The sequence below is a fragment of the Aethalodelphis obliquidens genome, unplaced genomic scaffold (genome assembly GCF_003676395.1).
Source record: "Aethalodelphis obliquidens isolate GAN/ISIS:26980383/991018 unplaced genomic scaffold, ASM367639v1 scaffold57, whole genome shotgun sequence".
NCBI classification, from domain to species: domain Eukaryota; kingdom Metazoa; phylum Chordata; class Mammalia; order Artiodactyla; family Delphinidae; genus Aethalodelphis; species Aethalodelphis obliquidens.
The window spans coordinates 11,432,018-11,557,970 of record NW_020838001.1 but is presented as its reverse complement, the minus strand read 5'-3'; the positions used below and the strand labels follow the sequence as shown (position 1 = coordinate 11,557,970).

At 44.7% G+C, this 125,953-nt stretch overlaps 1 protein-coding gene and 1 long non-coding RNA gene across 8 annotated transcripts; one reads left to right on the top strand and one right to left on the bottom strand.

Moving 5' to 3' along the window:
* Nucleotides 1-31,657: 31,657 nt before the first annotated feature.
* LOC113609614 (uncharacterized) lies at nucleotides 31,658-43,238 on the bottom strand. The gene is made up of 3 exons (XR_003428721.1): nucleotides 43,144-43,238; nucleotides 40,089-40,182; nucleotides 31,658-34,110 (listed from the first exon to the last, which is right to left on the bottom strand). It is a non-coding gene; the product is annotated as an uncharacterized LOC113609614 (long non-coding RNA).
* A 60-nt stretch (nucleotides 43,239-43,298) lies between these two features.
* Nucleotides 43,299-111,219, top strand: SLC9A8 (solute carrier family 9 member A8). Of its 7 annotated transcripts, XM_027087039.1 has the most exons (16): nucleotides 43,299-43,407; nucleotides 45,301-45,479; nucleotides 51,674-51,754; nucleotides 66,794-66,852; nucleotides 72,410-72,493; nucleotides 77,194-77,295; nucleotides 78,410-78,444; nucleotides 84,058-84,201; nucleotides 89,506-89,644; nucleotides 91,158-91,263; nucleotides 98,023-98,139; nucleotides 100,381-100,463; nucleotides 103,259-103,370; nucleotides 106,409-106,629; nucleotides 108,708-108,854; nucleotides 110,179-111,219. In XM_027087039.1, exons 1-16 carry the CDS (start codon nucleotides 43,394-43,396, stop codon nucleotides 110,284-110,286), a joined length of 1,731 nt encoding a protein of 576 aa, XP_026942840.1. In that variant the 5' UTR covers nucleotides 43,299-43,393; the 3' UTR covers nucleotides 110,287-111,219. The 7 variants fall into 7 exon arrangements, with proteins under 7 accessions (XP_026942840.1, XP_026942834.1, XP_026942835.1 ...); XM_027087033.1 differs by lacking the exon at nucleotides 72,410-72,493 and having other exon boundaries at nucleotides 43,320-43,407; XM_027087034.1 differs by lacking the exon at nucleotides 108,708-108,854 and having other exon boundaries at nucleotides 43,320-43,407.
* Nucleotides 111,220-125,953: the final 14,734 nt, after the last annotated feature.

The following is a 125,953-nucleotide window of genomic DNA, read 5'->3' as shown; positions in this document are numbered from 1 at the left end:
CCCAAAAAATAAATAAATAAAAATAAAATAAAATAAAACAAGGATATTACTAGTACCCACCTCACAGAGTTGTCACGAGGATTGAAAGCACAAGTCTACAATCCATTATCAGAAATCAGTGTTTCAAAATTTAGAAATTTTTACATTTCAGAAAAGTAATCAAACTCATTGATATGAAACACATGAAAACTCACACTAAGTGGGTTCAACAAGCCTACACATAACCTCAGATCATCAGGGTTTGTTCCCAGATGAGCTTTGGCACCAGACTTTTGGGAAACTGTTGGTTTTCATAACTTAAAAAAATTCAGAATTGTGGATAAAAGAATGAGGATTTGTAATGAAAATAACAGCTAATATTTATTGAGCATTTTTTGAGCCAGGTCATGTTCCAAGCACTTCACATGGATTAACTTCGTTGAATCCACAGAACAACCCCATGTGGTTGATATTATCATATATCCCCATTAGGCAGATGAGCACACTGAGGCACAGAGTGGCTAAGCAACTCACTCAAGCAGCAGAGTTGGGATTAAATGAAGTGATGAATATGAATTGTTTATCACGGGGCCTGGCACATAATCCTTACTCCATAAATGTTAGCTGTTACTATCTTGTTAATATCATCCTCATCAATGGTGCAAGAATTACAACTGACTTTTGTCTTCTTTGTGCATATGTGCAATTTCTAATTTTACTATAATGAAAATAGCCTATGTGTGGGAAAAAATGTTTGTCTGAAAATGAAACTCAATTTCTGAATTGAGCCTAATCTCTCAATTGTTCTCACTTCTTCTGTAAAGGCTGACGCTGATCTGGGCAGAAATAGATTTGTCACCTCAAAGTTGACTTCCTTGGACACAGCCAGGCCAGATGCTGGGCGCCCTACAACAGTCCTGGAGGGGCACCGCTTCAAGAAAGAACTTGCTATTCTCCTGTGAAGAGTGCAGTTAGCTGACAGCCTCCAGCTGCAGCATCTTTGGGATCTGTCTAAACTTCAAGCCAAGGCCAGCCTCTTCCTGAGTAGCCCCCAGGCAATGACTGAGTATAGTGGGGAACTTGGGCCAGCCATTTCCGCCCAACATGGGGCTCCTCTAACCAATGGCCTTTGCTCTGGAGCTCCCCACATTGTTGATGAAGACTTTGTCAGATCTGTATTGAAGTCTGAAGCTCCCTTGATCAATTCTGCTTTCTCCCATGTTTTATCTTTCATAAGTATAACACTCCTCCCACCCACTATAAACCTCTTGCATTCCTAACTCCACTTTAGCATCTGCTTCACAGAGCACCCGAACGGACACACCACGCTTTGCTACCCCACAGGCATTCCCATTCCACTTCTACATCTTCCCTCACCAAAGAACCTTGATTTGGGGCTCAGCTAAGAGGCAGAAATCCCTTGATCTCTGAAAGATAGGTTGTTCTCCAACCCCAGCTGATAAATCATGATTCATCTTAAGTAAGAGCAGTAATCCTATTCCCCTTCAGCAATAATTGGTCCAGGATGGGCACATGATCCAGCTCTTCACCCCAATGGAAGGTCAGGGGAAATCTGGGGATTAACTTCATTAATAACATAGAACTTCAGGAGGTGAGAGCCTTTTGCCCCTGCCCCTTCCTTCCTGCTTTGATCAGTGTCTTGTGATCACATGATGTGGGGCACTGGAAGCAGCTGTCATGGGTGATGTGTCTGAGAACTAAAGCCAACTGCTGGAGATGACAGAGAAGAAAGATGAGAAGAGCCTGGGTCCCTGAGAACACCATCAAGCCACTGCAACATCTTTGGAGCTGCCAACCTCCAGACATTTTGTTATAAAAGGTAACAACATTTTTTCTTTGCTTAAGCCACTATGAGTCAGGCATGCTGTCACTTACAGTTGAAAATATCATAACCAATGCAGTCACCTTCCCAATGCCCTATTGCAGCGGTCCTCAACATTTCTGGTGTCAGGGACCGGTTTGGTGGAAGACAATTGTTCCACGGACCAGGGAGGGGCGGGGTGGGGAGATGGTTTCGGGATGATTCAAGCTCATTACATTTAATGTGCACTTACATTTAAATGCACATCACATTTATTGTGCATTTCTATTATTATTACATTGTAATATACAGTAAATAATTATACAACTCACCATTATGCAGAATCAGTGGGAGCCCTGAGCTTGTTTTCCTTGCCACTCACTGACAGGTTTTTTTTTTTTTTTTTTAATTTTATTTATTTACTTTTGGCTGTGTTGGGTTTTTGTTGCTGCGCGCGGGCTTTCTCTAGTTGTGGCGAGCAGGGGCTACTGTTTGTTGCGGTGCGCGAGCTTCTCATTGCGGTGGCTTCTCTTGTTGTGGAGCACGGGCTCTAGGCCCGTGGGCTTCAGTAGTTGTGGCACGTGGGCTCAGTAGTTGTGGCTCACAGGCTGTAGAGCGCAGGCTCAGTAGTTGTGGCACGTGGGCTTTGTTGCTCTGCAGCATGTGGGATCTTCCTGGACCAGGGCTTTAACCCGTGTCCCCTGCATTGGCAGGCAGATTCTTAACCACTGAGCCACGAGGGAAGCCTGAATTATTAATGTTTATCACGTGCAAGAGCTTCATAATAGAACATTCAGAGAGCAAAGTAGGAGAGGCCTGACCAGCTTTAGAACCAAATAGTCTCTGAGGAGTGGCCACCTCCTTGCCTTAAAATTTATAGGCTGAAGGTAGATCCATTGGGGTGCTTTGGGCTGAAGATAACTGTATACTCAGTTAAGAGGGCCTTAAATGATGAGGACATTTTTAATCTCAGGTAACAATAAACCAGCAGGTGGAATGTTTCAGGGTTGGATAGTTCAGCATCTCAGTATTAGAGCAGTGAGTCAGCTTCTGGAGGATTCCCTTGGTCTTTCTCTCATGGTCTCAGAATGACTGCTACAGCTCCAAATGTCACAACAACACCCAAAGGCTATAACAAGACACCTGTGAAAGAAAAGGGGTTGGGGGACAAAACTTCTCTTTCTTTTAACAAGAAGGAAAATCCTTCCCAGAAGCCCTCAGCAGACTTTCCCTGCTGCCTCATTGGCCAGGACTGGGTCCCAAGCTTACCCCGGGACTAAGACAAAGGGAGACAGGATTGCTATGGCTGGCTTAGACCAATCAGAATTCATTCTCTGGACCTGGCATGTTGCTCTTCAACAACAAAATTAGGTTCTGTTGGCAAGGAAGAAGGGGAATAAAGCAATCCACAAAGTCTGCTTCGTGGTTTTGATGGTCTCCTAAGTCAGTGCCTTAGTTCTCCTTTCGTGATCTGGACAAAAGGGCAGCTTGGACACAAGAGTGCCAAGAAGTCCAGAGCCCCTGAGCACATAGGGGAGATGTACGGCCTAGAACAGGAATTCTACACAGAAAACAATTCCCCTCGCCTGTCCAGCATTCATCCCCCTATCGTTTGCTCACAGCACCCAGTATTTCTTTGGGGATCTTCCCCTCCCCCATGTCTAGTCCCTGAGGTTCAGGTGAGACTGTCCCTACCCCAAGAGACAAGTGACCAGACCTGGACAATCAAAGCATTGCCTCCCTTGAGTGACAGTGATTGGTTCTGAGATAGGCCATGACCTAAATTAGTCCAATCAGAGTGAATGTTGGAACTTCAGCAGAGTTTGTGCATGTCACTTTTGTTCACATCCCATTGGCCAGGACATAGTCACACAGACATTCCTATCTGCAAGGGGTTCTGGGAAATGCAGTCTTTGGCCACCCAGCTAAAATTCAGGGATTTTGCTACTAAAAGAAAGAGAAAGTCCAAACGTCCTGTCCTGGCAAGGCTTTGTCTTTGTTTTCCGGAAGGAAAGCCTTCCCAGTGGACTTCAGCTTACTTCTGGTTGGCCTGAACTGTGTCTCATGGTCTCCACTGGCCAGAAGGTGGCTAGGAAAATGAAATATTTAGCTTCCTGGCTTCTCTAGTAGAGGAAGGCAAGAGGGAGGAGGACTGGGAATGGGCAGCTTGAGCAGGGTGCCCAACTGTCCCAGTTTGCCTAGGACTGAGGGGGTTCTGGGGACACAGTGTTAAAACCCACTTCGGGAACTGCAGCCACCCCTATGTGACTTGAGACCTTAACCCAGTTCGAGAGGTGTATCCTCTGCACCGCCTCCTCCCCCTGACAACCTTCTCTTTCCCTTCATTGCTTCCTCTCTGGCTAAAAGGTGGCTAGGCCTCTGCCCTGCCCTGCATCTGCTTACACTAAGTCCTAACTATTGGACCTCCTTGGTCCTCAACTGTGTCCTGTGTCCTGGGAACCCCAGTGGTGCCCATCCTCCTCCCAAGTTCCCCGTGTCCCCGCCATCTTGTTTCCCTATCATCTCAGCCCCTGAGAGTCCAGGGCTTGCAGAGCTCGAAAGGAGAGACGCTCTTGCTGGTCTCACTGAAACAAAGTCAGGACTTGAACTCCCAGGCCAGGGCTCTTCCTTCTGTACCCTCAAAATCCTTAGTGCCTGTCATTCAACTGACCAGACATTTCTCCAGAGCTGAGATGAACTCTCTCTAAGATGTCCTTGTGGTCAGCAGAGGGCAGAGGACATGGCATGAAAAAGAAACACTCAAGAAGCACTCTGTGAAATACCCCCTAGGGTCCCCCTCTGGCTCCCACATGATCTCAGGAACTACCTGACCTGTCCAAACAGAATTTATCATTTCCACTCCATCACACCTGCCCTCCCCCATCCTCTGACAGCTGGGGTGGCTTTTAGACCCAAATACACAATACCAACAACATCCTGATATAACCCAGGGTTTCTCAATATCCACACTATTGACATTTGGGGCCAAATAATTCTTTGCAGGGAGGAAGGGACTGTCCTCTGTGCTGCAGGACGTTTAGCAGCATCCCTGGCTTCCACCCACTACACGCCAGCAGCCTCCTCCACTGTTGTGACAATCAGAATTGTCTCCAGACATTGCCAAAGGCCTCCAGGAGACAAAAATCACTCCTGGTTGAGAACCACTGATATGGACCATTGATATTTTCTTAATATTATATAAAATGTAACAACAAGCAACTTCAGAAAACAGAGTCACTTTCATTGAGCTGTAGATACCATCTATGTAAAAACCTCAAACTCGCCACACAATGCAGCTTGGAGTAAAGGCCCTGGCAACCCCTGGCAGCCAGTTGGCTTCTCCCAGTGGGTCACACACAGAGATTCTGGCACCGCTGCCACTCTCCCCACCACAGCTCACACAGAACAATGGAGCTCTCTCTGGCTCTCCAACCTTATCTACACCCTGTACTTAACTCTGCTTTACTGGGCAGCTTTGTTTGTTCTAAGGCAATTAAAAAAGTCTTCTTGGCCTACACCCTCTGTAGGCCCATTAACAGACTTAACCTGGAGCTTCTCAGCCTCAGCACTGTTGACATTCGGGACCAGATAATTATCTGTAGTGGATGCTATATTGTGCACGGTAGGACGTTTAGCAGCATCCTTGGCCTCTACTCAACTAGATGCCGGTGGCACCCTCCTTTCACCAATCCAGTTATGACAACCAAAAATGTCTCTAAACAGCCACATGTCCTCTGGGGGACAAAATCACCCCCAGCTGGGAACCACTGTTAACTCTTACTACAAACCACTGAGGTTGGTTATATCATTACCATTTTACAGATGAGGAATCCAGGGCTTATGGAAATAGGATGACTTGCCCAGATGGTAAAGGGTAAAATCAGGGATTAGAATGAATCTCTAAAACCACAGTTTCCCAAATTCTTCAACTGATAAAATTCTTGTTAACAGAGGCCCCGCTGCATCTGGACCTGTAGAGAAGGGGCCAGCATTCCATATTTCCCACAGGATGGCTTTCCAGACATCAGCAATTTCCAGACACAAGTAAATCTCCATATTTCACCGCCTACATCCTCTGTCCTTAGAGATTTCTCCTCATTCACACCCCCAATGTTATGAGATCACCTTGCTCATTGAACAAAATGCGCCTTTAACATAATAATTCATACATATTCCAAGTAGGACTAGCAAATGGAGTTAATAAAGTCATCATCACTAGCTGTCACCTACGAAAAGAACAAAAAGTCCTCAAACGGGGAATTAAGCCAACAGTGTTTGTCTAAGAACTGTTAACTCTAACTCCTGCTGGACGTTGGGCCCTTTAGCTGGCTTGTTTTTAAGGCCCACAACAAACATCGGAAAGTAAGAACTCTTCCCATTTTAAAGAAGAAACTGAGGCACAAAGAGAATAAGTGACTTGTCCAAAGCCACACCGAAGGTGTTATGACATGCTAAACCCATTACTAGCAAGTGGATGTTACGGCCTTAAAATGATTCACTTGGACTATTTAAGATTCATGTGTGTGCGTGTGTGTGTGTGCGTGTGTGTGTGTGTGTGTGTACACGAAGATAAATGTGTGTGTGCACACTCACTTGGACACAGAAACATTGGGGATTGGGGACGAGGAGAGGCCCAACCTTCCCCTTAAACACATGGCAATCCAGTCCCTTCCCCCACCGCCCGCACTGAGGGTCTGTGAGCAGGAAAGAAGGCGCAGGTCTGTTACTAGCTAGGCAACCACCAGTGTCCACCGCATACCTCCCTCACTTCATGGACGGGAAAGGTCCCACCACAAGTCAACTGGCAGGACTGGACCTCGGGCCCACTGTCTGGGCCGTCAGTCTCTCCACACAGCCTGTTACAACAGGGGATTGTCTACTGGGGGCTGTTTCCTAGGGAACATCACTCAGCCACTGGTCACACAGTTACTCAGGAACCCCCTGTCCTTCACCAACCCAGCCCTTGGGAAGTCTACTCAGAGCTCACCTGCTTGAAGAATAGGAGGTGACCCTCTGGTCACTAGGGGATTCTGTCCACAAAAAACCCTGTGAGTCATTCTACAAGGCTCCAGGGAAAAAGGACTCCCAGACGGGGGCCCAGTCCAGAAAGAATTAAAACCTTGGCCCAAGGCCCAGACTTTCAGGGAAACCAGCTGGCCTCTTAGGGGCTGGGCGGGGGGCGGCGACAGGGAGGTCACCTTGAATTGAGGTCTCTCTGGACGGAACTGTTTTCTTATTTAATCATTCATTCATCAACTATTTATAGTTGTGACATTTATTCCTGAATTCAACAGATATTAATTGGGACAGGCTAGGTAACTCTCACTTTTAACTATACACTTTTTTTTTTTAACTATACATTTTTGAATTGATTGCATTCGTTATTACAAAGAGCCTGTGCCGCTTTTGTTTGTTAAGCTCCATCTTTAGTTAATTTTTAATAATGAGTGATACATAAGCACATTCGCCCTGTGACCACCGTGATGCGAGGTAACTTACACCATGATGCATGGGTGGTAGCTTTCCAAACTTTTTTTGTGCATTTCCATACAGACCCATAGAAAATTATAGAATCATTTTGTGTGTGTGTATATATGCTACTATGAATTAGTCTGTAATTTTTTTAAAAAGGAATGAAAATTGAATCTATTGAGGTGCTATCATGTGCTGGGTGTGGCTAGGTCCTAGAGATACCGCAGTAAACAAGGCACAACTGCTCCTTGAGTCTCGTGGGGGATACAACCGAACAAAGAGATCATTATACTACAATCTATCAAATGCAATGAAAATGGAGGAAACGGAGCTGTGGGAGAGCCCAGAAAGGGTATCCATCCCAGCTCAAGGGTGTGTATGGAATCAGGGAGTATTAGGTGTATTTATGTTGCAAGTGAGAGAATACCCACCAAACTAGTGAAATAAAAGTGGGAGAGGATGACTTACTGAGTTATAAGAAATCAAGATGTAAAACTGCCTTGAGGCATGACTCCAGGGACTGGAACAATATCAAAAAATACATGTCTCTGTCTCTCCTTTCATCTCTCTCTCCACCTTTCAGCTCTGCTTTCCTCTGTTTTGGATTTGCTTTCAGACAGGCTTTCTGCACCTGGTGCCAAAGATGGCCACAAGCAACTCCAAGCTTGCTTAATTCTTGTAACTGGCAACCCCACTGGGAAGGGAGATCCTCTCCCAAAAATTCCAACAAAACTCCAGTGAGTCTCATTGGCCTCCCTGGAATGACGTGCCCATCGAGGAGCCAATCACTGTGGCCAGGGGAATGGGATATGCTCATTGGCCAGGCTCACCCGTGGAGCCAGGGGCCCATATCTGAACCCCATGGATAAAAGATGGGGAGGCAGTGGCTCCCCAAAGGAAAATTGAGATGCTGTTTTCTGATCCAGAGGAAACAAACGTTGCATAGGCAAGATAAAAGATCCCCACTGCAGAAAGCTTCCTGGAGAAGTTGACCTCCAATCTAAAACTCAAGGATGAACTGGACTATGATAGGTGACAGGGAGGTAAGGAGCAGAAAGGGTGCTCCTGGCAGAGGGAACAGCATGTACGAAGGTCTGGAGAGCACTGCTTGTTCCAGAAAATGTGAGGGGTTTACTCTGACTGATGGGTACTGTAGGAGGAGGGAGAGGAAGAGATGAGATCAGAGAGAAAGACCGGATGCCTTTAGGGAACAGCGATTTTATCCGGCCCCCTCCCACTCCTTCCCCCGCCTCCCCACCCCCATCCCACTCCAGGGATCATGACTCAGTAAAGGGGTTTTCACACTTTCCTGCTTCAAGCTTGGCAGTTTCTATATCTAAGGGGATGTGTCATTCATCAGCAGATCATGTCACCCCACTGAAACACTCTGTGGGTTCCTGAATGTCAGCCAATTATCAATGATTAGCCCACAAATCTTCCAGGGTTGCACAAAACAAAGGAATTCCAACTTGAAAATCAAGGGAGGGGCTTCCCTGGTGGCTCAGTGGTTAAGAATCCGCCTGCCAGTGCAGGGGACACGGGTTCGAGCCCTGGCCCAGGAAGATCCCACATGCTGCGGAGCAACTAAGCCCATGCACCACAACTACTGAGCCTGGGCGCCACAACTACTGAAGCCCGCGTGCCTAGAGCCCGTGCTCCTCAACAAGAGAAGCCACCGCAATGAGAAGCCCGCGCACCGCAACGAAGAGTAGCCCCTGCTCACTGCAACTAGAGCAAGCCCACGCACAGCAACGAAGACCCAACGCAGCCAAAAATAAAAACAAACAAACAAATTAATTAATTAATTTTTTTAAAAAGAAAGAAAATCAAGGGAGCATTGATACATATACAGTCCGGTGCATAGCACACAGATGTGCAGGAGAGATTTGCTCAACTGGAAAGAGGGAATCACATTCTAACTAGGGGTACAGCCACCTTTTATTGATTATGTCCTGTTCTCTAGCAGCTGTCTCCTTTCCTCCTCAGAAAAACCCTATGAAGGAAATGCTTTTGCTATCCCCATTTCACAGATGAGAACTGAGGCTCAGAACTTAAAGAGATTTGCCCTAAATCTCATATGCATGATCTCTTTTTAATCCTCACAATGGTGTGTCCCCATTTCAAATATGGAAAACTGAGGCCCAGAGAATTGAAACAACTTGCCAGAGTTACACAGCAAAAGTAAGGTGGGGTAGGGGGGCTCATACATTGCAGGTGGGAATGTTAAATGGTACAGCCATTTTCAAAAAAACCAGTTTGGCAGTTCCTCAAAATGTTAAACATGTAAAAAGAAGGAAGTAATGCCATTTGCAGCAACACGGATGGACCTTGAGATTGTCATACAGAGTGAAGTAAGTCAGAAAGAGAAAGAAAAATATTGTATAATATCACTTATATGTGGAATCTAGAAAAATGGCACAGATGAACTTATCTGCAAAGCAGAAATAGAGTCACAAATGTAGGAAACAAATTTATGGTTACCAAGGGGGGAAAGGGGGATGGGATAAATTGGGAAATTGGGATTGACATATATACACTACCTTATATAAAATGGATAACTAATGAGAACCTACTGTATAGCACAGGGAACTCTACTCAGTGCTCTGTGGTGACCTAAATGGGAAGGGAATCTAAAAAAGAGTGGCTATATGTACATGTATAACTGATTCTTTTTGCTGTACAGCAGAAACTAACACAACATTGTAAAGCAACTGTACTCCAATAAAAAGGAATAATAATAATAATAAAGGTTAAACATAGCATTACCATATCACCCAGTCATTCCACTCCCAGGAATATACCCAAGAAAAGAAAACATACATCCACACAAAACGTGTACACATAGGTTCATAGCAGCATTATTATTATAGCCAAGAGTAGAAGCAACCCAAATGCTCAACAACTGATGAATGGATAAATAAAACGTGATATACCTTTTTCACAGAACTAGAACAAAAAATTTCACAATTTGTATGGAAACACAAAAGACCCCAAACAGCCAATGCAATCTTGAGAAAGAAAAACGGAGCTGGAGGAATCAGGCTCCCTGGCTTCAGACTATACTACAAAGCTACAGTAATCAAGACAGTATGGTACTGGCACAAAAACAAATATAGATCAATGGAAAAAGATAGAAAGCACAGAGATAAACCCACGCACGTATGGTCAACTTATTTTTGATAAAGGAGGCAAGAATATACAATGGAGGAAAGACAGCCTCTTCAATAAGTGGTGCTGGGAAAACTGGACAGCTACATGTAAAAGAATGAAATTAGAACACTCCCTAACACCATACACAAAAATAAACTCAAAATGGATTAAAGATCTAAATGTAAGGCCAGACACTATAAAACTCTTAGAGGAAAACATAGGCAGAACGCTCTATGACATAAATCACAGCAAGGTCCTTTTAGATCCACCTCCTAGAGAAATGCAAATAAAAACAAAAATAAACAAATGGGACCTAATGAAACTTAAAAGCTTTTGCACAGCAAAGGAAACCATAAACAAGACCAAAAGACAACCCTCAGAATGGGAGAAAATATTTGCAAATGAAGCAACTGACAAAGGATTAATCTCCAAAATTTACAAGTAGCTCATGCAGCTCAATATCAAAAAAACAAACAACCCAATCCAAAAATGGGCAGAAGACCTAAATAGACATTTCTCCAAAGAAGATATACAGATTGCCAACGAACACGTGAAAGAATGCTCAACATCACTAATCATTAGAGAAATGGAAATCAAAACTACAATGAGATATCACCTCACACCAGTCAGAATGGCCATCATCAAAAAGTCTACAAACAACAGATGCTGGAGAGGGTGTGGAGAAAAGGGAACCTTCTTGCACTGTTGGTGGAAATGTAAATTGATACAGCCACTATGGAGAACAGTATGGAGGTTCCTTAAAAAACTAAAAATAGAACTACCATACAACCCAGAAATCCCACTACTGGGCATATACCCTGAGAAAACCATAATTCAAAAAGAGTCATGTACCACGATGTTCATTGCAGCTCTATTTACAATAGCCAGGACATGGAAGCAACCTAAGTGTCCATCGACAGATGAATGGATAAAGAAGATGTGGCACATATATACAATGGAATATTACTCAGCCATAAAAAGAAACGAAACGGAGTTATTTGTAGTGAGGTGGATGGACTTAGAATCTGTCATACAGAGTGAAGTAAGTCAGAAAGAGAAAAACAAATACCATATGCTAACACCTATATATGGAATCTAAAAAAAAAGAAAGGTCATGAAGAACCTAGGGGCAGCAGAGGAATAAAGATGCAGACCTATTAGAGAATGGACTTGAGGACACGGGGAGGGGGAAAGGTAAGCTGGGACGAAGTGAGAGATTGGCATGGACATATATACACTACCAAATGTAAAATAGATAGCTAGTGGGAAGGAGCTGCATAGCACAGGGAGATCAGCTCAGTGCTTTGTGACCACCTAGAGGGATGGGATTGGGAGGGAGGGAGACGCAAGAGGGAAGAGATATGGGGATATATGTATATGTATAGCTGATTCACTTTGTTGTACAGCAGAAACTAACACACCATTGTAAAGCAATTATACTCCAATAAAGATGTTAAAAAAAAAATGTGGTATACCCTTACAAGGGAATCTTACTCAGCAATAAAAAGGAATTAAGTAATGGCACATGTTACAGCATGGATGAACCCTGAAAATGTGCTAAGGGAAAGACCCAAAGGAGCACATAGTATATGATTTCGTTTATATGAAATGTCTAGAATAGGCAAATGTATAGAAACAGAAGTTAGGTTACTGGTTGCCTAGGTCTGGGGTGGTGTGGGGGGATTGGAGGGAAATGGATAGTGACTAATAATGGATACGAGATTTCTTTTTACGGTGATAAAAATATTCTAAAATTATGGAGATGGCAGCATGGCTCTGAATATATTAAACACCATTGAACTGGACACCTTAAATGGGTGAATTAAGTGGTATGTGAATTATATCTCAATAAAGCTGTTAAAGAAAGTTTTAAAAAAGAAGTAAGGGGATGGACCTGTGACTATGACAGCAACCACACTGCTGTTTGAACATCTGCTCCTACTATGTGCTTAACTGAGCCAACAAAAGCGGGGAGGGAGACAGAATATATTAGCTCACTTCATGGAAAAGCCCACAGGCATTTCAGGTATGGCTGGATCCAGGACTCAAGCAATGTCAGTGGGGCTTTGTCATGCTCAGATTCGCCTGTACTGCCTTCCTTCTCAAGCAGGTGACAAAGAAGGTCTCAGTAGCTCTAGGCTGCTTCTCTCTTACCATCCCCACCACCCTGGGGAGTACGTTTTTCACCTAGTTTTAGTAAAGGTTTGAGGGAGGGTTCCCATTGACCTGGCTGTGGTCGCCTTTGAATTAATCACCGTGGCTAGCTTTGATGGGCCAGGACTGATGACATGACCTACCCCAGAGCCAAGGGGCATGGTCAGTTTCACCCAAACCACATGGTCCAAAGTGGAAATGGGTGAATCCCCAAAGGAAAGTTGGGATTCTGGGCGGGTATGAGCCGCAGATGCCCACAGTATTGGGCAACACTACACTGCCCAAGTTTGATTCCTGTTTCCTCCACATGCCACTGTGACCTGGGCAAAGTACTTAACATTTCCATGCCTCAATGTCTTCATCTGTAAAATAGAGATAATAATAGTGTGTCCCTCATAGGACTGTTCTGAGGCTTAAATGAGATGAATTCAGTAAATTCAGACTGGGGGGTGCCTAGCAGACAAGTATTCATTATATTATCTGATACTATCACACACATGCTACAGAGCCATCGCCAGTTACCCGTGTCACTTTTGGGACAGCAAGAAAGTAGATGATAAAAATATCAATTGCTGGTCAAACAGGAGTTTGGGGGCAACTGTGAGGAAATGGGAAGGACCGCCTGGGCACTTCTGAGTGACTGGATCAGGGCTACTTACGGTACCTCTACTTCCCCCAGCAGTGCACCTGCCACTGTGTTGTAACTGCTCAACTCCTCCAGACTGTGAGATCCCTCTTCGATTCTTAGTGGTTATGGGTTTTGAAGTTCATGTAATTTTAGAAAAAGAACACAATCTATAAATATGAAATAGGTAAGAAAATATTTATTGACAAGGAAAAAAAATAACTCACCTCAAATTACTGGATACTTGGAGAGTCAAGACCCCTTCCTCTGGAATCTCTTTAGGCAGTTTACACAGAAATACTTCCCGATTGCACCCTGGCTGCCCCTCACTCACCCCAGAACACTCTAGAACTCCTAATACCTCCCAGTACTCGTAAATCATAGTCGATCTGCATTTGAGCCCAATAAAGATTTTTCAATAAATGTTTGTTGAATGACTAATTGGTCAAATGGCTACACCCCTTATTAATCTTCACAATGGACAATCCACACCCACACAGTAAGAGCCAGATGCTTTTTTTTTTCTTCCTTTAAACAATGAAGATCCTGCCAAACTCATGCCTCTGAGATGAGACTGACCTGGGTTAACTCCTGGTTCTGTGTTCTGCCTTGGGTGAATCACCTCCTTTCTTGGAGACTAAATTTTCTCCTCTGTGCAATGGGCATAGTTGAGAGGAATAAATGAGAATGGTCTGGAGCATGTAAGTAGTAACACAGTGCCTAGAACATGTGTCTAATAAATGAACTTCGGTTACTTTTCACTTTTTAGTTATTTATTTAACCAGGTAATACTTCCAAAAACTACAGAAGGGTGAAAAAGTGGGGCTGCTTCCTCCATGTTCCTTTTTCCACCCAAGACGCAACCACAATTACGGGTTGCAAGACAGTTTCAAATTTATAGAAATGCTGTAAGAATAATTCAGAGAATTCCAGTACGCCCTTTACCCAGATTCACCAATTTTTTTTTTTTTTTGCGGTATGCGGGCCTCTCACTGTTGTGGCCTCTCCTGTTGCAGAGCACAGGCTCCGGACGCGCAGGCTCAGCGGCCATGGCTCACGGGCCCAGCCGCTCCGCGGCATGTGGGATCCTCCCGGTCCAGGGCACGAACCCGTGTCCTCTGCATCGGCAGGTGGACTCTCAACCACTGCGCCACCAGGGAAGCCCACTAATATTTATTTTTTGAAACCATTTGAGAATAGATTACAAACATCATGCTACATGTACCCCTTAAGATTTCAACATATCTTTCCTAAGAACAGGATATTATTTTGTGTAACTAAGCATGGTTACCAAATTCACGAAATTTACCTTAATATAATACTTTAATCTACCATCCATATTCCAATTTTGTCAGTTGTTACAATAACATCCCTTACAGCATTTTTTTCCCCCTCAAGTACAAGATCCAGTTCAAGACCATGTTTTGTATTTAGTTATTACGTCTCTTTAGTTTTCTGTCATTTGGAATGATTCCTTAGCTTCTCTTTGTCTTTTATGACATTAACACTTTTGAAGAAAGCAGGCCAGTTTTTGCATAGAATGTTCCTCACTTGAGATTAACATGGCTGTGTAACAGATTACCCCAAATTCTGATAGGACCGGAATTCGGAAAGGGGGTAGTAGAGAAGACTTACACCTGGGCCCTCAGCTGGAACACTCAAAGGTCGGGGCTGGAATTATCTGAAGGCTCATTCATTCCTATATCTGGCAGCTGATCCTGGCTGCTGGCTGGGGTTTAGCTGGGGCTGTTGGTTAGAACACCTACACCAGGCCTCTCCATGTGCCCTGAGCTTCCTCACAGTATGCTGGCTGGGACAGAAGGGCAAGCATCCAAATGAGAGACAGACAGAATGGAGGAAGCCATATTGCCTTTTATGACCTAGGCTTGGAGGTCATGTAGTGGCACCTTCACTGAATTCTATTAGTTGAGGAAGTTACAATGTTCTGCCCAGGATCAAGGCCAAGGAAACGTGGACTCCACCTCTAGACAAGACATGTTGACGTCACTTCATTAGAAAAGTATTTGAGATGGGACACATATTGGTGTGACCATCTTTGGAAAGTACAGTCTGCCTCAGTGTGATTTAAGTTATGCATCCCTGGCTAAAATATGGCTTAAGTGATGTTGTATTCGCTCAGGGTATCACATTTGGAGAAACATGATGTCCATCTGCCCCTCCTTGGTGATGTCGATTTTGATTTCCTGGTGAAGGTATACTAGTTCTCCTTGAAACTAATAAGGAATCTACTGGGGGGACGAGTGAAGACCAAAGAAATATTTTGTTCCTCATAAATTTCTCCAAGCCCTCAGATTAGCATTCATTGATGATTTTTGCCTAAATCAATCTATAATGGTTTTAAAATACTATATATATTTTTACTCACGTAAGTATATACATTTCTGCACTTTGGATTTATTATTTATTTATTTATTTATTTTGCGGTACGCAGGCCTCTCACTGCCGCGGCCTCTCCCGCTGCAGAGCACAGGCTCCGGATGCGCAGGCCCAATGGCCGTGGCTCACGGGCCCAGCCGCTCCGTGGCACGTGGGATCTTCCCGGACCGGGGCACGAACCCGTGTCCCCTGCATCGGCAGGCAGACTCCCAACCACCGCACCTCCAGGGAAGCCCGGATTTGTTTATTTTTTTGTAAAAATTTATCTTGGAGTGCATTCCACCTTGATACAGTCTTTTCCAAGGGTAGTTATTATTTTAATAATGGTGAATCAATTTTATTTTAATGATGGTTGCTCCTGTTCAATTCCTTTGCTGGTTTTCTCCCTGTCTCTCTGACCTTGACCGTGTTGGATGTGCCCCACAGCTTAGTCCTTGGATACATTCTCCAATCTAATCTCCTGCCTTGAAATACTATCTAAACACTGACTTCCCTGAATGGATGGCTTCAGCCCAGACCTCTGTCCTGAACCTCAGGCCCAGATCTCCATCTGCCCCTTCCACATATCCACTTAGAGATCTGACAGCCATCTCAAAATGGGTATGCCCCCAATCCAGCTCCTGACTTTCTTTCCACCCAAACTGCTCCAACATGTTTCTAACCATCTTAGTTAATGTCTCCTTCATCCCTCTATTTGCTCAGGCCAAAAATGTGAGCACCATCTTGGATTCCTTTCTGTCTCTCACTGCCTCCTACATCCAATCATCAGCAATTTTTTTGGCACTACTTTCAAAATACATCCAGAATCCATACTCCTCTGTTGATACCATCTCGGGCCAACTACTATCATCTCTCACCCAGATTATTGCAGCAGCCTCCTCACCGGTCTCCTTGCTTTCACCTTTTTTCTCAATAACTTACTCTGAAAACAGCAGCCAACATTACGGTAGAATCAGATCATCTCCCTTCTCTGCTCAAACGCCCCCATGGCTTCCTTCTCACTTGGAGTAAAAGTCAAAATCCTTACCCTGACCCCCAAGGCAGGGGATCTGGTTCCCTGCAATTTCTCTGACCTCAGCTCCCTACTCTCCTTTCTGGCTGGAACATTCTTTCCTTCCATCCTCACCTGGCCCACTCCCTCTTCTTCAAGTCTTTGCTTAAATGTCACCTTCTCAGGGAGGCATTCTCTGAACACTGTTAAAAATTGCAAACCCCGTCCCCAAACTTGCCTTACACGCTGTGTCTCCATCTCCGTCTCCATCTCCGTCTCCACAGCACCCATCGCCAGCTAACATGCTATATATTTATTTGTTTATTTATTGTCTATCTCCCTCCACTAATAAGTCAGCTCCAGGAAAACAGAGACCATGTCTGTTTTCTACACAGAGGCATCCCCAGTACCCAGCACAGTGCCTCGTAGGTGCTTAATTAATATTTATTGTATGAATGAATGAAACATCTTTGTACCAACCACAAACCTTGTCAAGAGCTACATACATAGTGTCTGGATTAATGAAATGAAGATTGAACAGCTCTAATCCCAGCTGTAAGATCAATGAAATGAGGCTGCTGTTCCGGTGACTTATGGAAGTTCCCCTGTCTAAACAAGTCTCTCCCAAGGTCCAGGAGCTGATAACATGGGCAGTCAGGCTGGCTGGCACCAGACTGGACCCAGATGTGGTAATCAGGCCACATCACAGGGAAAGGGGAACTTTGTGGCCAGAGGCTCCAGTGGTAGACGCCAAGCTGAGCATTTGGAGGGGAAGCTGACGCCTGTACCTCGAGCTGAAACAGAAACTGTGGTGGCTGGCAAGGAAGGATGCCCCGACCTGTGCCTTTTGGCCCCTCAGCCACTGCTGGCTTTCTAATACACTACAGCTATTTTTTAGAGGGAAATTTTTATTGAAGTGTAACATACATACAGAAAAGTGCACATACACAAGTGACAGCTCAATACATTTTCACAGAGGCAACACACTAGGGTAACTAGCCTCCAGACCAAGGAACAGAAATTGTCCAGTCCCCTAGAAGCCTCCTTCCAGCCTCTATTGCCACCCTGAATGGTAACCATTACCCTGATTTCCAACACCAATGGTTATTTTTACCTGTTTTGAACTCTGTGTGTTGGCACAATACAGCATTAATTCTTTCATGTATGACTTCTTTGCACAACATTAGGTTTGCAGCAACAGCGTTTGACCCTGCCTCTTCCTCCACAAGCTCAAACTGGGAAAGGGGACCTAATAATAACTCACCTCGCTGCTGGTTTCAATGTGCCAGCAATTCCTTGGAGCCTGAAACCCATCTAGTGGGCTGGAGCTGTTACCGCTCCCATTTCACAGATGAGAGCACTGAGGCACAGCCAGGTTAAATAGTTTGCCCAGCTAGGAAGTAGAAGAGTCTACATTTGAACCCAGGTCTGTTTGATCTCTGAGCTCATGTTCTTACCTATCATACACATTTCTTATCAATAAAATGACCCTTTACTGAGCACCCCCTTTGGGCTGGACATTGTGCATGAGCTTTATGCTCATTGATTTTCCCAGCCCCTGCATGAATAATATGCCTTTATCCCTGCTTGACTGATGAAAACAGGATTCGGAGAGATCACATAGCCATGAAAACAGAGACTTAAACCTTACTGTATTGATTCCAAAATCCAATGCAGAGTGATATCAGTATCCAGTATTTAGGTATATCTTTCAAATACACCTACTGAGTTTTTCAAAGAAGAGACAACAACAATAGCAGTTGTAGAGCCTCTCTGAGCCAGATGCTTTGGGCAAAGATTATGAATGATTCCCCCCAATATCTGTTCCTTCCCCTCTTCCCTAGTAAGAGAACACCTGACTCTTAGCTGGACACACAGCTTCCCACAGCTTTACCACATATCCCAGGCTTCTTTGCAGCAAGGTGGAGTCATGCGACTAAGTTGTAGCTAATGGAAAGCTCCTCTGCTACATATCCCCTGGACCCACTTCTGCGTCGTGACCTTCACAAGGAATGGGCAATGCTCTTCCCTTCACTGTTTCCTTCCAGCTGGCTGAAATGACAGACATGGTGTTGGGGCGCCGTCTTGGACCATGTGGAAAGGATGCCTCTCTAGGGATGGAGGAGCAACAAGGTAGGAGCCTAGGCCCCACCCCATGGAGCCGTCCTGGCCCTGGAGCACTCATACCCCCTCAGATCCAACATAGATTTAAAAAAGAAATTAAAAACTGCTCCCTTCACTGAAGTATACATTTTTGAGTGGTTAAAATGGTGAATTTTGCGTTATGTGTATTTTATCTCAATTACAAAAACAACTTCTCCCTTGTTAAGCCATGGTTATTTGGGGTCTCTAGTTTGTACTTTAATATAATATAGTATCTTCTGTTCATAATCTTTATTTCTTAGATCAGCATCAAGAGAGAGGGAGTATGGTCTCTCCTTCATGGTTGAGGGGCTGAGGCTCAGAGCCAAAGTGATTTGCTCTAAATCAGCACCAGAGTCCACCCTCTGGGACGCCAAGTCTTTTTTTTTTTTTTTTTTTTTTTTTTGCGGTACGCGGGCCTCTCACCGCCGAGGCCTCTCCCGTTGCAGAGCACAGGCTCCGGACGCGCAGGCTCAGCAGCCATGGCTCACGGGCCCAGCCGCTCCGTGGCATGTGGGATCTTCCCGGACCAGGGCACGAACCCGTGTCCCCTGCATCGGCAGGCTGCGCCACCAGGGAAGCCCTGGGACACCAAGTCTTTTGTTCTTTCATTATACTGGGAATTGGCAAACTGTGGCCTGTTGGCCCTTGCAGCTGAAAATGGTTTTAACATTTTTAAAGGGCTGAAGAAATGAGAAGGAATAGGCAGAGAAGAAAAAAGAGAAGGAGGAGGAGGAGAGGAATATGCAAAAGAGGACTTACGTGGCCTACAAAGTCTAAAAGATTTACTATTTGACCCTTTACAGAAAAAGCTTGCTAACCCCTGAATTAACACCATTTTTTAAAAACGCTCAGTTTCTCTGCCTGGGAAATGAGGGATTAAATATTTATTTAATAAAAGCAGGGAGATATGTGTTACAGTCACACACGGCTCTCATGGATCGAGAGAAGCAGCTAGGATGGGAGGATATAAAGGGTTTGCACTGGATAAGCCAACCTGATTTACTGAGAGGCCACGGGCTCCTGGTGGAAAGATGCTGGGTTAAGACAGGAAGCTAGGTTGCTGTTGTCTAACTGAATGACCTTGGGCAAGTCCCTTCCCCTGTCTGGGGTGCTGATTCTCATCTACACATGGAGAGCTTGGACTACATCTGTCCTCTTGGCTTTATCTACTCGGTATCCAATTCCCCATCCTCTGGTAACAGCACCCCAACTTCCCTGGGAGCCCCCTTCCTTACTCCCTGTCCATATGAAACAGATGGAGCTAATTCCATCCTTGGCTCCAAGGGAGTACAAATGCCCTAAAGCAGGCAATCAATACCTCATCCCTCTGCCCACAGGGACTGGTTCAGGGATAGGCATGGGCCCCAGGTGGACCGATGAGTCAACCCTCAGGTTTTTTCTGGAGTCGTTGGGAAAGCATTGCTTACTTTCTGCTGGGCTAGACCAGTATGAAGAGAGCCTGAAGCTCAAAGGTGGCCACTATTGAGAGAGTAAGAGAGAGACTGAGTCCTGATAACTAACGAGTCCCTGAATTTAGCTGTACATGAAGCCGGCATGTCCCGGGACATGCTATTCTCCATGAGCTAAATGTTCTTTTTTTTTTTTTTTTTTGGCTTAAGTCACTGTAGCAGATGATGTTGATCCTCTGCCCATACCCCCTTGGCAATCATTGTTTTGATGCTCAATGGCTTCCAATTCCCAGCCTCTGTGCTCTCTGTCTGAGGGCTTTGCCCCCCATGAGCATTTAGTACAAACAAACTGAGAATGCTGGGGGGGGGGGGTCACCCTCCCCAATGACTGACAGGAGTCGGTGGGTAAATACCCCGACTCCCTTGCCCACTGAGTGGGCAGTTCTGAATTGTGTTCTACTCTGTGTCCCAGAGTCCCATGATGGGGTTGAGCCTCAGCCGCCTAAAGTGACTGCCTGCTCAGTGACTCCCCTTATATTGGCTTCTTTCCCTTCCCCGTCTCACTTACCACTTCCTTCATCAGCGCTTCCCAGAATCATCTCCCAAATGAACTACTTGCTCACAAATCCTTATCTCAGATCTGCTTCTGCAGGAACCCAACCAAAGCATTTCCTAAGATCGGTTTTTCTGTCACTCACAGCCAAAAGTGCTCTGGCTGACATGCAGTTTAAGCTTTCTTAGAAAATCTTTGGCTCATAACTATATTTCTCCAACGTGCTTTTCAGCTGAAAAGCAGTACATGCACTGACGTATGGTGGGCCCCAATAAGAGAACCCCTGCCCTGATGGCCCCGGGACAGCTCGGTGACCCACCCTGCCCACTCCCTCTCCCTCACACAACATCCTTTCTCCAAGCCCAGTCATTCCGAGGCCCCAGCCAGCTCCCCTGGCAGCCCTAGGAGATAGCCCCAGTTCCTTCCTAGGACTCTCTTTCATCTACAAGGCCTGCCAGTGATAAGACATTCCACGTCATCTTCCTGTCCCTGACCTTTGAAAGAAAGGTAACCGTCTAGGACTTGTGATGTTACCACTTGGGGATAAAAGCAGTGGGAACAGGGAGGTTCCTAAGAGGTCATCATTCATTCACTCATTCAACCGATATTTATTGAGTGCGTGCACAAGGCATTTTAAATTGCAAACAACAGAATCAACTAGAGCTAGCTTAAGGAACAAGGGATTTATTAAAGGTATTAGGTGGTACCACAGTTGCTAAATAACCCCACTGTAGCCAGGAGCATCAAAGCCAGGAGAAATAAAAAACTTCACTGCTGAACTATTCCAACAGAAACATCTCTGCTGCCTCTGCTACGTGCTCAGGACTTAGGGAGCTAGGGACTGGCAGCTAGAACTCCACTATTATTCCCTAGAAGGACCAGATATCTCCACCGTTGTGCTTGCCAGAAGATTCTACCACTTGGCATCCCCACAGCTTATTTTTGCCTCTAAGGCTTACCAGGGGAGACTGGACCACATGAATCACTCCTGCTTCAAAGAAGTCTGGGAAATCTAGTTTTTCATTTTCTAGCTGTTACAGTACAAGAAGCCACATTACAAGGGGATTGGGACAAGTGTTGAGTGAGCCAGACTGTAATGCCTGCCACAGGCCACCAACAGTGATAAAGTCAGAGGAGTTCCCTGCTTCCCAAGAGCTCACTGTTGAGAGAGGCAGACCAACACTAAAGAATTAATTCCAGGAGGGAGAAGCATTACTTAAGGGACATGTTTTCAAAGTTATGAGAACACAGACCAGGAGGACCTAACCCATTCCTACAGGGTCTCCTGAAAGAGGTGTCACTGTATATGACTGTGAAGGTGTTTAGAGGCTAAACAGGTAAAATAAGAGCAGGAGGAAGCAGCATTTCAGGCAAAGGGAAAGAATGTGCAAAGGCCCAGTGGGAGGGAAGGTGAGGGGTATGGGTGGAATTGAGAGAAGGAAAGTTGATTGGAGAATAGAGAACAGGGGGAAACAGGGGAATGAGATAGAGGGGTGGGAAGGGAAAAGGCCATGACCTTGTAGCCCATGTTGAGGAGTTCAAACTGTCTCCTAGGGGCAATGGTGAACCACTGAAGACTTTTGAGCAGGGCAGTGACATAAAAATAACTGTTAATGTTTACTGAGCACTTATTCAGTACTAAACCTTTTCCTAAGCTCTTAACATGTATTATTTACTATATATTTGCAATAATCCAATAGGTTAAGTTCTACGGACCATGACCATAAGTTTCTCTGCCTCTCTATGCCTCAGTTTCCATTTATACACAATGGGAGTAATAATAGAATTTACCACAAACGGTTACTATGAGGATTATAATGAGGGTTTGGCACACGGGGAACTGTGTATGTATTAGCTTTTGCAACTATTGTTCCCCTGTTGCAGATGAAAAAGCGGATGCCCAGAGAGATTAATCAACTTGCCTGACATCATACAGCTAATAAGCAATAGAATGGACGGAACAGGGGTGGGGAGGCTGGGAGGTGCTAGTGAGCATGGAGAAGCCATTTCTGGACCACCCACTGGGGCCCACATGGTCAGCCTCTGCTCTGATCAGTTGGTGCCCAGGTCATATTTCAATATCACCTCTGGTATTACTATATAAATATAATGTTGTTTTGTGACTTTAATATTTACATAAATGGTATCATACTAAGAGTTTACTTCTGAAAGTTTCTTTTCTCATTCAACATTATATTTTTAAGACCTCTTTAGATCTAGTTTATTCATTTTTGCTGCTCACTGATATTCCTTTCTGGGGATATGTCACAGTTTGTTATATCCACTCACCTGCTGACACCTATACTGTCGATATCACTTTTGGCCTATTATGGGTGAAGCTATCCATCCTTACAGGTGTGAGAGCTTCTCTACGGTGAATACCTGGAAGTGGGATTGCTGGTCACAGGGTGCATGCCTTTCAAATGCCAAACTGCTGTCTATGAAAGTTTCTGTTTCCCACTTCCTCACCAATAATAATACCACCATCACATATGGCGCTAAGTCTGTGCCAAGTACCTTTCTCAACATTTAACATGAAATAGCTCATGTAACCCTCCTAAGAAACTTTGAGTTAAAGACGATTCTCATCCCCATTCAACAGATAGAGAAACGGAGGCACAGAGAGGTGAAGTAACTAGTCCCAAATCACCCAGCTAGGAATGGCAGCGCATGGTACCAACCCGAGGAAGCTGGTTCCAGAGCCTGAGCTGTTAACCACTCCTCTACAGTTTGCTGGGTTTTGATTTTCAAATTGTTGCCAGTCCACAGCTGTGAAATGTCTCTAAATGTTTTAACCTGCATTGCCTGCTTTGGAGGGACCTTGAGGCTCTTGCCATCCATTTGTTGGCTAGTCAGGTGTCCTCTTTGGAAAAATGACTCTTTGTAGACTTGGCTGCCCCTGAATTTCTGATCTTCAAAGCAAATGTTCCTGGAAGCCAGAACTCCAGGCAGGGCCTGGCACAGAGTAGCCACTTGGTAAAAATGTACTGACTACCTGGTAGTGTCTCTCACCTGCCCTTCCTCTCAGAAGCAGGATGCTAAGTAATAAAACTTCTGCTTGGATTACTGGCTGATCATCTGTGTTTTGGGCACATGAGCAGCTCCCTGTCCCCAAAACCATTTCCCCCTCTTGTGATCTGACTCTAGTCTACCTCCCTGACCTCATCTCCTTCGACTCTCCCTTCCCTTGTTTCTCATGAACCCCACTGGCCATCGTCCCATCCCTTCCATCAGCCAACTTCACTCCCCCCTCAGGGCCTTTGCATATGCTATTCCCTCTGCCAGGAACACTCTTCCAGTGGTGGCTCCATCTCATCCTTCTTGCCTTGGCTCAAATGCCACCACCTCAGAACGGCTTTCCTGACTCCCCAGAGGAAATAGAGGCATGAAGGGATTAAGCATAATTGTCAACAATTATACAGCTGGAGTATTGGTAAGATTTTAAAATTATGTTATCTTACTATCTGCCTATGTTTCCAATTTTTTTCTAAAGTGGTGATGTATTCCCTACATGAATTTTTTTAACCCAAATTTAAAATTAATTAAGAGCCAATCCTGAGAGGACAAATGAGTTTCTGGGGTTCTATTTCCCAATCCTCCTGGCTCAATACTTCAGCAGTGCTGAAATAAGATCCTAGCATTTTGCAACCTTCAGGATTTCCTTACTCCCCAATCCCACTCCACTTGACTATTATCTGCCCTTGGCTCTGAATCATAAACTTGAAAGGAAAGCCTCAGATCCAAAAGCCTCTCTGCTAAACAACCTCCCCTCCCTTGTGAATGTTTCTGATCTGCAAAATGGGGATAATAAAAGCACTTATTTCACAGGGTAGTTAGGAGGATCCAGCGTCATGGTGCTCAAAAAATATCTAGCAGGAGGACGGCTACTACTGTGGGGAAACCACACTGTGAAATGAGTCCGGAATCATACAAACCTTGGATTAAAGCCTGGCTTGCTGTGTGACCTTGAGCAACTCACTTGATCTCTCTGAGCTTCAGTTTCCCCATCCGTGAAATAAAGATTTAAAAATCCATTCTAAGTCCATTAGCATGCCTTTTGCTAGAAAAAAGGAACCAATAAAACACAAATTGGCTTAACTAGAACAGGCTATCCTGCTTCCCTCACAGGATGTCCAGGTCAGGCCAACTGTAGGACAGAGGTAGTTCTAGCAACCTAATGATATCATCAAGGACTCAGGTTCTTTCCGTCTCTCTGTTCTTCCATCTACAGTATTGGTTTCTGCCTAAGGCTGGTTCTCCTTGTCATCGTAGGATGACTGTCAAGAGCTATCAGGGCTACAGGCATTCTCTTTCATGTCCGGTAGGAAAAGAGGGTCACTTCCAGACCCTCTCCTGAAAGTGAGGAAGAACTTTCCAAGAAGCCTCCGGCAAACGTCTCCTCACTTCTCATTGGCCAGACTTGGGTCACATGCCCATTCCCAAACCAATCTCTGGCAAGGGGATGTAATTCCCATGATTGCCTTACATTAATTGGGTCCCAGGCCTGTGGCTGAGCTGGAATGGATATCAAGGAGTCAACTACAACTGTCCATTACACCTGCCTCAAAGGGTTGCAGGGGGAATGAAATGAGATCGTGCTTGCAAAACCTAGCACTCCGTAGGTGCTCAACTAATAGTAGTTCTTATTACAATAATTATCAACATCATGATCATCATTTGGGGGCTTTGGCATTAGACAGACTTTGATTAAACACCAGTTCCTCCACTTCTTAGCTGTGTGGTCTTATGAAAGCTGCTAAGCTTCAGATCTACTCTGTAAAATGGAAGTGGTAAGTGTTCCTATCCCGTGTCATTACTGTGTGGCAAAAGGTTAATCATGCATTGTTTTTTTTTGGCCTTCCCAGTAGCAGCTTGGGTGGTCCTTTCCCCTCCTCAGTAGATGTGGTCCAGGTGAGGGAGACTCCCTTTTGTCTCCGGGAGCAGATGCCTTATCCTCACCTGGATTCCTGCATCCCTCAAGTCATTGTGATTGGCTCAGGGAAAGCATGTGATCCAAAGTGAACCAATGACAGGCAGCTCTAATACTCTGCTGGTGTTGCCAGGGAAAGGGGTGCTCTTCTCTCCCTAGGATCGCTGAGCTGGGAGGACAGAAGCTGAAGATGTCTTGGTCACCTCATGGGAAGAGCCTGCCTGAGAGTGAAGCCAACAGAAGGGAAAGCAGAGATGGGAGATGAAGAGAGACACAGGCCTGTTGACACTGTTGAGCTCCTGAATACAGCCAAGCCTGAACCAATTATATCGCTGGACTTTTCCTTATGTGAGCCAATAAATTCTCCTTTAAACTAGTTTGAGGTTCTGTTACTTGCAGTGATGAGTTTGGAGTCCAGCCCAGTTTGGCTTATGTGGGGAATCAGAAAAGGAGATAGTCCTCTGAGGGCTGGACCATACCTGCCTGAATCAGCTTAGTGTCTTGAGAATTTTTCCCAGGCCAATGCATAGAATAGAACTCCAGAAATATCTGGAGTTAAAAGTGGAAATATTCTGATGAGTATCTCTCTGGACTTTTCCTCTATGCTTATAGTAAACAGACATATATACACACATAGAGGAATATGTTTTACAAAAGTGGAATCACACTATGTTTTCAATTCAAACACCACCTCCATAGAGAGGCCCTCCATGACCACCCCATCTAAGTAGCTCCGCCTCCCTCCCACTCTCTTGCATTAAAACAGTGGACGTCAGATTGGGACTTGAACCCACACGCTGGGACTCGAACCCAGCCAAAACCCACAGTCTTTTAATTGAGATCACACGCCTCTTTTCAGGACTTAATGAAGCTCAGGTTCTTGATGTCTCATCACAGAAAAAATTCAGTGAGAGACAAAGTGATAGATAAGAAGTGGATTTATTTAGAGAGAAACACACTCCACAGACAGAGCGTGGGCCATCTCAGAAGGCGAGAGTGGCACCAGAGTATGGGGTTGTCAGTTTTTATAGGGGTGGGTAATTTCACAGGCTAATGAGTGGGAGGATTATTCCAGCTATTTAGGGGAAGGGGGTGGAGATTCCCAGGAATTGGGTCACTGCCCACTTTCTGACCTTTATGGTTGGCCTTGGAACTGTCATGGCGCCCGTGGGTGTATCATTTTGCTTGCTGATGTGTTGCAATGAGCATATACTGAGGCTCAAGGTCTAGTGGAAGTTGATTCATCTGCCATCTTGGACCTGTTTGGTTCTAATCAGTTTATGTCTTGTCCTCAGGCTGTTATTCTTTTAAAGGTTGTGCCCTGCCCCTTTCCCTCCTGTTTCAGCATCATAGCAATTTTCATTACCTAAATTAACTTTGTTTTCTTGTTCTCTCTTTCTCTTCTTCCAGAATTTCTGCTCTACCAGGGCAGGGGTTTTTCTCCGCTCACCACTGCTGTGTCCCTAGTGCCTTGAACAGACTGGCTAAGAATTCAATACCTACTTGTTGAATAAATATCATTCTGTAGTTGGTTTGTTTATTTTCATTGAGTGGTGTGATCACAAACATCTTTCCAGGGTAATAGATATGAATCTGTCTCGATCTTTGAGACGAACGATGGAATTCTGTTGATTGGATGGGCCATGTTTGTTTCCCAACTCTGTTGAATGACTGTGAGTGAAGTAAATGGCCAGATGAACCAGGGGTTTTGTGAGTCAGTACCTCCACCCCTGCAACAAAGTCAGACAGGGGGAAGGAGAACCCACCCAGCCTTTAACAGGCTGATTCACAGAGAGAAAAGTTAAGCAAAAAAGGGTAACTTCGTGTTCTAGCAAGAATTTCCCAGGAAAAACAGTCCTCAAACACAAAAGGCAAGGACAGGCAAATAACTCATTGATTGCCTCTGCAGTGGAGGGTGGAGTTGTTTATTAATTCCCCCACCCCCAAATGGAATTAACTTAAAATTTTTTTTTCTGGTTACAAAAGTAGTATGTAATAATAGGCTTATTATTATGAAAAATTTTTTTCAGACAATACAGAAAAGCATGAAGAAGAGAGTGAAAAACAGTTATAATTTTAGAGCAGTTTATAAATTATCTCGGATTTTTTCAATGCATAGAAATATGTTTAAATCCTAAAGTCCATTTGTGCTTTTTTTTTTTTTTAAATTAAACAGTAACAGCTAAGGCTTAATGAATACTTACAATGCTTGTGCTAGTTGCTCTCGGTGTATTACTTCATTTTATCCTAACAATAGTTCTCTATATGATAAGCACTATTATTAACCCTACCTTACAGATAAGGAAACTGAGACCCAGAGAGGTTAAGTGTTTTAGCCAGCATCATACAGCCATAGGTAGTCAAGCTGGGATTCAGACATAGGTGGTCTGCCTTCAAGGTCCATGACCTTAACCACTATACTACATCACCAAGGCAGAGCACAGGCCCTTTCCTAAGTTAATATCCATACATGTGAGTCATTTTCAGTGTCTGCATTTACTCTTCCATTAACGAATAATTGGAATGTTTCTACTTTTCTCCTATTAGGAAACAGAGAGGAATTACCCTTTTGGTCTTTAAATGAAGTTAAAAACAAACAAACAAACAAAAAACAAAACTGTGGTTAGATGTCACAACACCAGTATTTCCAACCCAGGAGAAGCAAAAAAAGGAGTGCAGCATCACTTGGAAGCAGTTGCCCCATTAGGAATACATATATTATCTGGGGAGGGGTTATTTTAATTTGAGAAACATCTAAATATGTACCTGGCATCATTCTAAGACTTCATGAATATTAGTTCATTTAATCTAAAAATAATACTCTGAAATACATTCTGGGGAAACTGAGGCACAGGGAGGGTAACTTGCCCCAGGTGACAGAGGTAGTAAGTGGCGGTGCTGGGGTTTGGACTCTGGAAATTTGACTCCAGCATCTGGTTTCTTAACTCCTATTCTAACCGGCCTCTCGGTCTACCAGCTGGCCCAAGTGATCCAACCAGCCCTGGGGTCCTGAGAGCAAGCCTGCATTTAGTGGCAGACTGCAGGCAGCAAGGTGAATATCTTTTTTTTTTTTTTTTGCGGTACGCGGGCCTCTCACTGTTGTGGCCTCTCCCGTTGCAGAGCACAGGCTCCAGACGCACAGGCTCAGTGGCCATGGCTCACGGGCGCAGCCGCTCTGCGGCATGTGGGATCTTCCCGGACCAGGGCACGAACCCGTGTCCCCTGCATCGGCAGGCGGACTCTCAACCACTGTGCCACCAGGGAAGCCCTTTTTTGTCTTTTAAACTACATCCAGCTCAGAGTTCTTAGGTCCTAAGTCCATGCAGGCTCTGCTGTGTTCCATGCTCAGGGTCTCACAGGCTGAAGTCTAGACAGCAGCCTGTCTAAATCCTTATCTGGAGGCTCTGGGAAGAATCCACTTCCAGGCTCATTTAGGTTGTTGGCAGAATTCAGTTCCTTGTGGTTGTAGGACTGAGGTCCTGATTTCCTTGCTTTTTGGTCATGGAGGCTATTCTCTGTGCAGTTAGATGCTTCCCGTATTCCTTGTCCCATGGTCCCTTCCACTTTTTATTTAAGGTGACTATCTTAACTGTCACACAGATTTGTCTTGAATAAGAACCAAAGGGACAGGGAAACCCCTTAGTAACTGGTGCTCAGTTGGGACTTATCTTTTGTTTCAGTCTTGGTTGGGGCCTCTGTGCTGGTGTGAGGTGTCCCTTTCTGGAGAGAGCTGGATCGTGTCTGCTGGGCCAAGAATGGGGAGACTTCCCCAAACCAGCCTACTAAGTCTTGGCCCATCACCCTCCTTGGGGATGCATGAGGGAAGACTTGAAGACTATTTAGGAAAAAATAAAGATTAGAGAGAGTTTCCTTGGAGAGGATTTTTTGTGCTACTGTGTGCATAACACCTAATAGGTGCTTAATCCATATTTAATGACGTATACTGGCACTATTCTAGGTATTAGAGCTTCTGAGGGTCTAAAGGGGATGATAGATAATAAGGAAGCAAATTTTTATAAGAAACAGAATATTATGATAAGTGAAAGAAGGCAGACACAAAAAGGCCACGTATATGATTCTATTTATATGAAATGTTCAGAATAGTTAATCCATAGAGACAGAAAGTAGGTTGGTTTCTACTGCCAGGGATGGGGGCAGGGGAGAGTGACTGCTAACAGGTACAGGGTTTCTTGTTGGGGTGATGGAAACGTTTGGGAATCAGACAGTGGTGATGGTTGTACAACATAATAAATAGATTAAAAGCCATTGAATTGTATGCTTTTGAATGCTGAATTTTATGTTAAATGAATTATATCTCAACAATAATTTTAAAATATTTTAAAAAGAGAAAACCAGGATAATTTCACATGGTGATATGTGCATTGAAGACAAGAAAGTAAAATGTTGCAAGAGATAGTAGCTGGCTGGGGTAAGCAGGCAGAGTGGTTCCTGAAGGCCCCTCTGAGGAAGTGACATTTGTGATGGAACCTGAATTATGACTAGGAGGTACTATATAAATATCTAGAGGAAGGGAAATGAAGGATCAGCCTGTGCAAAGGTGCTGAGCTGGGGATGAGCTTGCCACATTCAATGAGTTGAAGCCCACTGAGTTGGGGTGCAGAGGAAAAGGTACAAGAGAAGGTCAGAGACCGCTGCAGGGGCAAGAGGCAGACCAAACTGGGCACTGTAGATAGCTAAGAGGACTTTGGGTTTTGTTCACAGTAAAATGAGGGGCCATGGGATGGTTTTGAGCAAAAGAGTAATGTGATCTGATGAATGCTTAAACAGGATCACTTGGACTGCTATGTAAAGTAAATAGCAGGTGAGTAAAAGTAGAAGCATAAAATGTATTCGTAAGTAACACCCTTTGACACCGTGCTGTGACTAGGAACATTCAGTCATCTTTCACAAACTAGAAATATGCCAGCTTGTCATATTTATTTAAAAACAGGAAGTCAAGGCCATGGTTATTTTGATATTTCTCTCTGTGTAACTGCCTCACCTCCCTATTCTGTGAGTCACCAAGCTCTGTCAATTCTTCCTTCCCTGCCCACCCCGCGTCACCTTTGTATCCTTTTCACTCTCCTCACTTTGAGACCTGGTGACAGATGGAAACACTGGTTTCCAGGCTGCCTCTGGGCAGACCTTTTTTTCTTTCTCCCTTTAAAAAATATTTTTTTTCTCACTTCATGCCATATGTTATTTGCAGACAAAAATTATTAAAATAATGACAAGTAAGAAAAAGGGGGGAAATTATCCATGGTCCACAATGCAGAGATAGCCATTATCAAAACAACATTTTAATATATGGTATGCCTGTCCTTTTTTATTTTTTGGTTTTAGATTTTATTTTATCAAGGTTATACATGAATTGAAAAGTCAAATATTCTAAAAGCAGAAGTCCCCACTTCACTTCTTCCTCCCATTTCCCCCTCCCCAAAGGCAATGACTTCAACTACTTTAAGCTAAATTTTTTATATTTAATTCCATGTCTCTAAATAACATGCTTCTATTGATTGCCACTTCTAAATTTTTCAGTTTTCAGAACTGCTTTCCCTCTCTAGGATCTGAGGGTTCTGCTCTCTTTCCTTCCCTACACTTGGCCCCAGCACATATGTATATGTCCTTCCCACTCCCCCATCCTCTCATGATAGGTATATGGTAATTTTGGTGAGATCAATATTTACTAATTACATAATTGTGACATTCACCACTGAGCACCATGGTAAACTATGATGTCCTTTTGCTTTTCCCCACAGCGTTTTTGTTTTTTATATTGTTTGTTTGGTTTTGTTTTTTTAGTTTATTTATTTATTTTGTTTTTTGCTGCATTGGGTCTTTGCTGCTGCACGCAGGCTTTCTCCAGTTGCGGCGAGCGTGGGCTACTCTTCGTTGCAGTGTGTGGGCTTCTCATTGCGGTGGCTTCACTTGTGGAGCACGGGCTCTAGAGCGCAGGCTCAGTAGTTGTGGCACCTCGGTTTAGTTGCTCCATGACATGTGGGATCTTCCCGGACCAGGGCTCGAACCCGTGTCCCCTGCATTGGCAGGCAGATTCTTAACCACTGTGCCACCAGGGGAGTCCCACTTTTGTTTTTTTTTTAAAGTTGATTATTGTCTTGTTCTCTGACCCCACCCAAGCTGACCTAATTTTCTCAGTATTTGTTATCAACTCCAAACTCTTTGCCAGTGGTGCAAGTATCCTCTCAACTCCTTCTAATGCCTCAGAAACTCTATGTGTTCACCTTCTTAAAGAAATCTCCCTGGAGTCTTCAGACCTGCTGGAATCTAACCTGTTACCGACTCTGGTGCACAGCTGTCATCCTAGGATGTCCGTTCACCATCATCTGGGGATTCCACCTGCTTCTCCCCTGTGCTGTGTTTCTGTTTCCTGTGTCTTGTTCTTCCTTGTCTCACCACAAACACACACCCTTTTCGGTGTAGCCAAAAAGTTCAGCCTCCAGTAAGTCCCTGAGAAAGGGTGTGTGGGAAGTAGAAAATTTTCAACTTCCCATATCTGAAAATGGTTTTATTCTATCTGCTCCCTTGATGACTGTTTGGCTGGGTATAGAATTCTATGTTGGAAATCATTTTCCCTCAGAATTTTGAAGGCATTAATCCACTACCTTCTTATGTCTGAATTTTGGTGGAGAAGTCCAAAGTTATTCTGCTCTTGATACTTTGAAGTGACCTATTTCTCCTTCTCTTCACAAATTAGTTCTTGGTATTTCAAAATTTCACAATGATGTGCCTTGCTATGGACCTATTTTTCTCCAGCATGCTGGGCACTCAGTAAACACTTTCAATCTGGAAACACATGTCCTTTAGTTTTGGAGAATTTTTGTGAATTATTTTATTGATGATTCCCCCACCCCACCCTGTTTCTCTTCTTTCTCGATAAAATGCCTATTTTTCAAATGTGGGATTTTTTAGACCGGTCCCTGAAACAATGTATCTTTTCTCTCCTATTTTCTATCTTTGTCTTTTTCTCCTACTTTCTGAGACAAACTCTCACATTTATCTTCCATCTCTTTTATTAAATTTTTAATATCTCTGCTTTTAATTTCCAAGAAGCCCTCTTTGTTCTCAAAATATTCCTATTTTTAATAGCATCTTGTTCTTGCTTCAGGGTAACTCTCTGAAAAGTTGTTTTTGATTTTTTTTTTTTAGTTTTTTTTTTCCTTCCTGCATTGTCTGTTTTCTTTAGTTACTTTTCTCTATTTGCTTTGTTCTCGATTTTTCATTTAAGAGGGTACGCTCAGATGTCTGATATTTCTTGATTTTCTGCTCATATTTAAGAGTAGGGGACCAAGAAGCTGATCATTGTATATATTGGGAAGTGGGCTGTTGACACTGAACTGTCAGTGTCAGTTGGGAACCCCCCTGATGTTAAAATATCTTTAGGTGATTCCTCTGAGTCTAGCCAGATTTTCTGGAGAAGATTCTTCCAGTCTCCTACCTGGAATGGAATGGCCTGGGAAAGACCACTACATACAATTTGCCTGGCCTCTGGATGTGAGCAATGGGGCCAGCCCTGCAGATGTGGCAAAGGACTGGAATAGGGTATCTCAGCATGCAGGCCCCAAAACAGCCCCCAAAAGTATATCCATGTTAAATTCCTGGAACCTGTGAATGGTATCTCATTTGTGAAAAAGGTTCTTTGTAGCTGTGATTAAGTTAAGGCTCTTGAGATGAGGAGATAGTTATGGATTATTCAGGTGGGCCCTAAGTACCATCAAAAGTGTCCTTATAAGAGAGAGGCTGTGGGAGATGAGAAGCGTGGAGGAGAAGACAATGTGAAAACAGAGCAGAAAGAGATATGTCCACAAGCCAAGGAATGCCGACAGACACCAAAAGCTGGAAGAGACAAGGGATGGATTCTCTCCCAGAGCCTCCGGAAGGAGGATGGCCCTGCTGACACTTTGATTTCAGCCTTCTGGCCTCCAGAACTATGAAAGAATACGCTTCTATTGTTTGAAGCCACACAGTTTATGGTAATTTGTTACAGCAGTCCCAGGGAACTAAACACAAGATTTCACTTAATCCTCCTGTTTTCAATATAGTACCTCTGCCTGAAAACGTGCTGGGGTCCCCAAGCCCAGATACTCTGTGTTACTGTCTCCAAAGAATAAACCTGCAGACTTTTGCAGAGGTAGGTGGCCAGTTACCTAGAGTCGGGCGGGGGCTGGGAGGATCTGCAAATCTGACTGCTCCTCAAACAGACTTTTAGGGAATTTCCTTTATTTCACATCCTCCTCTCTGCTGCCCACTCCTATCCCCAATTTTACTTTCAGGAATTGGTACCACCAATTCCCGAGCCTTTGGGAGGGATTTTGGGGGATAAATCAGGTTGGCTTTGACTTTCCCCTCTGCTGCCAGAGGATTGGGTTTTCTCAGTTCTGCCGATTAACCCATCTGCTTTCTGTTCTCCAAAATGCTCTCACTCTTGTCTCCTCTCCCGTTCTCCAGTCCTTAACGGTTTATGCCTTTAAAAAAAATAATAAATCCCTTTACTGTCAACCTAGTGGAGCCAAGGGGTAAAGCAAAAGTAGAAGCGTGCGCTTAGCTGGCTGTTTTCCCAAAAGACTCAATGGGCTAATCTTAAAATGACGCTCTGTACCTCTGCTGAAATCCCACTTCTTCCGTCCCCAGGGGTCCATGCCTAACTCATCTCTCCATTCCCTGTGCCAAGAATGGGGCCTGCCACATGGTAAGCACGGAGATGATTTTTTTTTAACAGGATCATCCTCAGCAGTTGTTACCAAGTGTGATTACCATAAGAAATTCTTTTTTTTTTTTTTGGCCGCACTACGTGGCATGCAGGACCTTAGTTCCCTGACCAGGGATTGAACCCATGCCCCCTGCAGTGGAAGTGTGGAATCTTAACCACTGGACCGCCAGGGAAGTCCCTACCATAAAAACAATTTTCTTTTAACATCTTTATTGGAGTATAATTGCTTTACAACGGTGTGTTAGTTTCTGCTTTATAACAAAGTGAATCAGCTATACATACACATGTCTCCATATCTCCTCCCTCTTGCGTCTCCCTCCCACCCTCCCTATCCCACCCCTCTAGGTGGTCACAAAGCACTGAGTTGATCTCCCTGTGCCATGCGGCTGCTTCCCACTAGCTATCTATTTTACATTTGGTAGTGTATATATGTCCCTGCTACTCTCTCACTTCGTCCCAGCTTACCCTTCCCCCTCCCCGTGTCCTCAAGTCCATTCTCTAATAGGTCTGCGTCTTTATTCCAATCCTGCCCCTACGTTCTTCATGACCATTTTTTTTTTTTAGATTCCATATATAGGTGCTAGCATATGGTATTTGTTTTTCTTTCTGACTTACTTCACTCTGTATGACAGACTCTAGGTCCATCCACCTCACTACAAATAACTCAATTTCAGATTTTTTTATGGCTGAGTAATATTCCATTGTATATATGTGCCACATCTTCCTTATCCATTTATCTGTCGATGGACACTTAGGTTGCTTCCATGTCCTGGCTATTGTAAATGGAGCTGCAATGAACATTGTGGTACATGACTCTTTTTGAATTATGGTTTTCTCAGGGTATATGCCCAGTAGTGGGATTGCTGAGTCGTATGGTAGTTCTATTTTTAGTTTTTTAAGGAACCTCCATACTGTTCTCCATAGTGGCTGTATCAATTTTCATTCCCACCAGCAGTGCAAGAGTGTTCCCTTTTCTCCACACCCTCTCCAGCACTTATTGTTTGTAGATTTTTTGATGATGGCCATTCTGAGTGGTGTGAGGTGATACCTCATTGTAGTTTTGATTTGCATTTCTCTAATAATTAGTGATGTTGAGCATTCTTTCATGTGTTTGTTGGCAATCTGTATATCTTCTTTGGAGAAATGTCTATTTAGGTCTTCTGCACATTTTTGGATTGGGTTGTTTGTTTTTTTCTGTTGTTTTTTTTTGTTGTTGTTGTTATTGACATAAAAACTCTTGAAGGGAGTGTCTTAGTTTGCCCAGATGCAGAAGTGGAGAATTAAGACAGGGAAGACAGAGAAGTCAGTGTAGGTTACGTTGTTTGTCAATTATATCTCAATATATATATATTTAAAGTCTATAGGGAGAACATAAACAATCTTAATTTCAGGACTCTGAAATTAATATGATTGTAAACTTCACAGACACAGAAAACAGACTTGTGGTTACCAAAGGGACAAGGTGGGGAGGGATATATTAGGAGTGTGGCATTAACAGATACACACCACTATATATAAAATAGATAAGCGACAAGGATTTATTGTATAGCACAGGGAACTATATTCAATATCTTGTAATAACCTATGATGGAGAATAATCTGAAAAAAATATGTATAACTGAATCACTTTGCTGTACACCTGAAACTAACACAATATTGTATATCAACTACATGTCAATTAAAATATGATTGTAAACTTGTTCAGAGTTTCATTTATAAACTGTATTTTAAGAGTATGTATTTTTTATTAAAATACAATTAGGGGACTTCCCTGGTGGCGCAGTGGTTAAGAATCCGCCTGCCAATGCAGGGGACACAGGTTCGAGCCCTGGTTCGGGAAGATCCCACATGCCACGGAGCAACTAAGCCCCTGCGCCACAACTACTAAGCCTGAGCTCTAGAGCCCGTGAGCCACAACTACTGAGCCCACGAGCCACAACTACTGAAGTTCGTGAGCCTAGAGCCTGTGCTCTGCAACAAGAGAAGCCACCGCAACGAGAAGCCCGTGCACCACAACGAAGGGTAGCCCCCTGCTTGCCACTACTAGAGAAAGCCCGTGCTCAGCAATGAAGACCCAATGCAGCCAAAAATAAATAAATAAATAAAATACAATTAGGAAGAAAGTTATTTTTGGCATTGTTTACTATACAGAATGTTAATGTTTATCAAATATATCCTTTCATTTCCTATGTATTCAAAGCCTTCTATAATCTAAAAAACAAATTAAATGTTTATAGAATTTAAATAATGAGTTACTAAACATCACTATACTCTAAAAATAAAAAATAAACTTTTCCAATTCTCTGTGTACTTCACAAAAATTGTTTATGAATTAGACAGTGAAGTAAGTCTCTGTGAAGTCAAAAAGCAGAAAATGTTTAGTATATACTACTGAGTAAAAATATAATAAAATTGGAAATGAGTAACAAAAGTTACATTTAACACTCAATAAGTAGGAAATTCTAAAACACTCCCTAAGTAAATCTTGTCTCAAAGAAGAAACTACAATGAGAGTATCACGGGTGAAAACTCATGAGATATCCTCAAAGCAGATTTTCAAAACAAAGTTAAGCTCCTGAATGTTTATATCATCCAAGCATAACGCGCACACACACACACACACACACACACACACACACACACACACACACACACACACACACAAACACTGTCCTCCCTTGGTATCCTTGGGGGTATTGGTTCCAGGACCCCTCATAGATACCAAAATCCATAGAGGCTCAAGTCCCTTGTATAAAATGGTGTAGCACCTGCATATAACCAGGCATATCCTCTGGTATACTTTAAATCATCTGTAGATTACTTTAATACATAACATAATGTAAATGCTATGTAAACAGTTGCCAGGGCACAGCAAATTCAAGTTTTGCTTTTTGAAACTTTCCGGAATTTTTTTTTAAATAGTTTTGATCTGCAATTGGTTGAATCCGAGGAGGCAGAACCCAAGGATATGAAGGAGGGCTGGCTGTGTGTGTGTGTGTGTGTGTGTTCAAGTGGGTCACCATTGAAGGCAGCTGAAGCTTACTCCCACTGAGGGGTTCCAGGAAACTAGAATATGAACGCAGAATTGCCCCACGCGAGGGGCAAAGGATTGGGGGTGTTTATCCTCCAACTCTTTCGAGTTACTAGTTGAGGGGTGCTCTGACAGCATCAACTCCCCAGCACAGCTGGCTTGTACTGTGCTGAGAAGAAGCCCTTAGGCAGCAGTAAGACCCTCCAAGACGTTATGAGCAGGCACTAGCAGAGTCTGGTAAGGGTAGGGGAGAGCCAAGCAGAAATTCAGATTCCCAGGCACCATGCCCAAGCTCCAGCAGGTCTGTAATAGGACTGGAATCTGTACTTTTTCACAGAATCTCTCAGCAGTACCTACTGCACCTGACTCCACTGAATTCTACAAGCCCAATTTTTTCATTTGTGCCTGGTAATTCTAGTGCTTATTACCTGTTAAGTGGCCAGGGCCAGATTAAAACACTAATGTCAACAGGCTTTAAAAAATTATTCCCAACTCTCCCCCATGTGTAAATGAATATGACACAATGCTAAATGGTAACAAAAAATACAGGGAAAGCCAACACAGAACTTATTTTTCCATGGCATGGGAGGCAGAGTAATACCTCCCGAAGATGTCCACATGCTAATCCCTGGACCCTGTAAATATATTATGTCACATGACAAGGGGCAATTAAGGTTGTTAATCAGTTAACCTGGAGACAGGGAGATCCTTCTGGGTGGGTTCAAGGTAATCACAATGCTCCTTATAAAGGAAAGAAGGCAGGACAGTCGGAGTCAGAAATGAAGTGATGATCAAAGCAGAGGTTGGAGTGATACCATTGCTGGCTTTGAAGATACAGGATGGGACCAAAAGCCATGGAATGTGGGTAGCCTCTAGAAGCTGGAAAAGGCAAGGAAACACATTCTCCCCTAGAGCCTCCAAAAGAATGTAGCCCTGCTGACACCTTGAGTTTAGCCCCATGACACTTCTAACCTATAGAATTATAATAAATCTGTGTTGTTTTGGGAAAATTCCTTGCAATAAATCCCTTAATAAATATCTCCTGTTGTTTCTGCTTCTCTGATTGAACCTTGACTAATAACCACTTGATGGTAACCACTTTGATTCCCTTTTTAAAAAAATATGAAATATCATATTTGTTCAAAAGTTTTCATTGGTAACCCTGTTTTGTTGACACCTTCAGCATTTTCTAAACTCTGGGAACAACGGAATGATGTTCAAGTTTCCACATGTGTGAAATTGGGCTAATCAGTGTACCTCATAGGGTTATTAAAAGGATTAAATAAATTACTGAGCATAATGCACTTGGAATAATGTCTGGTACAAAGTGTTCAAAAAATGTTGGAAGAGATAAAGGACAGAAGAAAGGAGAGAGAGGGAGACAAGCTCCCTGCTTTCAAGGAGATTATATCCTAGAGGGGGAAACGGATGATAAACACAGGAAGGAAGGAAAGGAAGGAGGGAGGGAAGAAGGGAAAAAATATCTGATAGTTATAAGTGTCTCAGAAACACTTACGTTTAAGACTAGACCAGGGGTTGGCAGCCCACGGCAGGCCAGATCCAGACTGCCACCTGTTTTCATATGACCCGTGAGCTAAGAATGGCTTCTACATTTTTAAATCGTTGAAAAAATAAATAAAAAGAACACTGTGTGCCACGTGAAAATCATAAGAAATTCAAACTTCAATATCCATAGAGTTTTACTGGAACACAGCCATGCCTATTTAAATCTCCGATGGCTGCTTTCCCACTGCAATGGCAGAGTTGAGTTGTTGCCACAGATCAGAATGCCCACAGAGCCTAAAATATTTACTGTCTGGCTCTTTACCAAAAAAGTTTGCTGACACCTGCTTTAGACTGAGTGGTCAGGGAGGGCCTCCCTGAGGAGGTGACATTTAAACTGAGACCTGAATGGCAGGAAAGAGGAAGATTAGGGGTAAGAGGGCAGAGAACAGAGAACCAAGGCAAAAGCTTTCTCTCTAATCTTACAACAGCCTTCCAAAGAGGGACTCTGTCAAAACTATGATGGGGCCCTGAGGCTCTGAGGGTGCTGTGGTGTCCCAGGGTCAGAGCCCACAGGTCCCGAGTCGGGGTAGAGAGCCAAAACTGCCTGGCACAAGAGCCTGCCCCTTCTCAGCCTGGCATGGCACATGAACCCAGGAACTGCATGTTGAAAGACTTTATTTGCCTTCCTGGGGACAGTGACTGGGGATTTTAGATTCGTTCCCAGGAGTAGGTGAGGAGGGCTGGGATTGGCTCACGGTCCTGAGAGCAGGTGTTCTACAGCCCCCCTGTTGGCAGCAGGTCCAGGACTGGCACAAAGCCCAGATCTGGCCCTGATAGCAGGATCTGTGGCATGGCAGGGAGAACGGGGCAGCCCTCGATGAATTCAGTGCCCTGCTTTCATCCTGACTGGCCCACAGCTTGTAGCCCAATGCAAGGAAGCCTACCTCCAGCCCAGGGGGGCCCGACTCCAGCCAGGTGGGGTTTTCTGAGGCTGGAAAAAGAGTGACAGTCTCAAGCTCTCAGTTAATGAATGTGGCTCAGAGAGAACCCAGTTCTTAATCCTTTATGGGCCAATTCATTCCTGCCAGGCTCTGTGCTAATGGAGGAAAGTAGGCTGTTAGTCCCATTTTAGAGCCAGAGAAATTAAGGCAGTGAGGAGCAACAGGGGGTACTGGTTAAAACCAAAGACTCTGTACCTGAATCCCAGACTCAGTATTTGCCAGCTGTGTGACTTCAGGCAAGTGGCTTGACTTCTCTGTGCTTCAGTTTACCACTGATGATAATCTCTTCCTGAAAGAAATGTAAGGAATTAAGGAAACAATAGCCCAGCACCACACCCACAGAGCCCATTCTCTCAGCTTTGACAACAGCCTTAAGAGATCTTGGCGTGGCAGAGGACTCTGGCTTTGAGCCAGACAGAGCTCTTCTCCTCAAGGAGAAGACATCATCCTTGACTCCTCTCTTTTAAGGGCCACAGTCCATCAGCAAACCCTGCCTTCAATAACCACCCACAGTCCAACCATTCCTGCCATACCCGTGGTATCAACTTAATCCAAAGTGCCTTCAGCTCTCGCCCAGATTATTGCAAAGGCCTCTTAGCTGGTCTGAGATCGTCCATCCTTGCCTCTGCCCCCAGGTCTCCACAGCACTCCTCTTTTCAAAACCCTTCTGTTTCCTAACACTTCTGGAGTTAACTAACAACTTTTTTTTTAAAATTTTTATTGGAGTATAGTTGATTTACAATGTTGTGTTAGTTTCAGGTGTACAGCAAAGTGAATCAGTTATACATATATGTATATCCACTTTTTTTTTTAAGATTCTTTTCCCATATAGGCCATTACGGAGTATTGAGTAGAGTTCCCTGTGCTCTACACCAGGTTCTTATTAGTTATCTATTTTATATATAGTAGTGTGTATGTCAATCCCAGTCTCCCAATTTATCCCTCCCCCTCTTATCCCCTGGTCACCGTAAGTTTGTCTTCTTCATCTGTGACTCTACTTCTGTTTTGTAAATAAGTACATTTGTACCCTTTAAGATTCCACATATAAGCGATATCGTATGATATTTGTTTTTCTGTGTCTGACTTACTTCACTCAGTATGACAATCTCTAGGTCCATCATGTTTCTGCAAATGGCATTATTTTATTCTTTTTTATGGCTGAGTAATATTCCATTGGGTATATGTACCACATCTTCTTTATACATTCCTCTGTCGATGGACATTTAGGTTGCTTCCATGTCCTGGCCACTGTAAACAGTGCTTCAGTGAACATTGGGGTGCATGTATCTTTTTGAATTATGGTTTTCTCTGGGTATACGCCCAGGAGTGGGATTGCTGGGTCATAGGGTAGTTCTATTTTTAGTTTTTTAAGGAACCTCCATACTGTTCTCCACAGTGGCTGTGCTAATTTACATTCCTACCAACAGTGTAGGAGAGTTCCCTTTTTTCCACACCCTCTCCAGCATTTACTGTTTATAGATTTTTTTGATGATGGCCATTCTGACGGATGTGAGGCGATACCTCATTGCAGTTTTGATTTGCAATTCTCTAATAATTAGTGATATTGAGCATATTTTCATGTGCTTTTTGGCCATCTGCATGTCTTCTTTGGAGAAATGTCTATTTAGATCTTCTGCTCATTTTTAAATTTATTTTATTTTATTTGTTTACTTTTGGCTGCATTGGGTCTTCGTTGCTGCCCACAGGCTTTCTCCCGTTGCCGCGAGCGGGGGCTACTCTTGGTTATGGTGCGCGGGCCTCTCATTGCGGTGGCTTCTCTTGTTGCAGACCTTGGACTCTAGGCGCGTGGGCTTCAGTAGTTTGTGGCACGTGGTCTTAGTTGCTCCACGGCATGTGGGATCTTCCCAGACCAGGACTCAAACCCGTGTCGCCTGCATTGGCAGGCAGATTCTCAACCACTGCGCCACCAGGGAAGCCCTTCTGTCCATTTTTTATCTGGGTTATTTGTTTTTTTGGTATTGAGCTGCATGAGCTGCATGAGATAATCCCTTGTCGGTTGCTTCATTAGCAAATATTTTCTCCTATTCTGAGAATGAAATTAGAACACTCCCTAACACCATACACAAAAATAAACTCAAAATGGATTATTTATTCAAGGATCATTTTTTCTTGAGTACCTACTATATGCCAGATACTATTCCAGGCACTGGAGATAAAACAGAGAACAAAACTTCTGCATTCAGAAGTTTACATTCTCACGGAGAGAAGGACAATAAACGAATATATAAGTAAAACGTACTATTAATATGTTCAGTGTTCTGTAGGGGAATCACAGAGAGAAGGGAAGAGGGCTTGGGCTTTAGACCCAAGGTGGTCAGAGAAGGTATAATGGACAAAAAAAGGGTAAACAAAAAGCCCAAAAGTGGGAAAGGTGGGAGCCAAGGGGCAACCTAGGAGCCGAGTATCCTTGACTAAGGGCTCAGCAAATACATGGGTGGAAGTGTTCCTGGTGTGTTTTAGGTACCCCGAGGCAGCCACTGTGACCATCGTGGAAAGTGTGCATGAGGAGAAGAGGGGATTGACCTCACGGGGGTAAGGGGGCAGGGTTCAGTCTTGGAGACTCTCCAAGTTTTTTTTCCCTCAGATTGAGATTGGAAGCCAGTGTACATTTTGAGCAGCGGCGTGACTTCAGCTCAAAAGGATCACTGAGGCCGATGTGTGGAAAAGCTTAAAGAACAATAGCAGAGTCAGAAAGAGGGTTTAAGCAGCTATCACAGCTGCTGAGATACGATGGTTTCGACCAGGAAGGGAGGTAGCAGCAGAGGTGGTGTCAAACCCAAAGGTCATAACAGTGTACCAGCTCTCCCGATGGGGTTCTTCCTACCCCTCCAAACTCACCTTGTTCCTTCCTGTATCCCCAACCCCACAGACCACTGCTAAGCTCATATAGGCGTCTAATGAGTATCTGTTGAGACAATGAACAAATTAATGAACGATCTATCCCTAGATCATCATCACCTATTTTAACGATAGGCATATGGTCAGAACTCAATAAATGTTTGCAGACAGAATACCGCACGATTCTGCTAAACCCAGGTGGCTAGGCCTCTTCACAGCTGGGGAAAACTGAGCCTGGGGAAGTATACATCTGGGGTCCCTCTGCACAGCTTACGCTAGAAGCTTCCTTCCCAATTTCAGCATGGCGAATTCCTGGACACTGAGAAGAAAGAGCTTGCTTTCAGGGTGAGTCACAGTGACCTCACAGGAGTTTCCCCCAAAATGTCCCTACCCTGTGGAAGGGAAAAACTGGAATCTCGTAGGTCCGGAGGGTCAAAAGACTCAGGCCAGACAAATGCTCGGAACGTTCCCGGAAGACCTCCCACCCTCGGGCCATAGAGACGAAAGGACAGAAGTGCCGCCCTTGCGCAGCTGAGACCCCGCCCCCCGTTCCGCGCCTCCAGCGGAAGCCGGAAGCAAAAGCGGGCCCTGCTAGCCCCGCGGCTCGGTGGTCTCGGAGGCTCCGCAGGATTGGGGAGAAGATGGCGGAAGAGGAGTGAGTGGGTTTTTCCGGGGCGGCGGAGGCGGCAGGGCTGGGCCCCATCGGGTGACTGCGAGCACCTCAGGCCGCCCTCCGGCCCCATAAGGCGGAGCTCTTTGTGCTGGTTGGCCAGGACTGACCATGCCGGCGCCTGCGAGGAGGGCTGGAGGGACGGGCCTGGGCCGTGCAGCCTCCTAGAGGTTGGACCCTCTGGCTAGGGATCGGCTGCCCAGCATAGGTCTCGAAAGCCGTCTTGCGGAAACCGCAAGCCAAATTTCACTTTCCTAGTTTTCGCATCCGCTGATTACGCAGCGCTTCGCTGCCTCCAGAAAGTCCCCCAGCTGCACCCCTTACGTAGCCAGTCACCTCCTCCATTGTAATGACTATTTTTCACATCTGTTTCCTTCAGTGAGTTTCATTTATTCGTTAACTGGTGGCCATCTACTCTATTTCAGGCCCTGGTCACATGGTAGTGAAGGAGGCCGACCAGGAGCCGCTCTCAGGGAGCTTCCATTCTAGTGGAAAAAGAAGACCATAAATAGACTAGATGATTTCAGTGCTCTGGAGGAAACGGAGTGGTGTTGGTGTGTGGGAGGCTTCTCGGGAAGAGGTGACGTGCCACATGAAACCTTAGTGACCAGAAGGAGGGATAGGAGAGGAAACAAAAGGTGCAAAAGGCCAGGAGCAAGAAAGAGCCTAGTGCCTTTTTGAGGGACAGAAAGAACGGCAGGATGGCTGGAGTGTGGAGAGCAAGGGAGCTAACTGTACAAGATGAGATAAAGGGGAGTGAAGGTGCCTCTGTCCTGGTGCTTCTGGGGAAGGACCACTCTTAGTCCATCTACATACCTGCCAGGCACAGTCTGTTGCGTGTTATAGGTGCCCCATCTATATTTGTGGAATGAGTATGTGAAAATGAACAAGGAACCAACCCCATGGTTGAACTTTGACTTCCTCACCTGACAACTTTTCATGCATGTCTTTTGGCCTGGTGGTCATTTCATTTAGTCACGTTACTTATTGAGCATCTTCTCTGTCCCAGACACTAAATTGGGCCTCAGCAGCACAAAGCAAAAGAGGTGGTATGACTCAGTGATTTCAAGTTTGGACTTAAAGCTTGATTCTGCCACTGACTGATACTCGCCAAGTTACGCAACCTCTCTGAGCTTGTTATTCATGGGTAAAAAAGAGAAAGTAGTAGTGTCCACCTCAGGCTTATTATGCCCATTAAATGAGACTTGGTATGTTACCTGGTTCCTGGAATTAAGCGGTACTCAAAAAACATTAGCTGTTATAATTACAGTTACGGTGATCATTATGTCAATATCGTGCTAGTTTACAATCCCAACACAGTGTGAGGAGATAGTGTGAGGAACACAGCAGTAGTGTGGAGGAGGGGATTACAGAGGGGATTACATTTGGGCTTTTTGAACTCAGAGGTTTTTGTAAAGTAGGGTAGAGCATTCTGACCAGATCAACAACTGGGCAAATTCAGTGGCTTCTTCAGCTTGCAGATACCATCTAAGGAAAAGAATGTAAACTGGAGAAATAAGGCACTTAGTAAATAATGTTGGACCTTGGAATATGATGAGACTCCAGTTTGCCTCCCTTTAAATCCCCCATTAAGTGCCAAAGAGCAGGCAGCCTTTGATTCTACACCGGTCCTGATTCCCCCTTGTCCCTGTCCTCTAAGTGTTTGCGTTCAGAGTACCTGAGGCCACTGGTACCCTTGTGCTGCAGCAGGAGGGAATCTTCCTAATCAGTTTCTCTCCAAGGCCTGCCTCTTGGTTGCAAGGGTTGTGAATCCCATCAAGCTCCGTGCCGAAGTTCTCTGTCTGGTTTGTGTGTGTGTTGGTAATTCGGGCCCTTTTTCCTTTGTCTAATTCCGCTGCTTTTTATGTTCTCCAACAGGTTCCCCAATACAACTCACGAAGGTTTCAATGTCACCCTTCACACCACCCTGGCGGTCACTACGAAACTGGTGCGCCCGAGCCCCGCCAAGCCCATCCTCCCGGTGCAGACGGGGCAGCAGGCTCAGCAGGAGGAGCAGTCGAGCGGCATGACCATTTTCTTCAGCCTCCTGGTGCTCGGTGAGTGCGGGCCGCGGTGAGTGCGGTCCTCGGTGAGTGAGTGCGGCCCGGGGTGAGTGCGGCCCGCGATGGGTGCGGCCCGGGGTGAGTGCGGCCCGCGGTGAGTGCGGCCCTCGGTGAGTGCGGCCCTCGGTGAGTGCGTGCAGAGACACCATCATCTGGCATTGCGAGTGTCTGTGTGTGCTGTCTGTGTGGTCAACCCCGTGTCAACCACTGTTGACTTGGTCAAGTCTTCCTCCTGTTTGGTTTTCACTTCAAACGCTGAGGGTCAGTGATCAGTCTGTTCATAACATCATAACAGGGTACTCCTTTTTCTTTATAAAATCATTGAACTGAGCAATTCTGAAGAGCCCTTTATATATCTTAGACATCCTCTGAAAGGAAGAATTAAAGAATTTTTGCTCTAGAGAGAACTTTGAACATCTAGTTGAGTGTATTTCAGACTCCGCTCCTGAGAGTCTCTGTGTGTTTCTGTGTAGGTGGCGGTGGGAGCAGGGGGTGGGGTGGGGCCTGAAATGGCAGAGCATCCAGCTTTCTGACCAGAGCAGCATTTTGTCCCTCGTACCCATTAGGCCTCCACGTAAAATTTTACTTAGTTAAGAGGTTTGCTGTGAGTAAAAGATCACACACTCTTGCCCTAGCACACTGTTTTCCTTAACTTCCGTCATTCCCATTAACCATGGTCATGACTTTTGCCATATCTGTGTACCACCTGTGCTGTTATTTACCTATATAACGTTTTTCTTTAAACAGATGCACTCTCTCAAACTGAAAATCTCATTTTATTCGACTTCCTCCTTTAACAGGTGAAGAAATTTAGGCCCAGAGAGGTTAAATTATTGACAGACCTGGTTTGGGGGAGACTAGAGGCTAATATCCAGGTTGCCAGACATTGGTCAAGAAGTTTAGATAAAAGGCAGTAACTTAGCTGCCTCCCAGAGACTATGGACAGTAGACACCTGTTTTAGACCAGAAGACCAGTTGAAACTGCACAACCACTTTGGATCAGCTAAAGAAGAAATAGCTTCAAATATGACCCTCCAAACTCTTGTTTGAAGAGTGAAGTTGGAACGTTTACATTTTCTGCTTCTCTTTAATGATACTGAGTCATATTTCTGATTAGATCTTTTCATAAGAAAGGAAGGTACAAAAAAATGGAAAAGTGCAGAGTATTTCCATAGCCATAATAGATGGCTATTAGGACTGTTTTTTTGAGGAAAAGTGTAACTTCTTTCACACTTCTATTCAGACTCTGTTAATTAAATAATTTTAATAAGATACTAATTTTATTTAAAATCCCAGGACTCATCCTTGTCTTTCATAGTTTTTAAAAAACTTCTAAGTTGTACACTGAAAAAGTACACAGACCACAAGTGTACAATGTCCATTTAGATTTGATATGCCCAAATAATTTTTTACTCTTTCAGTGTAATTGAATTCTACTTCTAGGGGATTACTTTAACAATCAAGGAATCTTGTTTTGTTTTCTTTTTTTTTCCTTTTGTTACAGTAGTTGAATACAAAGAAGAAAAGCAGTTCTTCCCTTGATCAAGAAGTCTTTAGTACCTGAATCCTTAAACCTGAAAGAGTATTATTAGTCTATTTACATTGTTGTCAGCATGATATGTTAGGGAATATAAAAGGCAAGCCTTGGGGAAAAAAACTTCTGTTTTGTAATCACTTTTTTCACTGGAGGGTGAAAAAGATAAGGCTTTCAAAGTAACTTTCAGGGTGTGGAGTGTCTAGGATTAGCTTGTGCCCGAGATCACAAAACAGGTTTTTATGATGTGCTTTTTAATCCAGACAAAATCCTGCCCACTTTTGGCCTCTTTGAGGCCAAAAAGGGCTGAACTGTATTTAGTAGTGCTGAATATTTCTATTGGATTGTCTTCTCTTCAAACAGATCATAAACCTATACTTTAGAGTCATACTGATGTCAGATGGTTTCAGTTTTCACCTAATCAGTTGAGTTGGTATCTCCACTTTTTATGTGTAGGTCAGCATACATTAGAAAAGTGGAATGCTTTCTAAGTAAATTTGAAGGCATTTTTTTCCTCTGTTCTTGTATATCAACAAATTATTAAGTATCTTGTATATTTATTTGTGATTATGTGTCCAAACAGTGTAAATCTGATAAAGAAAAATAAAATGGCTGTTAATAAGTAACTTGCCAGCTCACTAAATATATAGACTAGTGAATTGCGGGAAATAGTCCATAGATTATTCTAGACTTCAGGAACTCATAACCTGGAACAGATTTACCACTTTTGTTTACTATTTTAGTCAGGTCAAATGAAATTGTAACTTTTGTGTGGAAAGGATGCCAAAACTCTGGTTACTTTTGACTTTTAGAAGCTTGAAATCAGTTGACTTACACTTAACCCTTGCTGATCTTTGACTCCACAGAGACAATAGTGAGTCATTATTATTGACTTAGAGTTAACTATTAGCATCATTTGACACATTTTATGGGCCATTAAATTTAATGGAGTTGTTAAAATTGACATGCCTATGTTTCAATATATTTTCTGTAATTAAAACTTCAGGCATGAAAAATTGGAAACATTAATTTGTACTCATACCCTCCATATGGCACAGAAGTTTTTGTCCCTTCTTGCTCTGTTTTTTCCCAAGTGTACTTGAAAACATGCACTTGTATGTGTATATATACATGTGTACATTTGTAAGCACATACACACCAACAGGCACATATAGTTTGGAGTTTGTTTTAATATAAGTGGGGTCCTATAACTTGCCTTTTCATCTTACAGAATGTCTTGGAGATCTTTCCATGTTAGTCTTTTTGTATCTACCTCATTGTTTTTTTAAGAAAAAGGATGTGTATGTGGTAAAATAAACATAACATAAAATTTACCATTTCAAAGTGCACAATTTAGTGGCATTTACATTCACAGTACTGGGCAACCATCACAATTATCTAGTTCTAGAACATTTTCATCACCCCAAAAGGAAACCCAGTTCCTATTAAAAGCAGTCCCTCCCCATTCCGTCCCCTCAGTCTCTGGTAGACACTGTTCTGCTGTCTCTAGGAATTTGCCTACTCAGAATATCTCATACAATTGGAACCATACAATATGTGACCTTTTATGTCTGGCTTCTTTCACTTGGCATATGTTTTCAAGCTTCATCCATGTTGTGGCATGTGTCAGAATTCCCTTCCTTTTTTATGGCTGAATAATATTCCACATTATGTTTATCCATTCATCACTTGATGGGCATTTGGGTTGTTTCCACCTTTTGGCTATTGTGAATAGTGCTGCTATGAACATTTTTGTACTTTTTTTTTTTTTTCTTTTGCGGTATGCGGGCCTCTCACTGTTATGGCCTCTCCCATTGCGGAGCACAGGCTCCGGATGCGCAGGCCCAGCGGCCATGGCTCATGGGCCCAGCCGCTCCGCGGCATGTGGGATCTTCCCGGACCGGGGCACGAACCCGTGTCCCCTGCATCAGCAGGTGGACTCTCAACCACTGTGCCACCAGGGAAGCCCCTTTGTACGGGTTTTTATGTGGGCATGTGTTTTTATTTCTCTTGGGTACACACTTAGAAGTGGAATTGCTGGGTTAAGTGGTTACTCTATCTATGTGTAACTTTCTCAGGAACTGCCAAACTTTTCCACAGAGGCTGCACCATTTTCCATTCCCACCAGCAATGCACAAGGGTTCCAGTTTCTCTCCATCCTTGTCAACACTTGTTATGTTAATTATAGCCTAGGGTGTGAAGTTTTATCTCATTGTGTTGTTTTTTTTTGTTTCTCATTGTGGTTTTTTGTTTTTTGTTTTTTGTTTTTTTGCGGTAGCGGTCCTCTCACTACTGTGACCTCTCCCATTGCGGAGCACAGGCTCCGGACACACAGGCTCAGCGGCCATGGCTCACGGGCCCAGCCGCTCCGCGGCATGTGCGATCCTCCCGGACCCCGGCACGAACCTGCGTCACCTGCATCGGCAGGCGGACTCTCAACCACTGCGCCACCAGGGATGTCCTCATTGTGGTTTTGATTTGCATTTTTCTAATGATTAATGCTGATGAGCATCTTTTCATGTGTTTATTGGCCATTTGCATCTCTTTAGAGAAATGTCAGTTTAAGTCTTTTGCCCATTTTAAAATTGTGTTGTCTTTTTGTTGTTGAGTTGTCAGAGTTCTTTATATACTCTGGACACTAGACCTTTATCAGACATATGACTTAAAAATATTTTCTCCGATTCTATGGGTTGTCTTTGCAGATCTCCTTCTTTTTATAGCTGAAGACCATTCCCTGGCATTGATCATTCTTATATGTAGCTCTCTCCATTGATAGAGCTTTCTCTTTTGCTCTTAAAGCTGCAAATAGTTGTGTGATTTATGAGAAGAAACTGTAAACTTTTTTCATCCAGCTTGGTGCAAAGAAAGAGCAGAAACTGATTCCACTCCTTAGATCAATTTTCTGTCTACTTATGTGCTTACCTGCCTGCCTTTTTAGGCAATAGGCATTCTCATTGGTTACATGTACTAATGCATTGGAACTTTTTTCTTGCTGTTAGTATTTAATGTAGGATTTTTCTAACTAGGCTAAATATTTATAATAAAATAACACCACAGATTGATAGTTTAGAGCACAGAATAAAAGGAGGACAAAATTTCTGTATTTACAGCTGTTGCCTTTCTCTGGCCACCTGGTGCTTCTTGGTGGGACTAAAGATAATCTAATTTGTCAGTGTGGGCTCTGAGGGTGGCCAGTTCACAGCCATGCAGATTGTTTAAACATTTCCTTTTACAAAAAAAAAAAAAGGCAACACATTTATTTTTAGTACTATCAAGGTAATACTTTGATGAGATGGCATACCACCTAGGTGCCTAGTAAGAGAAAAAGACATGCACACTAACATTTGGGTCTTGAAATTACATTTAGGAGTTATTTATGCAAAAGTGTGCTTTTTTTTTTTGTTCAGAAATATGTATTCCTTTCAGATAGTTTTACATCTTTCTGTTTCTTTTCTTTCATGACAACACCCCTGTGAGGAAAGTCAGACATTATTCTTATTTTGCTGGTTGAGGAATGAAGGCCTCAGGGAGGGAGGTGGTGGGTGCCCAGGATTAAGGGCACAGGGTTGGAATTAAGCTCAACCCTGTGGCGTCTACCAGCAGTGGGACCTCTCTAAGCCTCCGCTTTTATCTTGAATCAAAGGAGGTAGTGGTGATAACAGCTCATTCAGAGAGGGGTGTTGAGGGTCAAATGAGACAGCGTTTGGGAAGTGCTCGGTACAGTGCCTGGCTCATAGGAAGCCCTCAACCAATGGGAGCCCCAGTACCCATCTGGGGAGCAAACACCCCATCTTCAGGTCTCTGATGCTCTTATCACCAAACCAATATTAACTTTGTTCTGTTTTTTAAAACACCCTTACTTCCTTCTGCGTTAAAAGAGAACAATCATGTGGTGGCAAGATACTTTGTGTCAACATATATTCTGTTGCAGCTCTAGTTGCATAAAAGTGATTGATTTCATTAACTTCCTCCTTACCATTGAGGATCATTTCTCAGAATCAGGGAAATTTGAATAATTTTAAGTGGTTGTATAAGGTTTACAGCTTAGAATAGCGGTAGATGTCTGTTGCTCTTTCAACAACTGGAAAACAAACTGGTTCAGGCATGTAAAGAAATACGGAGAAAATGTAGTGAACACCATGCAGCTACCTCCTGGTTAAGAAATAAGACATTGAAAATACAGCTGAAGTTTACTGTGTCATTGTCAGTTGTCCATTTCCCTGGCAGCCTCCTAGAAATAACCCCTGCCTTGGACTTGGTGTTTATCATTCAAAGTTGGGCTGTTTTCTAGGGGCAGGACAGGAATAAAGACGAAGACGTAGAGAATGGACTTGAGGACATGGGGAGGGGGAAGGGTAAGCTGGGGCAAAGTGAGAGTGGCATGGACATATATACACTACCAAATGTAAAATAGCTAGTGGGAAGCAGCTGCATAGCATAGGGAGATCAGCTTAGTGCTTTGTGACCACCTAGAGGGGTGGGTTAGGGAGGGTGGGAGGGAGACGCAAGAGGGAGGAGATATGGGGATATATGTATACTATAGCTGATTCACTTTGTTATAAAACAGAAACTAACACACCATTGTTAAGCAATTATACTCCAATAAAGATGTTAAAAAAATAATTTTAAAAAAAAGTCTTATTTTTTCCCACAGCTATCTGCATCATATTGGTGCATCTACTGATCCGATACAGATTACATTTCCTGCCAGAGAGCGTTGCTGTTGTCTCTTTAGGTAAGTGCTTATTGGTGATCTTATAATAAAAGCACTAACTATACCACTTTTTGAGTGCCTCCAAAGTGCTAGGAACCACAAGAGATGTGGTGTATACTGAGCTCATTTCATTGTCACTGCAAGCTGCCATGAGGGTGTTATGATCCCATTTTACAGATGAGGACACTGGGGGCTCAGGGGTGATGACCTCCTAAAGATCACATAGAAGCCCCTCTATCCAACTTGAGAGCCCTTTCTACTTCTAGAACCACCCTCAGGGCACATCTAAGGCTTTTATCCACTTATTATATTGTAGTTATTTTATTTCTAGTTTCAAGTTCCCTACCAATGATATTTTTTTTTTCTTATCACCACTGCTTTTTAAGTTAATTTTATATATAAAATTATATATACTTTCTTTGCCTTGTAGATCTGGTTTAGTATATTTAGAAATTCTTTCCCAATATAGCGATGGTTTGGGTTAGCTTTGGAAATGAACATTCACACTGTTTATTCTAAGGTCTACTACTAGGCTGTGCTGTCACTCGACTAAGACAAATAATTGATAGTTAATTCATAGAATCACTGAATTTTACAGCCGGAAGAGGCTCTCACTTTAAGGTTTAGGATGGAGGAATGGCTCACTTTAATGTCAGTCAGATCTAAGGTCTTCAGAGAGCATTCCATTCTACCTCACTTATATTTCCCTCTTTTGTTTCCTGTGGCAATTAACTGTTAAGATAATTAGCCTCTATTTAGAATGTATGAATCACTGTAATCACAGTTGACCTCACATGTAAGTCCATTGAAGTGGTTAATGAAGCAGGGACCTTACTTTTCAGTAAGTATTAAAATGAAGATGTGGGTGGGGAAGCTTAAGGGATAGTAAACAGGGTTTCACTGAGGCCAGCCAAAGCTTTCATCAGCCTATTATATTGTAGTTACTTTTACTAGTTTCCACTTGCCTACTGATGATATTTAATTTTCCTTATCACCACTGGTGCTTTATAAGTTAATTTTCTTTGCCTTAGATCTGGTTAATATAGTATTTAGTATTTTTCGCAATATAGCAGCAGCCTAGGTTAGCTTTAGAAATGAATGATCAGACTGTTCATTCTCCTTCCCCTACCAGTACCAGCATTCCTACTACTCTGTTTCAGCCCCTCCTATATTTTCCCTGGACTTCACAGTACTACTAAGTGCCAGGTTCTGGCCTATGAGCTTTCACATTGCCATCTCATTTCAGTCCCGTAACCCCCAGGTGATGCCATATTTTAAGGAAGACGTACCACTGGATAATTTTGATCTTCAGTAAAGAGTTAGAAATCAATTTTACTCAGAGTTCCTGCTCTCTATTGAGCAGTCTCTTCAGCTACACATCCTGGCAGATCCTAACAAACTTAGTTAACAAGAGCCTCAGAGCTCTAAGAAGAGGAGGATCATTTGTTAGCATTCTTTTCCTGATATTAGGCACCTCGAAAATAACCTATATAGCTAATACCTATTATTCTGGGGCATTCAGTAAAGACTTAAAAAGCCACTGCAAGGAAGTTACAGTTTTGTGGTCAGTTTACATAGTTTCTTAAGAATAAGACCTATAGTTGGTGTGTATTTAGGTATTGTGCACATGGAAATTTAAGTGGTGGTTCTTGTAATTTGGTTTGGAATGTCAGGTTCTTCACCGTCTCCAGTAACTGCGGGTCACTGAACACCAGTGCTTGTACAAGGACTTACACTGACATTGTTGTGTGCCTACCTAAGGCCCACTCCCCCTCCATGAAAACAGAACCCTTGCTTTGACCCCGTGTCTTTCCACAGTGTGGTCAAGGAAGGTGGGCCCCTCCTCCAGGTCAAGATTGGTTTTCTCCATCGTGGTAATTGTTTCAAAGGGGTGGAGGCAGCAGGCAGTGTGAAACCCAGGTCTGGCCAGTGAGACCGAGGGGAAGTGTGCTGGGGTGAGGAGTTTTGGAAACATTTTTCCTCTCTGATAAAAAGAGAAATTTCCCCTTCCTTTGATGCTGTTGTATGAGGATGTGATGCCAGGAGCACTGGTAGCCATCTTGCAATCACTGTGGCTCAAAGACGAAGCCGGAATGCTGAGGCTTGCCAAGGGGACAGATGGGAAGCCCAGATTCTTGACTGCACTGTTGTTTTGTAGAATTGATAGCCCCGAAACTACCTATCTCAGGGCTGCCTGTTACATGAGATAATAAACATCCATTGTTTAAGCCATTTTTAGTCAGGTGTTCTTTTACTTGCAGAGGAAAACATCTTAACTGATACAGGACTCTTTCCATTCAATGGACAAAATCAATTCAAAATGATTCAAAGAAAACAGATATTGGTGTGGGTGGAGTTGCACACCCATTGGCTCATGGCACCAAAAAACCTACAGGCAGTGCCAGCTTCAGACTTCGCTGGATCAAGTCTCCCGGACTCCGTTTTTCTCCATTCTCAACAGTGCTTCCCTTTGTTTTGGCTTCACTCTCAGGCGGGCTCTCTCCACATGGTAAGACTTGACAGCTTCAGGCTTGCTGTCCTTACAGTAGCAGCCACGCTGGGAAAGGTGGCCTCCTCTTCCCCCTGCTTCCACCAGAAGTTGTAGGATGAAGTCTGACCAAATGGCCACCCCAGAACTGGACATGGAGTGGAGCAGTGCTGGGGGTCAGCAAAGGCTGTCCGTCCACAAGGTTTCTTTCTTTGCTGATGTTGCGCAAATAACTGTAGCCTATACAGCTAGGGCTTGGGAGTGGGTGATGGAAAGTCAGTCTTGCTTTCAGTACTTATTTGCTAACTCAGGTGATTGGAATACTAAGAGCACTTCTAGGGAGAGTACTGGGGTCCAGAAAGGACTTTTTGTTATATTAGAGGACATTTGGTTAAAATTTAGAAATGCTGACAAAGCTGTCAAAGTAGTTCTGTATTTCATAAAGCTATGTAAATGGAAGGAAAACTTTTTTCTCCTACTGGAGCAAAGTGTAACAAAATATTGAGATATCCACCGTTTCAAGAATTTCCAACTTTTGTGCCAAAAAAGAATCTAGATGAAGCTGCCAGAGAAAATGGAGTTTTCATTCTTTCAGGGGTAAGTTTTCCTAGCCTACTTTTTCTAACCAGAAGTTACTTTTTAGTCCACAGTCATTTAGAGATACTGTTGGCCTTTTGTGTTAAGCATTCAGAGTTCCTAAGAAATCGTAGATATAGAAGAGGACTATCTGTACTCAAAAAGCACATTTCCGCTCTTCTATTTTATTGTATTTTCAAATGAATTGAGACTTTTTTCATTCTTTATAAAAGCATAGTATCAATATGAAGTTCTAAAGCTATTTCCTTGGCCCTTGTTCAAAGCTTTCAGATACTTTCTATACTTAGGGAATTCTGTGCTTCGGGCCTTTTAAAAATGTATATATATATATATTTTTCACACTTAGCTATAAAGAAGAAAAGTCCTTTTCATTGACAACCAGCTCTTTTTATCATGCTTCCTTCTCTTCCAAACCATGTGTAGACGCACACATGCCCATCAGATGACTTGACTTGGTTTGAGCTTCAATCATTTTTTGTGTTCTTCACTTTTTACTGTTCTTTCCATGTATTAGTAAAGTTCACATATTTATTTTTATTGGCCATATAGTGCTGATTCACTGTTCATATATTTTGGGCTGAAATTGGTAAGGAGTGAAAATGAAATAGTTGTACTGCCTACTGTCCTCTGTTGTATATAGCAAAAATAGGAATAAATTTTTTTTTAATAGTCATACTTTATCGTAGAGTGAGGAAAGCCCTGCATGGGGTTAAGAATGGAATTTGACTACAAAATGCTAGGGTTTAGCCTGAATACTGCTGATAGTTAGAAAAACCGTATTTTAACTTATAACTGGATTTGATTGAATCATTGAATAAATAGGAATACACAAATGTGCTTCCTTGTCATAACCTGCTTAACTATGTTTGTGCTTTTAGTTATATTAACTCCTTGTTTTGACTAAAGGATTGAAATTTTTTTTTTTTTTTAAGAGTAGGGCTCTTTTTGTCAATGGGGGTTTTGAGTGGAAGACGAAAAAAAAATTACTCAGTTCCTGAGTTGTTGACTGAAGGTAATTCTGGGAAAAAGTATATATATAGTGATTATATTCTAATTGTACTTAAGTTCTAAAAACGGTTTTTTTAGAGAAAACTTAAAGCAAGAATCCTGACTATAACTCTAACAGCTTTCCTGACTTTTTAGACTGTGAGAGTCCAATTGTGATGCAGCTTGAGCTGTCCCATGGGGAACTCTCCCTGAGTCTCAGGTACTTTGATTTTTGTTAGAGAAGAAACAGGCATTCATTTGTTGGCATTAGAGTAGCTGTCTCAGAGGTAGAGGCCAAAATTGGTTGTCACATTGACAAAATGATCACATTAGACTCTAAGGATTTTCTGGGCTGTCGCATTCCAAGGAAGAGTGCTAGCGCAGACTTTTAGCCTCTGTGTTTCTGGAAACATGGCTGAGAGGTGACAATTTATTCTTGGAACATCTTGTTGCTCGTTAGCTGCCGTTAGCTAAACGTGTGCTCTGTGTGTAATAGTGCATATGCTTTTGCCTGGAGTCTTGCTCTGATTCTCCTTAGTTTTATGGTCATCCGCTCTTGGCTCAGCATTTTTTCATCTTAAAGTTGTATTTTATACTTAAATCTATTAGATATGTCAGAATAGTGAGGTAGTCTGAACTTTAAAGGAAGAAAGGTTGTTAAAGGATTACATTTGGAAACTTGCTACATCTGGGCTGATTTCTATAAATTTCCTCTTTCACCACATAAATGTTCTCAACAGAACAGAAAGGAACAACATTCCACTGAAAAAGTAAGCTACCTTAAAAACAAAATATATAAACAGCATTTCCCCAGAAAACAGAGACAGCTCTGGGGTCCTGATTCTCATCTTCCTGGCAGGTCTTCTGTCTTTCAGGATACTATCTTTGGAGTATCTATTTTAGTATAGGTAGCAGCATCAAGGACTGGAATTTCAAAATCACCTTATTATAGCGTAAGTGATTCTATGATTATAGCTAACAAAATGTGCTAACAATATTTTAAAGTATTTTCAAAAAATCATTTGTGGTTAAAAACATATTACATAAGTAATTATATTCTTTTCTGCCCTATCCTGTAGTAGCAGGGCTGTCTCCTCATGGTAATCAGGGTTAGTCACCCCTGCCAACGTGGTAGCCTTGGTAGCCTGTTTCTAGGCCTGCTGGTCTGTTGGCACAAAAAGCCCAAAGTGACCAGGCAGTAGCCATTGTAACTCTTACTATGTGAACTCTGGTGGAAATGTCCCCTTCTGGGAGCCAGGTTCTTTCAACCCACCGAGCCTAAAGTTTCAGGCTAAGGAAGCAGAAATCCTCCAAGCCGGAATCCCCACTCTTAAGTGAGTCGCTGAGAGTGATGGTGAGTGGTGTACCCATTGTGTGCTGTACGCATGCTTGCCTGTTGGGGATGTACCACCCTATAATGGCCACTGGTTTCAGGAGTATACCGCACCCTGGAGGAGTGCGCCATTCCTTACAATATGTCACCTCCAAGCTGGTGCCTCAGCTCCATTTTTTTTTTTTTTAATTTTTATTATTTATTTATTTTTGGCTGCGTTGGGTCTTCGTTGCCGTGCGCGGGCTTTCTTTAGTTGTGGCGAGCGGGGGCTGCTCTTCGTTGCGGTGTGCAGGCTTCTCATTGTGGTGGCTTCTCTTATCGCAGAGCACGGTCTCTAGGGTGCGCGGACTCAGTTGCTCTGCGGCATGTGGGATCTTCCCGGACCAGGGCTCAAACCTGTGTCCCCTGAATTGGCAGGCGGATTCTTAACCACTGCGCCACCGGGGAAGCCCCTCAGCTCTTTTTTAAGAGGCTATTTACCACTCTGGCTGGCTGGCAGTTTCTGGATAGGACCGTGTGGTGTCCATGTCTCATGCCCACTTCTGCACCTCCTTTGCCAAAATGTGAGTCTCTTGGTTTGACATGTTGTTGACATATTGTTATGCAGTATCCCACTTTGGTGGCTCAGACACTTATGGACCCTGGGACAGTGGTGCTAGCATATGTGTCACTCTCAGTCAGAATGAATTGCTGCCCTTTCCAGGATGGAAGGGGTCTGATGTAATCGAGGTGCTATCATGCAGTTGGCTGGTCTTCTCAAGGGATGGTACCACACCAGGTGATGAGTGTTGATCTCTGTGGCTCTCCAGTCATACATTCAGCAGTGGCAATGGCTACAGAGCAGCCTTGGTGAGAGGGAGTTCATGCCGTAGGGGCCCTGCACAGCTTCCATGTCTGCCATCATGGCTACTGTGCTCATGAGCCCATTGCACGGACGCTGAAGTGGCCAACATCAGAGGCTGGCCGAGTGTTTCATGAACCACGCGTGGGTTTTTTTTTTTCTCCTCTGTCAGCTGGTCTTAAAGAGCTCCCCATGAGGCCGTACGTAGGAGCTGAGCTGAGAGAGATGTTGCTGTAACAGCTAAAGATGACATAGAGGTCTGGGCCACAAGTAAAGCATACTTGTGCCTTTTAGATCGGCACAAGTCTGATCGCTAATGTAACACTTCCATCTTAAAATGGATTGCTCCTGGGCCCACCTAGCCTGACGGCAGGTATGGCAACCCAACTTATGAAAGATGATTCTGGCCACCTGGGCACTTGACGTCCCATGCTCAGTTGCTCTGTCTCTACCACGGCCCAACAGCATGGCAGGAGCTTTATCGTGTTTTTCCCTTGGGAGTTTTTTGAGTGGTATATGTGTGTCTTCTGCAAATGGCATGACCTTGCTCCAGAGTCCTAGGGATCTATGCTGAGCGACCCTCCTATTGGGGCTTGCCGGCCTCCCTTCCTACCAGATACTTCCAGTTCCATGGGGTCTGCCAGATCGTATGGCGAAAGCAGCAGAGCTGCTTGAACTGCAGCTAACTGTTTTGGGCCTCACTCAAAACCATCAGTCTCTCAAAATCCAATAAATGGGTTGAAGTGTTGAATAGTTTTCTCAAGTGTGGAATATATTGCCTCCAAAACCTGGAGAAGACCTACCAAGCATTGTGCTTCCTTTTTTTTTTTTTCTTTTCTTTTTTTGGCGGTACACGGGCCTCTCACTGTTGTGGCCAGGCTCCGGACGCGCAGGCTCAGCGGCCATGGCTCACAGGCCTACCCGCTCCGCGGCATGTGGGATCTTCCTGGACCGGGGCACGAACCCGTGTCCCCTGCATCGGCAGGCGGACTCTCAACCACTGCGCCACCAGGGAAGCCCTGTGCTTCTTTATTACAGTAGAAGGGGCAGACCTTTTCCTTTACTTGGAGGCAATGTCTTGGTGTGCTTCAGACCACTTGACCTCTGAATTCTTCCCAGATGGGCAGGCCCCTGAAACTCTATCCTCTGAAGCATACGTGTCTTACCAAGACATCTCCTCGCCACCTCATGCTTGTCGCAGTACATTAGCATGATGTCAGTAGTGGACCAGTGTATTGTCCTGTGGAACGTCCATATGGTCTGTGTCCTTGGGGACTATATTATGCAGGAAGCAGTAGTTAACCTAAGGCACTTGCCTCATTTGGGGCATCTGTGTAATCTTGAAATAACCTGGGAGCTCTGTATTCCAATGGGGTGGTAGGGGCCACTGCTGCAGGCCTAGAAGGTCCACGGGAACCTGAGGGTTAAAGGTGCTCATGTGCATCTCCCTAGGCACCCGTATCCCATGTCTGAGCCCCACTTCTTCCTTATCAGGGACCTGCTAGGAGAAGGCATAGGAGATTTATCATCTTGAGTTCAGCCTTCTCTGAAGATCTGCCACTCTTGCAGTAAAGACCTGTGCCCAGTCTTCAGCTCTAGAGGCACTCCAGCTGCAGGAGATGAGGGTCTGTTTCAATGCTGCCAAGGAGGCCCTCTGACTCTCACCGTTGACTCTTAAAGTTGGTGATTGTTCGGGCCTTTTGTTTTCTTTTTTTCAGAGCATCGGTGGCACTCAGCAACAACCACAATTCCACTTTTCTTACAGTTATTATTTCCGTCATAACCTCTTTAACACCAGAGATACTGCATGAGCCCTTGCCTCCTCCACCAGTGTCCCGATCCAGTCTGCCACAAGTGAAGGTCTTAGCAATGGCACTGCTACCCCCGGTGAGGGACTAGTAGTATTTTACCTGCAGTGTTGGGATCCTCTTTGCCCGGAAGCTGCTGAGTGGTCCAACTCCAGAACCCCATCCTCGAGTTTGCTTCCTTTGACCACTCCACTCCTGGAACCAGTGGTCTTAGGTTGGCTCCCTAAAAGCAGAATCTGAGACAGGGGTTTGGGGATAGGTAATGTATTGAGGGGTGCTCTTCCGGAGCAAATCTGTAAGGGAGGGAGTCAACAAGACCAGGGAAGGAGAAAGCCAAACGGTGGGTATGATCTCAAGGTAGGCCTGGCCTAGCCTCAGCAGGAGGGCTCTGGGGCAAGAACGCCCAGCAGAGTCTGTCTCTCCTTAAACCAAGGGGGTGGGACTTGTGGACCCCCATCAGTTAGTCATTGACTATGAGCTGGTGTGGGGCGGGCACAGCTTCCATGATGAGGTGCCTCTCAGCGGCTAAGGGCAGTTTTCTGGAGAAGGGGACAGCCGTGAGCACTTAGCAGCCAACACGCACAGCAGCTCCCACAGATGGGCCCAGTGAAGGGGAGTGGGCGAGCCTCACAGCATCTACCACAGAAGGCAGCTGATGAGCTCTTTACAAAATTAAAAATGCCTGTACCCTTGACCCAGCAGCCCCTCTTTCAGGAGTTTTGTCTGTGGATACGCTCACACATGTGGAATGATGTTTTTACTCAGATGGCAATGGCAGTGATAGCAGAAGCCTGGAGAACACCTGAGCGCTCATTACAAGGGGACATGTTAGATGGCACAGTGGAATACACTGCAGCCACTAACAAAACAAAAAGTGTGAGGAAGCTCTTTATGTGTTGATATGGAATAGTTTCTAAGAGGTAGTGGTGAGTTAAAAAAAATTCAAAATAGTGTAAATACTGTATTACCATTTGTTTTAAAATTTATTTTATATGTACATGCATATGCATGTATATAATTTTAAACGTACAGACACTCTCAGCAGAAATGTACAGTATAACCAAGAAACTGGTAACGTTTGTGGTCTACGGGAAGGAGAAAAAAACAAGAATGGAACAGAGACTTAAGTTTTCACTGCATACTCTCTTATACCTTTCAAATTTTGTACCATAGGCATCTGTTACATAATCAAGTAAAAAATAAAGTAATTCATTTTTAAAACAATTCTGGATCTGCAATTTACTAGCTCAGTGATGCTTGTCCTTAGCCTCGGTTTCCTCACCTGTAAAATGCAGGTGACAAAGCCTTCACTTCATAGGACTGCAGATATTTAACTGGGCAATGCATAGAAATCACTTAGTATAATGCCTCCCTGCTAAGTAATCAATAACTGTTAGCTGCTGCTATTAATATTATTATCATTTATATTATTATGGTTTATTACCTTGTAGGGTAATCGTGAGAATGAGCTTAAATAAAGTATATTGTATACAGTAGCACAGTGCCTAGCACCACAGTGTGTGTGTGTGTTTCTTTTTAACACAATGCAAATTAATAAATGTGTGTGCATATACATATATACATATATCTTTAAGGGAACTAGAATCATGTTCTACGTATTGTTTTGTAACCTGATTATTATACTTAATACATTTTAGGCACTTTCCTGCACTGTTCATATTCAGGAATACTTGTATTTTACAGCGATAATGGTAGACCAGCAGTGCACCCTGGGAGTGGGAAGGGTGTTAGCAGTTCGTAGCAGTAGTGCAGTCTCCCTGTGTCTCATCGTCCAGAGGTTGTAGAAGGCACCCAGGAGCCAGCAGTCCACTGTCACTTGCTGGCCCTGAGCTGTCAGAAGAGGCTCTCTTGAGCCTTCCTGCCTGGAGCATTCTCTTGAGGAGTAAGAATAATTTAACCTGACAGATCCTGGGAGAAGGATCTCAACAAATAATTATGAATTACTCCTGATCCTTTAACTTAATCCAGTGGCATCCATAATGAGGTGTGTGTATGAAGGTCCGTAGGAGGCAAAAGGAAATATTAGAACTTACGTTTCTATTTAATTTGAATCTCCCTTACAATCTCTGTTTTTTGTGTTATTTATTTTATTAATTTTTGGCTGTGTCGCACAGCTTGTGGGATCTTAGTTCCCTGACCAGAGATTGAACCTGGGCCCTTGGCAGTGAAAGTGTGGAATCCTAACCACTGGACAGCCAGTTCCCTGTGTTATTTTAAAATACATTAATATAGCAGCACTTTTTTTATAATAATAAAATAAAAATTTGTAACTTGAAGGTGCATGCTCATATTCTTTTAACTGATAGGAATATACAAAATTGTATCTAGGGTATTATTTCCAGGGTGTCTGGTTGTATGGTATAAATTAATTTCTCCTGGACACTAGGTTGATTTGACCTAACTTTTAACCTCAATCTCAAAAGGTAAAGGAGGAGTTTGCCAATTTAATGTTGTACCATATTTCAGTCCTAGGACATTTCAAAAGGATTACTCATGTAATAGTAATAATAGTAATAGTAGTAATAATATCATATTGTATTTTACAAAGCTTTCCAATGTCTCATTGATAATAATATAGAAACAAGCTTAGGCAATAGAATAATCACTGATTCTCAAATGTAATTGCTTCATGTGTATTAATTACAAAAGCATTGATCATAGTATTAACGTTTTTGGTGTACATTTACAAAGGAAAAAGAAAGTTGAGGTTTAGTAGCACAGAAAAACACTAGCTTTAAAAATTAAATCTGAAATCATGAAAAAAGTTCCAACTTCCCTAGTAATCAGGAATGATTACTGAGTGCAGGTTGACTGTAAATACAAATCAAAACCTTAAAGTACAATTTCTTGCCCCTCATACTGGCAGAAGTGTTAAAGTCTGATGATTTTCCAGGGTTGGTGAGGATGCTTTGGTGCAAGGGGTGTAAATCGGCACAGCCACTTTGGAGGACAGTTTGGCAACGTTTTCAGAGATAAAAATGCTCATGCCATTCACTGTCTCTGGATCTGTTCTAGGGAGATACTCAGACACAAAGAGGCACATACAAGCATGTTCACTGCAGCCGTTAATGGCAAACAGTTGGAGACAGCCATCATTGGGGGAACATTAAAAAGATAGTGACTTAAAAAAATTAAAATGGAGGGGAGGGATAAATTAGGAGGTTGGGATTAACACTTACACACTACTATATATAAAATAGATAACCAACAAGGACCTACTATATAGCATAGGGAACTATACTCAATATTTTATAATCTGTAAGGGAAAATAATCTGAAAAAAAAATATATATATATATATGTTAACCTGAAACTAACATGACAGCGAAAATCAACTATACTTCAATAAAATTTTTTAAACAGTAAAGTAGAATTTATATAACATAAACTTTATAATTTTAAAGTGTAGAATTCAGTGCTTTTTAGCATATTTACAGAGTTGTGCAACCATCACCACTATCTTAATTCCAGAACATTTTTATCACCTCAAAAAGATACTCTCTGCACATTAGCAGTCACTGCCCATTTTCCCCCTCCCCTTTCCACTGGCAACCACTAACCTACCTCCTGTCTCTAGATTTGTCTGTTCTGGACATTTCATATGAATGGAACCATACGATCTGGCCTTTCGGGGGTGAGGGTGGGGTGACCGTTTTATTGTGATATAATTCACATACCATGCAAGTTACTCGTTTTAAACGTACAGTTCAGGGTTTTAGTATATTCACAGAGTTGTGCAACCATGACAACAATTTTAGAACATTGCATCACCCCAAAAAGAAGCCCCATACCCTTTAGCTATCATCCCTGAAACTCTCCTCCCCAGCCCCAGGAAACCATTTCTGTCTCTATAGAGACAAAGGCAATCTATAGATTTGCCAATTCTGAATATTTCATATCAGTGGATCATAAAAGATGTCTTTTGTGTCTGGCTTCTTCTACTTAGCATGTTTTCAAGATTCATCCACATATTGCAATATTTGTCAGTACTTCATTCTTTTTTACTGCCAGATAACATTGCATTGTGTGGATATACCACATTTTGTTGATCCATTCATCAGTTGGTGGACATTTGCGTTGTTTCCACCTTTGGGCTAATAATGCTGTTATGAACATCCATGTACAAGTTTCTGTACGAGCACAGGTTTTCTATTCTCCTTTGTAGAATTGCTGGGTCATATGGTAATTCTGTTTTACTTTTTGAGGAATTGCCAAACATTTCTACAGCAGTTGTGCCATTTTACTTTTCCACCATTGATGTATTAAGGGTTCCAGTTTCTCTATATCCTTGCCAACACTTATTTTCCATTTAAAAAAAGTTATAGCTGTCCTAGTGGGTATGAACTGGTGTTTCATTGTGGTTTTGATTTCCATTTCCCTAATGACTAATGATGTGGAGCGTCCTTTCTTGTGCTTATTGGCGATTTGTATATCTTCTTTGGAGAAATGTCTATTCAATCTGTGGCATCTTTATGCTGTGCTGTAGAGCTGTTAAAAAGGAATGAGGCAGATCTATATGTAGTCACCCCTGATCATTACACCGAGCAAAATAGCAGGTAGTAGAAACTACCTGCTATAGGACTTCTCTGGCGGTCCCGTGTGCTTCCATTGCAGGGGGCACAGGTTCGATCCCAGGTCTGGGAACTAAGATCCCACGTGCCGGGCAGCCAAAAACAAGAAAAAAAAAGATGCATTGTAGTACCATGAGTTTTATATAAATACACATGTGTGCCATGTGTTACATACACACACCCCCTAGTACTGTATGGTAAATATAAATATGTAAGAGCATAGAGAAGGGTCTGGTAGAATAGTCCCCAGACTTATCAAGATGCTTGGTTACCTTGGGGCAGGGAGAGAGAGAACTAGTGGGGGTGGGATTTCATCAAAAGGGACTTTTGTCTTATTTATAACATTTTACAAAGTATTCATGAACTATCTGGTTAATAAAAAATTGTATGAAAACTCCTTAAAATATATACACAGTTTAAAAATATAAGAAAAAGAAAGCAACTGGGGAACTCTAGAGAGGGGTTAGAATCAGTGCTTTCATGCCACGTTGAAGTGAATGTATAATTACTGTTCGGAAAATGTCATTGATCATTGATTCCCTTTATGGCTCAGACCTATTTCGTCTCATATCCTTTTTATCAAAACAGTTTTGTTGGGCTTCCCTGATGGTGCAGTGGTTGAGAGTCCGCCTGCCAATGCAGGGGACACGGGTTCGTGCCCCGGTCTGGGAAGATCCCACCTGCCGCGGAGTGGGTAGGCCCATGAGCCATGGCCGCTGAGCCTGCGTGTCCGGAGCCTGTGCTCCGCAACGGGAGAGGCCACAACAGTGAGAGGCCCGTGTACCGCAAAAAAAAACAAAAACAAAAAACAGTTTTGTTGGTCTTTTACTAATATATAACAATAAAAATAGTAGAGAGGTTTATAAAGTTAAAATTAACTGATCCTCTCTTCACCTCAAACCCCTCCTTCCCCATGACAATTAGTGTTAGTGCAGCTTCTTTTCCTAATAAACCTCTGTGTTTTTGTATGTTCTTCTCACCCCACCCAATAAGGTGTGTTTCGTAAGCTTTCTGTTGTTGATGGGAAAAAGCTCCTTCCCCTCTAGGGGTAAGGGAAGTCCTTTTTTTTGGCTGCATTGGGTCTTCGTTGCTGCATGCGGGCTTTTCTCTTGTTGCAGCAAGCGGGGGCTACTCTTGGTTGCGGTGAGCGGACTTGTCATTGCAGTGGCTTCTCTTGTTGCGGAGCACGGGCTCTAGGCGCGTGGGCTTCAGTAGTTGTGGCTTGTGGGCTCTAGAGCACAGGCTCAGTAGTTATGCCACACGGGCTTAGTTGCTCCGTGGCATATGGGATCTTCCCGGACCAGGGATCGAACCCGTGTCCCCTGCATTGGCAGGCGGATTCTTAACCACTGCGCCACCAGGGAAGTCCGAAAGGGAAGTCTATCTTTAAGCATCTGTGATAGTGGTCTTCAGCCTTGCTTTGTATCACCCCCTACCAGAGATTGTTATTTTGCAGATCCCAAGTTCTGCTCAGGTGTCTTTATTTCATAAAAAGCTCCCATGATGATTCTGATGAGGCCACAGGGTTAAGAATCATTAATCTAGTGAGTAACAGAGCAATCATAAATTGTACCCATGAAGCTTCTTCGAGAATTATTTTTGGTAGGTTCTTTATGAGAGAGTAATGAGCCTGTCAGCTTTGTGGAAACATGCCTGAACTAAGATGGTCTGTTTTGTTCCAGGAATTTCACAGAATTTTCACTTTAGGTTATTTTCAGCATTGGGGCTTTAACTCTAACTAAATACTCTACATAGAGCTACCATCTGAGCCTGAGAAAGTGATCTTGGATTACTTTTTGAAAACGGTAGGGATAAGTAGTACAGGGCAAACTTAGCTTTCTGCCATTTCAATCGAAAATGAGTGGATATAGCAAGAATGACAGATGTTTAAATCTTCCATGCCAGGCAAACTATCCCTAGGTCTTGTTTTGTAAAGTTTTTTCACCCCTCCCCCCACCCCCAGCCCCAGATCTTTGTCGGCCTTCTTTTTTTTTTTTTTTTGTGGTACGCGGGCCTCTCACTGTTGTGGCCTCTCCCGTTGCGGAGCACAGGCTCCGGACGCGCAGGCTTAGCGGCCATGGCTTACGGGCCCAGCCACTCCGCGGCATGTGGGATCTTCCCGGACCGGGGCATGAGCCCGTGTGCCCTGTATTGGCAGGCGGACTCTCAACCACTGCACCACCAGGGAAGCCCTAGACTTCTTTATAGTATGTTTGCCTGAGATGCAAGTGAGAAACTCACGTGATTCATAAAACTCCCCACGAATTTCCATTCTTAATGTTTTCAGACGTAAAACGCAGAAATTCATAGATGCCATTTAGAGACGTAATAATAATCAGTTTCTTTAGAATAATAAACCTGAGTAATCTTTCTTATATCTTAAATTTTTGTTAAACTTTACATTTTCTCTTCTAGGTATTCTCATGGGAGCAGTTATAAAAATTATAGAGTTTAAAAAACTGGCAAATTGGAAGGTAGGTTTACCCAATTGTTCTTTTTTTTTTAACATATTTACAATTTTTATTGGTTCTTAAGTTTAGTAACACTGATTATGGTGGCTTTCTTATCATTCCTTGACTGTCAGTGAAGTTTATATTGTCCCATTAATTTTTTAACATTCTGGTAGATTAGGGTTGATATCTTTACATCTGAGTTTTCTGAAAAAGCATAAATCTCACACTTTCAAATTAACATAGGCGCATTCAATGCCATGTTTTGTTATTTACTTGCATTTTTATAATCTTAGACTAACTTGCTGTATACAGGGCTCTAATTAGCATTTAACATTAAACAATGTTTATTGCTCCTAATTCCATTCTGACAGCTGAGCCCAATAAGACACATCTGCCCAGCACTGTAGACCTTACAGAACGCTTTATATACTGTAGCTTTTGTCATCCTCATGACAACCATGGAGGCAGATTGACCACGTATTATCCCCGTTTTTACAGGTGAAGAAAGTGACCTCTGAGAGGTTGGGACATGTCTAACATCACAGAGCTAGAGAGCGGTTGGGTTGGCTCTCGTGTCCAGACCCTCTGGTCCTATGTGTTCTATATTTTCTCTGCCACACCATGCTGTCCTCACTTGTGGATGTTCCCACCCTTACGTTCACACAATGGTCATTAGAGCGTGAGGTCCAAGGACTAATTGAAACTCAAGTTTCAGCTTAAACTTTGAGCATCTATATCGAGTAGGGAGTTTAACAAGTGTGTAACAAAACTGATTTTGTGGAGGGAAATAAGGTCCACTTCAAAATATTAAAAGAATTGTATGGTTAAAATGTGTCACATTGAGCCCTTCCTACTTTGACGCAGCTCCTAGGTGTGAGGATTAATTTACCTGTGGAACTGTAGAGTATAAATTTGCAAAACAGGGCTTCCCTGGTGGCGCAGTGGTTAAGAATCCGCCTGCCAGTGCAAGGGACACGGGTTTGAGCCCTGGTCCGGGAAGATCCCACATGCCGTGGAGCAACTAAGCCCGTGCGCCACAACTACTGAGCCTATGCTCTAGGGCCTGTGAGCCACAATTACTGAAGCCTGTGCACCTAGAGCCTGTGCTCCACAACAAGAGAAGCCCACCACAATGAGAAGCCCGCACACCGCAACGAAGAGTAGCCCCCGCTCACCACAACTAGAGAAAGCCCAAAGCCCACACACGGCAACGAAGACCCAATGCAGCCAAACATAAAGAAATAAGTAAATTAAAAAAAAAAAAATTGCAAAACAAGCCTCATGGTCTGATGTAAAACACAATTTGAAGCTGTTATAAATAATATTCAGGATATATTTTATTAAATGAATTCTCAAAATGTACATTGAGCTTGGAATATTTCTAGAGCTACCCTCAGCTGGGGAAGGGGCTAGGCAGGCCCCACTGGAGCATGCTGTGTATGAAGCTCAATTGGTTCAGTTTAACCCCCCTCACAGTAGCTTCTGCAACTGGTTCAGTTTAACCCCCCTCACAGTGGCTCATTCTAGGGCAGGAGCAACTGACTGTACACTCTTTCTCAACTCTTAGACTAGATAGAGCCTGATGTGTAAATACCACCTGCTAACACATTTTGTTTGATTTAAAATCAATTGATCAAAATTGGAATCGATTTTAAAACAATTAAAAAATCATTAAGTTTTTTGTTTTGTTTTATTTTGTTTTTCATGGAGGAGAAAGAAAGAGTGGCTTTATTTCTTTGCCAGGCAAAGGGGGAACACAGTAGGTTAGCGCCTCAAGAACTGTGCCCCCAGTTTTATTTTAAATGTTATTAATCTATACAAAATTCTAGAAATTTCTCATGGATTTTTTTTTAATATTTTAAACTGCTTAATTTGTAATCTTTTTAAAAAATTAATTAAAGTATTTATTTTTGGCTGCATTGGGTCTTCGTTGCTGCGCGCGGGCTTTCTCTAGTTGCAGTGAGTGGGGGCTACTCTTCGATGTCATGAGCAGGCTTCTCTTGTTGTGGAGCACGGGCTGTAGGCACGCAGGCTTTAGTAGTTATGGAATGCGGGCTCAGTAGTTGTGGCTCACGGGCTTAGTTGCCCCAAGGCGTGTGGGATCTTCCCAGACCAGGGCTCAAGCCTGTGTCCCCTGCATTGGTAGGCGGATTCTTAACCACTGCGCCGCCAGGGAAGTCCTCACATAAAAATTTGAACTTCTAGCTTCTCTCAAAGAAGCAGAAGCTCTCTCAACACCAGGCCCACATTCCCCACAGCAGAGATCCGAGGCACTGAGTGCAGCTGCAGCCCTGGGGAACACTGTATGATCCCTTCTCCGAGCAGGAGGAGGAAAGGTTATCTTTTATTTTTAGTTTTATATGCTTCGGTATTATTAAATTTATTTTTCAACAGATGTTAGTTTTCAAGTTAAATAATAATAATATATTGAATAGTATAGATGAGTGAACCACAGTTGGGTGGTGTATGTAATTAAGTGCCCTGAAGAGCCATCTAGACAACCAGTGCTTGACCTCAGAAACGGGTGAGGTTTTTAGGCTAAAACCATTGGGCAGGCTTTCTGGAGGAGCAGGTGTTTGTGGAAGCCAAAGCAGGAAGTAGGATCTGTTTGGAAACTGGGTGCTGCAGGGAACAGGGGAGGTAAGAAAAACAGTGAAGTTGCTGGGTGTTTTCTTTCCATGTAGGTCTGTTTCCAGACTGTCCTGCTGGGCCTGCCTTCTACCTATATTGTCATATGCTTAATATGTTTCTTTAAGTCAACTTGCTTTTTTATGTATATAAGTCTTTATAATAGTTTTTTAAAAGCTTTTATTGTGGTAAAATATACGTAACATAAAATTTAGCATTTTAGCCATTTTTAACTGTACAATTCAGTGGCATTAAATACATTTACAATGTTGTTTAATCATCACCACTATCTATTTCCAGAATTTTTTCATCATCCCAGACGGAAACTCTACCCATTAAACAATTCCCTATTCCTCTCTCCCTACTTTGTTTTCTACTTTCTATTTTTCTTAGTATTTTCTATTTTTTTAGTAGCCCCTATTCCACTTTCTGTGTTTATGAATTTACCTATTCTAGGTACCTCAAATGGGTGTCATCATATAATATTTGTCCTTTTTTATCTGGCTTATTTTATCAATACTTAGCATGATGTGTTTTTTTCTGTTTTGTTTTGTTTTGTTTTTGCGGTACATGGGCCTCTCACTGGTGTGGCCTCTCCCACTGTGGAGCACAGGCTCCGGACGTGCAGGCTCAGCGGCCATGGCTCACGGGCCTAGCTGCTCCACAGCATGTGGGATCTTCCCAGACCGGGGCACAAACCCGTGTCCCCTGCATCAGCAGGTGGACTCTCAACCACTGCGCCACCAGGGAAGCCCTAGCATGATGTTTTTAAGGTTCATCCACTTTGTAGCCTGTGTCGTAACTTGTTTCCTTTTTATGACTGAATAATATTCCATGGTCAGTATATACGACACTTTGTTTATCCATTTATCTGTTGATGGGCCCTGGGGTTGTTTCCACCTTTTGACTGTCGTGAATAATGCTGCTATGAACGTTGGTGTACTATATACATTTATTTTAAAGGAAACATTATAATACTGTTTTAAGTGGGAAACCAATATTGTTTTTATAAATAAATACGATAAAAACAAAGTGGTACATTTGCTTGCTGAAGCCTCTGAGGACAAGCCTGTCCTCTTTGTCAAAAAGGGGGATCAGCATATTGGAGAGAGGCTTAACACGGTAGCACCAAACTGACGCGTCTGACTTAATTGGGATTGAGAAAGAATCAAAAAGGGCTGACTTTCTCAATCCGTGGGGTCAGTGGTATTCGACACACATTGCTCAAGTACCACCTAAAACCACATCAGATCACTTTAGGGGAGATACTGCCCAAAGGAACCTGGGATCTTTCTGTGACACTATTCACTGTAAGGTGGTGTGTGCATTTCCTGTGGCTTCTGTAACGAATTACCACAAATTGGGTGGCTTAAAACAGCAGAGATTTGTTCTCTCATAGTTCTAGAGGCCAGAAGTCTGAAATCAAGGTGTTGGCAGGGCCACACTCCCTCAAGGGAGCGAATCCAGGCCCTAGGGGAGAATCCTTCGCTGCCTCTTCCGGCTTCAGGTGGTCCCAGGCATTCCTTGGTGATGGCAGCCTAACTCCTGTCTCTGCTTCAGTCTGTCCTCATGTGCCTTCACCTCTGTGTCTGTGTGTCCCTTTCTGTCTCTTTTAAGGACACTGTCATTGGGTTTAGGGCCCACCCTAATCCAGTATGATCTCAGCTGTGATTCTTCCCTTAATTCCATCTGCAAAGACCCTATTTTCAAATCAGGTCGCATTTTGAGGTTCCAGGTCACATGAATTGGGAGGAGAGGACACTGTGAACCCACTGCAGGTGGGTTCTCCTTTTTCCCAGGGGGTGTTTTGTTTCTGAAACTCCCAGAGTCTCTGCAGTGGCCCAACTGCACAGATCCTGCGAATAGCTTGCCCCACAAAGCACAGAGATCGGCCCATTTCTTTTCACATGGCCCCAGTCTGAGTCATGAGCTTGTGATACAGGCGGTTATTTTAAGACTTAATAAGGCATTTTCAGAAGTCATCATTTGCTTCTATTTTGAGCCTTTTTTGAATGTTATTTTAGTCTTTATGGTAACAGCCGTACATTTGTAAGGATACATTTATCATTCTTTTGAATAGGGATTTTGACAAGAAGTCAGACTGTCAAGATTGTGACATAGAAGTTTTCATATGAAAAGGGCCTGATTTTGCAGTATTAAATAGACTGCGTATTACCTGTAGTCATTTTGGGTTTGAGAACCAGTATGTATTTTCCCCCAATCCACCAACAACTAGAGAACTGTATTACTATAGAAGATGAAATTATTATTCCATTCCCCCCAAAGGTGGCCATATTCTAAAAATACCTTTCATAATGGTACTTAATATTTGAATCTGAAAGCATGACAAGGGGCTCGCTTTATAGCCATGTCCCAGGTTGCAAGGGCATCAGGTGAGGACTGTTTCATCACATCAGATTTAGGAAAATGGCATAGTTGTCTATGACATGCAGAGAAAAGGCAGGGCTATTTTAAACATGAGTAGGGTTTACTCTTCCTCTAAGTGGATTGTTTTAGGGCTTACCGTTAACCTTTTTCCTGGAGGAATCCAATTTGTGGACTTGTTTTTGAAAGTGTTCTATTTGAATTGAAATGTTTTCTATATTAAAATTAGTTTTCTTTCCTTAGTAAAGAATAAAAAGCATACCGCTGTATGTTTGGAAGTGGTTCATTCTGCTATTTATTTTGCTGGTCACCTTTTAAAATCATTTGTCCTACATTTTTAAATGCAGGTTTTGAGAGTTTTGTATATTTGTTTGTTTTTGTCTCTCCTTTTGTTTGTTTTTGTCGCTCCTTTTGTTTGGTTTTATTATCAGGTGGTGGTTTAAGCATTGTATTTTTCCACTGGGCCAGGTTCTAAGAGAACAGTTACTTTGGCTTTTCATTGATGGATTTATTTCTTAATTACACAGACTTCATGCCTCTGAAAATATCCATTTTATATTTACAGGAGGAAGAAATGTTTCGTCCAAATATGTTTTTCCTCCTTTTGCTTCCACCTATTATATTTGAGTCAGGATATTCATTACACAAGGTAAGACTCAGGCACACATTAGTGCTTTTGGTCCGGGTGGCTCTGTGTGTTTGTAAGGCAAGTTCCTTAAAAGCTCAGGTGTTAATTTAGCAGTGGTGGCTCTGTGTGAACACCCTGGCGTGTGTGGTAGAAGCTAGACTGTCATGCCTGACTTGTAGAGGGAGCAAACATGGTCAGTGGGCTGCTTTCATGGTTTTAGGCAGTGTGGCTTACTAGTGTTTTCCATAGAGGGGTACTTTGCCTAGAAAGAAATAGCCAAAGTGATTTTGGTGGTACACAGGTGTTACATTGACTCCTCTTGGACACAGACTGACCCATGTTAAGAGGACAGACTGTGTCCTGGGATGACAGGGACAGGTGCCCCAGGCCTACTGGTTCTCTCACGTCACCATATCGGGCCTTTCTCCTGCCTTGGGCCCATCCATCCTTCAGTGTCTGCCCTCTCAGGGCACTGCCCTGGGCCTCAGCTCCCAGCCATTATGCCCTTTAAGCCCCAGTCTCCATTCCTTCCCACCCTCTCCCTGGCCGTGCTTTTCCTCACCAGACTGGAGCCCCATCCTTCCCCCTAGTCTTCCACCTCCTTCTGGCCCAGCCACCTACTCCCACAGTTGCTCCGCTCATTCTTGGCTCCCTGACCCTGGAGAGCAGCATCACTGGCCCCTGCTCAGTTCTCTGCTTTGCTCTGGCATTTCTGGTCTCTGTCTTCCAGCTTCCAGTGGGGCTCTTTCTGCCTGGGCAGGAGCTTCTCGCTTTTAAGCCAGTTTGTGTGTGTACCTGAGTCTTTTCCTTGTCTATGAGTTCCTTTTTTTTTTTAAATTTGTGTAGCAAACTTGTTTTTTTAAATACATTTATTTATTTATTTATTTATCTATTTATTTATGGCTGCGTTGGGTCTTCGTTGCTGCCTGCGGGCTTTCTCTAGTTGCAGTGAGCGGGGCTACTCTTCATTGCGGTGCGCCGACTTCTCATTGTGGTGGCTTCTTTTGTTGTGGAGCATGGGCTCTAGGTGTGTGAGCTTCAGTAGTTGTGGCATGCGGGCTCAGTAGTTGTGGCTCACGGGCTCTAGAGCGCAGGCTCAGTAGTTGTAGCGCACAGGCTTAGTTGCTCCGTGGCATGTGGGATCTTCCCAGACCAGGGCTCGAACCCGTGTCCCCTGCATTGGCAGGCGGATTCTAAACCACTGCGTCACTAGGGAAGTCCATATGAGTTCTTTTTAAATATAAGTGTATTTAAGTTTTAAAATAAAAAGGTGATTCAACTTAAAATACTAGTAATACAACAGTTATTTTGTAAATATGATTTAAAAAAACTGTGAAGGTTGGAAAGACTAAGGATCGGCATATCTTTGGAGAGAGGAAAGAGCCCGGACTTTAAGCCAGAGAGACCTAGGCCTAATCATGCGCTGCCCCCTATAGGTTCCTTTTGAGTAGAGTAGAAATTAAAAACAGAGGACAAAAAGATCCCCAAAACCCTACCTCCTAGATGAAAGAATGTATGCAAAGCACCACTCACCACATTAAATAATTGTTGGTGGTGCTTCTTGTTATTATCTATTATAACATGACTAGTGTTATTATTAATAATAATGTAATAAACTTGAGTTAAATTTGTTATGAGTGTTTTGGTAAAAACATACAAATTAAATTTTTAATTTTCCTCCTGGATATTAAAGCAAAATTATTCTAAGATGTTCAGGCCAGATTTTTTTTAAGTTATTATTTTATTGTGCATTAATCAAAAGAAAAAGTGAAAAGGAAATTTAATATTAAAAAAATCCCATATCTTATAAACCATTACTGACATCAGATAATTGTTAAAAAGAAAACAAGCAAGAAGGATTTGAAGGTCAGTATCTCTCACTCTTTAATTTTGTGAACAAATCTTGAAAGAACTGAGCAGATTATGAAAATATTTCAAAACAGTGCTGAAGAAAATGGATTGATTTTTTTTTTTTCCCTTTGGCTGCCACTCGGCATGTGGGATCTTAGTTCCTCGACCAGGGATTGAACCTGGGCCCTCGGCAGTGAGAGCAAGAGTCCTAACCACTGGACTGCCAGGGAACTCCCGAAAAATGATTCGATTTTGACTTAAAAACATAAGACTGGTTATTATATTAGCACATGTAAACTTTTTATTTTCTAATTTTTTGGAGGGAGGGGAAATAAACTTATTCAAAATTTGAGGAAAATAGTTTCTTAAGAGAAGAAAATTTTGAAGATGGCTTTACAGCAGAAACTGTGACAATTTATGTGAAAGGGACTAGTGTGAGTTGGAATGGGAATTCAGAGACTTCTGTCCACTGCCTACCCACCCCCAAAGAAGATAGGAAGTTGACTTTATTTTAATATTGCTATATTTGCTGACGTAAATTTGGACTTGGAATAAAAATTTCAGTACAGTTATCATCAGTTGGTATGTATTAGGTAGGCAGCTATTTGGTTCTTTAAATTATTAATATAAAGAATAGAACTTTTTAAAAAATAAATTTATTTATTTATTTACTTTTGGCTGCATTGGGTCTTCGTTGCTGCGCGTGGGCTTTCTCTAGTTGGGGCGAGCGGGGGCTACTCTTCATTGAAGTGCGCAGGCTTCTCACTGCGGTGGCTTCTCTTGTTGCGGAGCACGGGCTCTAGGCACGCGGGCCTCAGAAGCTGTGGCTCGCGGGCTCTAGAGCGCAGGCTCAGTAATTGTGGTACACAGGCTTAGTTGCTCCGCGGCATGTGGGATCTTCCCGGACCAGGGCTCGAACCCATGTTTCCTGTATTGGCAGGCGAATTCTTAACCACTGAACCACCAGGGAAGCCCAAGAATAGAACATTTTTTAAATTATGTCTGAGAGAAGCAGATAAATTTGCTTTATGTAGCAAAGGGAAGTTCTTATAGTGGGGCAACTTGAATTTGGGTAACTTTCCAACATCCAGATTAATATTAGCCAACGACGTAAGTTATATCAGAATTAGATCCCTATAAACAGACCAAGGCTTAGCGTAATCTATTTTTAAATAACAAAATTAAGCAGCTCTCTGCAAAGAAGAACTCGTAGATGAAAGCCTTTTGTTTAGGAAAAAACTAAATCATTGTGTTTGCCTTGAGCTATTTTAAAGTTCTTTGTGTGCTAAAGATTGAGATGCCAAACAAAGTAATTGAATGTCTGATTATGGTCAGCCAAATCAAAATTGCAAAAAATGAAGCAAAGGAACTTCCTGAAGGAGATAGACTTAGTGGGTTGTCAGTGCTGAGCTGAGGACAGTCTTCTGAAGTGAGCTTTATAAAGTATCAGTTCCTGGGAATTCCCTCGTGGTCCAGTGGTTAGGACTCAGCACTTTCACTGCCGAGGGCCCAGGTTTCAATCCCTGGTCAACTAAGATCCCACAAGCTGCATGAGGTGGCCAAAAAAAAAAAGTATCAGTTCCTGTTGTCCATGGCTTGACAATTTCTGAGCGAAAAAATGGTTTTCCTTGTCCAGACCCACAATCACGGACCATCAAGTTACCCTGGCCTTATTCCTAAACAGAGTCCACAGGGTTCTAATAAATAGCTTAATTTTTTAAATTTTATGGAAATTTGAAAGATGTTACCATACTGCTTGGACTCAAATATTTTCTCTTAAATGCTGTATAGATGGGAATATATTTTATCTATCATATTTGATGATACTAATAGAGTGAAATAAAATTGCTTAAAAGATGTGGACTACAAAAAGGAGCTTCTGATAGTATAATCTATTATCTTGACATTCTTTGTAGCAATGTACCTTTTCTTAATTAATTGAAAAATTATAATTATATAAACTTTGGACTTTAATCAGACATGAAACACAGTTAATTCCTTTAGTACCTATTCATGGGGCATCTTGCATCTCACAGGCTGTATGCCAGTGACTGTTATACAAAAGCAGATGTGGTCTTTGCCCCCATTGAGCCTGCAACCTAGTGGGAAAGACAGATACCAAATAATTACATAAAATAAATGTAACGTTTCAGCTATGTCAAGTGCTACCAGGAGAGAGTCACTGTGCATTGAGAGCATAGACTGGGATCTGACTTGGGTAAGGAATCAGAGAAGGCTTCCCTCAGGAAGAGTCAAAATGTCCTGAGATCTTGGGACGATTAAAGTTCACTAAGTGAAGGGGAAGGAAGAGTGGTCCAAGCCCAGGGAGCATGATGTGTTTGAAAAACAAAAAGCTACTAGTGTGACTGGAACCCAGAGAACAAAGGGGAGGTTAGAGGCCTTCGAGGGGTCAAACCATCCAGGCTTTGGTTGGGTTTTAACTGCGTTTTGAGTGGAAGTGGGGGTCAGAATGTAGGCAGCACAGTCAGACTTATCTTTTGCAGAGATCATTCTGGAAGCACTTGGAGAGCAAGAGGGCAAGGGCCAGGGCTGGTTGAGACTTGTTAGAAGCTATTGTAGTGATCCAGGGGAGAGATGATGGCAGTTGGGCAAGGGCGGTGGGGATGGTGATGGAGAGAAGCAGGGAGATGTGAGTGACGTGGGGAACGCAAAAGCCACAGGACTTGGCTCTGCATTGCATGTGGGGGTGAGGGAAGATGCCCAGGTTTCTAGAGCTTGCCAACCAAGGTGGGTGATGGTGCCCTTTACAGAGAATCAAGCATGTGAGGAGGGCCAGCTGTGGGGTCCATGACTTCACTGAGCAGACCAGCCTTTCTAATTATTCCTCTCATTTCTGTTCTCTCAAACAGGGTAACTTCTTTCAAAATATTGGTTCCATCACCCTATTTGCTGTTTTTGGTACGGCAATTTCCGCTTTTGTAGTAGGTGGAGGAATTTACTTTCTGGGTCAGGTAAGGAAAACATCTTTGAAAACTTTGAAAACCTTACATTCTTAGAGCTCATGCAGGGAAGTGGGGTAGTGACACCTCATGGGGGTTTTGCAGTCAAGGAAAATGCTCTCCTGCAAAGAAATCCGGACTCAAACAAGGCACAGTAAAGGCATGCTGAAGTTGTCTCTCAGTGTCCTCGAGAAGCTTTGGTGTCTGGAATTGAGTGAATCTTTTCCATAATCCCCAAAAGTATTTGATATTATTTGCAAACCAATATTGTCTTAAGTTGGAATACCTAAAAATAAAGCAGAATATATACCAGCAAGATCTTCAAATTATAACAGTATCAATTCTGTTGTCAGACTGAATCAAGGTTAAACACTGTTTCTTTAATAAAAATTTGCATTTTAAAAATCAAAGATAATTCTCTATGTCTTCACTCAATTCTAAGCTGTCCTGTAGAATTATTTTCCCTGGATTTTCCACCATTGCTAAACCAATTCCCGGTGTCATCAACTGAGTGTTTTGTACTTTGAATTCAAATTAATTTGAATTAATTTAAACCAGACCTACCTAGGAAGGTAGTATCTGTAGCTTTGCATTATGCACGTCTGTGCATGTCACAGTTCTCTTCCAGTATGGTCAGTTGCAGAAAGTTTCTCCGCCCTAGTTCTGCAAACGCAGTTTGAGATCCAGGTCTTGGGGTAACTGGCAGATTTCTCTTACATGTGTCAGATGTGTCTGCTGCTTTTGATGGCTGTCGGTAAAAGCCCATATATTCCATCTGATTTTCACCTTTACTGCTGCCTCAATGGCACCAGAATAAATCTGTCTGTCATGCAACCTTCTTCATTGCTCAGCTTCCAGCTTCAAATGGGAATAAACTTTAGAGAAGAAAACTCATTAATTTGGCTTGCAAATATTAGTGTTCATTTTCATACTTCCTGTGTATGATGATTGAATGCATGCCTAAACTAAAACTTAGGAGTTTTCTGTATTTTTCAAGTGGTTTGGGGACTGAAGATTAATGTCCTTATTAGTTTGTAATAAAGCACTAATGGACATTTTAATCTTCTTGGCTGTTCTCCAGGGGTTTTTTTTGTGTGTCTGTGTGTTTGTGTTTTTTATTTTACAGGCTGATGTAATCTCTAAACTCAACATGACAGACAGGTAAACCTTTCATACTGTAACACCCATGTGGCTACTTTTCAGACTGGGGCCAAGTTTTCTCCACATTGATTCCTGGCTGTGGTACTTCTCTATTCTGTCTTTTCGTTTTGCTGACTATTTCTGCTGTAGAATCTATTCTGAATTAATTTGTGTCTCTGAAATGAATCAAAACTATATTGAGGAATTTTGAAGATCTCCAGTCAGAGGGTTGCTGATGGAAATGATTTAGTTTCAGCTTTGAAGGGAATAACTCTTGGTTAGTTAAGTTAACTGCCACCTCACACACACCACACGCTGCACCATTGTCCTTTTATTATTAAGAATCATCTTCAGCTCATTTCTAAGGCTTTGCAATGGCCATAATGAAAAGTTGTCTTCTTGAGAGATTGGGGATGGAGTCGGGGGTGAGGTGTGAATCTTTACTCTGGGATTCCCCCCAAGGCGGTGGGGATGGGGAGGGGGAAGGAGGTGCTCTGTTGTGGGCGCCCTTCTCAGGCTGCAGCTACTCCATTGGGCACTCAGAGCTGCTGTCTAGGAGCCCAATCCAGAAATTTCCATAATTGGCTTAGCAAGAAGCAACCTAGGAAGCCGAAGTTACCAGATCTAGTGCTAAAAAAGTGCACACACACAGCGTGACCTGGTTTCCCGTCTCTGAGAAGTGCAGTGAATATGCAGCCTTGCTCTGTGTTTCTCTCCCGGGAGCACTGGATTCTGTCTTGTGCTTGGCTGGGGAGCTCGGAAGTGGGACCCAGTGCTCTGCCCCGGGGTCCCTTTCACTGGGCCAACCAGAGCTTACAGCCTTCAGCAGCAACTTGGAGATTAAAATCTTGGAGCCCTTTTCGTGAGAAATCAAGTGATAGCATCAAGTCCAGCCTCATTTTCTCTCCAGGGACATAAATTTCAAAGCCTTTGTTGTAAGATAGTCTTGCTATACAAACAAGTAGCGAAAGTAGCGAAAGTCACATCCCTGTTCCATAGAGAGCGTGAGGCCGAGCAGAACTGATGCCCTGCATTTTGTAGGTATTTTGCAACTGAAAAGAAATGTTCAAAACCCAGTGGATGTAAAGGAAGATGTCACAGCATTCAGTCCTTCAACCTGTTTGGGGGCAACTGCTTAGAGATACAAAAAACACTTGATAAATCCTTGTGTAATTGAATTGAACTGGAGGTTGGGATGTTCAGGAAGAGAGGAATAAAAGAATTGGCCCTTAGACAAGCAGAGTAAGAACCAGGTGGAGTTTCTCTCTGTGTGGGCAGACACTTCCTTTCCTGTTAGAAAGTGACTGTCCCACAGATGGGGGGTGCTCTGGGGGAAATTAGCCAGCAGTCGCAAACCCACACAGCTGCAGGGCCTGGCAGAACCCTTCACAGAGGGGAGCTGGCCAGGTGTGTGTGTGGAGGTGGTGACAGTGGTGAGCCGGAGAGTCCATCGTCTGAAGGGGACAGCCACCTCTTAGCTCCACCGGCTAATTACCACGTGGGAACATGGACCCAGAATTGCCAGATACTTAATTGTTTTTTTTCCAAAAGAGGCCAAGTTTCTAGATTTTAATAGGGAATTTTCCTGTTTTAAATGTTGCCAACTTGATCCATTTTTCAAAACACCATGCAGGTCAAACATGAGGCCCATGGACCTCTGCACGGTAGGAAACATAAAAATAACTTTTTTGCACAGAAGGTTTTACTTCACTGGTGTTTCCTCTGGAGAGCTAATTCACTCGTAGATACACCCTAAATTATTTCACCATCCCAGTCCATTTTCTTTTTTTTTTTTTATTTTTAAATTTTATTTAATTTTGGCTGCGTTGGGTCTTCGTTGCTGCACACAGGCTTTCTCTAGTTGCGGTGAGCGGGGCTTCTCATTGCGGTGGCTTCTCTTGTTGCAGAGCACGGGCTCTAGGTGTGCGGGCTTCAGTAGTTGTGGCACGCAGGCTCAGTAGTTGTGGCTCATGGGCTCTAGAGCGCAGGCTCAGTAGTTGTGGTGCAGGGGCTTAGCTGCTCCACGGCATGTGGGATCTTCCCAGATCAGGGCTCCCTGCGTTGGCAGGCAGATTCTTAACCACTGTGCCACCAGGGAAGTCCCCCAGTCCATTTTCTTTTTGTTTTGTTGACGTTGCTGTCTTCTGAGATGATGGAATAAAGAAAACACATTGTTCAGTTGAACTTCTGGCTTCTGGCCTTTTAAAAGACTGGGTCATAAGCTGTGATGTGGAACAGCTGCGGGCAAGATTCAATGCCTGCTTATATTCAGACCTCTCCATGATTCAGGCAGTTCATATTTCCGACTTTCCATGTTCACTGTCAGAAACACTGTGCCCCAATTTAGAGTCTCAGCCAAAGCTAAATGTGTTACATAATTTATGCAAAGCACTTCTCCCCCAACATTTTATTATGGAAATTTCAAACACACAGAAAAGGTGAAGCACTGTACAGTGGACACGCACATGACCGCCTAGATTCTACAGTCACTGTTTTCACTGGATTTTCTTTAACCACAGATCTTTCCATCTCTCCATCCCTCTGTCCATTCATCAGTCCGTCTTCTGGTTCCTGCTGTTTGGTTTTCAGTTCAGGATGCCACAGGAACTATGACAAAGAACATCAGTCAGGCCTCTTTCAGTGCAACTGAAACCCAACACGAACTCGTTTTAGCAAAAAAGAAGTTTGTTGACTCGTAGAACAGAAGTGTCCCCGGAGTGATGGCTTCCTGCATGACAGCCTCTGGGGGCCTGTGATGTCAGGAACCTCTCCCCTCTCTGTCTTAGCTGTTCCCTGGTCGACGTCATCCTCAGGTGCACTCACCCCACGTGGCAGCACCAATGGCTTTCGTCTCACGATCACCCTCGCTGTCCCCGCCAAAAGGGCCAACCTAATATCTGGTGACCTGGTAGAATGCCTGGCGATGGACCTCTGACCAGGCTTGGGTCCCCTGCCTACTCCTAGAGCCCCACGCAATACAGGGATGGAAGGTGGAGGAGGCCTGGCTCCACAAAGGGCAATTGGAGCCCAGTGGGGCTGTGGGTGCTGTCCACTGTGTGCTTGCTGAGGGATGGAGGGAGGGGCCCGCGAGCCGCATGGAGTCGTTACCCAGCACACAACCTGCGGCACACTCCCAGGCTCCCACCCCGCTTTGGGATGCACTTTTTTTTTTTTTTTTTTTTTTAATTTAGGCCTCGCCGCACAGCTTGCAGGATCTCAGTTCCCTGACCAGGGATCGAACCAAGGCCTTGGCAGTGAAAGAGCAGAGTCCTAATCAATGGACCACCAGGGAAGTCCCCAAGATGTACTTTTTAGACGTTCTTCTTCCTTCGAGGCCTCTGTTATGTCGCTGTGGGTGATGAGAGTGGGAATAAAAGAAGGAGAGGGGAGAGAAGAATCTCTGTGGGTTGCAGAGCAAGGGCTTCAGGCCAGCTGCCAACAAATCATGGCCTCCCGGGTTGGCAGCTGTTTGGTGGAGTTACCTTTTCTTCCCTCCCGGACCCCTCCCTCCTGCCTGCCTTCCCCAAATATCTCTGGGCGCTCACAGTGAGGTGAGAGGCAGGTGAAGTCACAGCTCATAATGCACGCGACAAGCTCTGTGAGGACAGGGCAAGTCTGGGAACTGAAGTCTGAGCTGAGGCCGTCTTTGAAGTGAGCAGGCTCTCCTGCATGAATTCACATTAACCGAACTCAGGGCGCCACCACGGAAACCGGTACGCCAGATTATCGGTTTATGAAGAGAACTGTAACTGGCAGGGCAGCCACACATCCCTTCCCATCAGCGCTCCTCTCCCTGAGCCCGGAGCCAGATGATCGTGCTGGTGACATACGGTGGACAGAGCACGCTCCAGTCCCCAGGCCAGGTAGCTCCTCATCCCTCCCAGACCGCAAGCTTGGTGCAGGCGGGAAACAGGTGGATGGGCTCTGGCTCACGTCTCCACCCGAGGCTGTCCCCTCGTGGCTTCTTGTGTTGCGGAAGGGGGCAGACCTAACCATTCTGCTGAGCTGGAAGGAAAGCAGTGCCAGGCGAGGCCTTTTGAGGGAAGCGACGAGGGCTTGCAAGCACTCTAAGGGGAAGAAGACAAATGGGCTGCGAGAATAATCGTCCTGACTCCTCAGGCGGCCCCCAAGGCCCCGCGGGGTGACCCGGCCCTGCCTCCCTCCCAGACTCCAACATTTCCAGCCACTTGCCCTCACTGCGCTGCTGCCAGTCTCACTGTTTTGTTTCTCAGGCAACCAAGCTTGCTCCACCTCAGAGGTAGCTTGCTCTGGTCACTGCCCCCAGGTCTTGGCCTGTCCATCTGCTTCTTGTCAGGTAGGCCCTTGTTTAAATAAGCATCATTTCTTCAGAGAGGCCTTTCCTGACCCCCCGATCTAAGTGGGCCCCACCCCCATGCCTCCACACCACCCCGCCATGTTACTCTTTCTCTCATCACCCTGACTTCCTGTGTAACACTCGCCTTTTCTAAGTTGACCTTGGCCTCCGGGTATTGCTGTATCCAGTGTAGTGGCTAAGAGCACCCACTCTGAGCCAGATGGCCTGTGTTTGGATCCGGGCTTCGCCACCTCCTAGCTGTCTGACCTTGGGCAAGTTCCTTCACCTCATTGTCCCTCAGTTTTCTCCTCTGTAATCAGAGCAATACTAGTACCATTTCATACGGTTGCTTTGTGGATTATTGAGCTACTATATGTAAAGTGCTCAGAACATTGCCTGGCACGTGGTAAGTGCCACATAAATATTTGCTATTATTATAAGCCTTGGGACTTCCCTGGTGGTCCAGTGGTTAAGAATCCACCTTCCAATGCAAGGGACACAGGTTCAGTCCCTGGTCAGGGAACGAAGATCCCACACGCCGTGGGGCAACTAAGCCCTCACCGCAACTACTGAGCCCGCATGCTCTGGAGCCCGCGCGCTGCAACGAAAGAGCCTGCATGCCGCAACTAAGACCCGACGCAGCCAAATAAATAAATGTTTTTTAAGAAAAAGCCTTAGTGCTTGAAACATATTAGGCGGTTAATGCCCATTTGTTGGAGGTAGTTAGACCCTCGTGGGTACTGGGGTGAGAGCTGCTGGCCTGGTGGTAGGCAGCACTGGTGTCGCTGTCTGCCTCCCAGGCTGCGCAGCCCCTGAAGCAGGCTGCAGTTGCTGCTGACTTTTGGCACTTTCCTAGATGTTGCAGATCTGAGTGGAGGCTGGCGTCGGTCACAGATGGCACTCCGGTGGCCTGGTGGCAAGGGGCAGAGCAGAGGTCAGACCCAGGAGCACATGGGCCGTTTAGGGGAGGCCCTCTGGGCCACCATGGTTCCAGCTGCTCTGACCAAGAAGGCTGGGATGGCTGTCATGTATTTAAGCAAAAGTCTTCCCTCTGTCATTGGTCAAAATAAAATCTTGGTATTCTCAGTGGAAAACCAGGCCATTCATAACAACAGCTTGTAGAGTGGGACTTTCACTTCTCCACCCACAATGTTAATTAGCAGGTATTTTAAGTGGAGAAAAAACCACCATCTTCTATAGTTCCTTCAGCTACAGTGTGTACTGTTGTTATACTAAATACCGTCTCTGAGTTTAATGTTTTACTATGTGGACCAGGGGTTAAGCGTTACAGAACTACCCCTTCCTTTTCTCTTTGACAGTTTTGCATTTGGCTCCCTAATATCTGCTGTTGATCCAGTGGCTACTATTGCTATTTTCAATGCACTTCATGTGGACCCGGTGCTCAACATGCTGGTTTTTGGAGAGAGCATTCTCAACGATGCGGTCTCCATTGTCCTGACCAAGTAAGTGTGCTTTCTTCAAGTGACAGAACTAAAGGGCCTTGTATCAGAGGGGCAGATATTTCCGTGCAGCTGCGTGTACAGTTGCTTATCCTCTGGGTGATTGGTTCACTGCTTCTCCATCTTTCTGGCCTGACAAGCCTTGATGTGCCCCAGGAATCTTGTCAAGGCCCAGGGTGATTAGAGGAGAATCTGCCTTTTAGGATCTACCTTTTAGCAGTGCTTTTAAATTAAACCCAGCTTGGACTTCGCTGGAGGTCCAGTGGTTAAGACTCCACGCTTCCAATGCAGGGGGTGTGGGTTCGGTCCCTGGTCGGGGAACTACAATCCCACATGCCATGGGGTGTGGCCTAAATAAATAAATAAAGCCCAGCTTCTCATCAGCATCACGGGGGGTGCTTATTAAATGTAGCATTCCCAGGTGCCACCCTGAGAGCTTCCAATTCAGTAGGTCTGGGGTGAGTCCCCAGATGATGATGGAGCAGCCAGTTGAAGGATCAGTATTTGGGCAGCATTGTTCCAGATGAAAGCATGTGACAGAGGCCCTGTTGTCCCACTTGTGAGCTGGTGCACGTCACCTTCCTTTTTGCAGCTGTAAGGTACGGTACTGATATTCACGGGCATCCTGCCTTAAGATGCTATTATGTGAAAGCTACTTTGGAAATTGCAGATCTTTTTCAGTTGTTCATTGGTATACTGCCCTTGTTGATAGGATCTGAGAAATTAAAGATGAGCCATAAAATGTCAAGAAGTCATTGGGAAAAGCAAATGAGTCTAAGTTCATCTCAAATCCATTTGTCGGATGCGGGGCTGTTTCCTTGCACTCTGAGGTTTGTGGTGTTCATGTATGGACAGGAGACCCAGACAGTTTTACCAAAAAACAAGAAGGTACAGACAGTCAAAGCAGTTGGAGAAAAGAGCCCTGGACAATGTATCAGAGATTAGCTAAGAGAATTTGGGGGGCCATTATGTGTTCTGTTAAAGAATAGTTTTTCCATTTTGATTTTGAACTTGTTTCCTTTGTTGTGGGATTCCTTGCAAAGCATAACCACTCTGTGGTTTTCTTAAAAGCCGTACTATAGACTATATTCAGCATTCTTATGTTGGAATAAAAGAACATTTTATCGTGGAAAGAGCCCAGGTCTTGGGGTCAGGCTGACCTGGGTTCAAGTTCCAGTGATGGCCACTCAGCTGTGTGACACCCTGGGTCAGCTCCTTAACCTCTCTGAGCCACAGGTGTCTCAACAGTAAAGTGAGGGTGATAATGCCTCAGCCTAGAATTGGATTTGAGGATCGAGTAGTTAAATCTACTATGTGCAAAGCATCTGCCGTCGGTGAATGTGAGATCCTTTCCTCTTCTGCTCCTGTCCCCCAGCTATTGTTTGTCCTGTTTTTGTCCTGCTTTTGCAGGAAGAACTTACCAAGTGTTGCTTAATTGAAAGAGGTGCTCAGCAGACCCTTAAACAAAACAAAAACATATGTATATATTCTAAAATAATACATATATTCTGTATATAAAATTTAGAAAACTTACAAAGAAAGAAAGAAAAGGAAAAAAATGCAAGCATTGTAACTCCCAAGAGATAATTACAGTTAACAATTTGGTAGAAGGTACATGTAATTTATTTAGATGGGTATATACTGTATTGTAACTTTTCCATTGAATGGAGTTGATAAACATCATTTATATTTATAACATCATTTAACTAGTTGCATAGTATTCTTTCTATGGGTTTACTGTGATCTATTTATGGATTTACTGTGATCTATTTGACCAGTTCCCTATTGTTGGCTTTTTCATGTTTCTCTTGGCAAAAATTTCTGTAGCTTTATTAGGAAATTATATATCATGCTGTAAGAGCTTTTAAAAAAAATCTGATATTTTTTCTTAAGACCTACTTTGAAAGTGTCTTAGTTTTCTGGTTTTTACCTTTATCTTGTGTCCTGGTTGTGCATTTGAACATTTGTGATAAGGAATTGTGCCTAAATTGGAGGTGACATCATGAGTTATTCTTATACATGAGGAGCTAAACTCAACTGCCTTGTCTCTAATTTATTTTTTTCTTAAATCTGGCAGAAGTAGGATCTTTTCTGAGCTTTCCCAGGTCTCCTTTGCCACAGAAAGGCCAAAGGTTAGGAGATACTTTGTTTTTAAAATGAGAAAGGATGGAGTCATTGTAACTAGCCATACATTCTTCCTGGAAAAGTGCTTTTGAAGGCCAAGTTCACCTATGATGACAGTTTCCAAAATTGAATCAGGGGGCCACATGCATATATGGTTTCCAGCCTTCACCTCCACTACTTACCGGTACACAGGCTGGGGTAGGAGTCACTGACCTAAGTCTCTGACTCAGATGGGTTGTCCTGTGAGTCCGTAGGCATTTTCCGGTGAAAGCGGGAGATGGGGGAGAAAGGGGATGTGGTAGGACTGCCTTGTTTTTGCAGTGTAGGGGGGAGGTGTTGTCAGCTTTCCTTGGTTACAAGGAAGAATCACATCTTGTTTTTCAGAGTGATCTGATGATGATACATTTATCTTTGTAACTGAATATGTGAATGAATTACCCCTTTTTTAATGTTTTCACTTTCATAAGTGCCAGAAAGCTGAGTATCTTCTGTTTCTTCATTAACCTTAATTAAATTATTTTTAGCTTTGATTTGTTACTATGACAATCTATTCTTACAATAATTGTGGTAGAGGAAACCTTTAGTTCTCTGCAGCTGCAGCTAAAGCTCATGAAATGGATCCTGAAGCAACATTGTCTTTTATTCTTTAAGGTGTGAGGAACATGACCTGAAAAAGTAAAATGCATGACATTTCCAGGCTAGAAAGAGTCCGAATTCTACCTTCATTTATCTTGAGTTCAGAAACCATTGGCCTCGGCCCTGGGTCTGCTGTTAACCATTGGTGTGACCTCACCCAGTTAGCCACTTTCTTTAGGCCTCAGTCTCCTTTGCATGAAAAGAAAGCGTGACACCAGCCAGTGTCCCAGCTGTGGTAATGAAATGAGGGGGCTGGATGCTATGCTCGTGGCCCACGGATCCATTTGGGACCTAGAGGTGATCTTAGCCTTCAAAAGTACTTTCCCAATAAGAACCTTATTGGTTCCCAGCTTTCCCCAAGGTGGGATGTTAACATGGGATCTGCTGGGAAAGAAAGGGAATGGGGCTATTGGGGTGAGTTTAGAAAACTTTTATGTGAAAAAAGTTGGTTTTCTTTTTTGCAGCACTTCTCAGAACCTTTATTATGTTATATTATGCTGTAAATCACCACAAAAGCCTGAGGTTATCTGACCGAGCCACCCTTTTATCACAAATCATCCTGCTTTAAAATTATACCAGTTCATGAAACGCTAATTAATGAAGCTGAGCATTACTATTGACAATTCTTTGTTTTGTTTACTGATTCAGCAAAAATTTGTTGAATATCTTCTGTGTGCTGGGCTCTGCTTAGGCCCTGGACATATGGCAGTGAACAAGGTGGACACAGGCATGGTCCTCATGGAATGATTCACTAGTTCCACTGCTGTGGAGAAGTCAGGCACCAGGAGAGCCTGTAAATGGGCTGGCCTATGTGAAGGCAGGTGTCCCTGAGGGAGTGTCACTGACCCTGTGTGCTGAGAACAAGCCAGAGTCAGCTGGAGCCCAGGAAGAGTGACATACGACCTACCGGGAGGTGTCAGTGACAGTGGACCCCCGCCCGAATGAGGAGGAGATGGGATGGGAGGTGTGGTGGGGAGGAGTCCGTCAGGCTCAGAAGCCTAAGCTTCCCCCTGAAAGCAGCAGGAGACTGACGAGGGGTTTTGAACAGGCCAGTAACTCCATCAGATGTGCATTTTCAAGGGATCGTTCAGGCCCCTGAGTAGAGAATGGGTTCTCCTAGGAAGAGCAGGATGTATAGAGAGAGAGATCCCTGAGGCAGAAGCCCAGAGCTGGAGGATAGTAGGGGAGGGAGGGAGAGAAGTGGATGGATTTGAGAGAAGGTGGACTCAGCAGGAGGAGGAGATTTAATGAGAATAACTCTTTTAATGGTATAATGGTTTTACCCTTGGGGGTAAAACCAACAGTTGAATTTAATGGCTGCTGACATTTTTCTTTGCTCTGTAGCAGTGAAAGGAAAGCCCTTTCAATTCTTCCTCTTGATGTCTCCTCCCAAATCCCCACTCTGGGCCTTACCCACTGATATTTCTTCTTCAGGAGGCTCCATTCTAGTCTGACTTCATGCCACAGCCTCAGTTTCGGGTTTTATCCCACAGGATCCCCACTCCCCCACGCCCACCCCGCACTGAAAACATTTCCTGTGACTCCCCAGGGCCTTCAGGATGAAACACCAACTCCTTAGCTTGGTTCATCGAAAGCCTTTCACAGGGCCTGGCCCCGCCTGCTGCTCTTGCCTTACTCTTGCCACTGTCCTCCCCGCCAGCCCCTCCCCCAGCAGCCAGTTCCTGTGTTCTGTCCACAGTTGTCTGTGTAACTTCCTGCTCCTAGATACACTGCTAGTATTTTGGGGCTCCCTACCTCCACACATGCTCTTCCCTCTGCCTTGGGTGCATTCCCTCATTTCTTCACCTGGTTAGCTCTTCTTTATCCTAAATTGAAACCCAGCCCATGTGCCATAAAGAACCTTCCTAGACCCCCACCAGTCTGAGTTTGATGCCCACCGTGTATTTCCTACAGCTCTCTGCTCTTTCCTGAGATGGTCCTAGTTTCCATCTTGTTAGTTTTTTATTTTCTTTTTGGCTGTGTTGGGTCTTCGTTGCTGCGCGTGGGCTTTCTCTAGTTGCCGTGAGCAGGGGCTACTCTTTGTTGCGGTGCGCGGGCTTCTCATTGCAGTGGCTTCTCTCGTTGCAGAGCACGGGCTCTAGGTGCGTGGGCTTCAGTAGTTGCGGCACGTGGGCTCAGTAGTTGTGACTCACAGGCTCTAGAGCACAGGTTCAGTAGTTGTGGCGCACGGGCTTAGTTGCTCCGTGGCATGTGGGATCTTCCCGGACTGGGGCTCAAACCCGTGTTCCCTGCATTGGCAGGCGGATTCTTAACCACTGCGCCACCAGGGAAGCCCTCCATCTTGTTTTTCTCCCTCATTAGACTATAGAGTTCCCTAAGGGCAGGCACCTGCTCTCATCTCTGAACCCTCAGAAACTAACACAGTGCCTGGAACAAAGTAGGTGAACAAATAAGTGTTTGACTAATGGGTTGAATGATGAATGAATGAGAGAATAAGCCAGAAATAAGTTTTGAGTTCTAAGTTAATTTCTAATAACTTTGTCTATAACATTTTAACTTCTTTCTTTTTTTTCTTTTATTTCCTAGCACAGCTGAAGGTTTAACAAGAAAAAATATGTCAGATGTCAGTGGGTGGCAAACATTTTTACAAGCCCTTGGCTACTTCCTCAAAATGTTCTTTGGCTCAGCAGCACTCGGCACTCTCACTGGCTTAATCTCTGCATTAATATCCTTTTAATATGATGAACACATGTGGCTGAGAAGATTATTCCTAATTACATCCGTCTCTCGTCATTTTCTCCAGTTCCTTAAGGGGACCAATTTTAGTCTAAAGTCGTATTTAAGGAGGACTTTTATGCTTAGTTCTGGTTTGAAGAACACTTTAATTTAAACTCAAGGATTTTAAAATTTAACATTAGAAATTTAGGATATCACTTTTCAAAGCTTAAAAAACATGTACACTGTTGAATATCAGATCTGACTTTGGGGTCTTCTCAGTTCCCAGAGTGTGATAACTGCATTCAGATGAATTTCATTTTCTGCTGTCTCACTTTTCATATTAAGAAAATCGGAAATTAATTTCCTTTGAAAATGTCAAATTGAGAAAATCTCTATGCCACTGAAAGTATTTATCTGGAAGAACCAGAAAAGAGACTTTCAAAGTGAGCTCCATCTAAGTTATTCACACTGATTTTGTGGCTTAACAACCCATAAGCTTTTCCAGCCATAGAAGCCAAGAGACTTGTTAAGGCCGCTGACACCTTTATTGCTGTAGAAAATTTGTCACATTTAAAACGGGAACAGGCACCAGACCTTTTCTGTGTGAGCGTAAGCCTGCATGCATCTTGGGGAGATGGCCACCTGGCCCTCCTCCGCCAGCAGTTTGTTTCACAGATGGCCGGCCAGGAAAGCCTCTTCTGCCTGAGACAGGCGTGTTTGTCTGCCATCCTGTTGAATTTTCCCTTCAGTTCCTATGTCCAGAAGTCTCAAGGTGCTGTTGAGTCAGCTGACAGCTTCTTATATTGTATCAATAAACAGAATGGAAAAGAAAACTTTTTCTAGTTCAGTATTTTCCTCTGTATTTATCTCTTTATTTAAAAGAGCGGAGGGGCGGGCGGGGAGAGCATCTTCTTTAATGAAGCCCCAGTAAATGGGTGCTGTGGGCTCCAGCACAGGCATGTGAACAACATTTGAATACGTGGAAGATTCTCCTTTCACAGGAACATGAGTTTATAAATGTCCAGGAACAGGAGAGAAGGTCCTTCAATGGGGCATCGATCCCCAGGATTCTGGAAACCCCATTAGTGACCTCAGCTGATGTGGTCAGTGGAGTGGAAGAGGGACACGGCCCTGGAAGGGGCCTGGCAGTATGGGGTGTCCTCAGTCTGTCTGCAGCCCCAGCTCCCCACAGCCCGCCCCCCACCCATCCCCCGGTGACTCCCAGCCCTCCAAGTCAGCATTTCCAAATGAAATGACTTAGGGTGACTTTAGTTTTCCCCTACCGTTTGTCTCAGGAATTTACATCTCTTAGTATTTTGTCAGATGCCCTTCCTTAAAACAAGAGTCTCCCTGCAAAGAAAAAAATCCATAATGACAAATTTTCACCTGTTACCTTGAGATGTTCCCAAATCTTTGTATCCATTGTTTACCTTCTCTATTTGGAAGGCAGCAGTTTTGTGACTTCTCTAGACCTCCCGTAAGTGTCCTTTGATTCTTTTTCCTTGACAATTGTCATTTACGTGCTAAAGCATATTGACTTGAGGAAAACGCCTTCCTTGGAGTTTGGCATGATGATCATTTTTGCTTATCTTCCATATGGGCTCGCAGAAGGAATCTCACTCTCAGGTAAGTGACGGAGAGTGTTGAAATGCTGGGGTTGATGGTTCGTGGTCCTGCCTGGTGAAAGGTTATGTCGATTGGGTCACTTTCAATCATAAGAGAGTCACGACTCAGAAGAGCTTAAGCAGTAAAGGGGACTAACTGGCTCTCTAGGGATACATCTGGATTTAGACCTGGCTGGATCCAGGAACTCAATGTTGTCAGGGTCACCTTTTCTCTTTACCCGCCATCCTGTAGCAGAGATCAAAACATCTCTTCCAATGTTGCCTCTCTCTCAAAACAAGCCCTCTGAAGGGCCTTCAGACTGCCAAGGGCAGTCAATCCCTTAGCCCGTCCCTGGGCCCTGGCACCCACTGACCTGCATTCTTCCACTATAGTTTTGCCTTTTCCAGAATATAAATGTCATATAAAGGGAATCATGTAGTTTTTAGTCTTTTGTGACTTGTTTCTTTCAGTTTTCATAATGTTCTTGAGAGACACCACGTTTTTGCTGTATCAGTAGTTTTACATTCTTATTGAGCCGGTTTTTCCATTCACCCTTTGAAGGACATTTGGACTTTTCCAGATTTTGGCTATTAATGTGCATATCTTCATTTATCTTGGATAAATACCGAGGAGTAAGTAAGGTTGCCGGGTCTTATGGTAGGTGTATGTTTTGCTTTATCAGAAACTGCCCAGTGTTTTACAGAGTGACTGGGCCATTTGCATCCCCACCAGAATGTATGAGAGAGTGTCAGCTGCTTCACATCCTCGTCAACACTTATTTTAATTTTAAACACTAGCCATTCTGACGGGTATGTGGCAGTTTGGTTTTGATGTGCCTTGGTGTGCTTCTCTTTATCTTCCTCTCGGGATTTGTTGAACTTCATGGGTTCGTAGTTTGTGTAAGTTTATGGCTTTTATCCAATGTAGTACGTTTTTATCAGTTTCTTGAAATGTTTTTTTCTGTTCCTCCTCTGCTGCTGAGCAGAATTCTCCTTCCCTCAGGTCACTGTCTGGCATCACACATGGGTCCTCTGTGAGCAGGTGTTGCCAAGGAGGAGGCAGAGAGGACTCTGGCCATTTTCCCTGGAGAACTTTGTAACCCTCAGGGTCTCGTTTGTTTTTAATCCCAAGCCAGTTCTCTTGGATAACTTCATCCCGGTATCTGCCATCCTGTTCCCTCTCTTACCTTTCCTGAATTTTGGCACTTACATAAACACCACCTGTGAGTCATTTGGCTCTAGCCTAGCTATTTTTACCTCTGTTTTTCTAGATCATTCCCCACCCCTTTGAGATGAACACTGAGTACCTGTTGGCAAAGATATATTTCTTGCATCCATTTGAAATTTGTGATTAAGACCAGGGAGTGTTTTTCTTGTCTTTTCTTCAGAGAGGCAGTGTTTTCTATTTGTAGGGGTTTCGTTTCCTTGGGGACCTCTGCCGTGCACGCTGATGGGGCCGAAAAGAGCACATGCAAGCCAAGAACACACTTGTCCGCCTCTGGGTGACGGGCTGGCTCTGCCCACACTCTGCCGGTGGGATGTTTGTCACGCAGGGTTTTCAGAGAAGGGGAGGCTCACCCTGTTAATGTAAGGGTACAAACAGGAAAGGTGGCTTTGGTGCGGTCCCCTCCTTCCTCTTTGTGCTCTGCTTTTCCTGACTGTCACAAAGGACGAAGTGGTTACCACGGCCACCAAACAGGACGTTCTCCCTAAGAATCATTTACCTAAATCTGTGTGTCTAGAACACAGCGGTTAAGGGCACCGGACAGACTCGGTTTGAATCCCACCTCCACCTCTCATTAGCTGTGTAACTGCAGAGAGCAGACTTAACCACTCTGAGCTTCTACTTCCTCACATGAAGTAGACATAATAAAAGTGCCACTCTGGGGCTTCCCTGGTGGTGCAGTGGTTGAGAATCTGCCTGCCAATGCAGGGGACACGGGTTCGATCCCTGATTCGGGAAGATCCCACATGCCACGGAGCAACTAAGCCCGTGCGCCACAACTACTAAGCCTGTGCTCTAGAGCCCGTGAGCCACAACTACTGAGCCCATGTGCCGCAACTACTGAAGCCCACGCGCCTAGAGCCCGTGCTTCGCAACAAGAGAAGCCACCGCAATGAGAAACCTGTGCACCGCAATGAAGAGTAGCCCCTGCTCGCCGCAACTAGAGGAAGCCCGCGCGCAGCAACGAAGACCCAACGCAGCCAAAAATTAATTAATTAATTAAATTTAAAAAAGAAAAAGAAAAACCTTTCACTCATCCATTCAGTAAATATTTATTTAATGCCTACCCTGTGCGGAGAACGCTCCTTGGTTTCAGAGGTACAGTAATAAACAAGACAAGATCAGGTTTCTGCCTGGAGAAGGAAGATAATAAGCAAGTAAGCAAACACATAGGGTAATTTCAGGTAGGAAGAAGTGATGTGAAAAAAAAAAATCAGAGTAATGTGATGGAGTGTCACGGGGGCAGGAACGTTATGAGGTAGGGGGTCAGGAAGGTGTCCTCAGAGGGGTGGCACTGGGGCTAAGACCTGTGTGGTGAAAAGGAGCCAGCGTCGGAGGCTCTGGGGAGGGAGTGATTGGCAGCGTGAGCAGCAGGTGCCGAGAGTCCCAGATAGATCTGAGGGAGCTTGGCTTGCTCCAGGAAGAGCAGGAAGATAGCATGGCTGAAACAGAAGGGCAAGGACCCCATCCCGCAGGGTTCTGTAGGCCTGGGAAGGAGTTGGCATTCTGTTACACACGCAAAGCCAAGTGTTGGAGGACTTTTTAAAAATCACTGTGCCAGTAATACGTGTCATATCTGTAATATGATACTGTTTATTACTTTTTAAAAATATATTTATTATTTCTTTTTTTGGCTTCATTGGGTCTTCGCTGCTGCGCGCGGCTTTCTCTACTTGCGGCAAGCGGGAGCTACCCTTCGCTGCAGTGTGCGGGCCCCTCATTGCGGTGGCCTCCCTTGCTGCGGAGCTTGGGCTCTAGGTGCGCGGGCCTCAGCAGTTGTGGCTCACGGGCTCTAGATCACAGGCTCCGTAGTTGTGGCGCATGGGCCCAGTCGCTCTGAGGCATCCCGGACCAGGGCCCGAACCTGTGTCCCCTGCACTGCGCCACCAGGGAAGACCCTGTTTATTACTTTTTTTAAAGACAGATAAACTTTATAATGGCATAGTAAAAGAGCTGGCAATCTGCATGTTGAACTGTATGGTAGTTACCTCTGGGCAGGCGGTGTGAATGGAGAGTCTTGTTTTACTCTTTACCTCTGAGTTCAGATTTTTTATAGCAAAATATGTTCCTTATTGGGTAATTAACAAACAAAACTGACTATGGCCTGACTCAGCCTTCAAGAAGTACATCATGTTTTACCCGCAGTAAAGTTCAGTGCAATAGAAATTGTACACAATACACTTTCAACTCCTGCCTTTTGGATTTGAATCCCTTTATTCCTTAATTACATTTGAAACAATGGATTTAACTGAGACTAGAAGTGGATTTCCTCCCTCCTCCCTCCCTCTCTTCTTTTCCTGCCTGCCTTCAGAGGCTGACCGCTTGCTGCACTGCTGTCTGCTTCCTTAAATGAACTTGCCTTCTGAAAGAAGTAAATGTGTCAGGATTCTTCATTCCAGGGCATGTTTTAAATCCCCAGGCCTTTTATCTCCAGGAGTGAGCCTGCTGGACCGTTTTCCCCTTCAGTGTCTTTGCAGCCTATGCTGGGGGCAGCTGTCTAAGTGGTAAAGTCACCTGGGCTTAGGGAGGGCACGTAGGGCAGACACTTGAGCTGTCCCTGCAGCTTTTGTACCCACTGCTGACCCTGACTCTTTCCTTTAGCCCCCGGGATTTGAGAGTTCCCCCGACCCCAGACTGGACTGGCATGAAGGTCGTGGCTGGCTGGTCACTCTTGTAGTCCAGAGGGCCCATTTCTGTATGGTCCAAATTCAGCCCCCAAATGGGATTTGTTTACCTCTACAGAAAATGTTTAAACACTTCAATTAGTTGCTGTCGTTAAAAGTCAGAAGATTTCTGGGAATTCCCTGGCGGTTCAGTGGTTAGGGCTCGCTGCTTTCACCGCCGGGGGCCCGGGGTTCAGTCCCTGGTCAGCGAACTAAGATCCAGCGAGCTGTGCGGCGCGGCCAAAAAAAAAAAAAAAGTTGGAAGATTTCCCATAAGAAACAGATTTCTGGAGTTTCTCAAAAACCGGAAGGAAGACTGGCCAGCACTAGGCCTCCATCCACAGGGCTGCCATCAGCCCTTTATAGATGGGCTTGTGCCTTCTCTGCCCATGTGCCAGTCACCCGCTTATTGTTTTTATCTTTATTTTTATTGTCTGGCCCCTGAGGAGTTTGGGTTTCCAACCCCTAGCCTACAGTGCACCAGACTAAAGCGGCCAGCCAGACGCCTGCTGCGTTGAGCCTGTCTCCTTGTTTCCTGTGGAGGAAAGCTTGCTGGGCCTCTGGCAGTGGCCTCTCCTGATGCTAGTCCCACGGGAAGTTCCGCGTTTCACTGTCAGAGCTGACTTTCCAGAACCTTTGGCTTTCTGCAGTGGCTGTTTAATACCGGGACTCCCGTGGGCTATGATGACCTCGTTCTGTAGGCAGAATGACGACGTGGGCGGAAGGCCACTCGTGTCACAACTTAAGCGGTTGTGATTCACAGCTTAAGTGGTTCAGGCTCCTCCGGGGTTGACTTTCCCTTCAGGGTAAGAACTCCAAAGCCTCAGCTTTGCAGTGAATTGATAACCCTTCTTGAAGCAGGCTGGCGAAACAAAGCCCTTTGAGAGCCCAGAAGCCAGAGCCGTCTCTAGCATTGGACTGCACGGAAGGAAGAGAGAGGCTTAGGAGCAAGTCCATAGGAACTGAAGTGTGCTGTGCCGCGTGCTCCTCCCCCAACCTCGACGGTTCTGGTCTTTCCCTCTGTTTCACCTCACATTGCCTGTGGCGTCTGTGGTCTAGATGCAGAGTCAGGAAGGAGAAGCTCTCGGGTGGTTGCCTGCAGGAACTTACTGAGAAGAGCAGATGAATTGAGGGGACAGCCGGAGGTGTTGTTATTGTGTGTTTTATCTAGCGGAGCAGAGGCTCAGAACGACTCTAACTTCCAGAGTCTTCTCACTGCTCTGAAGTAGCAAGTAAAGAAGTCTCCTGCCCTCTCCTTTCCCTTCTCCAGGCTCATCAGGTGTGGCTCTTGGGCAGCATTGCTGGAATTTCCCTGTCTGGCCTCCTTTTTGGGAAAAATGAAAGAGCAAAGGAATTTGCTGTTTCCCAAGAGGGCTAGGAGATAACACGTTCCAGCTACTGCTATCTCTCTGGCCAGCAAAGAGCGGGGTTTTCCTCTGTTTTGTAAGGTCTTGTTTATGCAGCAAGCTTGGCAGTTGAAATGTCTCCAACGCAATTCTGTGTTTTTCAATCATTTTGTTTTCTGCCAAAACAAACTTTATTGCACCAAAAAGAAAAAACAAAACTTCATTTATGTACAGTCAGATATAAAGACATCTCTTTGACTCCTGTGCATATTTCCTCAACTCAAGATTAGGGTGTAAAAGTCAGGCTAGTATGCCAGACATGCTCTGCCCATGGCAGGACCAAGGAGAGGATTGTCACTTGAAAGTGGGAACACTTAAATGGATGACAGGTAACACTGGACCAACAGACCAAGGGCATTCTTCCAAGCCTTGTACTAGCTCTGGGAATGGAAGAGGGAAATTGGAAGCAGGGCCCCTTTTTGAGACTTCTTTGAAGAGACCCAGCCTTCAGGTATCAAAGCTAAACTTCTGTCCCCCAAGCGCACTTCCTGTCCGGTTCCTTTGCTTCCTGCCCTCCCAAGTAGGACATTCTCCTATGCTTCACTCATTTTTAAATGGAAAGTTAGCCAGTAATCTGTTTCTATAAAATGGCATAAGTGAGTTAAATATTTGCTTATAAAGGTTGACTTGGAATTCATGTATCTTGGCAGCTTGTTTAATGGCTTTGTAAAAATCTCAGCTTCCTTACATGAAATAAAGAACTCTTTGCTGCTGCCTTGCCAGGGAGACACTGAGAGGAAACCCATGGAAGTGGCTTCAGCAGTGATTAGGGGCAGTGGACAAAAGTTGAAACTCAAATCCTGAGTACACAACAAAAGTTGTAGACTCTCTCATGGTGACCTTTAAAGAAAAGACATCACTTTTTTTTAAATAACACATCTCTCTTTTCATATTATAAGGTTAATTATAATATGATTATAGGATTATAATCATATTATAGGAAAGCGATTATAGGAAAGCGATTATAGGAAAGCGATTATAGGAAAATTCAAAATTAAAGTATGACAAAGTAAATAAAAATCCACCCATTCTCCATACCCAGATTCTTATGTTCCCTTTCTGCCCCAGGAGTGGTTCACCTGCCCCTATTATATCCATGAATGACAGTGACGGCTCACACCTGTTCTGCCCTGGTCTTGTGAAGGGCACTTTACATGGCTTCTCTGCATTACCCTCCTAACATGTCCATGAGCGTGGGTACTATTAGTCCCACTGTACAGTTGAGAAAACTGAGGCTTGGTGAGGGGAAGAAACTTGGCCCAAGGTCACCCAGCCGGTAATGAAGCTGCCAGAGAGATGGGCCCTTAGCAGTTCTCTGCAGCCTCTGGGAAGCCTCAGGTATTATTTTCCCATCCTTTTTCTTAAAACACCTAATACTATAGGCTCCAGGGACTTGTAGGAAGTGTGAGGCATTATTGCCTATCACATGGAAGGTGCTTTTCTGTTCTGTTCATGTCTGTGCACTTTGCCCCTTTGTCCCTCTCTAGGCATTATGGCCATCCTGTTCTCAGGCATCGTGATGTCTCACTACACACACCATAACCTGTCTCCAGTCACCCAGATCCTCATGCAGCAAACCCTCCGGACTGTGGCCTTCTTGTGCGGTGAGTTCTGCCTCTGTGTGGTCCTACGTGGGCCTACCCAGAGCTACTTGTTCTTCCTCAGCCTGTTTCAGGAGTCCGTTGAGATTTTCCCTGACAGAAGAGGCAGCAGAATTCCTCAGAGCCAGATACTGCACTCCCTTATCTTTTGTTTGTTACTCTGGCTTTCACATTTCATAAAGTAAGCCTAATACCTAACAAATGGAACTTTCGATGCCTGTAATTTTAAGACCAAAAAATAATGAGAACTGCGAATAACGAACATTTGAGACTCATGTATTTGCAATATATGAAAGTGACGTTTCTAAAAAATGCGTTCCTTGGAACTGATATTGATGAGAATTAAGTGAAAAAAGACTCCATAGTCAAAAAACAGTTTGGGAAATCCTGGGGTAAATAAAGTTGAACAAGTTTCTGAACTTGTGAGACTTTTCCGCCAACGTGCATTGTGAATTTCTAAGAGAGAGACAGAGTGACAGCATTTCCCAAACTTGTCCACAGGATCCTTTGTTCACAAGAGCATCTTGAAGGATGTGTCTCAGGCAAACCCTGAATTAGAGGTGTCATCGTTGGCCTGGGCCACACCGTGATGACTGTTTCTCTTAAGCAGTTTCAGTTATGCATCACAGTCTGATGAACCCATCATGTACCTGCCCCTAGTTTACACCTGGGAGTGAAGGAACCACTCTCACACTGTCCCTTTACACCGGCCCCCAAGTGGCTGTGCTCTGCCTGTCACCATCAGCACCTCCCCTGGCATTTCTGTGGGGTGTCTCATTTCGAAGCACCAGTTCCACACTGTCACGTGCTGGGAGTCGGGGGCAAGCTGTGCAGAGACTTCATTCCACAAACAGGGAGTCTCAGGTCACATGATCTGAGCACTGTCTCATGGCTAAGAAGTGAGTCTGGAAGCAGTCTGTCTCTTCCTGGCCCAGTGGGTATTGTTTCCACAGCACCCTTCTCAGAAAGTCATGGCGAAAGACTCTCTCACCGTAAGGAAATGTAAAGCAAAACATCCATCAAATTCTATTTTGTACCCATCAGATTTTCAGTTTGGTGATTCCCCACTTCCGGCACAACCGTATAGAAAATAGGCCCTGTTGACGGGCATATACATTGATGCCATCTTTTTTGGAGAGTCATTTGCAGCATCAGTCTGAATTTAAAAGGCATATACTCTTTGACCCAGCGATTCTACCATCAGGGATTTAGTCTGTGCACAGGGATGTTTGTTGTTGCTTTTTCAATATCAGAAATAGAAACAGTCTAAATATCCATCAAGGATTCATTAAATTAACCATGACGTGTCCACGTAATAGTATTCGTGCTGCCAGGGAAAAGCATTACATAGATCTGGATGTGTTCTAAATAAGCTGATTGCAAAAGATGACAAAAATATTTGATAAAAACATTCAAGGAGGAGAACGGTAAGTATACTGTCCAGCTTGTGGACTTGTTCTAAGAGGATACACATTTGAAGAAAAAAAACATTGCTGAAATGTTTCAAAACAGCCTTGATGTTTTATGACGCTCAACTTTTAAAATAGTGTCTTTGTCTCCCTGGCTCTACATTTATTCTGGAGGATGTTACAGTCTAAGCAGGGAGCCTGGTGCTAGGAATTTCTAAGGTGCTTTTTCTTAGGATACACAAGTGACTGCTTGTACAGCAAGAGTAAATGTCAGACTCTCTTTGACTTGTGGAGTGGAGCCAAGAGTTGAAATGTATTTCTTCCTGCAAATCCTGCAGGATGTAAGCCTTCTTCTAAACTTTGTGGCAACATTAAATATGTGAAGTCAGTCATTTGGCTTTGTCCACTCTGGCAAGGAAGTTAACAAAGGGCCCTTTCACACTAGTCACATGGCGTCTGCAGTCATTTGCTCTGAATTTTTGCCACTTTGCCGCAGTTGGGATCCTTGCTGATCACAGTGTTCAGCAAATGGACAGATTCATATATTTATCACCGTCCCCAGGTGGGAGAGTATTTATTTGCATGGGTATTTGACAGCTGGCTTATTAAATTAGGAGATTCTGAATAGCAAGCACTTGTTGCTTATGTGATAGAAAAGAATGAGAGAATCAAAGGACAAGTTTGCCAAGGTACTGGTTGCAGGATTTTCCAGAAAATAAGCAAAGTGGTATACTGGATTCTGATTAACTTCTGAATGTTTGCTTGCATAACAATCCCATGCTGTACTGGAAGAAAATAGTTGAGGCTGAATAATCCATTCTTTGGTTTGTTTCAGAAACATGTGTGTTTGCATTTCTTGGCCTGTCCATTTTTAGTTTCCCTCACAAGTTTGAAATTTCCTTTGTCATCTGGTGCATAGTAAGTATTTTCCTTGTTTTTTATTTAACTACTTATTTGTAGATCGATAACCACATATTCTGGATTCATTTATGTAACTGTTAACTGGTCAAAGTCAACAGCTACATAGACAACCTTCTGTTTGAAGTTTCTTTTTGTTAAAAATTCATGAACATACAATAAATGGGAAGGGATGGAATTAAGTAAATAAATATCCCTAGAAGAGAATTCTTGCTTGGTTTTAATTTTAAGTGGCCTTGAACTGTTATAGTCTTCTTTAAAAATTACCATTTTTTTCAGGACTTCCCTGGCAGTCCAGTGGTTAAGACTTCCGAGCTTCCACTGCAGGGAGCCCAGGTTTGATCCCTGGTCAGCAGGGAACTAAGATCCTGCAGGCTGCAAGGCGCAGCCATAAAAAAAAAAAAATTTACCAGTTTGTAACGTTAGGTAGTAAAAGCAGATTTCAGAATTGAAATGTGTAATTGATCATAACCATGTAAAAACGGCATGCATAGAAAAAAGAAAATATGTAAGAAAATGCAGCCGAATGTTCACAGTGGTTGTAGAACGGGGGAAGATTTCTTTCTCTTTTCTACTTTTTCTGGATGATTATAATGAATATACCTAATTCTTGCTGTGGTTTCCTTCAAATGTGTCCATTTATAAGCATGACCTTGGACACTTGTTCAAGGTAAAGATTACGAGGCCCTTACCTCCTTTGGAGATTCATCTGGAGGAATCATCATCCCAGGTGGTTCTTATCATTGAGAAGATTTGGGAAACTGTTGTAATTGGATGAGAGACGGGTGGTGGCAGTAGGAAACAAGTTAAAATGTACCTTTAAAAAAGAAAAATAGAAGTTTAATCATTTGCATTCAAATCAGATCTTGGGAATGGAATGGGAGAAAAATAAATGTTTAAGCATTTAAAAGAAAGGTCCAGCTCCCTCAGGCATCTGATCAAAGTGATGGGAATGGCTAACATTTGGGCATTAGCCTGGTGTTCCCAGGTCCCTCGTCTGTGTCCCTCCTGTGTCTCTGTCCCGTCAGTGTGAACTCATCTCCCATAGGTCCTCCTGCTGATTTATACTCCTGTCCCTAATTTGATCTGTTTGTTGTCTTTTTAGATCCTCTGTTAATTTAAGGCACTTGCAAAGCACAGCTTGTTGAGTTACCATAATTCATCTTAACTCTTATTACCAGCTCCACTTAACAAAACACAGCTATTGAGAGGCAGGCTTTTTCTTTTAAATCACTGTCACCTACCACGTGCAAACCAGTGAGGCCTACCTATTTGGCATATGGGGAACCTGAGGCAGAGAAGATAAGGAACCCTAAAGAAAAAGATGTTTCTCCTTGCAGTCTGGGTGCTTCTACCTTAGTTGGCACAAGCTCATTGCTTTTGTCACTGTTCTTTGTCCTCCAAACTCAGGTTTTAAGACAAGAAAACAGCAGCAAAAGTCTTTTATAGAAAGTATAGTAGCCTTTAATGTGGTCACTGGGTGAAAGGGGCCACATTTGGTCAACCCTGAAACACACATGTGGGAACGGAGGATTAGATTTCAGTGGGTGAAACAGGGAGGTGGCGATCTCAGCCATGAGCTGGGAGGGAAAGAAAAATGAGGCGATGCCTGGGGTGGTGACTCAGTTTCCCCTGAGCAACTGGTCAGTCTGGCCCTGGCACTCCTAGAGACGGCCTGTGCCGCTCAGATGGATTACCTTAGACTCACTCAGTGGTCAAGGGCATGGGCTCTGGGGACCGAGCCAGGTTTGGGACTTGGCTCCACCACTTCCTGCCTGCGTCAGCTTGGACCAGTTACTTAATACTTAACCTCTCGCTGTCTCAGTTTACTTGTCTCTAAAATAGAGACAGTAATACCTACCTCATGAGACCTTTGGAAGGATGTAAATTGAACAAGATAATGCATATAAAATCATTAGAGCATTGTCTGGCATATAAATGTTAGATGATTGTGGGTAATTATTAACTTGACCTTCCAAGGCACAACAGTCCAAAGCACACTCAATTCATGCTGGTTGTAAGAATAAACTTAGAGCCTTAGAATGTGTATATATATATATATATATATATATATATATATATATATAATTCTGTTCAAGTTAGTTATGGTGAGAACCAAGATGAAGAAACGAAGTAAATTAATAAGGAGTTCTAAGAAGCCACTTAGATAAGATTTAGACTTTACATAAAGCTATATTTTGTTAAAATCGACATGCCTTTGGAGATGGCTAGGAACCAAAAGCCATGGCAAGCAACTGGCTAGACAGGGTGTGTGTGACCTCCTGTTAGAACCCACCTGTGCATTCCTCTTGCGCAGGGAGCAGCATTTACGGACATAGGTAGGCGCTTTTCAGTCTTCGCTCCTTTCCCTGAGGAGTGGGGCCCCCATGGGAGAGGCAGGAATACCTTGTCTGTTCCCCCAGAGCTAGCCCATTGGGAATGATTAGTGCAGGCCCGTCCCACAGCGGAGCACATTTGGAGGAGCCAGATTACCCTTAAATTAATCTCTGGGTACTTCTGCACGGCCTCTTGGCATTACTGAAGCTGTCATTGATACCTTGTTAGTCCTCTCTTTCTGACAATGGAAATGTAACATACAAAGCTTTAATCCTTTCCTAGACACATAGAAACTGGCATCTCCTGGGTCTCTGCCTAGCACTGAGTTCATGTCTTTGATGACAAGGGGATGCTGCCTTTATAATGGGTGTGTTACCAGGTCTGTGTTAGCCTCAACAAGCTTCAACTTGAAGAACCAGAGGTTTCCATGTTAAGACTTAGTTTGTTGCTGTTAACAGGTGCTTGTGCTGTTTGGCAGAGCGGTGAACATTTTCCCTCTCTCCTACCTCCTGAATTTCTTCCGTGATCATAAAATCACACCAAAGATGATGTTCATCATGTGGTTCAGCGGTAAGCCCAATCTTGAACGAACGGTGGAGGGAAAATGTGTGTTATAAAGGCACAGGCCCTGCGTGTCTGTGCCTGTCCCCGGAGCCCTTGCGAAACGAGCATGCCTCATCAGCCCCAAGTTGCATGTGCTCCCGTTTAAGGGCGCCTGCTATAACACAGGCCCTGAGCGAGGCCCTTCACAGGCGGTACCCCTCCCCACAGCGCAGGAAGTGGGTGGTGCGTGTCTGCTCTACAGATGAGGAAGCTCAGGCTCAAGGGTAAAGGACTTGCTCGGGACGAGGGGCCCCACGAGGCAGAGCCAGGATTGCCCTCCTTCCCTCCACTCTTTGCTGGACAGACGGGGTAGCCCAGGGCAAGGTGTGCACGGCGCCCCTCCCACCTGAGCGCTTTCTAGGCTGAAGTAACAAGGGGCTCAGAATAAAAAGGTTAAAGTTTAAACTTTTTTGTACTATAGGTTAGATTTGGATTTTTTTTATTCAGTTACTAAGCTCTGATAGTTTATTTGACCATTTCAGTTGCTGTTCAATCCCATATTCCTTCCTCTACTTTTTAAAGGATCGAAATGATTTCATAAATCTTTGACTCCTAAAGAACCGGATCCGTAGACATCTTTAAATTTACTTAGGAGCAAATACATCCAGTTCTTTGTGCTTTCTTGTTTAAATATTATAATTAAAATATTTCTGTGTGGGTCAGGGTATAGCAACGTGCTTTGTAAGCTGTTTTCTGTCCAACAGCATATCTGTAAATTTCTCGCAGATTTCCTTTTCAAAAGACCTTGTTTAAAATATATTCATAGGTGTGTGTGTGACAGATCTAGGTAGGTAGGTGTGTATATATGTGTGTACAGTGAGAGAAACTTTTTTCTTAATCTTTTTTGCCAGTGAGGGAAAAAAATCGTAAAGTAGTTGATCCAAGGTCTTGAAAATCTGAAAGAAAATCTAAGAAATGTATCAGGCATTTTACAAAGTATGTGAGCTCTTTGGGGTTGCGGGGTGTGGTGAGAGACCTCTACAGGGAAGTGGGCGGTGGTTTTAAACAGGGAGGGCTCTTGGTTCCGGGTGTCCTCAGGCTGTCCAGGCCTCTCTCCATTGATTCCCTCCCTCCTTCCTGGATCCTCACCCTGTCCCACTGGCTCCGCCATCATTCAACAGTTGAAGATTCTCCTTTTCCCCGCAAAAAACCAACGACTTCAGCCAAAACCCCTGCTCCTCGTCCCCTCCAGCTGCTTCCCCATCTCTTCCTATCGTGGCCAGACCTCTTGAGTGAGCTTTTCTTGCCCATTTTCTCCACTTCCTCCCCTCCTGTCCTCAGGGCTGGACTTGGCCTCGCCCGGGTCACCAGCAGCCTCCCCCAGGCAGACCTGGTGGGCACCGGTTAGCCCTCATCCCACCCGCCTCCTCGGCTTGGGGCTCCTTCCTCCCACCGACTTGCCCTCTGACTGGGAGGATACCCTCTCCTCTTCCCTTGGCCTCCAGGCCATGCTCTGGTTCCCCTCCTTTCCCTTGGGATCTCCTCAGGCTCCTGTCCAGGTCCCCATCTGCCTTTACTGGCACCTCAGCAAATATTGGCTTCCTCAGGACTCAGCCTCAGACCTGCTTCATCTCTTGCGCTCTCACAAGCTCACCTGTCCTGTGGCCTCAACTTCCATCTGGTTCCCACCCTCCCAAAGCTGTTTCCTCTGACCAGGCCTTCCCTCTGGGATCCAGACTCCAGTGTCTGAATCCTCCTTGGATGTTGTGGAGCCATGGCGATCTCATTGTCTAGGACGGAACTTACCTTCCTGCCCCAGCTGCTTGTTTGCCAGCATCCCCCTTCCTTCCACAGGAAACAATAACACGTGGCTCCCTCTTACGAAGCGTTTACTGTGCGCACATGCTGTCCTATGCCAAGGCATTTCATCCTCGGGCCGCCGTCACGGCAGGCCCTGTGTCTCGTTCCTCGTGCCAGCCTGGGAGGCCCCAGGGAAAGCAGGAGGCCAGGGGGTGGACCCAGGAGCCAGACTCCCGACCCCGTGCCCAGACCGTCGCGCAGCCAGCCTCCTAGGACCCGGGCATCCTCCAGGCCCTTCCCTTCCCTGGTCACCCCACCTTCCCCTTGCTCCTGTGACCTGTTGCTTCTGCTCCCCGTGTCTCTTTTAATTCCACCCCCTTCCCTCCGCCCTGCTGTGTCCCCATATAGGGTCTGGGCTGCAGCAGCCAGCCCCCCATCATGCTGTGATGCGCCGGCCTCCACGTCTGGGTCAGATCCTGTCGCTGTGTGCCCGGCCCGCCCTCCCTTCTCCTTCAGGCCCTCACCCTCACACGAGTCCTCGTTTGACATCTCTCCTCCCCGCTGCTCTGGGAGCTTCTGTCCCCCCGTATGGCACCAGACAAGCCAGGAAGTTTTTTAGAGAGAACGTGCCATTTCCCGGCTCAGTCCATACCCCTCAGTCCAGCCAGCACCCTCCCAGGGAACCAAAACAGGAAGTAAGGGAGAGGCCGTGATGCAGTCCCCTGAGCCGCTGGCCACCACGGGGGTGGCATCCTCCACTACAGTGGGCATTGGGCAAAAGGCATTCTGTGACGTTGCCAGTAAAGCGTGTGTCCCTGGGAGGACACCTCATTCTCAGTCTCGGCGCCTCATCTGTGCGCTGTGAGAATAACAGGACCAGCTCTACAGCTGTGACAATCGGATGAGGTCATGTCCGCGGAGCACGTAGCACAGGGAGGGCTTGTCTGCACCAGCTGTCGTGTTTCTAAAACATAAGCGCTGGGCTTGATAAATCCTCAACACGCACACGCCCGGCGCTTCACAGCCTGGACAGGTCACTTCACCCGCTCCGCTCTGCCGCCTTGAGAAGTGGGAGCGGAGGTGAGCCTCCGTTCCTTGCGCCTGCTTCTCTCACACCCCAGAGCCTCACAGGCTGAGTTCGCACTCTCCAGTGGGTGCATTAGGATGTCGAGCGGCCGTGGTGCCGGGCTGGGCCCAGATCCCCCGCGAACTGCTGCCCCCTCCTGCCTGCCTCCGTCCCTCTTACTCCCTTCACTGTCGCCCAGGCCTGCGGGGGGCCATCCCCTACGCCCTGAGCCTGCACCTGGACCTGGAGCCCATGGAGAAGCGGCAGCTCATCGGCACCACCACCATCAGCATCGTGCTCTTCACCATTCTGCTGCTGGGCGGCAGCACCATGCCCCTCATCCGCTTCGCGGACATCGAGGATGCCAGGGCGCGCCGCAGGAACAAGAAGGACGTCAACCTCAGCAAGACCGAGAAGATGGTGAGTGCTGGCCGGGCGGGCAGGGGCAGAGGGTGGGTCCCCACTCGCCGCCAGAAAATGGGGGAACGAGACACGATCTGAGGATGATCCGTCCCTGGGCACGCACGCATAGGCGCGCAGCACATGCACACACGCATGCACCAGCTTCCCAAAGTGACAAGGAGGTTGGACTCAGGGTCTGAAGCATGACTCTTTGGGGTGGGTTGTCTGCCGGCCTCGTGAAGCCACGGAGGCAGTGGCGTGGGAACGTGAACCTTCCAGACTCTTCCAGGAATGCTCCTCCCCTGCCAGTAACCACACCGCCCCATCAGGCCGGGACTGGAAGGAGGGTTTCAAAATCACAAAATGACAAAATTGTATCATTCCCTAGCATCTACTAAAAAGCCTCCTGTGGGGGCTAGATAAGGGGAAAGTGCTCACAGAGGCTTGGAGAGTCACAGGAGACGGCCCTCCACTGAGGACAGGCAAGGGCATGATTTGGGGGTGGAGGTGCCCAAGGCCATCTGCAGCGAGCCTGAGGCCCCCGGACCCCTGCCCACCTCTGCCTCCTCCAAGCCACCCTCCTCCCCTGAGTCACAGTGATTGTGCCTTTCCTGCCCTGTGTTCCCTCGGGCCCTGGCCTCTGGTCCTGCCTTCCTGCACCACTCCCTGCTCCACGCACATGCTTTTGCAGAAATGCATCTTTTTCTAGTTCCCTTGTTCAAGGCCATCAGTAACTTTACTCAGCCCTGGAAGGCACAGAAATCCTCAACCAGAGGTGGGGAAGGGGGATGTGGCCCACCTCTCACTCTGGAAAGTCCAGTCTGGGTGGATCTTGGCCTCCAGTCTCTGCCCGCGGCCTCTCCAGCCAGAGTTGTGCTGCTGAGAGAACCTTCAGATGACGTCAGACAGGGCTGGCTCACTGTCTGACGTCACTCTCCGTGGCCCTTCTCCCCCCACCCCCATCCACCAGCCTTCTTGTCTGTTTTTAACCAAAGTTCAAGTATAGGTTCTCGAAGCTTTTAGTGGGTGTCAGGATTGGTGGAGGGCTCCAGGGTCTTACAGGTCTGGGGTGGGCGCCCAAAGAATTTGCATTTCTGATGAGTTGCCGGGAGGTACAGCCACACTTGGCCAAGCACAGCTCTGGTAGAACCAGGATGTGTGCTCGGGGGGAGCAGCTGCTGTTTAGGGCATGTTTTCTGTGGTGCCTGCGCTGTCCTTGGACTGTCCCTGATAACCTGCAGGAAGCAGATGGTCTCATGATCCCCATTTTGCAGATGAGAGCACTGAGGCACAGAGACCAAACCACACAGCCCTGGTCACACAGACTCTTAACCACCCCACTTTCCATCACTGGTCGTCAAGGTGGGGTTCCTGGTCCAGCAGCATCGGTGGGCGCTTGTTAGAAATGCACATTCTTGGGCCCCCTCCCAGGCCTGCTGAATCAGGAACTGCAGGTAGGCCTAGTGGGCCCAGCATTTTGTGGCTCCCCAGGCTCCAGGTGATTCTGACGCCGGCCCGAGTTTAGAAGCGCTGCTCCACGGCAGGGAAATGCCTGCCCTGCCCCTCCCTCTCCCACCTCCTACACCCAGGGTACACCTGCGCTTGGGGGCGACTGCAAAACTGCCTATGGCCGCCGCTGCAGAGGGTGGGTGGTCCTTCCCTCCCTCCCTCTCTCCCTCTCCACATCCCTCCCTGCTGCATCCACATGACCAGCAGATGTACCCAGAATGGGCCTCTGCAGGCAAAAAACGACAAAAGCCGCCTCCCTCGTTCAGTTCACTGGTAAAGAGACAGCCTAGAAGAGCTCCCAGTCCTGGCCGCACAGACAGCCACCTGGAGAGCTTACAGTAGACCAAGCCCCAGCCCTGAGCTTCCAACTTCTTCACAATTCTGATTTTCCTGGATGTCCATCGTTTTCTTACACACCTTCCCGCCTCCCTACAGGCTCCCAGGAGGCCTCTTTGCTGCCACCGTTAGGGTTGGGGACATGGGGGCCGGGGTGAAGAGCTGCGGAGGAGGTAGGCTGGGTGGTGTGAGGGCTTCCAGGCAGGTGTCAGCTGACGAGCCTTCGGCTGCCTTCCCCCCACCCGCCGCAGGGCAACACCGTCGAGTCGGAGCACCTGTCAGAGCTCACCGAGGAGGAGTACGAAGCCCACTACGTCAGGCGGCAGGACCTCAAAGGCTTCCTGTGGCTGGATGCCAAGTACCTGAACCCCTTCTTCACGCGGCGGCTGACCCAGGAGGTGGGACGCAGGCCAGGGGTCCCTCGCCTTCCTCCCTCAGGGCCTGCAGTGGCCAAGAGCAGGGTGGGCAGGGAAGACCCACGTGCCGGGCTGGGTGGGGGCCTCTCCCCACTCAGCGTTCTCTCCTTCCCAGCCTCACAGGCTGGACATGCTTGCAGCACTCTGCATCTGCTGTTTTTCCTTCGCTGCCGTATTTAATGCTGGTTTGTTTATTTATTTAATTCATTTATTTTTGGCTGCACTGGGTCTTCGTTGCTGCGCGTGGGCTTTCTCTAGTTGCGGCGAGCGGGGGCTACTCTGCGTTGCGGTGCGCGGGCTTCTTATTGTCATGGTTTTTCTTGTTGCAGAGCATGGGCTCTAGGTGCGTGGGCTTCAGTAGTTGTGACACGTGGGCTCAGTAGTTGTGGCTCGCGGGCTCTAGAGTGCAGGCTCGGTAGTTGTGGTAGTTGTGGCTCACGGGCTTAGTTCCTCCACAGCATGTGGGATCTTCCCGGACCAGGGCTCGAACCGTGTCCCCTGCATTGACAGGCAGATTCTTAACCACTGTGACACCAGGGAAGTCTCCAGTGCTAGTTTAATAATAGACTTGTTAACCCAGTTTGGATTTCCTGGATGATAGACTTGGGACATTGATGGGCTACTGAATCTGAGCTGAGGAATTTCAGACCTGCCAGGGCCTTGGACAGTGGCCCGAGGCTCAGGGCTCTTGCTCCATCCCTCCAGGCACCACTGGCCTGACAGTGAGTGACACACTCAGGGACCAGCTTGGGCCTGCTTTGCTGAAACCGTCATCCTGCACCGTGCAGGGTGGGGGAGGGGTTCTGGCTGCTGCCCCGCTTTGGTCCTGAGCCCCGTTTTCCCTCCCTCAGCAGTCAGGATCGCTGTCAGCACGTGAGTTCTTACTGTGAGCCAGGCACTACACCAGACGTTTTTCACGATTGCTTCATTTCATTCTCCCAGCAACCCATGCAGTAGATGCAGCGGGTTGTCTCAGTTGATAGCCGGGGAGACTGAGGCCCAGAGAGGTGAAGTAACCCCCCGAGGTCACACAGCCAGTACCTGGCAAAGCTGGAAGCAGAGCCCAAGTGTGTCTGATTCCAGAGGCCAGGTTTTTTAACATCATGCCATCCTGCCTCCTACTCCTGTTCCAGGGTGACACCTCCCGTTATCTCCTCCCCAACAGAGAATGATCCCAGCTTGCGGTTAGTCAGTTAACACTTTGAAATTGCTTGTGGCCGCGCCCCCTGCCTCCCGTCTCCTCCCTTCCTCAGCCCTGACCCTGAGCCAGACCACTGACAAGGGCTTGCTGTGTCTCCCACCCCAGGACCTCCACCACGGGCGCATCCAGATGAAAACCCTCACCAACAAGTGGTACGAAGAGGTGCGCCAAGGCCCCTCCGGCTCCGAGGACGACGAGCAGGAGCTGCTGTGACCGACCAGGACGCGTGGCTTCCGGGCAACCGGGGCCGCAGCACTGCCATCCAGCCTCCCCGCGGCTCCCAGGACGGCCACCCAGCAAGGGCCCCCGAGGCGTGTGCATGTGGCACTTCTTTGGGGCGGATGGAAGCAGGGTGACGCACAGGCTACTGTCGTCTTAACCCAGGACCTCCCAGGCCTTTGGAGCCAGCCGGCTGCCCTGAAGCACCCTCTCCCCGCTCCCCACTGGGCTGGACCTCTGCCCTCAGGGTGGCTTCCCAGCCTGCGGATTGGAGGGACCACCTTTGCAGGTACATGTTTCCTTCTGCTTCTGTAGCCGGGGAATAGTCATCTGTCACGCCAAGGTGCCTGAGAGGAGAAATCCTGCCATGGACCCACTGTGCAGGGCGTCCCGGGAGCGTGGTGCGCCGTTGCCGCCATCCCTGGCCACTGCCTTCATTACAGGGGCCCTTCCCTGCCGGACGGGTGTCGGTAGCAGCAGGGCGAGAGGCCAGCCGCCGCTTCCCTGTGCGTCATCAAGGCACCTCGACCCTCAGCAGCGGCGGTTCTCACTTAAGCAGCAGGCTCAGAGGCCTTGGAAACCTCACACTCCCCTTCGTGATGTCGCTTGCACTCCCTGAGAAAGAGAAACTGAGTGACCTTTTTCTCTTTACCTCTGATTGGCACCTCACAGGCTGTCTCCCTGGGCAGCAGGCAGCTACTGCCCTTCTCTGGGAATACTGTGAATGTTTACACTGGAACCGAGCACGAGGGCACAGGCACCTCTCTAGAGCCCCATTGGAAGCCGTATCCCTGGGTTTTTTGGGGGTGAGTGACCCTATTCAATGTAGGGTCAGAGCACCCTCTAGAGGGAAAGTCTTCAGGGTTTATGCTGGCCAGCAGCTGCTGTCTTTGAATTCAGTTTAAATTCATGCACTTTTACAAAGTGGTGAGAGCCTAGCAGTCCCTTCCCTGACCTCGATTCCTTACTCAGTGGTCCTTGTTTGTTCAGAGGCCCCTTTTCCTGGGCTCTGCCCACCGTTTACCTGCTGCACCTTCACTGCTCATCGGCATCTTTTTTTTTTCCTCTCCCAATTCTCTACCATCTTGGGTCCCATTTGTCCCCGTGCTCCTCGTCTGCCACCCCTTCCCAGGGCTCCAGTGGCCTGCAGCCAGATGCATCTGAGTCTCACCTGCAATCCCTGAGCAGCCACTGCTCCCTCAGGACTCGCTCACAGAGCGCTTGCACACGCGCGCGCACACACCACACACACCCCTGCCCCGGCCACGCGCGCGCACACACACACACACACACACACACACACCCCAGCCACGCGCGCACACACACACCACACACACACACACACACCCCTGCCCCGGCCACGCACGCGCACACACACACACACACCCCTGCCCCGGCCCCATGGTCCGGGCCCCTGGGCCACCTCAAGGTGAGGAGCTGCCAATCATGTCCAGAGGACATGGAGTTTCTGACTTCCCCGCATCCACCCCCTTCACCGGCCCTTTAACAAGTCTTTACCTGCTTGCTTGTGCCCATCTACAGGCCTCTGGCAGTTTCCATATGTGGCTCAGGGTCTCAGCTGGAGCCTTGGGACTCAGCACCCCCTGGCGTGGTTTAATTCATCATGTGCATGTCGTTGGTTCTGTTTCGGACACAGTGGGCCAGCATGGACCTTGGGCTGGCAGCAAATATGTTTCCATCTTCTCAGCCTCAGGCAGTGTGGCTCTGGATGTGAGGAAGGACTGACCTCGGGACCCTCCAGGACCCATGTACCCAGCCCACGAGGCCAGACCCCTGCCCTAACCCCTTCCCTTGCCCCAGAAGTGTAAGCGTAAAGCCAGTCAGGCAGGAGGGCACATGGTTTCCTTTTTATGCATGAAAAGTCAATTGGTACTTGATAGAGCTAAGATATGATTTCTTTTTGTAATCTCCCACTGTAACCCCATAATTTGAGCCAAATAGGATTACTTTACTTCACCTAATATCCCCACTGGAAGATTAATGCCATGCATAATTCCAGTCTCCGTCATTTCCTATTTCTTTTTAGTGGAAGAGAGAAGAGGTCAAAGGGAGAGGACCTTTGTCCATAAGGGGAGGGGGCAGGGATCAGAGGCCAGATTGTTCTCTCATTCTCCAATTAGTAAGTAACTGACTTTCCCCCTGAAATTCAGAGTCTGATCTCCGAGGTGTAAGTTGCATTGTAAACTCAGTAGCTTGCCGGAAAAAAATTTTGGGGGCTGTGAGTTCATAGATTAAATAATGAAAACAGGATCTTCTCAGTTCAGACTGCCCTTTGTCACCAGGTCCCACCTGTCCTTCCACTTTTAGCTGAGACCTGAGAGTGACAGTAAGTAGAGAAGCACGCGGGATCGGGGCGAGGTCCCCAAGGCTTGGCTGTGTGAAGGTGGCTGGGGGAGAGTCTTGCCTGGCCTGGAGCAGCGCCAGCCTGGGCGTCCCGTGAGCTGCTCCTGCCCTCTTCTGGCCAAGTAGTGGCTTAGCAGCGTGGGAGGGCATTTCCCCGCCAAGGAGGGCGCCCCGTGTGCCTCAGCCATCACCTTTGAACAGGCCAAAGCCCATGGAGAGAGATTTTTCTGGTGGACTTTTTTCAGATGTCTTTGCCTGAGAATCAAAAATTGCTGTCTACCTTTAGCATTCCTAATAATTCTATTGTTGGGGGAATAAATGCCTAGAAGATTAAAAATATCCAGCATAACTATAACTTCACACGTGTTTTCTTTTAGGTCTAGGCCATGGGACAGGAGAAGTATAGCACAGAGAGAAGGTAATACTTTAGGAGGAGGTGAAGGCTGTAAGGTCAGTGCGTGCCTTTGGGGAAGCTGGTTGGCTAGCCAGTGAACTCTGAAGACACGCCGTCTTGGGGAGCTGGGGCGTCCTGTAGCGCTAAGGCCCCACCCCAAGGCTCCCCCAGCAGCCCCTCCACAGCAGGCCCTACGATTTTGGACTTGGAATTCATCACGTGTTCTGCAGCCCTGTGGTTGTAGGACCGCTGGGACTAACCATGCTCAGAGGCTTGGAGTGTGAGGCCTCACAGGAAAAGAAGCTGGCTTTTCCTAGGTCCCCAGAGACCAAGTTCGGGCTGAGCTGGAACAGAGCCAGGCAGAAGGTGGCTCAGTTCCATCATCTGGTGCTCACTCAGCCCAGGGGCAGACCCTGTCCCCCTGGCCAGCTGCCTCTTTTCACACACTGGGAATGCTTGCTGGGCCCCGGCTGACATGAGGCCAGGGGCCCAGAATGTTGGCAGCCCCTGAGTGCCCCAAGTCAGCCTAGGGAGGCCCTGATTTGCCTGCAGATTCCTCTGTGTGCAGTGGAGTGTGGAAAGGCTGGTGAGTGGGGAGCCTTCTCCTTCAAGCCCTCACCTAAGGTGGCCTTCCGGGGTCTCAGGTCCACACTCCCATGGGGGTCCACACACGTGGCAAAGTCCCCAGCGGGGAGGCCACAGCCAGAATCCCGCTTCTGCTTCAGTGGGGAGAGTGAGGGTGGGGCCTGGTGGCGACCGGCTTCTCCTCAGCCAAGTCCGGGCCATCGAAGGTCCGGCAAGGTGTAGGCGTGGCTTCGGGTGGCCTCAGAACCGACCCCTGATTCTAATGGGAGGAGGAATCTCTCAACAGCAATGACTGACTGTCAGTTAGGACTTCAAATGCCAAAAAAAGAGGAAAGATCCTTTGCTCCTTCCTCATTCCCTCCAGAATGCAGGCATGTGATTCTCCTGCTGGGTGGTGGGTAGGAAATTATCTGAAACGTTCCTGGTAGAGCAGCCAGAATCATTAAGAAGTTGTTCTACCAGGAACCCGGTCTCCAAAGCCCCAGGCAATATGTTTTAAATGAAAACACCACAGTCAGAGTGACGGCTTCGGATAATCAGCCACACTCCCTTCCACTTAGTCTCCTGTCATTTCTCACACAAATGGAGTTAGATGTTCAGGGACTTCCACCATCATTGCCCATGTTACAAAAGACGACTTTCTAATTTCCCCCACCCCGTTTCACCCTTTCTCACCCCAGCCGACACAGTCCCTAATCCCAGAGGGAAAAAAAATTTGTGGCTTTTCCTACCCAGGAGCTGGTCTTTTCCCAGCTGCTCCGCGTTGAGCATCCTGGCTTCAGGGCGAGAGAGCTGAGACCTTGGAGTGCAGCTGCGGGCCCCGTGGCCATGGGATCCATGGGGATTGTGCAGTTCGGTGGTCAAGAGAAAGGTCACCTGTCAGTGCTATGGGCCCCTGTCCAAGGAGCTGGTCAGCCACACAGAAGAGCCACTTCTCCAGGCCCCAGCGCTGCTCTGAGGAGCCGCGGAGGCCCATGGGCCGGGGAAGGCTCCTCGCTCGCTCGGCTGACTCGGGGTTCGTGGCTACCAAAGGCTTTAGCATTTTCTCCAGTGCAGCTCCTGCAAAGCTTGATTTATTCTCAAGATTAATCAGAATCTTGTATTCTTTTGAGTAATTTTCTTTTTAAAAATGAAGGATTTTTTTTAAGTACAGCTTTTTGATATAAGGACTGTTGGGAAGGTCAGGCTTGTTCTTTTGTCCTCCCCCAAGTAAGATGTGAGAGGCAGCCGTTAGTCCTGGTTCCTGAGAAATATGCGGCTCTTCTTGGTGGGGCTGTGGGTTGCAGAGGCGAAGGTGGGTCGGAGGTGGAGGGACCTGCAGCTGCTCTGCTGGAGCCTCTACCTCGTCTCACTGGACTCTTCAAGGAATTCAGAAATGGATGAAAAACAGTAATGTCACTGGATTCTTATTTAGAAATAAAAATGAATGCTGCTGAATCAGACCCACTTTCTGTGTTTATGTTCCGTGGCTTTGCAAAGGCCTGGGTCACGCCCCCCTAGACTCGGCTCTGTCCACGCCTGCCCGGCTCTCGCGGCCAGAAGCCTGGCAGAACGCAGTGGTTAGTGGGCAGGAGTGCGGGCTTTGGGCCCCAGTTCCTGCCTCTGTCCCTGTTGGGCTGGACCCCGTGAGCCCATAAGCTTTGTAGTTGCCCAGCCTTGAGACCAGAGGAAGAGCCTAGAGACAGCAAGAGAGACATGAACGGTTTGTTGGATAGAGGGATCTTAACAAACGGTCCTGGAGCAAAACCCCACGGCGTGCAGCAGCCATCGGACAGGACACCAGGACATGGCAGCAGTCCTCACCACATCGGGGAGATTGATGTCAGGTGGGCTCGGTTACCAGGAACTAATTGAGCCCTATGATTAAGAGGATTGGATAGTCACGTGAGGGAAGCAGGGGCTGATCGAGCAGGGGATATGCAGAGAGCAGGAGACAGCCATCTTGAATGGCCTGAGCACACAGTCCCTCAGTGAGGAGGACGTGAGGCCAAGCAGGAGGGCTCAGCTCAGGCCCAGCCTCCAGCCTCCAGCCACAGCTGCTTCCTCACAGGTGCGAGGGACTTGTCCTCCCTGGGGTTCTCTGGGCTAGCTGCCCTCCTCCCTGCTGGGGTTGCAGACTGGCTAGCCGCCCTCCTCCCTGCTGGGGTTGCAGACTGGCCCCTGGTAGGCCTTTGACTGAAACCAGGCTCTGAACCTACACGGCCGTGCGAGTCAGATGGAAGCTGGTGGCGGTATCTGTGGGGAGTCTGGAGGCTCCGTTTGTTTATACTCTCTCATGCTTCCAGAAGGCATCTGAAGCTACTTACGGTAACAGGTGCAAACAAAAAATACATGTGATATAAATGAAACCAGGCAGAAGAACCTGTCCTGACCCCAGGCACGAGCCTCCTGACAGGGAGGCCAGAACCAGGGCTCTTAGTTCCTCTCCACCCTGCAATGCATCCCCACCCCCAGGCCAAAGGAGGAAGGGTGGGGGGAGAATAAATCACATCCTGGACCCTTCCTCTACCTGGATTGCTAACTGCACGCCCAAACCAATGCCTGCTGGCGTCAGGCAGGGAACCTGGTCAGGGAGCAGTGCTGGTAGGAGGCGCACGTGGCCCTCAGCTCCCTTCCGCCTGTGACGGAGACCTGGGTTCAGAGAAGGATTCCTCCACCCTAATGAAACCATGCAGGTGGGATGACAGGTGGCACTGGAGTGATAGGCCTCTGGCAAATATAAAGCAGAATCTTCCCAGGCCACCGATGGCTGCAGAGGAGGCTAGGAAATGAGCAGAGTGTCAGCCTGGACAAAATGGAACCCTGGTAGTAAAGGTGAGCAGAGCCTGAGTGGGACTGGGTATTTTCATTCACATTTCAACCTTCTCAATGTCTAGAAAAAGCACTCAGGGTGAAGGGGAGCAAACCAGGGAAGAAGTATTTTGCTTGGAGGCCAGAAAGCTGCAGGGGAGGGTCACACACAAAGTTGAGGGCCCCGTGACCTCCACTCGACTCCCAGGGGAGCTGAGGGGAGATGAAGCCATTTATGGTCATTCCACTCCCCTCGCCTGAGAATGCTGAGGAATGGGCCTCTGGCCCAATTCCGGCAGAAGAATGAAGCAACATCTTAGGGAATTTCCAGGACTGTTTCCTCACACTCAGTCACTCAAAGAAGGGAAGCACCCTCTTCCCATGGTCTGGCCTTTGCCTCCCATTATGTGGGGATGCAGTGCTCAGACCTGCTGCAGCAATTCTGAGACAAGGGAAGGCCTCACCAACCTGCTGCGCAGAAAGACAGAGGCCCTGAGTTGTTAACAACACTGTCGGACCAGTGAATTAAGCAGTCCTGGAACCGACCTCCCATCGGAGCTCACTGCGGGAGACAATACGTGTTCTTGCTGCTGATGCTGTTTGGGTTGGGTTTTATGTTACAACAAAAATAATCCTAACTGAAAGAACTTCATGAAGTCAGACGATCAGATTCCAAAACAACATATATAGCATCAGCCTCCAAAAATTAAATTGATGTGTGTGTATATAGGAAAAAATCTGGAAGGATAGGTATGAAGTTTGAGAGAACATTGGTCCTCTGTGAGTGGAAAGATAATGGGTAACTTTTAAGATCTCGTCTGAAGATATTTTCTATTTCTTTCACAAAGAACTTTTATTCAGACCAGAGGGCAGACAGCAGAAGCAAGAAGAACTACAATTCTGCAGCCTGTGGAACGAAAACCACATTCACAGAAAAGTAGACAAAATTTAAAGGCAGAGGACTGTGTACCAGATGAAGGAACAAGATAAAACCCCAGAAAACAACTAAATGAAGTGGAGATAGGCAAGCTTCCAGAAAAAGAATTCAGAATAATGATAGTGAAGATGATCCAGGGCCCAGGAAAAAGAATGGAGGCAAAGATCGAGAAGATGCAAGAAATGTTTAACAAAAACCTAGAAGAATTAAAGAACAAACACCTAGAAGAATTAAAGAACAAACAGAGATGAACAATACAATAACTGAAATGAAAAATACACTAGAAGGAATCAACAGCAGAATAAATGAAGCAGAAGAACAGATAAGTGACCTGGAAGACAGAATAGTGGAATTCACTGCCATGGAACAGAATAAAGAAAAAAGAATGAAAGGAAATGAAGACAGTCTAAGAGACCTCTGGGACAACATTAAACACAGCATTTGCATTATAGGGGTCCCAGAAGGAGAAGAGAGAGAAAAAGGACCCGAGAAAATATGTGAAGAGATTATAGTTGAAAACTTCCCTAACATGGGAAAGGAAATAGCCACCCAAATCCAGGAAGCACAGAGAGTCCCAGGTAGGATAAACCCAAGGAGAAACATGCTGAGACACACAGTAATCAAACTGACAAAAATTAAAGACAAAATATTATTGAAAGCAACAAGGGAAAAATGACAAGTAACATACAAAGGAACTCCCATAAGGTTAACAGCTGATTTCTCAGCAGAAACTCTACAAGCCAGAAGGGAGTGGCACAATATATTTAAAGTGATGAAAGGGAAGAAACTACAGCCAAGATTATTCTACCTAGCAAGGATCTCATTCAGATTCGACGGAGAAATCAAAAGCTTTACAGACAAGCAAAAGCTAAGAGAATTCAGCACCACAAAACCAGCCCTACAACAAATGCTAAAGGAACTTCTGTAAGTGGGAAACGCAAAAGAAAAGGACCTACGAAAACAAACCCATAACAATTAAAATGGTCATAGGAACATACGTATCGATAATTACCTTAAACGTGAATGGATTAAATGCTCCAACCAAAAGACACAGGCTCGCTGAATGGATACAAAAAGAAGACCCATATATATGCTGTTTACAAGAGACCCACTTCAGACCTAGGGACACTTACAGACTGAAAGTGAGGGGATGGAAAAAGATATTCCATGCAAACGGAAATCAAAAGAAAGCTGGAGTAGCAATACTCATATCAGATAAAATAGACTTTAAAATAAAGAATGTTACAAGAGACAAGGACACTACATAATGATCAAGGGATCTATCCAAGAAGAAGATATAACAATTATATATGCACCCAACATAGGAGCACCTCAATACATAAGGCAACTGCTAACAGCTATAAAAGAGGAAATCGACAGTAACACAATAATAGTGGGGGACTTTAACACCTCACTTACATCAATGGACAGATCATCCAGACAGAAAATTAATAAGGAAACAGAAGGTTTAAATGACATAACAGACCAGATAGATTTAATATTTATAGGACGTTCCATCCAAAAACAGCAGATTACACTTTCTTCTCAAGTGCACATGGAACATTCTCCAGGATAGATCACATCTTGGGTCATAAATCAAGCCTCGGTAAATTTAAGAAAAATTGAAATCATATCAAGCATCTGTTCTGACCACAACGCTATGAGATTAGAAATCAATCACAGGGAAAAAAACCATAAAAAACACAAACACATGGAAGCTAAACAATACGTTACTAAATAACCAAGAGATCACTGAAGAAATCAAAGAGGAAATCGAAAAATACCTAGAGACAAATTACAACGAAAACATGACAATCTAAAACCTATGGGATGCAGCAAAAGCAGTTCTAAGAGGGAAGTTTATAGCAATACAATCCTACCTCAAGAAACAAAAAAAATCTCAAATAAACAACTACACTTACACCTAAAGGAACTAGAGAAAGAAGAACAAACAAAACCCAAAGTTAGTAGAAGGAAAGAAATCATAAAGATCAGAGCAGAAACAAATGGAATAGAAACGAAGAAAACAATAGCAAAGATCAATAAAACTAAAAGCTGGTTCTTTGAGAAGGTAAACAAATTGATAAACCTTTAGCCAGACTCATCAGGAAAAAGAGGGAGAGGACTCAAATCAATAAAATTAGAAATGAAAAAGGAGAAATTACAACGGACACCACAGAAATACAAAGCATCCTAAGAGACTACTACAAGCAACTCTATGCCAATAAAATGGACAACCTGGAAGAAATGGACAAATTCTTAGGAAGGTATAACCTTCCAAGACTGAACCAGGAAAAAACAGAAAATATGAACAGACCATCACAAGTAATGAAATTGAAACTGTGATTAAAAATCTTCCAACAAACAAAAGTCCAGGACCAGATGGCTTCACAGGTGAATTCTATCAAACATTTACAGAAGAGCTAACACCAATCCTTCTCAAACTCTTCCAAATTATTGCAGAGGAAGTAACAGTCCCAAACTCATTCTACGAGGCCACCATCACCCTGATACCAAAACCAGACAGAGATACTACAAAAAAAGAAAATTACAGACCAATATCACTGATAAATATAGATGAAAAAATCCTGAACAAAATACTAGCAACAGAATCCAACAACATATTAAAAGGATCATACACCATGATCAAGTGGGATTTATCCCAGGGATGCAAGGGTTCTTCAATATACGCAAATCAATCAATGTGATATACCACATTAACAAACTGAAAGATAAAAACCATATGATCATCTCAATAGATGCAGAAAAAGCTTTTGACAAAATTCAACGCCCATTTATGATAAAAACTCTCCAGAAAGTGGGCATAGAGGAAAACTACCTCAAAATAATAAAGGCCATATATGACAAACCCACAGCAAACATCATTCTCAATGGTGAAAAACAAACCATTTCCTCTAAGATCAGGAACAAGACAAGGATGTCCACTCTCGCCACTATTATTCAACATAGTTTTGAAAGTCCTAGCCACGGCAATCAGAGAAGAAAAATAAAAGGAATGCAAATCGGAAAAGAAGAAGTAAAACTGTCACTGTTTGCAGATGACATGATACTATACATAGAGAATCCTAAAGATGCCACCAGAAAACTACTAGAGCTAATCGATGAATTTGGTAAAGTTGCAGGATACAAAATTAATGCACAGAAATCTCTTGCATTCCTATACATTAACAACGAAAGACCAGAAAGAGAAATTAAGGGAACAATCCCATTCACCATTGCAACAAAAAGAATAAAATACCTAGAAATAAACCTACCTAAGGTGGTAAAAGACCTGTACTCAGAAAACTATAAGACACTGATGAAAGAAATCAAAGATGACACAAACAGATGGAGAGATACACCATGTTGTTGGATTGGAAGAATCAATATTGTGAAAATGACTATACTACCCAAAGCAATCTACAGATTCAATGCAATCCCTATCAAATTACGAATGGTATTTTTTACAGAACTAGAACAAAAAAATCTTAAAATTTGTATGGAGACAAAAGACCCCGAATAGCCAAAGCGATCTTAGGGGAAAAAACGGAGCTGGAGGAATCAGACTCCCTGACTTCAGACTATACTACAGAGCTACAGTAATGAAGACAATATGGTACTGGCACAAAAACAGAAATATAGATCAATGGAACAGGATAGAAAGCCCAGAGATAAACCCATGCACCTATGGTCAACTAATCTATGACAAAGGAGGTAAGGATATACAATAGAGAAAAGACAAGTCTCTTCATCAGTAAGTGGTGCTGGAAAACTGGACAGCTACAAGTAAAAGAATGAAATTAGAACACTCCCTAACACCACACACAAAAATAAATTCAAAATGGATTAAAGACCTAAACATAAGACCAGACACTATAAAACTCTTAGAGGAAAACATAGGAAGAACACTCTTTGACATAAACCACAGCAAGATCTTTTTTGATCCACCTCCTAGAGTAATGGAAATAAAAACAAAAATAAACAAATGGGACCTAATGAAACTTAAAAGCTTTTGCACAGCAAAGGAAACTACAAACAAGACGAAAAGGCAACCCTCAGAATGGGAGAAAATATTTGCAAATGAATCAACGGCAAAGGATTAATCTCCAAAATATATAAACAGCTCATGCAGTTCAATATTAGAAAAACAAACAACCCAATCAAAAAATGGGCAGAAGACCTAAATAGACATTTCTCCAAACAAGACATACAGATGGCCAAGGAGCACGTGAAAAGCTGCTCAACATCACTAATTATTAGAGAAATACAAATCAAAGCTACAATGAGGTATCACCTCACACCTGTTAGAATGGGCATCATCAGAAAATCTACAAACAACAGATGCTGGATAGGGTGTGGAGAAAAGGGAACCCTCTTGCACTGTTGGTGGGAATGTAAATTGATACAGCCACTATGGAGAACAGTATGGAGATTCCTTAAAAAACTAAAAATAGAATTACCATATGACCCAGCAATCCCACTACTGGGCATATACCGAGAGAAAGCCATAATTCAAAAAGACACATGCACCCCAATGTTCACTGCAGCACTATTTACAATAGCCAGGTCATGGAAGCAACCTAAATGCCCATCGACAGACGAAGGGATAAAGAAGATGTGGTACATATATACAATGGAATATCAGCCATAAAAAGGAACGAAACTGGGTCATTTGTAGAGACGTGGATGGATCTAGAGACTGTCATATAGAGTGAAGTAAGTCAGAAAAACAAACATCGTATATTAACACAGATATGTGGAATCCAGAAAAATGGTACAGATGAACCAGTTTGCAAGGCAGAAATAGAGACACAGATGTAGAGAACAAACGTATGGACACCAAGGGGGGAAAGTGGCAGGGGGCTCGTGGTGGTGGGATGAATTGGGAGATTGGGATTGACATATATATACTAATATGTGTAAAATGGATAACTAATAAGAACCTGCTGTATAAAAAGTAAATAAAATTCAAAAAGAACTTTCATTCAATAATAAGGAACATACAGTGTGCTATCTTCACTTTTCAAAATGTGATTATAAATGAAACTAGAACTAGAGGAGCAATGCATTAAATGGAGAGATCTGATGTGATTTCAAGAGGGCTAGGGATGATACAAATGAACTTATTTACAAAACAAATAGACTCACAGACATAGAAAACAAACTTATGGTTACCAAAACGGGAAAAGGGGGTGATAAATTAGGAGTTTGGGAGTAAAATATACACGCTACTATATATAAAATAGATAAGCAACAAAAACCTACTGTATAGCACACAGAACTATACTCAACATCTTCAGTACACCTATAATGGAAAAGAATCTAAAAAAAAAATATATATATATATATATATATATATACACACACACACAACTGAATCACTTTGCTGGACACCTCAAACTAACACAACATTGTAAATCAATTATATTTCAATAAAATTTTTAAGAATTTAAAAATAAATTTTAAAAAGATTTTTTAAAAGTGAAGAAAAAAACGCTAGGGAAATAGGAAGTCTCCTCATGCTCTGGTGAGGGTCTAAATTGATAGAATTCACTTTGAAGAGCACCTGGCAGTGCCTAGTAAAGTTAAAGATGCCTGGGACCCTTCAATCCAGCGAGTCCTCTCCTCGGTTTAAGCCCTAGAGAGCAAGGAGAGGCAAACACTGCCTGAGGCCCAAGCCCAGCCTGTCTCCTGTTCTGTACCACCAGCGAGCTGAGCCTGGGATTTTAACGTGTTCAAATGGTTGAAAAAAAAAAATTCAAAAGAACAGTATTTCACGACATGAAAATTATATGAAATTCAAAGTTTAATGTCCATAAAGTTTTGAATGTTTTAATTAAAAAATCGTGGAAATTTGTTTTATTTGTTCTATATTATCTATATAATAATATATAAATATAAATATATATATTTGCCTCTTGTCTCCCAAAGCCAAAAATATTCACTATCACCATTTACAGAAAAAGTGTGCCCACGCCACCCTATAGAAATTCTTACATAGTCATGCATACTCAGGAGACACCTACAAGAATATCTGTAATAGCAAATTATTGGAAACGAGCTGTTTCCCACTAGGAGAATGGATTAAGCAGTGGCACAGTAATGTAAGGAACAGTATACAGCAGCAAGAACGGATGGATGGATGAATGAATGAAACTAGAATAACATATCAACATGGATAAATCTCAAAATACTGAAAGAAGGGGAGAAAGAAAGCTGCAGATGAATAAGTACATATAAAACCAGGCAAAATGATGTTGTGAAACAGTAGTGCTTAGGGATGCAGCCAAGTGTAGCAGAGTGTGAAGAAAGGCTGGAAAAGTCAACCCCAGGATCCAGGGCTCCTCTGGGGTAGGGGAAGGAAGGTGAGGAACTGCATTTGAACCACATGACACCTACCCTGGCTTCACTTGTATCCCTGATATTTCATTTCCTAACAGAGCCATGGGCAACCAGGAGTTAATCATATGTGCAAACTTGCAAAGGCTCCTCACACTCTCTGAGCCTTAGTCCTTCTCCCCGCTCTGTGGTGAGTAACTGAGATGCTCTCCAAGGGTTGTCCCAGGTGACTCCCTCCTTTCAGGATCAGGTCTAGCTATGGTGACAAAATCAAAACTAGTAGTGGCTTCCCTGGACCCCTTGAGAACCAGGATCCTCAGCATGGGAATAAAAGAGAAATGAGGTTGAGCAAAAATCCTGTGGTCCTGAATTTTAATTTAAGTATAAGTATGAACTTACAATGTACTTTGTGTTTTTAGAGATATAAACCCATTGCTAGCTCTGCTCACTGAAAAGACCTGGAAACAATGACCAACCCAGAGGCAGTGAGCACCCTTAGCTCTCGGACTTTGGTATCCAAATGTCATTTCACAGCAAAAGGACCCAGGGCTCTTTGGAGAAACATCTGAGCCCAGGAGTTGGGCAGGAAATGTACAAAGATGAACATGGAGCCCCTTGTCATACCAAACAGAGAGGAAGCAATCAGAGGTTTCAGGGTCAGGTCAGGACTCAGGAGCCAGCTTGAAGAGGTTCTGACTGAACAAAGACAGGAATTTGAGCCTCAATAACAGTAATCATGTAATTGATTGAAATACTTAAAATATATGGAAATCAATGAGTTCATAATAATATACTTTTAAAAAATCAGTCACTGCTGGGGAATTCTAAGGCATCAATTCATTATTCTAAGTAAAAATAAAGGCAAAGAGGGCTTCCCTGGTGGCACAGTGGTTAAGAATGCGCCTGCCAACGCAGGGGACAAGGGTTCGAGCCCTGGTCCGGGAAGATCCAACATGCTGCAGAGCAAATAAGCCCGTGCGCCGCAGCTGCTGAGCCTGCACTCTAGAGCCTGCGAGCCACAACTACTGAGCCCGTGTGCCTAGAGCCCATGCTCTACAACAAGAGAAGCCACCACAATGAGAAGCCCGCGCACTGCAACGAAGAGTGGACCCTGCTCACCACAACTAGAGAAAGCCCGTGCGTGCCGCAGCGAAGACCCAGCACAGCCATAAATAAATAAATAAAGGCAAAGAAGTACGCATCTATCCCCCCACCTTTTTTTTGGCCGTGCAGCATGCGGGATCTTAGTACCCCGATCAGGGATCGGACCTGTGCCTCCTGCAGTGGAAGCACGGAGTCTTAACCACTGGACCACCAGGGAAGTCCCCATCCTGCTTTTCTTAAACTATATCACTGGTAGTCAAATAGTAGATGAGGGAAGTTTCTTTGTCTAACTTTTTTTTAAATTCATAGATTTATAGGAAGTTGCAAAAATAGTGCAGAAAGGTCCCATGTACCCATGTTTCTCCCAGGGGTAACATCTTGCACAACTATAAAGCAGTATCACAACCAGGAAACTGACATTGGCATAGACCTTGTTCAGATTACAGCAGTTTTACCTGCTGTCCTCTGTGTGTGTGTGTGTATGTGTGTGTGTTTAGCTCCATGCAGTTTTGTCCCAGGTATAGAGTCACACCACCACAGAAAAGTTTCTTTTTATAGAAGTATTGCAGTTGCCAAACAAGACTAGAATTGGAATATCTCCATTTTGCATGCTCTGATGAAATAATGGATCTAAGTCCTGAGTAACAGCCTTAACAGCTATTAATATCCGAAAGGGAGAGAACTCGACATCATGTGCCTCCTGATGAAAGAAAATAACATCTATGAAGTATTCTTACAACAACAAAAAAAATCATACCCACATCTGAGCAAGCCTCAAAAGTCAACTACCATGTGATATAGCACATTAATGGGATGAAGAACAAAGACTACAAGATCATCTCAATTAATGCATGAAAAGCGTTTGACAAAATTCAACATACTTTCATGATAAAAAACACTCAACAAACTAGGAATAGAAGGAAACTATCTCAACATAATAAAAGCCACATATGAAAACATACACCACAGCTAACTTCATACTCAGTGATGAAAGACAGAGTTTTTCCTTTAGAAGAGGCCACGATGCCCACTCTTGCCTCTTCTATTAAACATAGTACTGGTAGTCTTAGCCAGAGCAATTAAGCATCAATCAATCAATCAATCAATCAATAGCATCCAAACTGGAAAGAAGTGAAATTATATCTGTT

Coding starts and splice junctions, on each gene's coding strand:
- SLC9A8 (XM_027087039.1), top strand. Junction 51,755..66,793: donor CGTTGCTGTTGTCTCTTTAG/GTAAGTGCTTAT, acceptor TTTCTCTTCTAG/GTATTCTCATGGGAGCAGTT. Junction 98,140..100,380: donor GACTGTGGCCTTCTTGTGCG/GTGAGTTCTGCC, acceptor GGTTTGTTTCAG/AAACATGTGTGTTTGCATTT.